The 144179-nt window shown below is 39.3% G+C and overlaps 2 protein-coding genes across 8 annotated transcripts in view; both read left to right on the top strand.

Moving 5' to 3' along the window:
• The window catches only part of LOC121527678 (enhancer of mRNA-decapping protein 3-like), a 43988-nt gene extending 1793 nt beyond the window's left edge, over positions 1 to 42195 (top strand). The window contains exons 2-9 of one of the 5 annotated variants that reach the window (XR_005993444.1): positions 1168 to 1347; positions 2034 to 2230; positions 19118 to 19471; positions 32022 to 32175; positions 38353 to 38570; positions 39504 to 40086; positions 40190 to 40286; positions 41761 to 42195. Coding sequence is in view for 2 of the 5 variants with exons in the window: in XM_041814885.1 (XP_041670819.1) it covers positions 1184 to 1347; positions 2034 to 2230; positions 19118 to 19471; positions 32022 to 32175; positions 38353 to 38570; positions 39504 to 39806; positions 40190 to 40221 (1422 nt within the window). In the remaining 3 variants the exon portion in view is untranslated. Of the gene's footprint in view, positions 1 to 1167; positions 1348 to 2033; positions 2231 to 19117; positions 19472 to 32021; positions 32176 to 38352; positions 38571 to 39503 lie in introns of all 5 variants that reach the window. The other 4 variants (XR_005993442.1, XR_005993435.1, XM_041814885.1 and 1 more) reach the window with 4 other exon arrangements.
• Positions 42196 to 50270: 8075 nt separating this feature from the next.
• On the top strand, positions 50271 to 136956 carry LOC121527921 (tyrosine-protein kinase CSK). Of its 3 annotated transcripts, XM_041815079.1 has the most exons (14): positions 50271 to 50508; positions 59454 to 59516; positions 95950 to 96033; positions 102275 to 102388; positions 102841 to 102953; positions 116102 to 116321; positions 126057 to 126150; positions 126717 to 126782; positions 126882 to 126981; positions 127137 to 127227; positions 130106 to 130179; positions 130844 to 131039; positions 133476 to 133562; positions 135639 to 136956. In XM_041815079.1, exons 3-14 carry the CDS (start codon positions 96019 to 96021, stop codon positions 135819 to 135821), a joined length of 1353 nt encoding a protein of 450 aa, XP_041671013.1. In that variant the 5' UTR covers positions 50271 to 50508; positions 59454 to 59516; positions 95950 to 96018; the 3' UTR covers positions 135822 to 136956. The 3 variants fall into 3 exon arrangements, with proteins under 3 accessions (XP_041671013.1, XP_041671087.1, XP_041670933.1); XM_041815153.1 differs by lacking the exon at positions 59454 to 59516 and having other exon boundaries at positions 50271 to 50504; XM_041814999.1 differs by lacking the exon at positions 59454 to 59516.
• Positions 136957 to 144179: the final 7223 nt, after the last annotated feature.

Below are 144179 nucleotides of genomic sequence, written 5' to 3'. Positions count from 1 at the left end.
CTTAAACAACGCAAACGACATCACATTTGCAATACAAGCAAAAAATAGTTGGCTCATTCTGTCTAAAACTGATGAAGCCTAGCGTTACTTCACGAAAGTCCTACCCCAGTTGCTATCAGCTGGTAGCCAGTTACACCTCCTCCACGCCAGCCGCCTCCTTTATAGCTTAAAGTTTGTTGCACCCCCATATTCAGATTTATGCTACTGTAGATTAATTGCTTCTGAAATAATTTCATTGTTTTCTATACACATGGTCTTATCTATAGAATTATTTATTGCTTGAATTTGTGGAAAAATACATAAGATTAACTTAACTTAACTAATCGAATATTAAATTGCAGTTGCAATATTGGGGAACAAAGTCGCACTTAGATTATTTTTGCAAATCATTCAGCCCTAATGTATATACTCCTACATGTTTATCTCTCATGCCGCTCAAAATTATTTTCACATAAACCACATTTGCGTACCACATGCAGGAAGTCACTTCCTCAGTAAACTATTTCACTTGTGGTGCAAAGTTTAGAAATGTGGAAAAACTGCAGCAATCCACCAGAAACATGAACAAAGGAATCCCAGCAATGATTACTGTACAACGTGCATCATCTAAACAACTCTAAACACAATTCAAAACATCTAAAAACACATATAAACACTCTGAGGGCATCACTGGAAAATTATGCAGATTTGAAATGGAAGTAGGGGGAGCTTACATCAGTTGACTCGCTTACAGTGTTGGATAAACACTGAATGGATCAACACTATCAATCAACTCCAACAGTTGAAGACCCTTAACTCAGGGTGGAGTTAAAATTACACTTTGGGGGTTATTACAGTTTGGGAGTACAAATAAACACAAAAGTTACACAATTGTAATTAGTTACTTTCCACTTTTGCCTTGGCCAGTTTGTTGTCTTTACACTCATCACATCTGGTAAATTTAGTGTAAGGCATTAATTAAAGCAATTCCTCAAAGTAGTAACGTTTATGTGCTCTTATTTTAACTACATAGACTTGGATGTTGCCTAGCATTTAGAAATGTAGAAGACAACCTCCAAGATCCTGTAGTGTTTACAGCCTCAGTTTACTCAGCAGCCAGCTGAAACATACACAAAGCAATTGTAACTTCTGTCATAAGTTATTTTTTCTTTTGTTTATATTCCACAGGATCACAGCAGACACAATGGCCACAGACTGGCTGGGCAGTGTTGTGTCTATCGACTGTGGGCTGACTTTGGGAGTTTATCAGGGCGAAGTGTCAGCAGTTGATCATGCAAGCCAGACCATCTCACTGAGACAGCCGTATCATAATGGAGTCAGATGTCCTGTTCCTGAGGTTACTTTCAGGTAAGAAGGAAGGATACTGATACATGTTCCCATCTCAGGTTTGATCAGTTCTCTTTCAGCAATGTTGAAAACAATATAATCAGTATAAAGTTTGTGTCGTCGTCCCACATCAGTTCCCAGACAACACTCAGATGTTTGCATGCACCTCGATCATATTACTTTTACCACCACTGTAGTGCTGGGTGATTCATTGGGTTTCACTTTTAAGCGTGATATTGTCTTCCCTCAATTATGAAAAGAGCTTAAGCATGGTTAAACAATTATTGTGCTGCATTCTGTGCTTTGCTTGTTTTCTCGACAGGTTTTGTCATGTTGTAATGTTTCTGTATTGTCTGATTTATTATGGCCATGAGAGTACTTTTTTGTTTATTTATTATTATTTCTGATAGCAATTTTTAATTACAGAAGACAAAAACCAACCCAGATTTGGGAACCTTGGATTTCTGTTTTGGCTGCCATGGTTTGAAGTGGTTGTCCAAAATGTTTGATTTATACAAGTATGGCATTTAAGTTTAAACTATGGAACAATGACAATTCTGTACTAGTGATTTATTATTCCTTTAAATGTCAGAGCCTTTTTCAGAAGATAAACAGAGACTTGTTGAATTAAAAAAAAAGCTAATGTTTTTTCCAGCAGTTGTTCACATCACTGTGTGAGCTTAGTCACTTGTGTGTTTTTCTTCCAGTGCCATGGACATCAAGGAGTTAAAGTTCCTAGATATCCAGAATACAGCCAACAGGCTGGGCTCTGTCCAGGGAGCTGCAGCAGAAGCCAGCTTCTTAACTCCGGGACGCCCCGATCAGACAAACAGAGCCACTCAGCCTTATGTCACAAGCAGCAGCTCTCAGTTCGGTACTGCTCCCATCACCATCCTACGCAGAGGTAGGCGGATGTGTGACCTGCTGTTTAATCAGCCTTTCAGTTGGTTCCCCTTTGATTTATTGCTTATGATGCCCATATTACAGTCAACAAATCATAAAAACACTAAGAATCCCACTATATCTGTGCAAAAGAGACCCTTCTGGATCATATTCAAATGTGTTTCTAGCAGGCTTATGAAATGTGTCAAATCCCAACCTTTTAAAAAAAGTAAGGGAAACTGAAGTCTTTTGTCTGTGTCAAGTAGCTTCATGGTTTGAAGGAAGAAATATACAGACAAAATAGAAATGTCTCATTGATGGCAGCAGGGACAGGAGTCTGTTGTCTTGAAGACTCAAATGCTGCCACTCAGACTACTCACTATTGTGCTAGTTAAGAAATGTTATTTTTTTCTATTTTTATTCTTGAAGCTTTGGTGCTTTTTGATTCTATAATCCATTGAAACAATGGAGACTTTATCCTTCTTAAACTAGTGTTAACAAAAATACTGAAAACTTTGACAACCTTCGTGCAAGTTGAGTATGATGGAGAAAGTTAAAGACTAAACAACTAGATTATTTTACAAAATATCTCAGACACCATGATGCCAGATTTCATGTGTTCGGAAAGCCCAGTTTATTTAAAACTTTTGCTTATTCATTGTGAAGCTGCATGTCTTCGTTCACATCACATCATTGTTGTTACACAGAGCAATGAGAGTCATGTTCTTCATGACAGGAATTTACCACAGCCATGGCCACATAGTACGCCTCTGTTGAAGTACACAGAAATGATATTGTTTATTGCCTGAGGGAAATGTGACACATTAAAATATTGTCACATATTACCTGACTCATGCTTTTAAAAATCCCCTAAAAGCTGTCATTCAGGATCAGCTGAAAGTGCGAAGTCACTCAACATTACTGGTTTTTTAAATGTAAATTGTGGGATATTTTCAAGCTTACAAAGGAAGTCAATTTTCTCTCCAGATCAAATTACTTTTAACATGCCAGATGGCTGTGTTATTTCTCATACTGCACGTTTATTGATGAGTCATGTCACCTGAAAGCAGCTAAGCAAGTGACAATGTAAGAACTGTAATTCGTCTTTGATTTTGCTATTGTCTTTGTATGTATTAGAAAGACCACAACCCATTGATCCATTAGCCACCAGTTCATTAGTCATTACTTAATGATTTACTCAACAGAACTGTGGTTCTCAGTCTTTAAATAAATCATTTCTATTAATGAATAAATTAGGTGACAGCTATTTCATATAATTCATTTTTTGTAGATTTTAGCAGAAGTTTCTCCAAACAGAATGAATAGCATCTTTCTTGAGGATCATTTACAGCTAGTATCAGGATGTGTTTGTGAAACTTTTCAATATATAAATACTTTCCATACTCTTGCAATGTGTTGTAAAATGAAACGATGTCCTTTATTGTAATGGTTGATAGTACTGAAAGGCACCATTGTCAACTTAATGGTGCAATTTAGAAAATGAACAGGAGTTCCCCCCTCAGTTTTTGATTTTTGTAAACAAGAAATCACCAAGAATATTGTGCCAAATACTTCTGATTTTTGCTGGGGCATCAGTATCATTTGACTCCTTAGGATTGTATGTAAATTTCAGATTCTAGTATCATGACAACCCTGATCAGGTTGTAAATTTGGGTTCAAATAAAAAAAGATAGTTATGATTTGATTATGAAATCAAAGTAAATTGATATGGTATAATCAAACCATGAACATACCTCAGCTTTCTCTGATATTGGCAGCTTCAGGTCATTGTTTTGCTGGTAATAAATCTTCTCCCAAGCCATAGCTCTCTTGCAGACTGAACAATATTTTCCTCTAGACTTTTTGCATATTTTGCAGCATTCATTTTACCCTGTACCTTTACAAGTCTTCCAGGGCTGGCTGTTTAGAAGCATCCCTAAAGCATGATGCTGCCACCACCGTGGGGATGATGTGTTTGTGGTGATGTGCAGTGTTTGGTGCCTGCTAAATATAGCCTCTTGTCTGATGGGCAGAAAGCATCATTTTGGTCTCATCAGACCAAAGAACTTTCTTCCATTTGACCATGGAGTCTCCCACATGCCTTTTGGTGAACTCCAGTCAAGTTTTAATATGGCTTTTCTTCAACAGTGGCTTTCTCTTTGCCACTCTCCCATCTAGCTCTCACTGGTGAGGAGCCCAGGCAACAGTTGTTGTGTGTAGAGTCTCTCCCATCTCAGCTGCTGAAGCTTGTAACTCCTTCAGAGTAGTCATAGGTGTCTTGGTGGCTTCTCTCACTAGTCTCCTTGTACGTTCACTCAATTTGTGAGGACAGCCTAATGAGAGTTACATATATGTCATTTTCCTTCCATTTCTTGATGATGGATTTGACTGAACTCTGGGGGATGTTTGGTACTTCGTGCATTTTTTTATCCATCCCCTGACTTATCCTTTTCAATAACCTTTTGCTCTGAGTTGCTTGGAGTGTTCTTTTGTCGTCATGGTTTAATGGTAGCAAGAATACTAATTGACCAGTGACTGGACCTTCCAGACACAGGTGTTTTTATACTACAATCACTTGAGACACATTTACTACACTCAGGTGATCCCCAGTTCACTCATTGTGAGACTACTTGAACCAGTTGCCTTGACTTCTGTTGATTTAGGTCAGTCAAAGGGGGTGAATATTTATAAAATCCATTTTTTATATTACATTCTTTTTATTTACATGACTTTGTAGAAATCTGTTTTCATTTTGACATTAGAGAGTTCTTCTTTCAAAATCTAAGTTTGATTAATGAATTAAAAGATAAAATGTACAAGGGGATGAATACTTTTTATAGGCACTGTATACCAGTATGTAAATCTATACAGCAATTAGACAACATAGCCTACACAATTTGGTAGGGGCTTCACTTTGAGAGATTTCATTTTCTTTAAGTGTCAGAATCTCTGAAGTGGGTCAGTGAGTGTTAATCTCCAAAACAGAGCTACATGCAGACACTGCTCACATTGACAGTGATAGGAATTTAGCTCAGTGTAGTTCATATATCATGAGGTGTTGCTCAATGTTTTTGACTGTAATGCTGCAGCCTGGAAAAAAAGAGTGGAGACAATGTAACAGGAAGACTTAACAATGTCATGTAATCCAACACAGTGAGCCTAGCCAAAACATTCTGCCTTTGTCAAGCTTTTATTTTTGTTTATATAAGAAGTCTGTCTGCGTAGGAGAAGCTACAATGACATTGACTGTACCCTGTGGTGATATGTGAAGTCACAGAGGGCTTACTTAGCAGTGTCTTGTGTTTTACAGTCTTTAAACATGGACAAAACTCTGAACACTGAAAGTGTCATCAAATGTTTGGGTTGAGCTTTGTGTACGAGTGAGCTTTCACCCCAACTTCACCCAATTTTTTTTTTCTGCCAGTTCTCAAGTAAAGTTTCCACAAGAAGTCAGGAGGAACAGATGTGTGACCGCAGCAGGTAATATTCAGGAAAATTCACAGTAAGATAGATAAAGGATGGTTGTGATGGCGTTGATATTTTTGTGTTTTTGTTTTTTAATAGTATTTATCAGCAGAACATTTTATAAAGACACTTAAATAACATCGCTCGCCTTTTGAAATGCTTAATTCAGTGTTCTGTAATCATAGCAGGTGAGCTGTGTGTATGGAGGCTTATTGTTGATAAGCTAGTTTATTACAACCATCGTCTAAGAGTGCAAATGTACGAGATGAGGTTGGCAGCAAATAGCTGTAGAAAAATGATTTTAACGTGTTTTTGCAGATTTGGTGCATTTACAGGAGGGGTCTGTAAGTAGATACCTATTTTTGCACACAGGTGGGGACTGTATACAATTAAGTTTGGCAAATACACTTGGGTGGCTGTAAATATACTGGGGTGAATAATCCAAGTACAATATATTGCCAGAAGTATTTGCTCACCTTGCCTTGACTCGCATATGAATTTAAGTGATGTCCCATTCTTAATCCATAGGGTTTAATATGACATCGGTCCACCCTTTGCAGCTATAAAAGCTTCAACTCTTCTGGGAAGGCTTTCCACAAGGTTTAGGAGTGTGTTTATGGGAATTTCTTGACCATTCTTCCAGAAGCGCATTTATGAGGTCATACACTGATGTTGGACGAGAAGGCCTGGCTCTCAGTCTCCGCTCTAATTAATTCCAAAGGTGTTCTACCGGGTTGAGGTCAGGACTCTGTGCAGGCCAGTCAAGTTCATCCACACCAAACTCTCTCATCCATGTCTTTATGGACCTTGCTTTGTGCACTGGTGCACAGTCATGTTGGAACAAGAAGGGGCCATCCCCAAACTGTTCCCACAAAGTTGGGAGCATGGAATCATCCAAAATCTCTTGGTATGCTGAAGCATTCAGAGTTCCCTGCACTGGAACTAAGGGGCCAAGCCCAGCTCCTGAAAAACAACCCCACACCATAATCCCCCCTCCACCAAACTTTACACTTAGCACAATGCAGTCAGAGAGGTACCGTTCTCCTGGCAACCGCCAAACCCAGACTTGTCCATCAGATTGCCAGATAGAGAATCGCGATTCGTCACTCCAGAGATCGCGTCTCCTCTGCTCTAAATTACAGTGGTGGCGTGCTTTACACCACTGCATCTGATGCTTTGCATGGCTTGGATGCAGCTGCTCGGCCATGGAAACCCATTCCATGAAGCCCTCTACACACTGTTCTTGAGTTAATCTGAAGGCCACATGAAGTCTGGAGGTCTGTAGCAACTGACTCTGCAGAAAGTTGGCGAGCTCTGTGCACTACGTGCCTCAGCATCTGCTGACCCCACGTCGTCATTTTACGTGGTCTACCACTTCGTGGCTGAGTTGCTGTTGTTCTCAGTTGCTTCCACTTTGTTATAATACCACTGACAGTTGACTGTGGAATATTTAGGAACGAGGAAATTTCACAACTGGACTTGTTGCACAGGTGGCATCCTATCACAGTACCACGCTGGAATTCACTGAGCTCCTGAGAGCGACCCATTCTTTCACAGATGTTTGTAGAAACAGTCTGCATCCCTCTTTCAAGTTCTTTCCTTAGTCTGCCATCTATTTGTTGTCTTTTCTACGCCTCCTCCAATCTGACAGGCAAAATTTACCGCTGTGAAGTGCATATGTGACCAGGCAAGTCTGGAATATTTCAGGGGCAGATTGTCCTGATATATACTTTACTCTTTTGACATGCATTTGTCAAAAAATGCTTTACAATCGCTAACTACAATCAGTCATTACAATCATTAATTATTCAGCCTTTGATTAAACAGATTTGGCCCGTTGAGACTGAAGATCGTTTAAATGAAGACGGCACCAGGACTAGCAGCAACAGTTTGAACAACAAACAAGCAAACAGAGTATCTTAAAATAAAAAGATAGAATATTTACACACAGACAGCATACATTTATAATAATTTTAATAATAGTCCAGTGATATTAAGTTTTGAAATTTGAGGTCAGTGTGTGGATTAGTCTGTTCAGTGGCTGAGAAGAAACTTTCTTACCCAATTCTGTTCAAAGTTATGAAACAACAAATTGCACAATGTCCAGAGATGAAGGCTGTGATTTTAAGATTAAGAGAGGGATAAGTAAGCAAGAATCCTTCCCAGAAATGGTTTTGTAAATAAAAACATACCAACTCAGGAAACCACACTTTGTAATGAGACTCAGTGCAACAAATGAGGACAGTGAATAGAGGCTTTTATTCACAACACACTAGCATAATCTAGTACAGTGGTTCTCAATCTTGTTTGTCTCTTTTGGTAAATATAAAAAAAAAGAAATTCTGGAGATGTCAAAAATGAACTTATCATGATAAACAAAATGTTTTCAATATCACAGGACATCTAAGTTTAAAAAATTGTACGAGTGTATATTCACTAATGGCTTCTGTATATCATTGATGTTTTGGCACAGTTTTTTTTTTGTCCAGGTACACCTTTGCATCTCACTGAAACAGCTCCATGATCCACTTTTGGGTCCAGATCCACCAGTTGAGAACCGCTGTTTTGGTTGAAAGTGCTCTACTAGTTTGTTAACAAAAAAGATTTTTTTTTTTTTCTGTTAAGTGAGCTAAAAAGGAACCTAAAAGTGAGTAACTACCTAATTTCTTTATCATATGTGTTTATGATTTTCAGGAAAGCTTGATTTTGCTGACCTTAGGGTGTCAAGTACCATCTTTTTTCTTTTTGAGGTAATCTACTTTAGAACAAGTAGTAATGTACAGTTTTATCAGCTTGATATCACTACTTTAGTAAGATATTAGCTTTAAATGTAATTTATTGGATTTATAAACATAAACATTTCAGCCTACTTTTCTGTAAATATCGTCAGTGTGTTGTAATGTGGAGTTTTAGGCAGGACCAACTTAACCTGTGTCTGCTGTGTCTGTTTAAAGGACAGAAGTCTTAGGTCGTAACTGTATTTACAATACTGTGCAGAACGTTTAAGCATGCTTGGGCTAAGGGTTGAAGCTGAAGTAAGACGTAGATGTGGTAAGTGAGCTGCCCGAGGGCACCATAGGGAAGGATCAGACCGGGGGCATGGGAAAATAATCAGTATAATAACAAAGTCCACACCTGTAGGGCGAAGTAAGGGGTGAATGTGATACTCACCACATTCACCACCTAGGGTACGTGGGTGGGTAGTACAGTTGCCTTGAGGCCTTGGTTGCGCTGTGGATGTCCAGAGGGCCCAGAATCAGCTAGCAGTCTCTGGGTGTATTACCAGGGGTGAAAAGGCCCAGACAAAAGAGATGCTGTCGAGCTTGATCTTGGCTGCCAAGTGACACGTGTGTGTTCATGTCTCCAGCTTGACTCTCAAACTGAATCACAGCAGGGGTTAAAAGTCAAAGTTAGGAGTTAAAAAGATCAAAATTGAGATGAAATTCAAAATAATGAGTCAAACAGGTCAAAATATAGCTTAAAATTTTAAATTTGAATCAAGGTCAAAATATGATATAAGAATTTAAAAATATGAATTAACAAAGGTAAAAAAAAAAAATCAAGTTTCGTCTTATGCAAAATTGAAAATATAAAATAAAACCACACATTCCTACATTCCTGACTTTTTAGCTAATTATTTATTTTTACATTTTTTTATGACTTGACCAGTATATTTTAAATCACCAAGGTAACGTTTACATTTTTATACTGGAGGAAATCTACAGACCTCATATTGGTGGGCCAGTTTAATAAAAATATGATATGATCTTGTCCTATGGGTGGGTATAACTGTACCACTGCCTGGATTTGGCCCCCGGTTCTCAAGTTTAAGGGTGCTTTCACACTAGGCCAAGTTTTATCGAACCGCGCCGGGGCAGGATTCCCCCCCACCCCTTGGCTTGCTTTCACCCTAAAAATATCGAACCGTGCCCAGGCGCACTTGCGTATTTACTCATTCTAAAACAGCAGGTGGCAGTATGCACAAAGCTGGTTTACAACCCTGCAAAGGAGGAGAAATAAAGAAGAAGCTACCATGGCAACCACTGAGGTCATGACCTGAACGAATATTATTTTTGTTTTGATCCGGCAAAAAGTCCATCCAACAGCCATGGATGATTAAAATCACTGCCCGGGCGCAGGTCGTTTGCATTCACACTTCCCAAACAAACTGGACTTTGGGCTCAAGTGCACTCGGATCCGGGACCGGGCCCCTAGTGTGAAAGCCACTTAACACCCCTGCAGTACAACTAAACCCCCTTATAACTACTGCAAACACATGCTGCAACAGGTCAGGAGAAGAGTGAAGAGAGCTTTTCTGTGTGGTTTAGTTCTGATTAAACTAATGTTATACTATAGCTACACCCGAGCTAATCACTACACCAGCAGCAGCCATTACTGTCAGCTTCCTTGAATTGAAGCCCCCCCATGGCTACTAGCTTGTTTTCCCTCAAAAGATGCTGATTGGTCTGGTCTTTTCTCAGACCAGGCAGAGCTGTTTCAGATTGGAGCTTTACAAGATTGATTTGCCTGATGGCAGACATGGAATCTGACCGATCCATCTGCTCTGCAAGGTTAACAGCCAGATGTATCACTCATGAATCTTTGCTATAAAAATGTGAGCAGATCATGTTCAGCAGTTCTCAGTAAAGAGTTTTATGCATGAAAAATAATTACATAGAAATGAATAATTAGTATTGCAGCTGATGGTTTTATTTAGTAGTTTAGGTTATAAAAAATGCTTCAGTATACATTTCAGTCTGATAACTAGTTAAAAACTCTAAAAAGGAGCTTAAAGATAACTAACACTTCAAATATAACTGCAGATGTTTGGAAGTTTTTCAACAACAACAAAACATTCATTTTTTTTGTCAGCTAAACTCAACATTTAGGGTTTTTAGTAAATTACATAAAGGTCATAGTATTTAAAATGGGATGCCAGCTGTGAGAGTTCTGCAGTCACATGTCTGAGCTGTACAGAGACACACGATGCAGAATATCACATCTGCATCCTAAGCTGTGCCTGCCGTTGTGAAAAAAAAAGAGTGTATTACTCAACCTTCCTGATTAGATAAATGTTAAAAATGGCATTTCCTCTTGTCAACATCCACTCAGCAGGAAGTCTGACTGGACGGCTCTGTGGGCTCGGCAGGAATCAGTACAGTCTGCTCACTTTCACACTCAGGATCACTGAACAATGGGGAAGTCAGAGGTCAGAGGAGTTGGCTAATGAAGGCTGTGTTATAATCTTCAGCCAGGTTGTAAAACTGACCTCTGACTCTGAGTTTTTCCTTTAAATGGAAGATGAGGCTCACAAAATACGAGGAAGTTGTGCTACGCGATTAGTCAGGTTTCAATTTCAGTTTTGGTTTTTGGCATTACACAATAAGAGGAAAACCAAGATTAAGCTAATTGACTAACCCTAAATGTTGTGTGCAAAAGCAATACATACAGTGTATTCAGAAAGTGTTTAGTAGACCCCCTTCACTTTTTAAAATGTTATGTGTCAGCCTGATTGTAGCATCAGGCTGCAAAATAACTGATACAGTTTTATTGAGGATATCTCTGTACTTTGCCCTATGCAGCTAATCAGCCCATCCCATTCCTGCTGATTAAAAACACCCCCACAGCATGATGCTGCCACCACCATGCTTCACTGTTGGGGTGGTATTGCACAAGTGATGAGCAGTACCGAGTTTCCTCCTGACAACTTTTAAGAATTGAGGCCAAACAGTTCAGTCTTGTTTCTGTTGGTCCGAGGGTCCTTTAGGTGCTTTTTATGCAAACTCCAAGTTGTCTTTCGGGGGGGGGGCTCCTGTCCAGCCACTCTGCCATTAAGCCCAGATCAGTGGAGGACTGCAGTGATGGTTGCCCTTCTGGAACTTTGACCCATCTCCACACAGGATCTCTGGAGCTCAGAGTGACCATTAGGCCATCATCTTGGTCACCTATACTAAGGCCCTTCTCCCCTGATTGGTCAGTTTAAGCAGGTGACCAGGTCTTGGAAGAGTCCTGGTTGTGCCAAACTTCTTCCATTTGAGAATTCTGGAGGCCACTGTGCTCTTAGAAACTTTCAGTGAAGGTCATTTTTTGTAATCTTTTGTAATCTTTTTGTGTTTAAGATTTATTTTGGGACCAACTAGGCCATCTGCGCCACTGTTGCGTGTTTATATGCATTGTATAGATGTTTAGAAATGTTTGTATCATGACAAAGCTAATTTTTGTGTTTTGATGATGAATAGCATTGAAAACGTTTAGGAAATCTTCAGATTTTCAGTTTTTAGCCATAATGTGATGGGAATGATGGGAATGAAAGAGAAAGGATCAGTGGTCCAAATAGAATCACAGCTTTGGCAATGCCTTGCTTTTTCAAGTCCTCTGGGCTTCTCAAGAAGAAACAGAAATTAAGTTTTTGTTTCTTATAAACTGCCAGAAAGCAAAGAAGGTGACATTGTGTAACATCAGTTCTTTGGTGCCAAAAAGCTGCTAACAAATTTGTGCATTTTAAGAAATTTGCAGGAATTCACTTATAAAGCAAGAAATGAAATGATTTGGTTGCCTGAGACTTATTCTGTGTATATTGAGACTATTTGAGACCTCAGCATATTTTACTAGTTTCACTTTGAAGTTCTGGCTCTGGTACAACCCTATCACAGTATGCATTTCTTTTTTGAAAGACTCACAGCTAGTTGCCCAGCAGCTTCTCCCTGTGTGTGTCTGTAAAGAAGCTGAAGCATGGGACCTAACAGTGTCTTGCTATGACCCTCCCTCCCCTGGGATTCCCATAGCGTGCTAAAGCCTTGTACCAAAGTTCCTCTTTACAATATGTGTGTGACTAAGATCAATAAACATTCCCCCTCCCTCTCCGTGTCTGCTCCTAAAGAGAAGCCTGGCGTTCGTGCCTCCGTGCCCTCCTGTCCCCTCTCTCTCTCTCTCTCCTCTGCTCTCTTCCCTCTCTCGCTCCTGCTCAGCACAGGAAACCAGCCCCCCCCCCAACCCCCTCGCCAACAGGAAGCCATGTTGTCCCAGTGTGCTCGGAAAGGCCAAAGCGATATCAATTGTGGAAGCAGTGTTTACCTTTGGAGTTTTTATTTTAATCTGCTGCTCTCAGGCTGGTGGCCAGGGAGCTAATGCCCAAATTTCACAGGGCCAACGTGCTGAGAGGCCTGGGTAGGGCTGCTGCTTTCACACGCAATGCCATGCTCCCAAGAAGCCCCCAGCCACAAAGAAGGGAAAGCAGGGTGGGCCGTTGCTTACACAAGATCAGGGATTCCACAAATGGTTTCTGAATATCTGCCATTGATCTTTCTGGGAGAGTAAGATGGGAATTAGAAACTACTTTCTTAAATGATTCCTCTTAAAGTGGAATTCCTCAGACCCTAAAAGACCTCATTAAGAAGGCCTTTTAGAAGAGCTCTTATGAAACTCTTCCCATAACCGCCATGCTTCCTCTGAGTATGAAGAAACACTGTCATCAGCTTAGTGTTTTTTTCTAGAAAAGTTCTGCAGAAAGATTCTGCATCCATGTTTTGTTCCGCTTCACAACCCTGCTGAAAGATTCATGCACTGTGATCTCTCTGCAATGGCTGTCATTTCTCAACAAGCAAGGTTGCTACGTTTTCCCTCTCTCTCTGATCGTTATTTAGTTTCCTGTCATAATGTGTGACAAAGTTGCTGGATATCGATTTAGACTTTTAGATTTGGATACCTATACAAAACTATTTCCAAAATAAATTGAAATGATGGGTAAGTGTAAACAAAAATAGCAGGGGATGATTTGAAATTACTGAAACTATGGCTGTAATTACTGAAAAATTAATCACAATAATCTCAAAATATCTTTAGTTGAATTGTGATTAATCACATCCTTTTTATTTAATTTTATAATTTTAAAGTTTGCATTCAAAAATGTTGCCATTCTGGATTTCTCTACTTAAACTAAGTGTAGTTATAGGTAGATCAAAGATTTTAACATGAATTTCACCAGTAAAAAACAGAATTTGTGATGGATTGCAACAAAAGGTGCAGATGACTCTTGACTTGCCCACTTTTTTATGGGGGGGGGGCATTGCCCATGTGAAATGTGATTTCAGCAGTAACTTTAACAAACATTAGGACAGGAATCAGGATCCTGTTTACATTCTGTAGCATAATCGCTGTAAGCAACAATATAAGCATGAGACAGCCAGTTTCTGTATTTTTTAAGGTTTAAATTTGACTTTTATGTCTTTATTCATGTACAACAGTGGGTAGAATTAAAAACCAGGGAGAGAGAGAGAGAGGGGATTCAAATATGAGAAAGAAGTGATTGGTCAGACTTAAACAAAGGCCACCCACTTTGAGAATAACAGCCTCTGTCCACAGGGCACAGATGGCCAAGCTTTAGGGGTTGCACCCCGTGTGCAGAAGCTAGTCTTCAATGCAGGCAGGGCACGTTTGATTATGACATCTGGCTCCTTTCCTGCTTGTCATTCCCCATTCTCTCTCTGATTTTATACACTACCAACTTTCCTGTCCTGACCGAAAGCAGGGAAAAAGGTCAAAAATCATCTTTAAAAAAAAAATCTTTAGTTCATGAGGTGTGCAGACATAACTAATTGGCTAATTTTTTGTAAATTTTAAGGTGTAATGTCTTACCATTCTTGCTTTATAGGATTAAAGCTGTCTAAGGCTGAATTCCAATTCTTCCCTTAACCCTCAATCTTACCCTCAAGCTCAACCCTCAGTCTTAACTCGACCCTCAGAACCAAGTGTAAGGGCCATCTCATGACTTAGAAATGGGACACCCCTTGATAGCAGTTATGTTTTCAGACTGTAGAGGGCAGTAATGTGCCAAAACTGCGTAGTCTGTCGATTCAGAGGAAGAAGAAGAACGAGAACGTGTTAATATTCAACCAAATAACATGTATAACACCACAACCACAGACATATTCAGCTGAAAGTCACCATATAACAAGGCCATTAGGTAACACAAAACACCACTTGTAACTCGTAGGCTTGTCCGTGACGGCACGGTTACTGACTTACAGTCGTAAAAATAAAGGTAAATGTTATGCTACAAAAAGGCAAATAATCCATAAAATAACATTAAACTAAGATATTGGAGTGGTTTTTGTCATTTTTAGATCTCTATGTACAAAGAAATTTTTATTTATAGCCCGATTTCTTCCCCACATTCGTCACCATCTTTCTTTGAGGGATAACCCTCATTACCAAGGGAGCTCAAGGAACAAAATTGAGGGAGATAAAGCCCTCAAACTTGCCCTTCAACTTAACTCTCAGGAGAATTGGGACAGCCCTCGCACTTCGCGGGAACGCGCATTTTGAGACTGAGGGTTAAGATTGAAGGTTAAGGGGAGAACTGGGATTCAGCCTAACATTTTATAATGGTCCAAAGGGGCTGGAGGGTGTGGTTAGCGCTGTCGACTCACACTATAGAGGCTTCTGGCTTGAATCCCCAGTCAAACAGGGCCTTTCTATGTGGAGTTTGTATGTTCTTCCTGTACTTGTGTGGCTTCTCTGGATGCTTGCTTAGTCTTCCTCCCACTGGCCCAAACATTTTTTCAGGGTAAATGGACCCTAACTTGTGAGCGTACCTGCTTGTCTATCCCTTCATGTCAGCCCTGTGGTTAATTGGACACCAGTCGAACGTGTAGGGCTGAACAAGTAATTGAAAGTCAAAATAATCGCAACTCACAATTTTTTCCAAATTGTTCAGCCCTACTAAGGTGTAGAAGGTTTCTTCCACCTCATGATAAATAATAGCAGGAATGGACTCCTTGTACCCAAATGGGACAGTTGTTATAGACAACGGATGGATGCATAATATTTTTAATGAGTGACAAGACTGAAGAAAAGCCAGTTAACTATCCTTACTTCCCCAGAGGGATGAAACCCTCCCTATCTTAACATCAGATAAAATCAGCTTCTTTGGCATGAAGATTCTTTAAACTAGCAATCAGGTAACTAACTTAATTAACTGTGACATGTCCACCAGCTATTTTTAACCATTTCTCACTTTTTCAGTCTCTGGTTGCTGCTGTCCCAAGTTTTTTGAATGGTGTTGCTGGCACGAAACTCAAATTGGGCATATAAATTTAAAAAAGACAATGAAGGCTCTCGGTTTCTAACTATGATATGTTGCCTTTTTGCTTTTTGGAAATCATCACATGTTGCTTTCCCTTACATTCATGATGTCCCGTCTTTTTTGGAAATTGAGTTGTAAATGCATTCCTACACAAAAATAAGTAAGGAAAAAGAAATGGGCATCCTCCAGCCATGATTTAGTCATTGGCCTGTAGGAAGGAGATGCTTTGAATCTGAGAGATAATTTTAAAAATGACTTTACTATCAGCGGGATTTTCCCAGAATTCCTGTTCATATTTTTAAACTTTCCAGGTCTTTCTAGCTGCACTAATTTGTGCTGTTAAGTTTGTTTGTACTGAAATCAGTGCAGTTCACTCTCTGTCTTGCTACTTGTTATTCATTAACCTGTTTGACTTGGAGCTCAGCCCACTTCATTCAGATTTTAAATCATAGCATGACAAAACACTTCCTTGTAAATAAAGACTGTGTTCATTGCTGGTGATTAGCTCTTACAGCTGCTCACACTGATAACACAAACCCATCTCCTTCACCCCAACACATTTTCTCAGTGCTAATGATGTTTTACAGCCTTTTTTGAATTCTTACAATATTATACCTAACAGTATTCATGTCCATTTCAGGAGGAGAGTATACTTTCTTTAATATCCCAGTCAATATGTCTTCAGAGCAGGTTTGTGAACACAGCTCACCGCTGACTGATCGCCTGTCTCTGTGCGGCCGTTTAAAGGCTCCATTTGATATTGAGTCAGGGCTCAAATTAGCTCATACTTAGTTAGTGTCTTTGTATCAATGGCAGTGTACTATGACTGAGCCTCCCAGTGTCTTGCGTGAGAGAGTCCAAAGTACCTTAGCTGTCACAGTGACAGTAGCGTGCGACTGTGCCTCTCTGTCTCCTGGTTAGCGTGAGAGCTCAGCATGGTTGGGGTTGAAGGCCAGGTTTTTCCAGTTTTGCTTTTTTTTGTTCTCTGTTCATTTAGGTTTTTTTTTTTTTGTTTGTGCTAACATGTATGTAAACTTTATTGAGAACCGCTCAGTCAGCCATTGTATGTTTAGTGTGTCAGCGGTGTTTTGTTCTCGGCGAGTTATAGTAACTAACCGTGAGAGGAGGAGAAGAGTCGACAGTCGCAGTTACACGGGATGAAAGGAGTTTCGAGCATCCAGTCACAATTTGAGACTGCTGAGTGCAGGAACTCATTGTGTGTGTGGATTACAGCATTTACACAACATTGTGATGTATGGTGTGATGGCTCATAACTCATTCAGGGCGATTAGGATGTAGCAGACCTGAGAGAGGGGAGGATTTCTGGGTAATCTTTACATTTTGGTCTTGGGATTAAAGCCAAGCTTGGCCTGCTGTAGCCAACGCACTGAAAAACTCAGTAATAAGCAAATGTACTTGGATAATTTCTTATCAAAAATATATTTTTAAATTTGATTTAAGTCCCAATTATCAAACAAGTCCAAACAAAAATCTTATTTCAGGATGAAAGAATGGCCTGCATTGTTTGTAATAATGGCCCACGCAGCAAAAAAAAAATTCACCTGTGAGTGTCATGAAAGAGACATCTGTATTTGAATTAGTTGGTACATCTTATATGAAGACGCTTAAGTACAAGTTGGATTTTGTTTTTCATGATGAGCAGTTCAGACCTTATTTTTTTCATTTTACATCTTGAAATAAGATGTCTGTGTGACTTGTAAGGCAACTGTGACTTATGATATAATACATATTATAACACTCACTACGAGATATTTTTAACAAGAAATTTGACATAACCTTGCTTAGATATGAGTTTTTGTTACCCAGCAACCTTGACTTTATAAAATTAAGTTCTGGGACACTTCTCAAAAGCTGTTGGTTATCATACATTATGAATTACAACCATTTTTTTATCCCAATTGTTGGGACGTTTCCTTGTAAATTAAGTTGAATTTAAAATGTATTACTCCAAATCATTCCATCTTCTACAATCACCCTTTTTTTAAATGAATGTATGCATAAATACATTTTTTTTAACCAAATCATCCTCAGGTTGATTTTTGAGAATACTCTTAATTTTTTGGGGTATTTCTAGAACTGACAATAAGCCTTTGATTTTCTGTAATGCAGTTGTATGCCACTATAATTACATTTCAGTGGATGTTATAGTTTAATATTTGTCATTATTTTTAAACTTTACAGTAATTTGGGGGTTTTGTGACTTTATTTAGATTGGACAGTGAGTAGAGAGGAGAGTCTGTGTTGCGGTATTTGGGAAAGGAATCATGAGTCAAACCTTGGCTGTCTGCTTGGAGAACTAAAGCCTCTGCGCATTTCACACCTAAACTAGCCATAAGCCAACTGCTGCCTATTTATCACAACTGTGAACTTCTTGTAGAGATTTAGTTAATTTAGAAGTGGGGTTAATGACGGGTTAATATGGAAACATTAATGCAGTAACTTCTGTTCTGTGCAGAACTTTTAGGCATACTTGGGACAAAACTTAAGGCTGAAGTATGGTGTAGATGTGGCTTAAGTTGCCTGAGGGCACCATTAGACAGGAAGATGGATCGACACAACCCCGGTTGTCCTCTGATTTTATTGCATATTACCAGGGCATGGGACTATCATCTGTTGAAAAGAAAAAAAAAAAAAAAAAAAAATACACACCTTTAGTGCAGAGTGAGGAGGTCAGGATATGGTCAGTAAGCATGACCTAGGGCACCATCAGGGAAGGTAGTAGGGTTGCTATGCCCCTGGTTGTGCTGTAGATGTTCAAGTGGCCCAAAAACTGCTGGTTGTCTCCAGGAATATTACCAGGGGTGAAAAGGCCTGGACTAAAGAGATGCTGTCAAGCATTACTGTGGCTGCTGAGTAACACATATGAGTGTCAGTGTGTTGACATGTGTTGAGCTCGACTCTGGCCATCTTGACCCTTTCCAGCCCTGGCATGCTGGACCCCATGATGAATCGTTAGCTCCCTACATGCCTAAAACTTAGGCATATGACTGAAATTGTAAAAATACAAGAAATTTGATAAAAGGAATTTGACTTTGGTTAACTTTGCGCTTTCTGAATAAGCAGAAATTTAGAAATAAATTCAAAATTCCACGTTAAGGTGTAAGATCAAAAACTGAAAGGAGGGAATAATACATTTTTTCAACCTGTGACTCCTCTCACCCAGAGAGTTGGCAATGTGCTGTGATCAGTAATTTTGATATAAAGTACATTAAGAGATTTAGATTAAGGTATTGAACTTGACAAGAAACAGTTGAAATTTTCAAATGGCAGCAGTAAATAAAAATGTTTTACAAGAGCTATCAAACTCTGGAAACTTCATTATGTCTTTGTTCTCTTCAGCTCCAGCAGGTTCATCAAACAGCAGAGTGCCCACACAAAAGAAAAACAGCATGAAGAACGGGGGACCTGGAGGGTTTATGAGACAAAAGGATGACGAGTGCTTCGGAGACGGGACGGATGAGGACCTGGACACAGACTTTGACTTCGAGGGGAACCTGGCTCTGTTCGACAAAGCTGCCGTCTTCTCCCAGATTGATGGAACCAGCAGCCACACAAACAGATCACAGCAGCACAGCGCACAGGGCCAGAACAGGCCCCTAACCTACCGCCATGATGAGAACATTCTGGAGGGGAAGCAGGTCACGTATCGGCAGATCACAGTGCCCCAGCACGGGGGCATTGAGTACTGTACAGGTAAGGACAAAATTTATGCACAAACACACATATGGAGCCAGGGAATTGTTAAGGTACGAATGACATGCTGCTCTGTTACTCTTTTTTATAGTGTTCAACAAATATTGAAGCTGCATAATGTACACAAATGCCTAAACTGACATACCAGAGTGACAGTTCCCCTATCCACTACATGGGATACTGCATATTTCATATCCATCTGAGCAACACTACATGGACAATGTTTGAGAAGTGAAGGACCTTCAAAAAACTTTTAAGGCTGACTGGTTAAGTGTTATGTCAACCATCAGCCAAAATCCTCAAATAAGTGGGCGGCAGTGGCCTCGTGGTTAAGTCTCCTGGGCACATAAGTAACAGATGTTGATATTCCAGTAAGAAAGAAACAGGTATTAGCCTGTGGACAGAACATCATCAGACAGCACAGTGCACGTTTGTCGTGTGATGTTTTTGTTTACATGATATGAGGAGAGAAAGTAGTCCTTCCTGTGCTTTTAAGTCGTCTCACGTTTTCATCTCCATCTTACTAACAAGTGGCTCTCACATGCCACCCTGCTTCAAACTTCATTTGCCACACTCACTATGATGTCAATACACATGAGACAGTTTACACTGTAGATAGATTGGGACATTTTATCACTGATCATGTCAGCATTCTGAGCGTAGTGTGTTTGCTTTGGATGAAAAGCTTTTTCCACTGTTTAAACTTTGACCAGAGCTACCACGTGTTTATCTCATAACATTGTTTTAAAACACATTGTCAGCTTTCGATATAACTTTAAAAATTCAACCTTTTCAAACTTGAACCCAGCACTGAGAGGATCTCACTGGGGAATGTGCTGTGGTGTCTTTTTTCTGTTGAACACAATGAGGAAAACAACACGCTATAACAGGTCACAGTGGACATGACGCCAATCTGTCCCGCTGGTTGAAGAAAGGTCATCCTGGGTCAGACTGACTGACTGGAATAGTGTCCTTCTGGTTACTGTTTATCATGGAGAGGACTTTTGACCCCCTGGCAACCCACAGAGATGAAGAACTCGTCCTTTTTCACAGTTCATTTCACTCTAGAAACCCCCGTGTTACATAACTAGTGAATACACACGCTAAATAAGTAAGAGGCACGCTAACACAGGCCCGGAGTGCAAGGTGTGAGCAGGAGTAGTGAGATGGATGGATGGTGGGTGATTTGTCATATGAGTGTGGGTTTTACTAGAAGTAGAAGGAGAAACCACCTTCCTGCATTTGTGATATAAAGTTGCTGACAGGGCTGTTGTGATAAAAGCAGCTAGAACATTATAAATAACCCCTTACTAGGGTCTTCACTAACCTGACATACCAGATGGATTTGTTTCACATATCTATCTGGAAAACTTTCAATACTAAGCGTTTGGGAAAGGGCAGAGGCTTTGAAAAAAACTCGGAGTGTGATTGGATTGACTTTCTGTCTGTCACATCTTTACTGGCCAATCAGAGCAACAAAACACATGGCATAGCTGCGACCGAGGTGCGCAGCTATCGAGAAATAATGCGAACCATGGCGACTGTAGACATGTCAGTACACGACTTTTTTCGTTTTTGAAAAAACAACTCACTGCTGTTCTTTGTTCTTCTTTTAATGAAGAAATGTTGTCAAGTTCTGATAAAACTGGCGCTTAAGCAGCATCCACACTAATCTCTTCCACCATAATCGCACCGGCCTCTTTTTGCCGCTTGCTTACGTCATGACTCCGCCGCCGCTGAAATTACTGCCCCTCGTTGCTTATTAGTCCCGTCACTTTCTAACTGGGACCAAACAGTTCAGACAGGAGCTTTGCAAGATGGATTCACCAGTGAGAAACAAGGAAAGGGCGTATCCATCTGCTTTGCAAGGTTAGGTCTTAAACTTTGATAGAATACCAACACAATGAAATTAATTTGATATCTAACCTGAAAGTCGATGCATGGTGCTGTGTCAGTGTGGAAAAAATGCCATTGATCTTTTTGATAAAAGTTTTCATACTACGGCAACAAAAAAGAAGTTTTAGCAGCCAGAATTTTTTAACTTTTTTGCTGAGATCACAAAGACCTGCATGCAAACTCCTGCACAGATGTAATTGCTCAAATGACTTTTGGTGCTGTATACCAAATACCAATGTATTTGTGCACTAAAGGGCCTGTGTCCACGGCTGTTGTTTTTGTGGTAGCAGCATTGACTTTCAAAACAAAACCATTGTCGTCTGCTTTAAGTGGCTGCTTTGCTGCTTCAGGACCTGGAAGACTTGCTGTGATTGATGGAACAATGAACTCTGCTGTCTAGCAGAAAATCCTGAAGGAAAATGTCCGGCCATCAGTTCGTGCCCTCAAGCTCAAGCACTCTTGGGTTATGCATCAGGACAATGACCCAAAACAAAGCAGCAAGTCCAACTCTGAATGGCTCAAAAAAACAACAACAAACAAACAAACAAACAAACAAAAGGTTTTGGATTGGCCAAGTCAAAGTCCGGACTTAAATCCACTTGAGATGCTGTTGTGTGACCTTAAATGGGCAGTTCATCCTGGAAAACTGTCAAATATGACTGAGTTAAAACAATTCTGTGAAGAAGAGTGGGCCAAAATTCCTCCACAGCGATGTAAAGGACTCATCACCAGTTATCACAAATGCTTGATTTTAGTTATTCCTGCCAAGGGTGGCACAAGTTATTAGGTTCAGGGGGCAATTACTTTTTCCACATAGGGCCAGATAGGTTTGGATTTTTTTCCCTTGATAAATGAAATCATAATTTAGAAACTGCATTCTGTATTTACTTGGGTTGTCTTTGTGAGGTATTAAAACTGGTTTGATGATCCGAAACATTTAAGTGTGATAAATATGCAAAAAACTCAGTAATCAGAAAGGGGGCAAATACTTTTTCACTGTAAATACAGTTGCAGACACAGCCTTGATGACGGACTGTGATGATATGGTCAGGATCACTCTTGTGGTGTTGCTTGTCAGCCAAGACAAGATTTTGTTGCTTAAAACCCATGGCATCTAGAAGTATCAAAAACTTTAACATTACCTCTCACTGTTCCTGCCAGTTCAGATAAATCTCTGCAGTTCATTCAAGGAAATGTTTGAATTGTCTCACTGTCCTGCAGAGTAGGAGTACACTGAATGAAGATTGAAGATAGTTTTCTGTGTCACAGGTCATTTGTTGTTGTGATGTTATTTCTTGGACTTTTATCCTTTACTGTATCCCATTACAAAAACACAGCACAGCTCAGCAGGAGGAGCTGCCTACCATCCTGCAGACAGCTGCCAAACACAGCCTCCTTTTCTTACTGCTCAGGCAGGTCTGCTTCCCAGGGCTGTCATCATAATCTCTATCCTCTGCACTCTGTAATTAGTACGCCGCTGTACAGCCTTACATAAACAGCACCTCTGAAGTAGGAACAAACCACGGTGCTCTTGACCTGGAAACTTTGCCAGTAAACATAAATCAGCAATACGAGAATGGAGAAAGAAAAACACAGTGCCGGAGCTGTATGTTAGGGTTGCCATAACGCGCTGGCAGAGCAGCTTAACAGGCCTGTTTCTATAGACTATTGTTTATTGTAGAAGTCGCAGTCTGTGTAAGTTTAGTTCTGCTATTGTCTTTCTTTCCTGCAGAGTGATTGACTCCAGCTGTGCAGTGAAACCTCCGTGCAACAATGACAGGCTGCAACACCAACTGCAACTCAGCCAACTGGTTTTCTTCTGTGTATGCTTACTGTGCTTTTTTGTTTTCTAGATTTTGCATCAACTTAGACATAGCAGCATACAAAGTTGAACATTTTTGTCATTTCACTACACATTACCAATCTGCAAAGTTAGACATCATAGTTTTAAAATGAGCATTATGATCTTTGCTTTTAAACCGCAGACTGTCAGGTGAAATTCATTGTCACTGGAGGTTTGGAAACACACAGTAAACATGGAATAATAATGTATTTTAAAGCCTCGCTGACAAGTCTTGAGCAGGTTACGAAACAGACTAAAATAATTCTTATGCCTTTTTATTGGCTACAAAGCAAACAAGACCATCAGCAACAAGATTTATAATTTTGCTTAGGGCCGTCAAAAAGTTATTTTTTTTAAAAATCTCATTTAATCCCAGATTTTCTGAAATTAATTGCAGTCCATCGCATCATTTTAAGCACATTTCAACATTCCTCGCATTTGCTTTTGAAAATGATTCTGTGTCATTTTTGATTTTTTCTGCTGCCTTAAACTAAGGGGGATTGACTTCCTGGTGAATACAGACCTGCTTTAAAAATGGGTTGTTGATTTTAACAGTAACTTAAAATCACAAAAAAAGAAACTTGCTATGGCTTGGAAAGAAATAAGATGACAGTAAAAAGGTGGAAGTTTGATAACCCAAGGTGAAGATGACTTTTGACATGTCCACTGAGCTAACTGTGAGTTTTTAAAGGTGAAATTAGACATAAAGGAGCAGTAGTGGACATATTTTACATCACTTCGTCTGCAGGGAGATACTGCAGTGGCTTTACCAAAGTGAGCTGAATGGGACAATAGAGCAAAAAAAAAAAAAGGGTACCACTTTGTCCACAGGGGTGCCAAGTATCACAAACTAAAAGTCCCTAACCTTAATCGCGTGACTTAGAAATACTATCTCCAGGATCTACCCAACTATAATTGCCTTGATATGGGGGCATATGGGGGTTTGGACCTTGCTGATGGGGCCAAGGATGGATTTTGTAGATAGTCAAACTCTATTTTGATGATTTTTATTCACTCTTGGACCCTTTTTTATATTCAAAATACATTTCTTTAAAACAGCATTTAATTTTAGATGTTAACCTTATTATTTGATGCACACCTAGAGTGACTACACCATATGGACAAAAATATTTGACAATCTGAAACCAATGGACTATAATGAAATTGTATTCAATTACATGTACTTTAAAATGGAATTGTTCCCCTTTTTCAACTATAACAGTCTCCACTCTTCTTGAAAGCCTTTTCACAAGATTTTGGAGTGCTTCCATGGGAGTTTGTGCCCACTCATTCTGTAGAGAATAATTTACTCTAAAAAACGTCAAAACCCTGTACACGTTTGATCAGATGGAGGCCATGTCTCAGAACCGACAAGCTGGAAGTATAAAAACGTAATCAACTATGTGCAAACTGTTCCAGTTTCCTTATCGTTAGGGAGTTTTCCTATCCGATGCACCTGTCAAAACCTTATGATTGACACCTTTTTAAAATGTTTCTGGCATCTGCAATCAAAGCTTTTGTTTAGTATCCAAATGTAATAGAAACATTTGCAGTCATCCTCAGTCTGGCACGTCTAAACAGACAAAGTGAAGAGAGTTACTCACTGAAGTGAAACAGAAAGTCTCATGTAATCAAGGATTTTACGTGCTGTTAAAAAAGCAGAAAGAGTCAGCATGAATATCAGAAATAAAGATATTAATCTTAAAAGTTAACACTTTTTAAAAATTTTCTGAGTCCCTGTCTTTCTGCCTTCTCAGGGTGCAAGTCAACAAAGTTCATGTGTTGCAGTGCTGCAGAAAGGAGCAGAGCAGCAGCCTCATCTAACCCTCCCTATCCCAACTCAAGTCTTAGTCACACATGGCCCGCATCCAGCCAGCGTGTATTGCTTTCAGTCCCGTCAGTTCCCTTGTCATGCTTGAAGGATTGCTTCCAGCTCAGTTTATTTTAGCACTGCTGCACACTCATGGCTACCCGGTTTTGCTAGTTGCCTGCTGACATTGTTTTCGCATCACATCGAAAGTGGGTGTGTGTGGGACATGTGTTTGTGTGTGTGGATAAATCATTGCATGTGTAAGAGTGTGACAGAGGAGGAGATGGCGTGTGGAAGGAGAGGAGGGGTTGTTTTGGTACCCGCAACTTCAGCAAGAGAGTTATTAAGAAGTGCACCTGGTGGGGTGGTTGAAAAGCAATTAGTGTATACTAGTGCAACTCCCACTTCCCCTCAACTTGGAACTGGAGGCAGCAGTTTGCATGACAAGAAGCAGTTGACTTTACTGTGCTTATCACTCACGTGAGGATTGGTATGTTCTAGTTTTCTACTTCCCACTCAAACATTTGAGCAGTCTTTGTGGGGCATCAATAAAGAATAGTGGGAGGGGAGCAGGACAAATCCAAAGATAAGAGATTTTCAATCATGCATGGCTGGAGTGTCTGTGTTTGTGTGTAATTATGCTGTGTATGAGGGTGTGTGTCATTGTCCGTGTTGCATGCAAGGGTGAAAAGTTGCGGGTGTACTTGAGTCCACCAAGAGTTCACTGCAGGATGAGGTGTGTGCTAGCAAACATAAGTGTGTGAGTATAAATTTGTGCACTCTAGTGAGGCCACCAAGTTCTCAGCTACCAGTCCATAGATCTGTAGGAGGCCATTAAAGACTTAACTGCCTCCCAGCGGCTTTATTTATCAAAGGGATCCTGAGCTGGGCAGTTCCCCCAGCTTGACTTTCATTACCCCTCTAATGTGCCAAAGGCAATAGACAGCCGGGGATTAACACAGGCTCTTTAAAGGTTTCCACACACTTGAGTTTGTACAGTGATAAAAGGTCAAGTTGTAGTTCTGTAATTGAAAAACTACACACAAGAGAGTGATTCTGACAAGGCTAGGGGGCACGACATGACAAGTCACAGAAATGCAGGGGATCTAAGTATTTATTCCACAGAGTAATATACTATTAATCAAACAAGTGTGATATTGTGGTAGTGGATGAAAAGAGATGCACAGATGCCTCAGTTTTACATCAGAATCAGCAAATATCATCCCTGTTTACAGTCATCAGCCAAATAATGCGGCATGCACAGAAATCACTTTACCAAAGTTTACATGTTGTGTCTAATCAATTATATTCTAGCATCTTGTATATCTAACTGCATATCTTATATTTGACCATTTTACATAGCAGAATAAATCACCTGTTAGACAAACTCTGATCTGATTTCATGGTGAGAAAAAGGTTGACGTACTGGGAGTCTCTCCTCCAATTCCTCATACAACAGCTGCCCCACACTCTACAGCACTGCGGTTTTGCTCTGACCGCACACTGGAACTGTGTCTAGAGTGCTGCACAACGCAGCACAGCCCTCAGCAGCTTGAGGCGAGAGGGCACAAGATCTTGGGAGAACTGCAAAGTCACAGTGTTACTGTGTCAACAGAAAATTATTTTGACATGATTCCATGATTTTATTGCTTTTGCCATGGGTGAATAGATCATGAAGTTAAAATGTGAAAGTTTGCTACAAAGGATTCGTGGTTTCATGTCAAATTCTGTGGTTTCCTCAAAAGTTTCCTTCATCAGTGGTGCTGTAGTAGCTCTGACCTCTCGATGACCTTTTGCCTGTGCTTCAGGATGAAAGGTGATGTTGAAACAGTGATTATTTCCTGTCAGGAGTCCATGCATTGTGCTGTATTTTGAACTTGATTGAATTAGGGATGCATACAGTTCAACGATTAGCTTTGGTTACCGAATTACCTGGTGCAAGATTAATGAGTCATAGGTTAAACTAATTAGCTGTCTTTTTTTTTTTTGTAAAAATGGGCTTAAAATCCCAGTCTGTAATGCTCTTTAAAACTGTGATGCTCTTTAAAACTGTGATGAACCTCCTGCCACTAGCTTCAGTTAATGGCAGCTGCCTTCCTGTCTGAGCTTTCCCCTGGCACTTCTCATGTAAATATGAGAAACTCAGCGCTAGCTTAGCAGTTAGCATGTAGTAGGAACAGCACGGTACGACAGTTTTTTTAAGTAGTAAATGGAAATAAAGTGGTATCGAAGGTTGAACTCATGTATACTCAAACAAAGTTAAAAGAGGCCACATATCAAAGCACGATAGCTCAGACTACACAGATTCAGCCAGGTTTTGCCAGACTGCATCTTCACAGCTTATAGTCAAATGCGGGCCTGATTAGAAGCATTGCAAACAACAAATGCTCTTGTAGTATCACTTAATGTCCAAGATTCCTCACAACCACAATTTTACAAGACTAGCATGTCAGACTTTGTCTTGCATTTTCATCTACAGTAGTTTGACACCCTGACATCAAAGCCATGCATTCTACCAGTTGAAGAGCATTTGCTCTTCATCTTTGTATCTTCATTTACCAGAGTGACATTTTAAAAACCCCCACCTTATGTGTACATACAGTGCAGCTGCATGTATTGGTGAGGTTAATTGGGCTCATTTTCTGGTTATCACAATTATACCTCAAGTTCTATTTAAAGGAGAGCTGGTCCATATTTGAATCCTCCGGATACATTGGAAAGAGTCCATAATTTTTTTTTGTTTGCTGTTTTTTTCTTGTCAGAGCAAAAGACCAACAGCATCATATACAGTCATGGACAAAAGTATTGGCACCCCTGGAATTTTTAAAGAAAATATACCATTTCTCCCAGAAATGGTTGCAATTACAAATGTTTTTATATACACGTGTTTATTTCATTTATGTGCATTGGAGCAACACAAAAAAACGGAAGAAAAAAGCCAAAATTGGTATAATTTTACACAAAACTAGAACAAAAATTGTTGGCACCCTTTTAAAACCGGGGGGGTAAATCATTTTATTTCATCATGTGATGCTCATTTAAAGCCATATGTGACAAGTAACAGGTGCTGGCAAAATATAATACCTGAAGCTAGTTAGAATGTATAAAAGTTGACTCAACCTTTGTGTTGTGTGCCTGTGTGTGTCACACCAAGCATGGAGAAGAGAAAGAAGAGCCCAGAATTGTCTGAGGACTTAAGAAGCAAAATTGTGGAAAAATATGAACAATCTCAATGTTACAAGGCCATCTCCAGAGATCTAGAAATTTCTTTGTCCACTGTCCGTAATATAATCAAGAAGTTTACAACCATGGAACTGCAGCTAATCTCCCTGGACGTGGACGGAAGAAGAGTTTGCAAAAATGTACCTGAGTAAGCCTCAATCCTTCTGGGAGAACATTTTTGACAGATGAGACTAGGGGTGCACCGACTGCAATTTTCTGGCCAATCACCGATCTTTAAAAAGCCTGACCTCCCGATTCCAATTTTGGCCGATACCGATTTTTTTATAACTGACAGCATATACCTTCAATGTTCCAATCTTATTTTATTGAATAACATTGAACAATACCCGTGAAACAATACAAACTTGTTGTTTTAACTGCACATGAGGTAGTTCTCTCAGATATAAATGAAAAGTTTAAAGCATTGCTGTCCAAACTACTAAATTATATCAGTTCCTTTAGTCTTTCATTTTTCACATTTTAGTAGGTAGAGGCATATGAAACCAATCTTATCCACCGATCTTGTTTACAACAATCGGCCGATCGCCGATCTCCTAAAATTAAGGAAATCAGTGCCGATACCGATTTTGGCCGATCGATTGGTGCACCCCTAGATGAGACTAAGGTAGAGCATTTTGGAAAAGCACGTCATTGTACTGTTTATGCATGGATCTGTTACTGTTTGGGTTAGCTTTATATTTAGCTTTGTTTAGCCATGCTAAATATTTGTGCTATAAACTGGAAATCAATTCTTCTTCACTGCCAAAAAGAACTGTATGCACAAGTTACCATTTTAGAGCAGTGAATAAGAACCACTGCAGCAGCAAAGAATGGTGGCTGCATGAAAGTTTTTTCTCTGAATGTGAGCATTAAAATGCCAGTGCTGTCATACATGACAAGAAGTGACAGTTTTTTAAAAGTTAGATAACTTTTGAACCATTAATCACTGCCTCTTACTTGTTTTTGCTCTTGAAGCTAGCGTGCCTTCTCATGAGAGGCATCTGGCTGCAGCCCCTGGGCAAACCTCTACGCTGGGGTGTTCGGTTGGAGACTTCTACGCTGGAGCGAAACCTCTCTGCTGGGGCGTGACGTAGATTGCCCGAGCTGGTGGACCTCTACGCTGGGCGTGACGTATATTACCTGCGACGAAATTTCAGCTCTATCCGCTTGCCGACAGGCTGACCCTAAATCTAACCAGTCGGGTTTTAATGCCTAAATCTAACTGGTCGGATTTAAACACCTAAACCGAACCAGTTGGGGTTTAATAGCGTAGACCCATACGTACGGGGCTATGCTAATGTGTCATAAGCACAGCGGTGTAGTCATGCTAACAACAGCTAGGTCATGCTAACAACAGCTAACACGCTGCATGCCCCAGCGTAGGCTCGGGCAATGACGTCACGCCCCAGTGAAGAGGTTTCGCCCCTCCGTAGAGGTCTCCAGCTGAACGCCCCAGCGTAGAGGTTTGCTCGAGGGCTGCAACCAGACCCTCTTGCTTCTCATTGACACTATTGATGCCTTTGAATCCCTTGCGGCAGCATTTTCAGTGAGCCTGGAACTCATGTGACTTTTGGGGACTTTAATGATTAGATCCACACCAGTAAATCTGATATTGAACGTCTTTTTATCCATTTTAATTGACTTACTATCATTTATTACCACTAGCTTGCATGCTATCAATAATGCTCACCGCCATATTGTTAATCCTTTGTGAGGGTCTGTTGGCCAATGGCAGGCTATTCCATAATTAAGTACGTCTTGCTGCCCAGATAGAGCATAAAGGAGAGAGACAGAGAGAGCATGTGATGCAGCCCCCTGTATTATTGCTATTTTAATATTTAGGAGTAAAAGTACAGCAGGAAAACAACTTTAGGGTCAAAGAGATGCTGTACATTATGACTGTATTTGTTGGTATTGGAATCGTATCGGGAAGGAAAAAATGGTATCAGAACATCCCTACTTGGAATTCAGCTCTAGAATTTCCAGTTGGTTAACCAAAATCTTAATGTTTTTCGTCCATTCCAGGCCACAGTCCCAGTCACACGCTCTGTCTAAGCTGCAACTATGCGGTTAATGGCTACTGCCCTGCTGTCATCCATCCATGCATTAGCTACACCTCTTCTCCCATTCAAGGTTGCGGGGGGTCTGGAGCCTATCCAGCTGTCACTAGGTGAAGGGCAGGGTTTACCTAACCAGTTTGTTTTTGGTCTGTTGGAGGAAACCAGAATCCCTGAAAAGAACCCTCATATGCACAGGAAGAACATGCAAACTCCACACAGAAAGAATTCAACCCAGGAAACGTCTGCCAACCAGTGATTGAACAGTTAGCAGATGAAAAAGCTTTGACAGGGAGAGATCAAGAGAACCTTGCAGTGTCATCTTAACAAAAACAAAATCCTGCTTCTTTCTGCACTTGTGTGAATGAAATGTTTGAATTATGATTTTTTTTCTTTTTATTTTATTGAGCATTTTTATTAATTACTTCAGTTTCCACTTTCATGTTGACATTGCACAGCTGGCCATTATTAAAAGGGCATGTGTCACATTTGACATAGGCCCTTGTGGATTTGATGTAGATCTGACTTGGTTTTTCTTATTTCTTTACAGAAAAAAAAAATTCAGGATACAGTTTAAAGCGTGCACCGTTCAGATGACAAATACTGAGACATGACTTCTGGTCCATACTGCCCATCCTTATTAATGAGTGTAAAATAACATTTCTGGTTTTAAAGTGTTTTATTCATAGTCCTTAGAGGTTTAGTTGAAATAGTTGAATTGAATGACCTGTGTATCAGAGTCACCAGCATGCCTCCCCCATGTTTAACCCTCCCTGATCACTCACCACAAGCTGTTGCATTACAGGTGTCAGGTGTTCATATGTACATGGTGTTTGTCCCTTTTTTGTCACGCCAACCCACTGTATGTTTTGACTGAGGCAGCAGCCAATGTGGGGGGTCCGGCTCAGTGCAGCCCCATCCCAGAGCTGCAGAGTTGGGGATTGGTCAGAGAGCTTGTGATGGTGCGTGTGAACTCAGGGCCCGCAGGGAAAAGGCATCTTACTCGGGCTGCCTCGCGTCTGTCATGTTTTGTAAAGGCTGCCAATCTTCCTTTTGTTGCTGCAGACAGCAGTGACAAACAGGAGAGGAAATGGAGAATCTTCCGTGATGGGAACAACATCGGGTTCGGAGGAGGAGGAAGGATTTCCCCCTTGGGAGAGGGCCTCTAGCATGAGGATCTGTGTCCCTTACACGTACCCACCGCCCCCTGAGAACCTTAACACCCATGTTTGTTGTTTTCTTAGAGGTCAGGTTTCTGGGTTTTACTCTGCTATAGCTCTCTTTAAGGTGCACAAATGAAGATAAATTGCAAAATAACTAAAACTAATAAAAAAACGTTTTGGATCTTGATTAAGAAATATAAAGCATGTAGGACAATATAACAGTCAAATACTACAGGAAATGCCCCTCAGATTTTTTTTCAGGTGTTAATTTTGGTTAAAAAATAAAAATAATCCTTGTGGGATTTTCTGTGCATGACTGCGAGAGTGATATTTTGAAACTTAAGTTTGGATGGAGGACTTCTCTATAGTTCGTGCTTGTACAGACATTTTTGTGCCTTGTGTCTTGCCTAAGGTCACTTCATCCAGGCAGATGTTTGCTGGAACGGGGAGATGTTATTTACCAATAAACTCCTCTGTCATGCTCTAGTTCTGTTTAGTCAGGAATAACCAAATATACAAGAGCTTTAACATGCCATAACCTCATATTTTCTCCCTGCAGATTCAGGCTTGGTGGTTCCCAGCATTCCCTACGAGCTTCATAAACGTTTACTGGCAGCTGCAGAGCGCCGGGGTCTTTCTGTGGAGCGCAGGCTAGAGACGACCGGTGTTTGTTCCTGTCAGATGGCTCTCACTCTGCTGGGCGGACCAAACAGGTAAGGAGTATTGGGTTGGCTGCTTTGGTGGTGGCTGGTCAAATAATGTCTGGAAAGCAAACATAGTAAAATTTTGTAATTCAAACAAAGCTGCTTGTTCAATTCAGATCTTTGAATTTCTCACCTTTTTTAATTGGTTGTCACCACGGATCCATTTATCAACTGAAAAAGGCCTTTTATTTAAGCAAGAGATGATGCTTAGCCACTAATTTTACCATCAGTTAAGGAAATATCTTAATTTGGACTATTCAGCGCGCTAAAGTTCTAAAAAATGTCAAACAGGATTGAGTGCCATTCATTTAGCATGGCTAAACACAGATTAAAATATATTATGCATAAACTATTGTGCTTAAAATTCAGTGTAAAGGACACTTTTACCTTTTTATCACCTAATAAGTTCATATAATCAGAAATCAGAGATGAGGTGAGATAGTATTCAAAGTATGTCAGTATTTTCTTCAGTAAATTTCTAATGAATTAAAGTATTGATAGTGCATCACAGTAAATGTTTTACATTTATTTTGATTTTATTCGTTGACTAATTAAATTACGATTTGAAGAAAAAGAATATTTTAACTAAGAGTAATGACTAAAATGTGGTCATCGTATTGACTAAATCTGGACATATGTTACTCTTTTAAGACAAGTGTTTCTGTTGGTCTCAGAGGTCCCCAAAACATGCCTGTGAAGTTTGCAGCTGAAAAACACCCCAGTATTGGATTTTTGCATGTCTAAAAACCCCTCTGTTTCAGCCCTGCTCAGAACGAGCTGTTTCTGTGTCTGTAGCTTTAAATACTACTGAGCTCTCTGACTCCACCCCTGACCACGCCTCTCTCAGGAAATGGATGTGGCCCTCCTGCCCATAGACATAATAAAGAGTAGACGCCGCATTGGCTGCTGGGGCGCAAGAAATATGGCCGCCATCTTGGTCCGGTCATCCTACCTGTAAACATAAACAGAAGCAGCAGAGAATTCAAGATGCCAGAGCACTGTGCGTTATTCCTGTGCAAATCGGCGGACTATTGAGAACAGGGCTTGGTGGATTACTTTTCATAGGTAAAATTGAACATTATTACCCACACTGATTAAATCAGCAGGGGGTTATGTAAAGGGTTCCATATCTTTGTATGTTTCTTTGTTTCTTTGTTTGTATGTGTATGTGATCCGTGCACCCGTTCGGTTTTTCTCAGACTTCGAATTTTGAACACCATAGTAATCAATGGGAGCGTGAGTTCCTCGGTGGCGCTGCTTAGACGTGGGTCTGCCGCCTCAGACGGCCATTCTAGTTATTGGTTGTATTTTGTAAATAGAATATTATTGTACTGTATTTATGTCCACCAGCAAAATCGTAGCCAGCTAACGTTAGCAAGGCTATGTTTACAGCCAGTGTTCACCCAGCTATTACATCAACTGAGACTTTTTTTAAAAAATAGAAATGAAATTATTAATTTAAATAAATTTAATACATTTATTAATTGAAATATTTTTTTAATAGTTATATTTTTTCTGATATATATATATATAAATATATATATAAATATATTTTCATTTTTTCTGATATATAACTTCTGTCTATTGTGTTATATCTTATATATGGATATATAATATATTCATATATTGTTTCTTCATTTTTCAACTTATTAAAATAGCTGAGTAGTACACAGTCTGCTTCTCTTTCATATATTAGTGTTTATATATATGCGGGGAGGGCCAACTGGACTTGGGGGCGATGCTAACTCAACACATGACATCATGAGGGAAAAAATCTGAGAACGGCTTTTTTCAGCACACATTTTCTGAAAAGTGGAGGGAGGGAATAAATTTTTCTGGTACTTCAGGGGATTGTGGACAGGCCAGGGGCACATATTTTTGTTAGAGAAGCCTCAAAAGTGATTTTTTTGCATAATATGTCCCCTTTAAAGAGAAAACTGTATAAAGGATTTTAATATGTTGAGTTTTTTTTATTCATTTTATTTTCAGCTTCCAGGCATCAAATTCAAGGGACAATGAATATAGTAGTAAATCAGAGAGAGACAGCTTACAATGATGTAGTAAATGACCTGCAAGGTTGGACTTGATTTTTATTATCTTACCTATTGATATTAAACAAATGAAACACATGTTCTTTATTTTTACTTGTTTTAATCAACCAATCTTAAGTTTTGGACATAAGGAGACCTCTGCAGATAAAAAAAGACCTTGTGAACAGTTTACAAAGAAGGGTTGGTTCTCATTTTCAAATTATAGCCCTCCATGTTGTTTCTCCTGTCTCCTCTCTCCTTCTCTGTATACAATGTTTCAGTTAAAAGATGTAAGGCTGACTCAAATCAATCAAGTCAGGGTCCCTTCTAATGATGACTCACCTTGGTGGGCAACCCAACAAAAAAAAAAACAAGGTAATTGGTTCTTGGCACACCTGTCATTTGGTCTGATTTACAGCAGAGTGCAGACGGAGCCAATGTCTTCTGTTTAATTATAAGAAGAATGTGCAACAAAGAGCCAAACATCCGTGCCTAAGTAGTTATACAATCATTAGAGCTGGTCCACGTAGCTTGTTGTTTTCATGTTATGTTTTCTGGTTTCCATGGCAATCATCTTTACTACCATGTTTCTACATGAGTGAGCAGGTGTTAACCTTGACCCCCCCCTCAGGAGGGAACAGAGCAGTCACCCTCCAGGTCAAGAGACTGTGATCGGCTGAGGCAGCTCTGTTTGGTTTAGTTTACCTGCAGCTTTATGAGCACTGGAGGCTTATTTAAGATCAAAGAACATGAGCGCTAAGGCTCCAATAACAAACACACATATTGTCTTATATCCTTTTATCGGTTTAGCACGGTAATACTTACATGTCTCAAGTTAACACTAGAGCTGCTGTGAGCTCAGATCAAGTTCAATGTTATCCTCCAATACTAGGATCAAAGACATCACAGGAATGCTTGAATGTGCAGTAATTAATAAGTAATGGGATCTTTTCTAAGTACTCAAGGTCGGGATCTTTAACCACAATCAGAGGGTGGGCAACACCTTCTTTATAGCAGTAGCTTCCACCAGGTTTATTACTGTACCTGAATTTTCAACCTTGACATGAGAATCTACTGATAACAGCACTTGTTTTGATACTACAGCACCAAACGTAGAAGCTGTTGGTACTCAGTATTGTGTAATTTCTTATCTTTTAATTATCCAAAACTGCTTAACTCCTGCACACTCTGTATGTTTACATGCAGTTGGAAAAGGTATAATTATTGAGTTAATCAGACTGAAATTGGCCTTCAAAATGCATGTAAACATGTTAGTCTGACTGAAATCACACTAAATCAGATTTCTCAAAGTTAGACTAAAACACCTAGATAATGCAGTGGAGATCAACTTACACCTCAACCAAACCCAGGCATTTTTGCATGTGCTCCATAGTGTCAGGCCTTGACCCAGAGGTAGAAAAACTATCTGTTAAATCAGGGATGCAACAGTTCAATAGAGTTCTACACACAGGGATATTTATGATTTGACTGCAGGCTTTCTGCCTTAGCTCTCCCTACAGCCCATTTAAAACCTCCTGACAGCAGTGATGAGCTCAGTATTTAAAATATGAAAATCCTCGATATCAAAACATTTCATGTCCTCTTCCGCTGCATGAAAGATTTTATAAGCCAATTTTTTTTTAAACTCTTTTAACTGTTCACGGGTCAGTGACATGATGTACACATTTTTGCACCCAAATCCATCGTTTCCTTTTGGAAAAACATTAGCCAATTAATGGCATATATCAATTTGATGTGCCAAAGCTGCTTTTTAAAGATACAAATAACATATCCAATGTCATGTTTTTGCATCTCAACCCTAAAAAAACTTTTCCCTGATTTTGAAAGTTCTTAAATGTCAGTTTGGTACAACCATAATAATGGGACTTTTATCTTAAATTGAAGAGATCAAAAAAGATTGTAGCATAATTTAACATTTTTTTTAACTACAGTTGAACCTCATGGCCAAGTAAAATAGTTTCTATATTCTTTTCAAGTAAATATAAAAACATTCATTTTATGTCACAGGTGAGCAGGTACACCTGCCATGCTGGTACCAGCCACGTCAGTGGGTTCAACCAAGTTAAAACAGCTACATTTGATTTTACCTTAAAATTCTTAATTTCATTTAAAAATTTACAGTATGTACACACTTTCCAACAAGAAGAAAATTAACAATCATGTGCCAAGGTATTAGCTGGTTTAATTTGAAGTTAGTTGCAAATGTCAGGTGGTAAAACCAAAGAAAGAAACCTATATGTTTTATTGATCATATGATCCAGTCGCATAAAAGAACGGAGGTTTGGAAGATTTTGTTGGAGGAAAGCAATTAAAAAAAAAGAAGATTCAAACACAAAGTTTCAGTATCACACAACTATTAACTTTAGCCATTCATGCTATTCTCTCTGGTGAGTCTCCTCTCATTAGAAAACCTAGTGAGGTTCTAACATTATGCAGCTGTTTGCAAGGATTTTAAAGCTGCCTCTGGATTTTTCTTTTCTGTTTACTGTTGCTTTAGTTTTCAACTATTTTCTGTTTTCCTTAGAAAGGTCTTTGCTTCGCTCTTTCACAGGGATTTTTTGATGCATGTGATATTAATTTAAGAAATCTTTTTTCCCAAATATCATTGTATCGATATTTTATCATTTCAAGTCAGCAGCAACAATAGAACACGGTCATTTTATGATATTGGTGTGGATAACACAATTCTAAATCTTGGCTGCAGTCAATAGTGTGTCAAAACTATACAAATGTACGAAAGTATGTGTATTTTCATCAGTTTTAAGGAGGAAGTAACCCATATTAAAAAGATATATAGTTTATTCTGGGACACTCTCATCATACATTTAACCACATTATTGCAAAATATATGTACAGTTTACTTGGCGGAGAAGGCTCTGCTCAAAAGATTCTCCCTAGGCAAGTCAAGCTGCATGCTTGACTTTTTAGGGAGTGCATGGCTAGAAACCCCTGTATGGATAGATACATTTTTGACAATGAATACGATAAAATTAGTTTAAAAGAAATTAATACATAGTAGCATGAATCTGAATATGAGGATGCGACAAGCTTTATGCTATAAAGGAGGAGGCTGAGATGGAGGAGGTTACGCTTTGCTAGCAGCAGCAGTGTGGTGCATCAGCATTAATGCAGTTATTTAAAAGGACTGAGACTGTGATTGGCTGTGGGAGCTGGAAGGCAATAATAAGGATCAGCTGGCCATCAGCTGATCATGGCTGGGCATATGACTACCATGTCCTACATGAACTAATGCTTTGCTTAATCTTTATCACAATATCACAATGTACACTGTGATACAGAGCTATGAATTACAACACACCAAAAGAGGACTTGGAAAAAAACAAAACAGTACATTACAATATAATACCAAATGTTTTGACACAACCCAGCACGACACAAGGCAATTTGATAGGATATGAGACCACACATCATGATATGATGCATTGAGGCATGATACGATATGATACGATAAAATTTGGTTTACTGCATTACAGTACGATACACTTTATTGCCCCCCTGGAGAAAATTTGTTTTGGACTTCAGTGTTGCACACATGGAGCAGCCTTTACAGGATCAGTGGAAACAAATTAAAATCCACGAGGAAACATGAAGAGCACTACCCATTAAAAACCACAAAAATATGATGCACATTAGACATCCCACTTAAAATAATATTAACAGAAAATATATATATATAAATATAAATGTAAGCAGTACAATAAATCTATTGTGCAACTCATACAGCCTTAGGAAAATGGATATAGCAATCTGAAAGAGAGGACCACAAACTTGTTTTAAAAGCTGCTCAGTTTGTGTAGTGGGACGCTGTGTTGTCAGTCAGATGGTAAAAGCTTAACTCAGAGAGAGAGAGATTTATCACCTCTGAATGCATTGCTTCATTGCCCTTAACCTGCCAGCCAGCTTTGTAATGTGATTAAATTACGATAGGCATTAACATAGCCCTGGGAAGTCAGAATTTAATCTTTGAACAACTTTTATCTTATATGATCTAAGTTTAGAGTGAGATATTAGCCAATCACCATCCAGATCTAATGACATTGTGTGTACTGCTTGCAGTTTAGGTTAGGATTTTCTTTTATTGAGGTGTAACTCTGTCATCTCTGAATGTCACCAGACTCACCCCAAAGAACATCCACCAGAGACCCACGGTGGTCATCCTGTGTGGGCCGCACATCCAGGGAGCTCAGGGTATCAGCTGTGGGCGACACTTGGCTAACCATGAAGTGGAGGTCATCCTGTTCCTGCCCAACTTTGTCAAGGTGCAGGAGTCGGTGAGCAGTGAGGTTAACCTGTACAGTCGCACCAGTGGCAAGCAGGTGGCCAGCATCAGAGGTAAAACACCAGTATTAACAGAAGATGTTTAAATCCATGTCTAATCAGGGTTTAATGACACAGAGGGAGAGCATGTGTGTGGACTGATCCGTGTCCAGTGTCATGGTGATGAGTGAAAACACGACTTAGGTTAAATCCCAAACTCCATACTGCAGACTCGCGACTTTACACTTTTTCCCAGTAAATGTTTTGAGTGTTTCTGCAGAATCACTGTCATGTCATCAAGTATTTGAACACTTAGTTGCAGACATTTAATTTCTGTGCTACACAGAGTTCATGATCACATATTCATCTAATAAGTGTAAACAAACGTTTGGATATTGAAGCCGTATTCAGTGAAGTTTGTATGAAAAACTGTAAACAAACTTAGGCATGCTAGAAAACTGCAAATAGGTTTAAATAAGAACCTGTAGCCTAGTTCATAAATTTAGGGATTATTTATAGCATAGTAAATTTAAAAAGTTGTTGAGTTTTATGTGTATTATCGTAAATGAAATACAAATACACACTGGAGATGGGACTTTTTCAGGCAATGCCTAATGTCCAAATTGTGCACCCTGTGTCTATTCTTTATTACTGTATACCAACTTAAGCCCTCACACCCTCACACATTGCACACCTGATGCCATTTAAGTTCGTGAGAGTTCAGTGCTTTGGCTTTAATTTTCAGCCTTAGAGCATATGTGGGGAACATGTGTGTTGTTCTGTTGGAACAGACTGGCTAAGATAAATGTTGCCCTCTAGTGGTGGAGCAACCATATTTTTATTCCTGTAACTGAAGTGTAAATCCCTGGGGATAGAGAGTTAAGAATATCTTAAAATTATCTTCCAGTTTCATATTTTTAAAACATGCACAAAAAAAGTATTCTTTCATGATTTTTTTCAAACAACCCTGTCACAGTTTATCCACCTCCTCCTTTTCTACTATTCCAGACCTGCCAGGAACTCCCGTGGATCTGGTCATAAACTGTTTGGACTGCCATGAGAACCCACTTCTGAGGGAGCAGTCCTGGTACCAATCAGCTGCAGACTGGGCCAACAGTAACAGAGCTCCAGTCCTGAGTATCGACCCTGCTGTGAGTGAGCAGCGTCAGAATATTGAGGCGAAGTGGACTCTCTGTTTGGGCCTCCCTCTACCTTTAGCCGAGACAGAGAGCAGAGTCTACCTCTGTGACATCGGCATCCCTAAACTGGTTTTCCAGGAAGTTGGAATCAGCTACCACTCACCTTTTGGATGTAAATTTGTTATTCCTCTTCATCCAGTGTGACATTTTACTCACTGATACAGCACTTAGTTATGAGGTAGCAAAGGTTTAGAATGCAGCCGAAAAGTTGATACTTTGTTATAGAGATGCACATCCACAAGACAAGTCTGAGATCACATGGTGAAGACTTTTCCTCATGCCCTCTGGAAACTCCCAGGGGCTTCTGCTGGTTGCGTGCGACACCTCTTGTTTTTGAGAGGGAAAGGTTTCCTGTTCTTTGGTGTGTTTTGATAAGGGCTCTGTGCTACGAGGTGAATATGTTTACAAAATGCTGACCACTGCGAGTCTATCTCTACCCTCTGACCTCGTGACCAGTCAGAGCAGCAGAGACTAACTTCCTATTTCCTCCTTCAGATAGCAGGCAGGGACTGATCCTGCCCTTTTGACCCCTGCTGCTCAGCTCAGACTGACTAACCCAGGTCTGGCCCTCATCTGGGCCACAGATCATCAGGTCCGTTGTATTTCAGATCTCCTTTTACATCAGTGTTGTCAAGGTTTTCGATAGCTTGATACTTCCCAATACTATGGATGTCAAACTGTTACAATCAGCGTGATATATTTAATGTTTTAAGATGTATTTTGGAGATTTTTGCCTCTATCAGGTTGCCTTTTTTAATAGGACAGAGGTTAAAGTAGGAAATAGAGGAGGGAGAGTTAGGAATGCCATGCAGGAAAGAAGCTATGTGAGCCCAGGCCACTTGCTTTGAAGACATGGGGTATGACCCATCTACTAGGGCTTTGGCTCCCAGACAATCTCTATTATTTTAAAAATCAGCCATCCACTTAATAAGACAGGTGCACAGGAGAGGAATGAATCCATCAAAAACTGTGGGGAAACTCCTGCACATTGTCTAAATTTCCCAAATACATATACTCACTTTTGTATATGTACAATTTAGACCATTTGCAGGTGTTTGCTTGCAATTTTGTGTGATCAAACAAGAGACTACCTTATTTTTGGTAACTAGGGCTTGTATTTTTGTGGTACTAAAACAAGTTATAAAACCATAAGACTTTAATTGATATCAAAGTTTAAAATGGGTGACAGCGTGTCCATACTGGACATGATGTGAGCAAGCATCAGCAACAAAATCAGCTTGATAACAATGATTCCTATTGTAGAATCCCAACAGCACTGGGGTGAAGCAACCCCATGTGACTCGATAAAGTGTGATGTGGCTTACATTTTTCCTCCGTCATACAGTTACTATTTTCCTCTGTTGCTTGCATTGAAATGGGTGAGGAACAAGGAACAAGGTAGATGACAAGATATCAGGAGTGTCTGAAGGGTTTATTGATTTTCTTTCACTTTCCTAACTCAGCAGAGCTTGTTAGCTTGTTTTACAAGGTGGAGGGTTTACAGTGCGTTTAGGACCCCCTTCACTTTTTTTCAATTTTCTTATATTGCAGCCTGATGCTACAGTCATAAAAAACATTTTTCTTCTCATTAATCTACACTCAGTATCCCAAAATGACAAAGCGAAAACAGAATTTTAGACGTTTTTGCAAATTTGTTAAAGATAATGAACTGAATTATCACATTGACGCAAGTATTCAGTTTGACATTTAGCTCATTCAAAGTGACCAGTGGGTTCTTGATCACTTCTCAAGGCCCTTCTCTCCTGATTGCTCAGTTCAGCTGGACTACCAGCTCTTTGAAGAGTCCTGGTTGTGCCAAATGTCTTCCCTTTGAGAATTATGGAGGCCAATATGCTCTTGGGAACCTTCAGTGCAGCAGATGTTTTGTAGCCCTCCCCAGAACTGTGCCTTGCAAAAATCCTCTCTCTGGGCTCTGCAGACATTTCCTTTGACCTCATGGCATGGATTTTGCTCTGATATGCATTAGCAGCTTTGAGGCCTTCTATATGGAGGTGTGTGACTTTCCAAATCATCCATCTATTTTCTACACTGCTCATCCTGTTCAGGGTCGCAGGGAACTGGAGCCTATCCCAGCTGTCATCGAGTGAGAGGCAGGCTACCCCAGAGGCAGGGCTGACATACAGAGACAAACAACCAGGCACTCTCAAACTCACACCTACGGATTAAGAGTCACCAGTTAACCTAACAAGCGTGTCTTTGGTGCTGGGAGGAAGCTGGAGTACCTGGAGAGAACCCACTCATGCACAGGAAGACCATGAAAAATCCACACAGAAAGGCCATGACCGGGAAGCAAACCAGGTACCTTCTTGCTGTGAGGCAACAGGGCCAACCCTGCCATGCAGCCTCCTTCCCAAATCAGGTCCAGTCAATTTAATTTACCACGGGTGGACTCCAGTGAAGGTGTAGAAACATCTCAGCAAATACTGAGAGAAATGTGAGGAAACTGAGCTAAATTTTCATTATGGGGTACTGAGTGTAGATTAATGAGACTAAAAAATTTTTTTTTTTTGTTTTGTTTTGTTTTGTTTTGTTTTTTAACTGAACATCAGACTGCAACATGAGAATGTTGAAAAAGTGAAGGGAGTCAGATTACTTTCTGAATGCACTGTAGCTGTGCATTAATAATACCCATATCTGTTTAATGCTCTGACTTATTATCATGAAGGTAAAACTTTGCAGCTCAAAGCTGTCAAATGGTTGTCAGTGCAAAACACCACACTGCTGTTTGTGTGTAAAAGCACGATATGCAATACTATTTACAAAGGAAAACTTAAATTCACAGGTCAGATGATTAAACTTTTAAAGGATGTGTTGTGGACAATGAGCATACAATGCTGCATGATGCAACGTCTGACGCTTGCATGCAGTTTGGACACGGTGTAACTTTTTTTTTGTTTTAGAATACCCAAAAGGGTAATTTTTGTCTAGCATCAGTTGTAGCATGTTTCACTAAAAAGGTGCTTTGGCACAGAATTTATATTTCTATTTATTTTGGTTTATGCCTCAGGAATAATGAATAAAAAACTAAGAAGAAAAAACACTTTTTCTGCACTGCTGGGTCCTTTGACTTTATAACCACTGACACTGAAAATTAAAGGAGGTAGCAGAGTCCCTGGAGGATTAATTTTCAGTATTTCTGAAGTCTTGAACATTTGACAGGAATTTCAGGCACACATTCCAAGGATTAAGAACATCTTAGACCAGGTTAATCGCTGAAGATTATAGTTAGGTGTTGTGAAACCCTAATAACTGAACTTTTTTTTTCCATTTTTGACATTTCAGGCTCAGCCAAATCACATGAAATGACCAGCTTTCTCAGCACACTGACCTCTTTTTACCCTTCAAAAATACAAAGTCTATTTTTTAACTGGCAACTATGCATGGTTGAAGTTGTGCAAGGCACGTTTTTTTGAGGAATTCCTCAGTCCTTGAACCTTAAATGAACTGTTTTTCCAGCCGTGAAAATGTAGTTCTCAATCCTGAGGGTCAAAACAACTGTGCTCATAAGTTATGAATGAAAGATTTGAAAGCTTTTCTGTGTATTCACTCAAATAATTTTAACTCTTACCATTAAAAAAAATCCTTCATTGTAGTTCACCAAGAGAACCCAAACATTAATTTTACAGAGCCTTTGCTGTTTGATAGACAGGTGATTGATTTAGGTTGAAGTCATGGTCCTGGCTCTAAGAGTTGTACGAAGTTCTAAAGGATAAATTTGAGATTTTTTTAGTCATTCTAACCCTGAGAAATTTGAGATTGTGTTTTTTTATCTCTCAAGAGCTTGCAGAAATCAACTGCCAACATCCAGGTCTGCAAAGCCCAGAGGCAAAGAAGACAAGGTTTTTGGTGTCAGTGCTTCTACAAAGCTCTAAATAAGAGATGTGAATATTAATGTCAATGAAATATTAAAATTCACCTTAGAGCCTCCACTCAGGGACTCACAGGCAGTTTAGGACATGCAGACTCTTCTTGTGTGTTTTCATAGAACTACTATTCTCTTTCTTCTCCACTGAGGGGGATGTTAAATGAAACTTTGGTTTTCCTTTTGGGATAAGTCTCATCTTTATGTTAGCTTAGATAAGAGGAGGAGGAAGAAAAGAGGGGAAAGCTTAAAGTGAGAAGAATTTGTTACCGAGGTTTTTTAGAGGCCAGGGAGTGGTGTTTACAGAATGTGAAGATGATGTCATGCAGCGCTCTGCTGGGTCACAGATGCCATCTTTAAAGTAATGTCTTTAGGTTTGATTAAAAAAGTTACCCAGCACCTTTTATGTGTACTGAAAGAAAACAATGTTTAAATGGCTTATATGATTTAAAAGGGAAGATATGGAAAAACAGCATGAAAATGAAAAAGGTTTCCATCTGTAAAACTGAATTTCAGTGTCAAACAAAGATAAGTAAATGATAGATCCATTTGAGTTTGAAGCTCAGGACTGAATTGTGACTCAGATAATCTAGCAGTCACAAACTTGACTATCTTGTGTTTGGACTGAGTGTTTACACTTTGCATCAGTTTATATGCTGTAAAGCTGTAGACGCTCTTGAGCAGGTGTGCAAGATCTGCATCAGCACAGCTAAGGTGACACTCTACTTGGCTTAAACCAGACAAAATACAAAGCTTTAAAAATTTACCTACCCGCAGAGGATTGGTATGTTTGATATTTTGGATTATGTTGTCTACAGCTCCATAAAAAGTTAGAATAATCCTTTATTGACCCTACGGGGGAAATCAAGTGTTCTGCACATTATGACATAACTCCACATTTTCTGTAATATTTTCATATTTATTGCAAACATGTTTCTGTTGCTGACAAAGTCACTGATATGAGTGCAAAAACCTTTTGTATAGCATACTTGGGAAGATTTGGTCTTCAACATGTTTTAAACGTATCCTTCTGTACATATGAGAAGCAAACTTGTCACTGATAAACAGCCTGAATCTTCTATGTGTTGGTGCTAACATCGGGTGCTCTTTTATATGCAAATTAAATTAAAAAAAAGTTTGTGTGAACTACATGACCTGGGTCACGATGATTGAGACAACTGTGTTCAAGTTTGACACACTCAGAACTTATACTTCAACTCTACAAAATCTTAGAGGAGAGAAAGTGCACTTTTCTCCACAGGATTTATTTAGCAGTTGTAGTTTATAGTCATGCCACAGCTTGTGACAGAATAGGTTGCTATAAATCTTTCTGCACTGTTAAATAAGTGGATTTAATTCCACTTATACAAGATGTATTCTGATTCCACTCACATTAAAGTGTTTTTTATATATACGTTGATGCTTTTTGATACCTGTTTACTTAAGGAAAACAAATAGTCTTTTATTTTAATATTAGGTAGTATTAAAACATCAAATTTGTACAAATGCATCTACAAATGTAAATTTGACTGCAGGAAATTGCCTAAAATTTTTATGTTTAAAAACAAGAAATTATAAAAAGCTGGATCTCCCATGCTTCTATTTTAACATATGTGTTATGGAAGGACATCATGTTTTTTATAGTAATCATATATAACTTTAAAATTCTAAAACAGTATCAGTCATGATTTTCCCATTAATTGGGATACCTATGCACTTTCCTAGTTTTGCTTGTAGCTGTTACTTCTAGACATTTAGACTAGTCACAGCAGCAGACACACATGTAGAACTATGATCATACTATTATTCCAGTAAGCCCTGACAGGAGAGCCTACAGTCTCAAACTGAAACCTCTGAAACCTAAGGAGTTAAATACCATTTAATTCTTATGTACACCTGTGCTTTTCCTGTGGTGCTGTATCAAAATTTCTTTGATGAAAATACACTCACTGATCACTTTATTAGGTATACCTGTTGGACTGCTCATTAATGCAGATATCTAACCAGCCAGTCACATGGCAGCAACCAGTGCATTTATGTATGTAGATGTGGTAAAGATGATGTTTACCTAATAAGGTGATTGCTGAGTGTATGTCTTCAGTGTTGAGAAGGAGGGATGACTTAAAATATTCAGTTGTTTTATTAATGGTTCAAAGTAGCACGGCTACATGCTTTGTTAAAGTGCAGGTGAATGAACTGTCACAGGTTTGACTTTAAAGAGCCCTTTTTCCTGTCACATTAGCTTTTCAGTTTTAAAATCCCTAAGTTCTGAGTTCAGTCATTTTTTTTTCTTCGCCATTTGTTTTATAAATTTATTCTGAAGCTCTGGTCATGTTAACAGCAGACAAAATGACATGTAATCTGGTTACTGCTGCAGCTGTAACCACTCACATTAATTAGAGCTAATCTGTTGACTTGTTAATGGTTTAGAACTGGCAGAGTCAGACCATCATTTACATGATAGTAACACCTGTGATTTTTCTATTTTAAATTTGACAACCATCAAAATAGCCTGCACAATATGAGTAATAATGTGATGTGCTTTAATATTTAATTAAATATTGCATATTACCTATTACATATTGTTTCTCTGAATACATGTTGTTTTTTAACATTGCCTCTGTTTACAAAACTACTGATTTAAAATGATTAGGTATAAGTTGACATGGTAAATAAGGTCACTGCAAATCAATTACATTGATGATTTTCAATCAGTTATTCTTGCTACTTTTAAGCACTTAAATTTCAATAGGGGAAGTGTTGAAATGTCAAAGCCATAGATGGATTTAACTACAGCAGTCCTGCTGGTCCTGGGGTCACTTTAGGGCAAAACACAGATGGAGCGAACTAGGAGCCTAAATCCTTGCAAATTACGCCTACAATACAGTGTAGATTTTCATCTTATTTCAAACTAATTAAGACAAGATTAATTAGCCAAGACAAGATGCAAGATTTGAACAGGCGGGTTCAAAGCGAATGCTTCACCTTTGTATTTTGACTACATTTTTTCTGCATGAAAGCTTATACATCAGGAATTTGAGGGATAAGACCTGCAGCACCAACAAACAATGTAAACATAACCATCACCTTAATGAGGAAAATGCTTGTATTCATTTTAAGATGAAGACATAAATTAATTTAAACAAAAATGTATAGGTACATATAATAAACACAAAAATAGACAAAAACCTCAATTAAAATAAAGAACACCATACTAAAGAAAGGAATTGTGAAGGTTTTACAGATTGTTAATTCCATGGTGCACCTTGGATTCTGTGCCTCGCCACTCTGAATGTAATATTTAATTTAATCTGAAATTAAGAATTGGACCACTGAGCAACAGACCATTGCTCAGTGGTCCAGAGCACCCCATTTCAAGTCCAGAATCAACACAGCCATCCACATTTCAAAGCACATCACTTCATTCTCTATGAGCTTTGTAGAGGTGCTGATCTTCTGTTTGAGTTGGACTTCTGCACCTACCCACAGTGAAGCCAAAAGTTATATTAACTGGTTTACTGGCCATGATGTTACTGTGTTTAATTGGTCAGCCAACTTGCCTCACCAAAACCCTGATGGGCCATTGTCAAGAGGAAGATGAGAGACACCGGGCCCTACAGTACAAGCTGAGGGTAGCTACCAATGGAACTGAGCTTTCAAAACACAGCATCAGTACCACAGGCCGATTGCCTCCATGCCAGGCCTCAGTGATGCAGCAATTTGAGCAGAAGGAGCCCCAGCCAAGTAGGGGAAATTCAGGTACCATGAGACACTTTGAATTTCTGTCTTCTATTTGGTTTCTTACCATGAATTCAAAGAAAAAGTCAGATGTATCTGTGAAATACTGAAGATGATGACTATCCTGTTTTTTGGGGAAAAAAAGTTTAGTCGTGTTAAAATGAAGAATGGCTGAAACACTCCTATGTAAACTGGTCAGGATTTTCTTTTCTGGTCACATTTGGTCAACTGGGATAGGAACAGCTGATCAGAAATTAAGGTTTTTTATAAGCATTTAGATGGCGCCAAAAACAGGGAGGAGAGAGTGAGGAATGACATGGTGAAAGAGCCACAGGCTGGATTTGAACCCTGGTTGCTGCGTACATGGAGCATGGCCTAACAGCACTAGGCCATCTGAGCCCCACAAACATTTACCTATTTCCTGTTCAATCCATAACAAGTTCCTTTTTCCATGGTTTAGTTCAAGTCATAATCTTTGATTATTATAGAGTAAGATCATGATTGTCAGAAGTAGAGAAGACAGATGGTTAATCTTTCCTGACTTTCACCTGTCTGGCACTGCACTCAGTATGTGCAGTGAGACTACATATTTGGGCCATATTATTGCAAATGACCTGTCTGATGACAAGGACATCTATAGGCAACGTCGGAAACTGTATGCTCAAGTGAATATGCTGTGTCGTAAGTTTAGCATGTGCTCAGTATCTATGAAGATCTCACTCTTTAGAGCATACTGTACACCTTTGTATACTGCCTATCTGTGGTATCTGGTATAAACAAGGAAGCATTAAAAAACTCACAGTGGCTTCTAATGACCGCATGAGGCTGCTGCTGAGAGCCCCAAAAAGCTCCAGTGCAAGCCAGATGTTCGTTAGTGTCAGGTACCTACCTGCTCTGCTGTTTTATGTAACCTGATATTTAGATTTATGTGTAGGGCATCTGGGTCAGAAAATGACAATCAATGTTTTGGTTAACACTGTATGCAGTTCTGTCAGATTTTTTCCCAGACAGTGGAACCATTGGCGAACATGTCTGTATGTTAGACATTGAACAAGTGGAAGCCTTTGTACTATTCCTTTGTGTTATTTTTTCTTTCTTCTTCTTATATTTTTTTTTTACCCTGAACTATGGATCCCCCTGGGTCTGAAATAAAGAATTTGATTGATTGATTGATTTGATGTACCTATAAAGCCAGTCTGTATCCAACAGGGGTGGAAAGTAACTAATTACACTAATTACAAGTACTTTTATTCAGTAATTTTTTTTGTCTTCTTGTACTTTTTGAGTACATATTGAAATCAGTAATTTAACTGTTAGAAAGTAGGATTTAAGCGGAGTAAGTCTACTTTTGAGTACAATACTCCAGTTTTTTCCACCTCTTGACACACAGTTGCACATCGAGAGAGAATGATTCCACATCACATCCAAAAACCGGTGTTTTATTTCACTATTATAAAAGTGTGGCTTTACCTGTTTGGAGATCTATTTTCTCTTCTTATTTTCAGTAAGGAAAGACCATATTTTACTCAAAAACTACTAGGGCTGTATCGTTTTGGAAAACAGTATTTGGGTTTTGTTTTTTCCCAATATTGTGATTGGGATTAAATATGTAATTATTTTTTTTAAGTTCCTCATCTTGTGTTTTTTCCACAACCACAAGTAAGAAATCATTCTACATTATAACCAACACCGTCTTAAATACATGAAACTTAAACTGTTCCTTCCTAAGTGTTAGGAAAAAGTAGATGATGTATGAAACAATAGGAAGTAAATATCTTTATTTATTTACTTAAATCATATTGAAAAATTGACTGATTTGTTTAACTTACAGCTTTGTGATCAGTCACGTTGACAAAAAAAAAAGCTCTGTCAAACAGTTGTGCAAACATCAATATGAGTGTCGGAAACAAATGGGGCTTAACACCTTTGGAAAAAAAATCTGATTGGTATTATTTGGACTCATATTGAAAATTATAATTTTATGCCATTCTCATTTCTGATTAGAAAAACATTTTCAAGGGTAGATTTTTTTTCAAACTGTTCTTAAAAACTGACAGGTGAAAACTTGCCTGATTGTAGAGCTTAACATCTCTGCTTATTAAACTTGTATTTTGGAACACATTTTAGTTTAGAGAAATATTGCACTTTCAACAATTTAAAAATTGCAGTAGGCCATATTTTGATTTTATCTGATTTTTTCATTAATTGCCCAGCCTTACTATTTACTCAGTACCTAAGGTAAACTGTAAATCCAATTATTTTCTTGAGTAGATTGTGGACCAGTACATTTACTCAAGTACATTTTAACCAGAGTAATTTTACTTTTACTTGAGTACAATAGTTGTTTACTTTCTCCACCTCTGAGTATAAGACAGTAGTAAAGACCCAAACACACATAACAACAGTTTTGAATGCGAAATAGCGTAATTTTAATATGTGATGTAAAAAAACTGTACTTGATCACAATAAATTACAAATATTCTGATATTAATTATTATTATTATTATTATTATTATTATTATTATTATTATTTTATCTTTTGGCAGCCAAACTTTTAATAATGGGTCTCCAGATTCTTTATTTTCACGAGCTTTAAACCGTGATAATCAGGATTAAGTCAAAAAGAGCATAAATGTTATATTTTTAAATTTGATTTGTAATGACTCTGGGATATACACCTTTAACTGAATTAGTTTGAATTAAATTACTAGAGAAAAAAATCCACATTATTCTTGACCCACCTGTGTATCCATCTTGATATCCTACATGCCATGTTTTTACCCAATTTGAAACGTGCCAGTCCCTCAGCTCAGAGGAAATCTCCCCCAGTAACAAGTCAGCCATCAGTTGACACTCTCACCTGTTGGCCACACGGTTGTGCTCACAGACCGCTCGCCCCTTGGCTCTGCTTCTCCACTGCGCATGCGTGTCCCGTTGACTGAGCGGAGACCATTTCCTCCAGCAGCAGCAGCAGGCCTCGCACAGCTCTACCACACATACACACACACGAAAACATTGCACACACATATGCAGACCGAGCACGGACAACCGTCAAAGCAAAGCCACGTTTTTGGGATTGTCTAACCTTTACGCCTCTAAACCTGGATGCCCCCCGACCACAGGAGTCCTCCTAATGGGCCTTCATCGCTAATTTGCAGCAACATCTGGTCGACAGTACACAGATATCTTGTGGGTGAGTTGCCCTCAGTGCAGTCACTGTTTTGTCTCGTTGTGTTGCTGTTGCCGCTGCAACAACGTTTTAGCTCAGGGAGATACAGGATAGCACTCGGGTTTATCATGGTTGGGTTAAGTGTCCTGTATTTCTTTAATGGTATCTCTAAGATCACTAATATAATTAAACAACGCTGCTATTTAACATAGGTTTTCCTGCACAGAGCTAATTTTTAACCTGTTTGAGAGCTAACCGTTATGCTAACGGCTAGTTAACATACAGTGTAACACCGCTAGATCCATTATCGGACTAATTTATGCCACAGATTTCACCACTCTCCTCAAGCATACCATTCAACTCACATCAACCAAAACAAAACCAGCCCACTCTTAAACACCATCTATGTTGCCTGTTTCCGTCTGTCACAATTATAAGGACAAATTTGCGGCTGTGACCAAAACCTCTAAGTCACCCACCTTCTTCTCCCTTGGATTTTTTTTCGCACTCTGATACCTCCGTTTCTGCTTTGTGGTCCTGACCTTCACACTACAGTCCATTCTCTATTCTCAACACAGATTTGTTGTTCCAGTTTTTGATGGTGCTTTAAGAGAAGCCCAGCAAATAAGCAGTAAAATCAGAAACCATGCAGCATAGTGTTACAGGCGGATACGCAGTTTTGGATGTATGTGATCGTGGACCTGAGTGTAAAGGATTAGAGGGGGTGTAGTTGTCATTAAAAGATTTTGCTTAAGAAACGCATGCCTACTTTGATGTCCCCTCTTTTGTTATATATTATTTGGATTCAGTTGAGAACTGAGGAAGAAAAGCATGAAAGGATGGTCCTGTCCGATTATGGACTCAGTGGTCTTAGCCACCTCCGCTCTGCACTAGAGCATAGGGCTGGAGCTGGGTCCAGCCCCTCACATTGAGGAAACACTGATCCGTGTCTCCCCTCTCATGCTCTTTTAATATATTTTATCTCCCATTACTGTTTTTTTTTTTTTTTTTTTACATTTTAACCGTATCGTTGTAACTGAGCTCTCTATGGGTAATTTTTAAAAGGAATAGTGCTATGAAAGAGTTGTCCTGTTGATAATGACAGTAGATTTTTATGAAGGAAAAAAAAAACAATAACACTGATGTGGCTGGTGTGATCCTTTTTATCCCACTGAGAATCTGTTTTCTTCTGCAGCCTTCACAGGGAGATGAACAGAGAGGTCAAGCTGCAGAACACCAGTGTCTTATTCAAGGACGCTCAAGCATAGATAGATGCTTGCAAACAAACACATTAAACAAACTTGAAAAGCATTAAAATAAACTGTGTTATCATGGAATGTTATTTCATGAATCAGAGCAGAAATGATGCTATTTGTCCCCACAGCTGTGGTTTTGTTTGTCAGTTCCTCAGCCAGTAATTGAAGGTAACAGTCTGAGTGAAATGTTGAAACATACATACCTGTGCAAGCTGTGGCATGATGGACTAAACGGTGTAGCGTCTGTAGAAATGATCTAGTACTCTTTTAGGTGTAGCCTCCAGTGCTTTGTTGCATGCTTTATCACTTAAATCATACTTCTGGGCTGTTTTTATATTATTAATCCTATGATTATCAGATTACTTCCTTGTATGTGCTTGCCGTTGGGCATAGTATTGCTCACCCTCCATCCCTCTTGTTGCCTTATTAATAAAAAAAAATGGCTGCCAATAGTTTGAGGCTCACTAACCATAGGATTTATGCACTATAATCTCCTGTAAAAAAAAAAGTATTGAAAATGGATAAAATATCCAATCGGGTTCATTGGAGCTGTTGTTTAAATGCACAGTAGGAAAATTCTGCTGCCAAGTGGCTCTGAATCAAAAGATGATGTCAAGAATAACGGTGACCTCCAGCAATGAAAACAAACTCTGAATAGACCTTAATGAAGGCAAACAAACAAAACAGACCTGATTGAGCGTTACAGGATGAGCTTGGGTGACGGCGCACACAGCAGATTATAGAGAATAGCGCCCATTTCAGAAAATGTCTGTATTTTGCTGTGTGTAGCTACCATGCTTGTCGAGTCAGGCTTGCACCATCACGGCTTGTCCTGGTGCGTGTGTGCCACGTGTTCAATGGTAAATGGACTTGAGGTTGTATCGCCCTTTTTTAGTCGTCTATCTGCTAAAAGTGCTTTTACACCACAGGTCATACCTACCCATTCACACTCTTTCACACCATTCACTCCACATTCACACATTAACGAGTTTAGTATGGAGATCGGCCTTCATCGACTTACTGTTTTCATGCACATTCATAAATATTTACAAGCTGCCAATGAAGCAGTGGGAGCAAATTGGGGTTAAGTGTCTTTTTTTTTTGCCTAAGGACTTATCAACATGTGACTGCAGGAGCTGGGGAATCAAACAGAACTACTGAATCTACCTGCTGGCAGGCAAACCCTTACCCATAGTCCCCTTTCTTTCAAAGACCTGTCTTTCTTAATAAGTTGTACCTCCGTAAATCTCCCTACAAGTAGGGATGAGTATCAAAACCTTGTACCGACATGGTACCAGTACCAACACATCCAATACCTACTGGACCAAATTACTACATGGGTATGGATCCCTCATTTTGATATCCTGCAACCCCAGTGTGACCTCCTGCCACCCCAAATGAAAAGCCAAAAATGCGTTATGGAATGTGTGGAATTGATGTGTTATCTTACATTGATTTCCTTTTCTTATCTCTTGTTTGACTGGTAGCTTAAAAAGATTTCTGTGAATCCTTTATGTTACCCAGGCAGCTTTTATTCTCCCACTGATTTTCAACATACTGCCCCCCCCCTCAAAAAAAATGTTGATTCAGGCATCGTTTAGGCACCAGCACTGTATAAAAAGTATTGAATTAGCATTGGTATCAGAAAACACAAACGATACCCAACCCTACCTACAAGTGACTAGTTTCTTTGTAGAGCTGAAGTGAGCTGAGGGGAAAAAAAAACAAACAAAAAACAGAAAAAAAGCGTAATGTACAAACAAGATGAGTTTCTCCACAGAAATACTAAACTGTGTCTTTACTTTGAAAAGCATAAACTGGAAGAATACAGTGTTTATCTTGCCTGTGACATATTCTGCTAATAATAATAAGAAAACAACTTTAATATACCCGCGCATTTGGCATGAGACCTTCATCAGTGTCATTAAGAAAAAGACTATTCTGCTGATATAGATATACATATTTAATAAAACAATAAAATATAAGGCTCTCTGTTTGCCTTTTTCCTGTCTATTTTGGCCAAGAGACACGCATGGCTTGTGGATAAAATAGACGAGCCCTCTATTCTCTAGTTTTGCAACATATAAGATGCGCTTATGGCTTGAGATTTGGTGCTCATGCAGGCAGTCTGAAAGCTCTGACTTGTTAACATGCAAGCCAAAATGAAAATAAAGCGATGCCACTGCCAAGATGCGTTTCTCACACGTCCTGTCTGAAACCGACTGAGTTGAACTAGACAAGAATTAGATACAGCAACAGAAATGCAGCTTCTTTAGCAATTCCCGCTTACTCGTGTAGCAGTCTTTGATGGGACATTTGACAATGATATACATGGCAATGATAAACTTGTCCTGTACGCCATGGCAGATAGCTTCCATGGAAAGACATATCCCATTACAACTATAAATAAAGGAAGTCTCTGGCTCTAGGAACTGTAAAAAAATAAGGTAATTTGAATACTAAACCTAAAAAACAGATAAAGTAAAAAATTTCAGTCCATAAAATCTAGTTAGTGCTATTTAAAAAAAATTGTTTTTAATATATGTTTTGATTTTGATAAAATGGGTAGTTTTGAACTGAATGGGGTGTATTGACAGGTAGAAATTATAGGCCAATAATCATTCATTGTAAACCAAAAGATTCAAAAAACATTAAAGAGATAGCATTTTTTACCCCAACATTGACACTTTGTTTAGACTCTGTGTACAATAAAAACTCTGTGCCTTGATTTTGAGTTTGCTTTTTTGTAGACTGACAATAGAAAGCTGGCACTACATTTTTAAATAACTTGTTTTAATGGTCACCCGTCCTAACTGCTGTGTTCATTACAGTCAGTGCAGAGCGCTGATGCTGCAGCATGATAGGGTTTGGGTTTTTTTCTGTTGGAGAAAACTGTTACCAGTATTGGCTGGAGTTCGTGGGGGTGTGGGGGCTTGGCATTCATTATCCCCAGAGGAATCTGCTGAACCAGACTGCGACGTGTAAGAATCCATATGCTCTGTCTGTCAGGGCTAATGCCTGGATGGTCTTTGTGGTAGTATTTTATTTTTTTGTGTTAAATTGAAGCCATATCTATGTGATTAAAATTTAATATGGCAGTTTTCATAATCCAGCATGACTCAGCTGTGCTCTCTGTAGTAGTCAGACTCTACAGCTCTCCCTCTGTGAGGTCAGACACATCTCATAAGGTGGCAGGAGACTTTCAGAGTAGATCATTAAGTTCTTCTGTTTCCTATCTTCTCTTTGTCAATAGCACCCTCCCCTTTTCATTGGCTGACTGATGGCCAGATCGGAGTAGTCTAATGGAGGTGCAGCCTGACAGGGACTCGAGGTGACAGGACATGTCTGTTAGGCCAGCTACATGTCAGCTTTCTTCTTTTCAGCAATGACTTATGAGGAGGGGGAAAATGGAAGTCTGGTCGATCCTGAAAGCTGCAAGGAGCTGAGCTGTGTTACTGTCTTAAGTTCTAAGCTGGGTTTACGTGCTCAGCAGGGGAGTAATGGCTCCCCTGTCTACTGACCATCTCATTGCACATTTGAAGCCCATCCAAGGCCCTGCTGACCTCAACACAATGACCGCGTTTAGTTCGTTTTTCCCCTCCAGCCTCTGCTCTTCAACGTTCACTGTCTCTTTAATCAGCCAGTGCAATGACAGAGGAGGGATTTATTGTGGTGACTTTGGTGCAGAGCTTAGCAGTATACTGGCACTCATGAGCAACAGGACATCACAGATGGTGCAAGACATGTTCTGCACAGCAGGCTGTATTACTCTGCATGGATGCATTCAACAGCATTCAGTTATTGCATTTTAAGCCTTGTACTATAGTCTATTACTATCTGTGAATAAAGGACTTGAACCTTTACACCCTGAAGGGCTCTACCTTGTTGGATGAGGAACTTATCCATTCAGAGCTATGCAGCTGTAGATGGAACATGCAAAGTTGCGGTCATTGCCACAGATCTACATATTTAGAATTGTTTACAGATAGTGAAACTGGCAGGAAATCTGCACCTGCAGTACTTCTTCTAAACCTGCACTCAGCTGGAATATTGTGTAACAGTACAGCTGTGAAGTTGTGCTTCAAGTTTCTTTAAATCTGAGCTGATAAGTGATCAAGGCATCCTCTGTGTTTTGTTTTTTAGACACCAGACAGCTGCTTGTTTGGCTGATTTCTGCTATCTTGTCTCCACATTATCATACTACTAATTAGATTATGCTGTCAGTTTGAAGCCATGAATAATAAATCATGTTCACTGCTGGGATTACAAAGAATGGTTAAGTGAATTTTCAATTAATTTGCAGATTATTCTCTCAAACTAATCGGTGAATTTGGTCTGTAAAAAATCAGAGATCTTGGAAAATGTCAGTCCCAGCTCCCAAAACCCAGATCTGGGTCCACCTTAAAGCCAGCTCTTACTACAGGAATTCAGTCAGATTTCAGCCCAACTGCAACACCACAGCTCGTCAAAAATCGGGCATGAATATGAGCCCTGACAGATGCTCTTGTAGTTTGACATAATTAACGACACATCCAAGACGCCCTGCAGCCATGATTCGACAAGACAAGTATGTCAGAATTTTCTTGCTTTGTCGTCTAGTTTGACACCCTGACCTGTCATAGATGACACATGTCCTGATGTCTACCAATAGAAGCGCTATTGCTCCCCATCTTTGTATCGCCATTTACTAGAGTGACTTTACACAAGTCTCCTCTCTATCTCCCCCTGGGGATTCATGTGTACGTACAGTGACACTGTATGTTTTGGCTAGGCTAACTAAGCTTGTTTTCTTGACATATTATCACATTCATGCCTCAACCTCTAGCTGAAGGGTAGACGGTCCATATTGCCCTTCTCTTGATACATCAGGACGAGTCCATAATACCTATCCATAATCTGTAATCCAGTTCATGATTGTGTCTTGTTTGTTGTTTTCTTCTTTTCAGACCAAAAGACTGCTAGTATCACATTGAGCACTTCTGTTGTTGCTATGATTGGCACTCTTTGACCCGCCTCCCTCACGACCTGTACTCAAACAAAATCACAAAGACAGTAGAAACGTCAACATACCATGAGCAATCAAGATCGCACTTGCAGTGTGGCCAGGCTGATGACCAAGAAGGGATAAGATTTTTGTTGTATCATCTGGCATAGTGCCATTGTTAAAGTAAAAAAAAAAACATTGTGTAGTCTCAGTCTGACATTTGACTACAAATTTGTTTGGATAAGCTACATGACCAAGAGTCGGTGTCACAAAAATCACATCCCTATTACGTAGGGAGCAGTCCAAGTTATTTGTATTTTTCGATTGACAACCAATATTTACTACCAATATGCATTTGCAGTACAATGAGTTTCATTCATTAAAACGTAAGATATACACCACGTGATAGGACATGATGTAGATGGGAGAGGAGGAACTTGTATGGATTGATTTCATGCTTGAATTGGAGGCAGACACATCAGGCTGCAGTTGCTTTGATTAATCTTACAAATGTGCTCATTTTTGGCAAATACTTGCCTCAGTGTTTCCCACAGGATTTTTGGAGATCATGGTTGGGCCGGGGGGATACTGAATTAAGTTGAAAAATTAAGCATAACACTGTATCTATCAATGTATTTAGCTTTTTTTACTGATCTGTTTGTTAACACCAGTTGATATAAACATATTTTACATAAATGAGTCAGTGTGTTTCTCAGACTTCTGTTGCAGGTTATTTACGTTGTCATCTTTTTGCATTTCACGCTCAGTGACTTTTTTTCGTCTTCAGCAACTTGTGGTTTTGTTGCAGCAGCTTGTAGATTTCTTTCACTTGTTTGCATTGGTGTTGTAGCTAGTTGGATGCTAAGTGTTTTGATATGCATTTGTGTGTGGCCTCCCTGTAGCCTTGCTGTGAAGTTTCCCTGGGTTCTGTTAAGTGCACCTGGAACAAAGGCTTTGAATTAGAGGTTTGAAATTATATCTACACCTCAGAAACCCTCACCTCCAAATCTAGAGATGAATTACATTTAATACATTTAGCATTATCAGTAATAGAGGATGAGGAAAAACTAAATTGGGCACACCAGGTGGATGTGAGAAAGAGAGGGAGTGGCAGAAAAAGCAAGTCAAATCGAAAGACTCTAACTTCTTATAGAAGCTATGCGAAGGTCTAGTTAAAAAGAGAACAGTTTAGCAGCTTCAGTGATGATTAGGTGAGACTGGGGAGAGGGAAATCAGAACCAGGGTATGGTACAGTTTGCATCAGAGCCAAAATCCTAGCAAAATGAAACACTAACAACGATCGTCGGCCAAACGCCACATATCGGCCTGATTATTGGTCAGCCCTTACGGTTATCAAGTTCAGCATCAACAGCCAATTGACTAAAACTTTAGCATTTGTGAGGGAGGCTCAATGATGTTCTAGCTTATGGGACAATCAAGATCTATGAGGACAAGCTCAGATAACTTGGGTGTAGATGACCTCAGTTTGCCTTCATAGAGCCCTGACTTCAACCCCAGTGAGCACCTTGGAGGGATCAGAGCAATGAGTGCAAGCCCAGGCTTTCTCGTCCCACATCAGTAACTGACCTCACAAAAGCTCTTAGGGTGTAGAGATAGCCTCCAGAATCTTGAGGAAAGACTGCAAAAGTGAGTGGTAGCATGTTCATGTACAGCCAGAAAAGGGAATCCCACAAGGCCATGATCAGGTGTTCGTTGAACATTGGTCAAATGGTGTAGTAGCCCAAAACCTGATCAGACAGAATGACCTGAAAATGGAGCCAGTAAAAATCCTCCTGACTTGCTTGTTCACACATGCACATCACAGTGGGAGAGTTTCACTTCAGATGAGAGGAGGAGGACTTGGGAGACAAGACATGACATAATGACAGACTGCCATTATGTCTATGCTGTGTGTAATTGGATGTATTTGCAGTAACAAGGAATGAGTGGTGAAGATCATACTGGTGTCAGCAAAGATTGCACTGGTAGCTCACTGGTCATGTGCTTAGAACACCTGCTTTTTCCTGAATATTATCTGTAGGATTGACACTTAAGCTCACCTTGAAAATTGCAGGGAATTTTCAGGAGATTTATGCATGTTTGAAAAATGTCACACTATTGTGTTTGAGCAGTGCTTTTTGAAAAAAAAAAACAAAACAAAACAGTGAAGTCAGTTACAGGGTTACTGATCACAAACTCATTGGATTTATTATCTAAAAGTTGTTCCAATTCCAATACAACCCTTATCAAAACACAGTATCTAGAATCTGCTGGTATGCTAGTCATCATCCAGTTTGTAGGTTGTTTGCAGATGAAACCATGCCACAGCTAAGAACTCCAGATGGTGGGCAGTAGGTATTCCTGCGTCCAGAAGTACTAGCTTAATGCCAAAGTGTTGCGCTGTTTATGGCTGTGCCAACCGTTCAATTTGTGAAAAAAATCTCTTTACCTGCTTTTGCGTCCCTGAAGTTGTGACTACTTCAGGCAAGAAGATGAAAAAAATCTCACAGAAAACAGGGGCAGACATGTGGGGCTTTTCCATCACATTGACCGGCTTGGCTCTACTTGGTTTGACTTGGCATGGCAGCCCAGCATGGCAGGGGATTTGCTTTTTTTTCACCACAGCCAAGCTACCTGTTTGAGGGCATGTCTAGAGCTGATGATGCAGCATCTTAAGTTGATGGCATTAAATAGCTGTGCTTCAGTAAGCATTGTGTTTTTTCTTCCAGAAGGAGACTCACTGTTTGGTTTGGCTGTCCACTCATCCTGCCTGTCCATGCTGTTGTCCTAAGGTATTCCAAAGTTTGATGCAGTGGTTGCTACTTAAACACGTCTGCAAGGCGTCCCAGAATGATGAGGGACTGCTTTGATGTCACTGCAGCGCACTTGGAGGTGGGGCGGGTGGACTTTTGCCCTGCTCCTGTGCAGGACCATTCTGGCTAGCCTGGTGTAGCTCAGTGTGGCCAAACTGGAGATGGAAAAGTAAATCAGCAGCCTGGCTTGATCAGGGTGACCAAAAGTCATAGTGGAATAGCCCCAAAGGATTGAATGTGATGGGATGTTTGTCTCTTTTAAGAGATAAGGATCTGATGGCTCAACTAGGGAATAAGAGCCGGTTTAGTGGGTCCCAAACGGCTCTTCATTTGGTATCAGTTTGGTTTTTAAAACGAAGGAAAGGAAACTGGACCAAGCTACTGTGGTTCACATAAAAGAGCTGTTATTTAATGTCACATTTTTATTGGTTGCTTACCCTACAAGGTTTATAACATGAGAAAATAAGGGAGAAAAGCTTGATAAAAGGGGGTAGCTAGCCTCTTAGCACAGTACAAGACTCTTGTATTCCTTCACCTGGCTTGATGTGTAGTAGGAGGTCTGCAAGACTAAGTAGTCTGCAATACTGATTACCTCCACAGCAGGTGTATCACTTAACCATTGGAAAAAATCACTTTTTTGTAAAGTATATGGATCATTCTCTGATAACTACAACATGCAGGTCCATTTAGAGCTTTAACAAACTATTTTTTTCCCATTCCCATTCATTCCTAAATGTTGTTCTTCTCTTCCTGCCCCCCATCTGACCTCCATGTCTCATTGGTATCACATGACTGCAAACAACTTATTATTATAACCCCATAAAGTCAAATGTTTTGCTTGAATTTGTTTTCCTCATGGGGGCCCTCCACACTGGGAGCTGTGTCTGGCCTGCCTGCAGGGGTGCCGTCCTGGGGGTTGTCTGGGCCTGGAAGGTTGGGGGCCCTGCTCCAGGGCCTTATGGCCGTGGTGTGGGCACCTGTCTGTCTGGGTCGGGATGGTCTCTGTGGTGGCGCCCTCTGTAGTCATGGGCTGGGGCGTCTCCCGGTGTGGATGGCTCCCAAAGAATGAATGGTGTTTCCTCATCCGGTCCCTCAGTGCTCAGCCATATTTTAGCCATATTTTATTTTATCTTTGGGTTGGGGTGGGCTGGGGTGTGGTGGGGTGTATGCCTGGAGTATGCATGTGTGTAGTATGCTGTATTTGTGTGTGTGCAAGTGTGCGAGTGCGTGTGAGGGGGTGGGGGATCGGGGGGTGTATGTCTTTTAATGTAAAGCACTTTGTGTTGCATTTCTTTTATGTATGAAAGGTGCTATATAAATAAAGTTTGATTTGATTTGATCTGAATTACCATTCCATAATAACAAACATCAGCATGCTAGTAAAGTGTGATGTTAGTTAATATTAGCAGTCTGCTAAGGGGTGTTTGGCTTCAGTGTAAGTACATTTTTGGCTCAACTTCAGTGCTGTTACTGCTATTAAAAAGAGACTTGCAATGTAATTTTAGGCTGCCTTTCCCCAAAAAAGCCGTGTTGGTCCTTATTGGTCTTTCATTTCTAACTGTAGCTCCCTGTTTGACACTTTCAGATTTCTGATAGATGAACCTCCCTTCATACCCTCCCTTTGAGTGATCACGGTACCCAGTAGAATAGTGGCATTGTGGCTGCCATCTTGCATGCAATCTCAGCAAGCCCCTCCATCTGGGCAGCGGCCGGTCACTGAGGCAGCTCCTTGAACGCTGGAGGCTTCTAGCACCACGCCTGCTGGCTTGCTGCACAATGTAGGCAATGAGTAGAGCCGCAGGCGGGACACATGCCTTGTCTTTCACTACACCCACAGCTCCCAGAGATTCCCACAGTGGAAAGTGTTCCATACTGAGATAATGATCCAACATTTTAATAGTCTGAACATCAAAGAAAAGCTTTTTTATGAAGCTCTTTGTAAATGATGAAATGTGGCACACTAATGACCAAAACGACATAAAAATATATCTCTTCTTGCTGAATATGCTGCTAAAATTAGCCTCATCTGTCTGACCAGACTATTTTCTGTGTCCTGAAGCTGAAATGTTTTATCATCCACATAATGATTTTCTACCTGAGGTGATAATTTAGAATCAGTGTCTTGAAAAATTCCTCAGCTTCTAGACATAAGTCATTTAAAACTACCAAGTCAGCAGCTTTGATATGACCTATGGGTCCCTCTTTCTCCATAACTTACTGCTATGACCTATACCTGCAGCTATCCCTCTGGGGCAAAGCAGAGAATAATGGTTCATCATTAAAATGATCGGAGTGCAGGATGACATCAGTTTTTATGTTTTTTCTGAGCTGATTTGAATTAACGAGCACACAGATAGAAATACACTGAGGGAAACAATTGCACACTTCCTCCCCGGAGTGAATTCATGCAGAAAAGCTAAAGCCTGAAGCATCTTTTCAATAAGGAGATGCACATGATGCTGATCACACTCAGCCCCCTGTCATCACTGTTGCATAGGTGTTCACGATGATGAGTGCTGGTTTGTAGCTTTTAAAAGGCATTGTCTACGCTCTTGATTTTGATGGGTTCAATCAATCAGACATGGACGTATGATGGAAGCAGAATCATTTGGATAGAGAACACATGCAGAACTATTCTTCAACTTTTTTGGTCTGAAAGGGGTATAGTGATAAACAATAGAACTATGAGCCAACTGATGTTGGTGCTCAACATGTTAAATTTGGCCTCAGACCAGCTGCTGCAAGTATGATTCGCCTTGGTGCAATTCTTTGTTGGAAAAACCAGATAGTCACACAGGAGAGCTCCTGCATGAGGTCTAAAAGATGCTTTCATGTCATAAAACTTGTCACAAACTTGTCAGTGTGCATCAGCTCAGATAACAGGACTAATGTAATCAGAGCTGTGAGCATTAAAGTCTGCAGTAGGGCTGAACAATTTGCTAAAATAATCGAATTATGAATATTTTACCAGATATTGTGATTTGATATGCGATTATTCTTGGGTTTATCTTATGTTTTTTTCAACAGACTCATGCAATAAATGATTCCATAAATAAGACGATATGTATTGAAAACAATGAAATTATTTCCAAAGCAATTAATCCATAGTAGCATGAATCTGAATATGAGGGTGCAACAAGCTTTAAGCTGTAAAGGAGGCAGCTGGTGTGGGGGGTGAGGCTGGCTACCAGCTGATCGCAGCTGGGGTATGACTTTCATCAAGTAACACTAGGCTTCATCAGTTTTGATTGAATGAGCCAACTATTTTTGCTTGTATTACAGATGTAGTCATTTGCTTTGTTTAAGGGCGTTGTGATTTTTGTATCACTAATTTTGATTAAGAAAAACATACATAAAACACAAAACAGAGGATTTTTGTAAACCATGGTAAAAAAAAAATTGACACTTGAATGTTTGCATAATGTGCATAAAATCTCTGCCGCTGCAAAAATTTATTTATTACACTGTTATTTTAACACATTTCATGTTAAAGAAATATTGCAACTTCTGTGATTTGAAAATTGCAGCAGGCCATATTGCAGTTTAATCTAATTTGCAATTAATTGCCCAGCCCTAGTCTGCAGTGTTTTGTCCATTGGCTGCATCTTGTCATTGGTGAGTTTTATTTTGGTTTGCTTCAAGCTTAATAAGAGAATAGTAATCGTTTTTATAATCGGTAATAAACATAACAGAGAAAACATTTCATAAATTTCCGTACACTATAAGACTGTGAGAGAATTCCATGATTGTTTTTAAGCTGACAGCCTGTCATGGCAATTTTTATTTGTAAAACCTTATGAATGAAGTCTTTTTCAAATAAAATGTGTGCTAAATTTGACTTGATATGGACATGACCCTCTCTTAGTTCTTTTCCTATTACATGTTTGATAAACCCAATAGAAGGGTCAACTTTAATCATACTTGTGCCATTTTCTGATTCAAAGGGCTGAATTTAACCAGTCTTTTTAACTAAACGCTAAAGTCTGGAGGACATGAATTCTCTTATCAGAGAGTTATTTCTATGTGGAGCTAACCACTGTCTGATGATTCAGCTTCCATGCTCACACCTGTGTTGCTCATATTTAGGCCGACACAGGCTCATAAAGAGGAAGTAGAGCAGTCAGCACAGAGGTGTTTTTATATCCATTTATGAGATATTAAACTCTGCTGCCACTGCGGTGAATGTTCAAAAAAGAAATATGGATGAATCACTGATGATGATGATAATGACAAAGACTCCAATCTCGGCAGGGAGCCTCCTCTGCTTCCTCTTTTATCAGCCGGTCCATGAACTGCACAGTAGTTTGTGTAATTGAGTCATCAGATGCACTTCAAAGATACAGCAAACCTGTCTGCTTTAATGATGTCACACAAAGTGCTGAAAAGTAAAGGGACCTGAATTAGGTCTTCTCTAATACAGAGTTTTCTATCAAATGAATATTTTACTTGATCTTCTGGGGGAGGAGAATCCCCTTCAGGCTATCTTTTTAATAAAAGCACATTTCCTTCCAATGGTGCCATTTCAAACTGATGATGTGCTCCATGTCAGGATGTTTGTTGATGACCATGGCCTACATTAGAGCATGTTTTTGATCCAGCGGTTGATGCCCCGTGTACTGACAGGTTGTTGCATAGATGGAAGCACGTATTGATATGAGATAATGGATCAAGAGACAGGCAGATGGATGACTTTGTAGGCTTTATCTCCATGCAAAGTTATCCTTTGAGCTCTTAATACTTACTCTTTGATAAGTCATGTGCATACCTGTTCGCTGCCTGCCTGCAACAAACAGCTGCACTTAATGGAGTCCATTTCTGCAGCTAACCTTGCTCCACACGTAGGCAACCTTGGGGTGAAACATACACCAGTGTGGGCTAAAAGACCTCCAGAAATTGTAGTAGTAAATGCAATAGCCTCTGTTTACTGTGGAAAGATGGTAAAGAATTGTTGCTGTTTGGTAGTAGTACAGTGAAGTTGTGAAGCCAGTCCAGGTTTAATTCGCTCATATTGATTTGATATCAGTAATTCAATCTAACACATTCTTGATGGAGTCAAATGTCAGTCTTCTTGTCTCACAAGTATTCTAATGCTTGTTATTATGGTATGAGTGTTGGCAATCAACATGTCACAGCCAGAATTTCTTTTAGTAAATAAGAAGTATTTATGTTCACAGGAAGTGCTCTCTTGCTCTGTTTGTGTCTATTTTACTATGTAACAGAGGTCTGGGTATAATGGCCATGCTTTCACACCATATTGATGCTGGCAGTCGAGGCTACAGCGAGCTGCTGGCTCCTCTTAAATTGATTTTTGCCAAGTTTGTGGTAAAAATGCTTTTTGGATTTATTTTGATTCAGGAGAATATTTGATACAGAGAAGGGTGTTTAAGATTTATTAATATGCACACTTGATTGCCAGGACTTTTTGACCAACATTTGTCATAATGAGGGACAGAATACAAAGTTTAGTTGACTCTTGATTTTTTCAGAATTTTATCACTTAGTTGAAGTTTGTCTCTCTTTTGGTTTCATGTCTCTCTTCCTTATTTAATTTTAAATTCACCTCTATGATAACAGAGGAAAATATCTTCTTCTGTAATACATGTACTCATTAACTGGAATTTACGAGAAATAAATTGCAGTTATCTCAGAGAAATAGATATGTATGTCAACTGGCTTTTAGCTGTAATCAGAAAACTCAGTTTATTGCTGGAAATGGAGAAGTAGTTTGTATGATGTTGAATTTTGATACTTTCGCAAAATGAAACCTCCATACCATGTCAGCAAAGATCTTATTAAAGTGGTGTTTCAGTTTGTCCTGAGTGTAGTGCAAGATCAGAGTAATCATATTAATCTTTCTGCTACCTGATACTGGGAGTCTCCAACCAAGTGAGCCAGGAAGAAATAACCCAAACTGTAGCTAAATGAAGTTTATGACTCCTGTTGTTTATAATATTATGAATTGGTCCTTTTAAATTAATTGCTTTAATCAGAATATGAGGATAGATACACTGAAAAACTCATTTCTTTTTATCTAAACAGGCAATGCCTGTTTAGATAAAAACAGGCATGGCTACATTTGAACTGCTGAGTAAAGGTCTCAGTGGATGTGTAGGTGTGTATGTGTTTACATCATTTGGATGTAGTCAGAAGATTAATATGCTGCTTAGGCTGCATGACATTGGAAAAACACTAATATCTTTTCTTTCAATTATATGCATTGCCATATGAAAAGAGACAGAAAATGAAAACTGATAAAATGTAAAAAAAAAAAAAAAAAGGTAAAATATGATGACAACATTCATTATTATAATAATGGAAAGAAGTGTTTAACAAGCAAATACTAAAGAGTGCATACCAGCCATAGCTGCATACAGTTTCTGTGACTTTCTGCTGCAGTGTTTTACACAGTACTTCTGTTTTTACTGTAGTCAGATGATTCTTTTTAAGCACGTCATTTATCACTTTATTGGCACTGATCATTAGCTGATAGCTAGCTTGAGCTTCATTTGACTGCTTCATCATGCTTTGAATGCATACTTATTAAATTCAAGCTTCCTACAACATGAATAATGTGTGTGCTGAATGAGAGAAACATTTGCTCTTTTGCATTACACATTTGAGTTATATTTGAATCATATTTTAATGTAGTTTTTTGGTGATGTATTTGTTGTGACTGCTTATATTTCATTGAAACATGTTGATTATTTTTGCAGCCTTATTATCTACTACCCTCATCTCTGTGTAATACATATCTGTGTCCGTAGATATTAGATTAAAAAGTGAAATATCAGTATGGCAGGTAGGAACATTTCTGCTGCATTTACAACAAATATTTTGGCTGTTAAAACCCTGTCTATATCAGCTGTATATATTGGCCGCACAAACAAAGAAGTTAGTGGAGCTTTAGGCTAGACCGACAGACCTACATCAGCTGACTTCTTTTTTTAATTCATTATCATTCCTTACACTTCAAAGTATGTTATAAGGACTGAAATGGGTTTGTTTTTGTCTATCCTCAAACTTAAAGTTGTGTTTGAAGGACTGAAGTTTTAGATCTGAACTACATGGTTTCTGTATTGATATCATTAATGGCCAAAATTATTTTGTAAATATCAGCTTTTTGGATAGTGGCAAAAATACAATAACATACATCACTGGTATTAATGACCATTTTTTCATTGCTTGTTCTTCTAATATCTTGCACTCCATAATAAATAGGCATGGCAGAAATCGCCACCCTAAATTGTGTTGGTACCAGCCCTTAATAACCATTTCTTCTTTCTGTTGGGCCAGTAAAAGAACCTCTGCTGATATTTGATGTGGATTATCTGATGATCAGTGTCCAGTCATTTAACTCTTGGATAAAGCAGCGGTACACCTTTTTTGAACCTTAACACAAATAAAAATGTCTAACTTTACATGTAGCTCTGAGCGAATGGGTGCACATTTTCTATAATTCTATATTGATGAAGTACCAATATACTAAGTCCATGTTCAACCACCTGCACTAGAGATTTGATGGGTTTCATAAGAAAAAAATGTAGATGTGTCTTGATGTGCAGTCTAAAAATAAGTTTGTCAATATCTGTTACACCTACATTGACAAACTCTAATATTTGGCATTCCTTTTATATAGAGAGTATTCTTTTGTTTAGTAGTAATACAGACTTAACTATCCTGTTTTCTTATTTTACCTCATTCTTTCATTCAGAATTGCACCAATACTGTTCACTTTGGGTTTCTCAGACTAGTCTCATACTGTTGCATCCAGTACCCCCTCACTCTAATTCAGAGCCATCTATTTAAACTCAGCCATCCTCCTGTACCAGTTGCTGGTCTTGCCCACGTCTGACACTATAAGCAGACCCCGGTGGGGTCGGCATCAGAGAAAAAAATAAAGCCACCCATCTCAGATTTCTGCAAAGCTCTGTGCTGAGTCTCCAGGGAACCTAAGAATGTGCAAACCATTTAGAATAGGCAGCCCCCTCCCTGTTTATTCTTCCTCTAGCCTTCGAGTTAACCTCATTGTGTCATGTGAGGTGCAGGGTTTGAGTAAATGTTTGTTTGCAGATTATTTTCATGGTTGTTGCCAAATCTGTTTCCTGCATTTAACCCAGCCAGGCGTCCAGACGACTGTCTATTGTTGTTGGCATTAATAGGAGGAACTTTGTGTTTCACTTGTAATGCTATTTCACTGAGTAGAACAATATATATGTTGTCCCCTGCAAAGCATTGTTCCTGTATCAGTCCAGACATAGATATAATTGTACCAACATTTAAGTAAAAAAATAGTTGTCTATGAACGTTTGGGGACCAAAGTAAAAAAAGAATGACTCAAATCAAATTTCAGAAAACTCCTGATAATTTTCTCACCTTTCAACCGATAACTTAACCCTGCAAAGGTAATAGAATTGCCCATTCCGTGTTTCTCATGGTTGAATCCATTGTGCAAGCTCCCATCTGAACAGATTGGGCCCAGTAAGAGAGTGACAGGACCAATTAGCGTAGGTGCAGCGGAGTCGTGACATGTGCAAGCAGCGAAAGAGGCCAGTGCAATTATGGAGGAAGAGATCAGCGCGGATGCTGCTATAGCATCAGTTTTATCAGAACTTGAAGACATTTCTTCATTAAAACAAGACTAAAGAACAGCATTGAGTTGTTTTCTTCTCAAAAACGACAAAAGTTTTGTACTGACGTGTAGTGATGCACGATAACTTTTTTTTTAACCAATACCGATAACTGATAATTTCCCACTCCTGATGACCGATAATAACCGTTGCATTTTTTTCAATTGTTGATTTGACAGAAGAAGTTTATTTGATGTTTATGCACGTCTGGGGGTAAGAAGGGGTTAATGTGTAGTGAGCAAAGATATTCATAACTAATTTTAACTAACATCACTCGTGTTTTTCAAAAAACAAAGAACTATTCTGAGTTTTTAACTGTTATTATAGTTAACTTTTTTAGTTAAACATTAAGTACAGCATACACAAACAACTGACAGACAGTTTTCCCCCATAAAACCAAATGATAACAGGCTGTTATGCTTAACAAATGGAAATATTTAGGGGTCTGTGGTTAACTTCTATTCATAACGTTGATCAGACTGAATGAAACCACGTCAAACAGAGCAGGCAGGTACATGTCTATGAAAGTAGCAATGGATCAGGAGACTGTCAGACTGATTTTGTTATAACGTTGCGCCTTTTGGCTCTGGCAAGCTTTCTGCAGTTTTCAATGCCTGCTAATGCCCGCGGCTGAGGCTAGTGGCTGCTGCCGCTTCGTTTTAACGTCATTAGGATGATGACTCTTAAGTGACTTATAAGATCCGTCGAGGACTTCTTTCTACTCTTTGCGACCTTTGCAGGGCAACTTCTCCACACACGTTTGTGTTAACCTCCCCATAAATGCTGAATAACACCACCGTGTTGTTAGCATTTTAGCACAGGGGCTGCTACTTTCTCTTCTTCTCTGGTGCTTTAATAGCAGGTCGTGTACTGCGGCGCCACCTGCTGTTTCGGAATATGTAGTCTCATGAGAAAGAAAACAAATGCCAGCACTGCCGTGCTGACAAAAATATATATGTTATCGGGGCTCATCGTAATGATATCGGACCGATAAGAATGACGTAATAATTTCCTGTTATCAGCTGGATAGTTATCGTACACCTCTACTGACATGACTACAGTCGCCATGGTTCGTGTTATGCAGTTTTCTATGGAGTTTATTCTTTGGTAGCCGCTCACAGTTACGACATTATGTGTTTTGTTGCTCTGATTGGCCCGTAAAGATGTGGCACACAGAACGTTCATCCAATCACCCTCCAAGGTTTTTTCAAAGACTCTGCACTTTCCCAAAGTCTTTCTGTGGAAGGTTTCCCAGATTCTGACGTGCCAGGTTACTGATAACTCAGACCAGGGTTGTTACACCAGAATAATTATCTTTGATGTAATTTCAGTAAAAATTAAAGAGCATTTTCATGTGTTTTGATCATAGGCAGCCAGTGATGGGTTGGCATTTCTAGAGATGCACACAGTATAGAAATGATGCCGATACAGGTCTACTCTATTGCTACTCTTGGCATATGACTCCCACTTTGCCAGCATTTTCTCTGATGGTTTAGAAATAACAAAAATAAAATAGAATAAGAGTTTGCTTGTCAGCATGGTCAATATCAAACCACTGCATTAGTGCATCCCTACTTAAATGACAAGTGGATTACAGAAATTAGTTCTAGAGCTGGAAGTCTACATGTTTTTGATGTAATGTTGGTGTTTAACACTGTGTTTATTATCCTACAGTGTTGGTTTACTCCTCACACAAAGATGAAGCTAGGATAACGTTCACTGTCTGATGACCTGCAGATGACTGAGAAATCTTCCATTGACTACATGACATTTTACTGCTGTTTGATTTCATCATACTAATCGCCAAACTGTTACCACTACTGCTGAGTAGGAGTGACCTGTTTATTTAACTTCCAACCAACTTGAGGTTTCATTTAGACACTTCGCAAACGTAAGATCCCCCAGTTATTGCCAAAAGGCAATGCTAATAATAACAAAATCAGTCTGACACCGAATAAACTTCTTTTGTTAAATCAACAATTGAAAAAAAATGATCAGTTATTATCGGTTATCGGCAATCAGGAGTAGGAAATCATCGGTTATCGGTATCGGTTAAAAAAAAACACTTAGAGTGCATCACTAATTTACAACTATTTTTAGCTGATATTGATGCATTATTTAAATGTAGAACAAATTAACAAACCTTAGACCTTTAAACACACTTTAAAGTTTTAGGAATGACAATGAAAAAATAAAAAGATTTCCGCTGACCAAGGTCTGTTGGTCTAGCCTAAAACTCCACTAACTGATGACCAATATTTACAGCTGATGGGCAGATTTTTATAGCTGAAATATTGGTTGAGTAGATCTGCAGAAATTTTCACATCTGACGATGATAATTCACTTTGCAAGCTAATTTCAGCTAATACTTACTGATATCATGCTGATGATATGGTACATCCCTAGAAACAAATAATGTTTCCTAGCCTTCAGGATCAGTTAAGCATGACTTTCTAAACTGCCGTTAACCATACAACATTTACCCACCTCATCCCTAAACAGGCTGCACAGTGGTGCAGGGGTTAGCACTGTTGCCTTCTGTGTGGCCTTTACATGTCCCTCCCATGCATGCGCTGGGTTCTCTGGCTTTCTCCCACCACCAGTGACATGCTCGTTAGGTTAATTGGTGACTCTAAATTTCCCATAGGTTTGAGAGTGAGTGTGAGCATGCCTGGTTGTCTGTCTCTGTATGTCGGCCCTGTGATTGGCTGGTGACAGCTCCAGGTTGTACCCTGCCTCTTGCCCAATGACAGCTGGGATAGGCTCCAGCCCCCATGACCCCAAATAGGATAAGTGGTATATAAAATGGATGGAACCTCTGCTCTTTGTAAAAGACAACTTAATTTTTGCGTCTTTGTGAGACTTTAAATAGATGTAAAAATGTTTGTATTTTTAAACCTGTGAATTTGAATGCACCACTACTCCTCTGTCTTTAGCTCATGGCAGCTTGAGGTGAAAATATTACTTCAGATAAGTCATCTTTCTGAAACCTCTGATCTTCGTGATACGATCAATAATTTACAAAAATATTGAATAATTCTTAATAAAGCATATCTAAAAAGTATCGAGAACTTTGGTTTAAAAAGTATGAAAAGTGAACAGGGATAAGGCTTAGTGAAGTTTGATTTTTGCAGAATAAAAGACAGTTACATAAAACCCCCTGATGAAGAGATAAACTTATGGTGCACTGCCCCTGGAGTTTATTGTATCTATTTACTGAAATATGGATTAAAGGTCATACTGTTCTCTTTACATAGACACCCTTTAAGGTTGTATGTCTGTCCCTGGGCTGTAAGAGTGAATAGGGTTATCGCTGCACGCAGCGTATGTGAGGCTTTTGTGAATTTACCCAAGAAATCCCAGAGCCCTGCTCTCCGCAGGCCAGATTTGCAGTTGCTGCCTCTGCAAACATTGGCTCTGCAGCAGGAGAAATTCTCCTCAGTGATGCCTCCTGTGTGTTTCACCGTCTGCCTGGGATTTTCTCACCCACACCATTTCCATCACCCTGTAACCCGATGTGCTCTTCTGCAGGTGAAAACAGACTCTGAATGTGGTGCCCAAATGCAAATTTCCAGCCTACACAGCCTACTCTCTGTACTAAAACCATATTCAAATACTTTTACAGAGCTGCATGTTCCTTAACTCTACATCAGTTTGCTCGACGTGGGCTTCACTCTGTGTTTTAATATTCCTCTGTTTTATTTCTCTGCCTGACTCTGGGGACGGGTTGGCAGGCCCTGCTGGCTTTCTTTGTGTGTGGGGAAGTAGAATTGTTGATAAAGAAGTGTGCTGAGTAGAAGAATTTGTCCTCTGCTTTAGGGACTCCTTTCTGCATTTTCAAAGCTAATAATGGGGATAAGAAGTGTCTGTACGCACAAGATTGAGCCTGCATGTGAATCATTGTAGTATGTGTGATGTGATTTATGAAGAGCTTAAAATAGTGCGTACTGTACAGGAGGAGAAGTGACGGTGAATGCCTCAGTGTTTCATGTGTGACTCACACACAGGGAGACGGAAACAGGCCTAGCCCTCAGACCTTCACTGGTATCCTGTCTATAGACAATGCATAATGCACTATCAGAGCAGTGTGCACTGATTTATATCGGACTTCTCCTTTCTGCTAATTAGGCTACATTTCTTAACATAGACTATGAAAAGAAACTAATGACCTAGTTAGCATTGTCTCCGGGGTTACACTTTTGTGGCTAGAACAGTAACTGATCATTTTAGAGGGTATTGAAAGTCTTATCTGTTTGTTGCTTTTTCTGGTATTTATTGAGTGTTTGAGCATATTTGGCAATAGTGATTTTACCTATGAACATCCTTCTTTGTGTTTAACTGTCCATACGTTTGTCATAATAAATCATCAGAGTGATAATATCAGACCAGGTTTAGAGGAAAACAGTCCACAAAAAATGAATTGTTTCTTTTGCATTCATGTGGAAAGACAGTGGTGGTTGGTTGTTTCCACATGTGTCTTAGGTGGTTTTTACACCTGGGGTACAAGGTTTGGTTTAGGGCTCAAACTTCAACATTGTTGCAGTTTTCTGTGGTTTGGTACGCATTCACATTGCACTTGGTCAAACAGACTAAACAGTTTGGATAACATCAGCAGTTTGCTTTACACCGCTCCATGTGATGCTTGGTGTTGGACTTGATAATGTGAAGCTTGGATGCAGCTACTCAGCCATGGAAACCCATTCCATGAAGTTCCTGCTACACAGTTTTATGCTTACATTAATGTCAGTGGAAGTTCAGAACTCTTCAGCTATGGGAGCAGCAGAGCATTGTTGACTTTTATGAACCGTGCATCTTAGCAGTCGCCGGCTTTGTGGCTGAGTTGCTGTTGTTCCTAAAAGCTTCAGCTTTCTTATCATATATAGATTAATGTTAATGTTGACTTCAGTTGATTTTGGACAGAATCTATCTGTTAACTGATTAACACAGTTATTTTTGATCAACTTTGCCCACCTCTTTATTTGTTAACATTTTTGTCTAGAATATCTAGCATCTCTGCACCAGAGGATTACTTAAAGGAAAATCTCCTTGAAGCCTCAGAGAGAATCCTAATTTCACTTTCTTTCAGTGTGTGAATATGTATGCAAGGTTGTGCATGTGTAGAGTACCATGCACACGCATTTTCACTTCCTGTGTGTAGGCTCATGCAAGCAGCTCAGTCAAAGCATGCAAAGTGTGGCTACTCCCCACAGTGGAGGGTGTCTCACACTGAGTGCTAATGCAAGTCTGTGGTCGTGAATTAATAATTCAGAGCACTGGCATCGCTGGGTGGAGCCTTTATTATTCATGGTTGGCATTGGAACCGACAGATGACTGCTGTTAATATTAAGGACCTGCAGACAAAGTCTGCCGCCAACAAACCAGCCAGTCTCCAGGACTATCATGCCCGTCTCTCTCTATCCCCCATCATCTGACATCTACACCTCTTCTCTCTGCTCACCCAGATTTCTGTAACTACATTTTTTTTTTATGCCTCTGTTCCCCTGATGTCTGTGTGCTCAATCTGTGAGCAATCTTTTCTCTTTGTGTATCACCTGCATCTCTCTCCCTGCGTGTCTCCGACTCACTCTGCTGTGCTTTATGTCCTATTCAGAGCACTGAAAGGGGATGATTAATTTTCAGTTAGAAATTGTTATGTAACAGGAAACAGAGATACTCCGCTGTGCCTGAAATGAGTCTCAAACATTGAATTCTTTAAAGAGCAAAATAAATATTAGGACCCAAAGCATTTTTAGCCAAAACGAATTCATCAGTTATGCATTTAATTGTGTCAATTTATTTAGCTGAGAAATCACTTTAAGTGGATTGCTTTGCAAAAATGTGAGCATTTAAGCACAGACTTTCTGTATTCTGCACGCACAACCTGCTCTGCCTGTGTTTACCTACTTTTTCATGTTTGCACTCACCCTATTTGCATGCAGTCAATTTCTTTCTCAATTCAGGATTACTCACCGCTCAGGTAATCTGTATAATCTCTATTTTAAGCCAAATCGTATTCCAGCATCCTCTGCAATCTATATTTTCCCTTTCAGTCTCCATCTCATCCCCCTTGTGCCTCTTTCCCTTCTTTTGAGTTGGATTTTTCTCCATGGTGTCACTGCTGCTGTCTCTGAATGTGTCTTTTATTGAAGAGATTTGGAGCTCCAGTCACCACTAATGCCGCTGCCATATTGTACCCGCACCCTGCTGTGGCGGCTGCTAATGACATTCTTTGTGTCTCCGTCCCCGTGCTTTGCCTCCTCGTCTCCTCCTCCTCCTCTGGTCTGAATGGAGGACTTGTCATGTGTTGCCATCAAAGGAGGAGGAGAGGCAGTGAATGCAGCGGCAAGCAGCTTCCTCCCCTTCCTCCTCACTCATTCTCTCTCACCCCCTGGGATGTTTGAAGCCACTTCAGTGAGTGTGTATTTGAGAGACAGCATACGTTATTAGCCGAGTTGAATGTGCATATGTATGGAAGCTGCCGCATATATTAAAACCAGAGGAAGAGGGCATTTTGTGTACTTTTATGGTTGTCTGCATGCTGTCAGTGAGAAAGCAGAAGCACTGACAGGATATGCAAAGGATGAGGAGTCTGTATGCAAGTGTGCACGTGCACCTGCCAAGCAGATGTCTTGTCAAAAGAGCCTCACAGAATCCCACAACCCTCCTCGCTCTGTGCTCAACACTCTAGGAGCTTCCCACTCTTACCTTCCTTCACATATCCTGTTGCACTCAGGGCAGATTAGTTATTCCAGCCTTCTGTTTCTTCTCTACATGTCAACACGGACTCACTTTAAACTGCACAGGCAGGATTGTGCCTTCTTCTTACACGCAGTGCTGAAGTGTAGATGCAGATGTTACTTTTCATCCTGCTCCACATAAATTACATAACTCATCGCTACATACTCAACAGGAACAGTGGTGGGTTAAGATTGCTCTCTGAAACCAGGCACACAGTGCTGCTAGTCCAGTCCCAGTTTAAAGGCCTATGAGGACACTCTCATTTTGGTGATCTTCAGATACACTTACCAGCAACTCTATTAGGTACACCTTGCTAGAACCAGGTTGGACCTCCTTCAGAACTGCTTTAATTTTCTGTGGCATAATTTCACCAAGATGTTGGAAACATTCCTCTGAGATTTTGGTCCTTATTGACATGATAGCATCACACGGTTGCTGTGGATTTGTTGGCTGCACATCCATGATGCGAATCTCCTGTTCCACCACATCCAAAAGGTGCTCTAATTTCATAAGATCTGGTGACTGTGGAGGCCACTGGAGTACAGTGAACTCATCGTCATGTTCAAGAAACCAGTTTGAGATGATTTAAGCTTTGTGACACAGTGCATTATCGTGCTGGAAGTAGCCATCAGAAGATGGGTAAACTGTGGTCATAAAGGGATGGATATGGTCAGCAACAATACTCGGGTTGGCTGTGGCGTTTAAATAATGCTCAGTTGGTATTAAGGGGCCCAAAGTGAAACTATCTCCCACACCATTATACCAACACCAGCAGCCTGAACGGTTGCAAAAGGCAGGATGGATCCATGCTTTCATGTTGTTTATGCTAAATTCTGACCCTACCATCTGAATGTCCCAGCTGAAATTGAGACTAATCAGACCAGACAACATTTTCCCAATCTTCTATTGTCCAATTTTGCTCAGCCTGTGTGAATTGTAGCCTCAGTTTCCTGTTCTTAGCTGACAGGATTGGCATCCTGTGGTCTTTTTCTGCTGTAGCCCATCTGCCTCAAGGTTCAATGTGTTGTGTGTTCAGAGATGGAATTCTGCATACCTTGGTTGTAATGAGTGGTTATTTGAGTTCCTGTTGCTTTTCCATCATCTCAAACCAGTCTGCCCATTCTCCTCTGACATCAACAAGGCATTTTCGTCGACACAGCTGCCACTCACTGGATGTTTTCCCCTTTTTGAACCATTCTCTTTAAACCCTAGAGATGATTGTGTGTGATGATTGTGCGTGAAAATCCCAGTAGATCAGCAATTTCTGAAATACTCAGACCAGCCTGTCTCGCACCAACAACCAAGCAATTGAATGGATGTACCTAATAAAGTGGCCGGTGACCTGTTTGCCAGAGGCTGTCAGAAGGCCTGTCTTGGTTCCACCTTTTTCAAAGTTGCAAGATTATTTCAAAGTGAGACTGAGATAGCATCTCCAAAAGGCGAACACCAATGTTGAGCTTCACAACACCTCTTTAGAAACCAGTGGATCGCTTCACTGAGACTTCGTCCGTGTTTTATTCATTCTCTTGTTGACGCAGTTTACCGTAAGCCTAAAAAACTACTAAAAACCACTCCTGTAAAAAGAACCCATTTAAAGGCAATGATTTTTCCCAGAGTTAAAAACAGTTTGACTAATTCTTCTGAGTTTTCACACAGACTTGGTTGATAGTTTGATGAGCTGAAAGGAACTTACTTAAATTTATTACTTTCACAAATAAGGCTCAGTTGTAATTTCTTGTTTCTCATTCATTTAATTTGTCTTGAGTGCTCTTCAGTCTGTGAAACCGTTACATAACATCTTCTGCAGCTCTTATGGCAGCCCTTTTATGCCTTTTATGAAACAACCACAATAATGTCGAGTGATCATGAAAGATGCTGTTGAGATGCATTATGGAAAATATATCTAGGGATCTTAGAGTTTGACCCCCTTAAGACAGGCCCATACAGAGAGGTTTTTACCATCTTAACAGATATTTAAATGTGAAGGGCCCTGCACACGATGGCAAATGAAAATCTATTAAACAGTTCTGTTTCTGTAATATAAGTAGAGAAACACTTGAATAAATTTAATCTGTATAGATCTACATACATTAATTCATTCACCTCTAAAACAGATAACTACATAAAGTTCACTCAACATTACATTATAGATCAAACATTTAAACTATAACAACAAATCTTATTTATGCTGTTTGATTAAAGCTAATCATTGTTTAGATTTCCTGGCTACCTGAAACACATCAGAAATGATTGACCTGGCTTCCATTTAGGAGACTTTTTGAAAGTTGCTCTCTTTTCCTCTTGAAGACATACCAGACCACACTTGTTGGTTTGCTTCCTCTTCATGATACATTTTTAGCAGGCTTGATTCCCTTTTAATTATGAGAAAGTTACATAAAGTGTGTTTCTTTTTTGGGGTTAGAAGCACTGAGGTAAGCCTGAGTAAAGCCACCCTGTAACTTTAATTCTTCCTTTGACTTAAAGCTGTAAGCTAAGGTGACGTTATGCACAAAGAATCAATGGCATTCATGCTGTAAATGTAAATGCCACATGGAAAAGGGAGTCTTGCCAGACAGTTACCAAACCCTAACATCTAGCTTAACTCTGGGTTCCTGACAGCAAGAAAGTCTGGTACGTCCCCTGATGTGAGTATAACCTGACAGTTCCAGGACAACTTTACCCTCATTTTCTAGATCAAGATTGTGCTTAACTGTGCTGTTCCCATGAGATATTATCATTGCCTACAGTCAACAGGTTGTTTATACCAGAGTAAAGAGCAATATGGCTGCAAGGCATGGGTCATCAAGAACAACTACAGTGGACACTGGTGGTGGGTGGCTACACTGCAGTTTAGACTGAGCACTGGAACCTCTAAAATGTTCATTTTTAGTTTTAACCAGCTCATAGCTATGATGCTGATAACAAAGGTCTTTAACTTTAACCATTTAGCTGGCTAATCATTTACATCCATAGTCCTGACTATCAGACAATGCTTGATAATAAATGCCACTGGAATGGAGATAGTGGTCAATCTTTTCTTCAACAACCACAGTCTCTTAAAACTACACTAAGTAACTTTAAAAATGCACATAGTAAAATTTGCTAGAATTGTCATGAGATGTACTCAGATGCCTTAAAAAACTTCTCAGACACACAATATGCCTTTGTTCTGCATGACTGATTGTGCTTTTTCTCAACCACAGACCAATTCATGAGCGTTGTACTCACAGGTGTATAAACTGGGTAGGTGAGTGAAATATTGGGATGGGATATATTGTTGACTAAAAACATGTAGGCGTGTACAGCTCTTAAGGAGGAATGGCAGGCGATCCCACAGAGACAGGTTAATGGCCTCATAACATCTATGCCTCGGAGAGTGTATGTCTCCCACAAGATGTGTGCAATAAGAACAATAGCTATAATTGGAAATATAGTTCATGAATTACAAGTAATATATTCATGAATTTCAATGTGTGTTTTTAAAGTTACTTAGTGTAGAAAAAAAAATCAATCCTCCCATGTTCTAAGGAAACTTAAAGGTAAACAAACATGGTGGAAGACAGACAGAAAGAACTGGCATAGTTTTACCACTACTTCCTACTTAAAATTTGTGAATGAATAAGAAAAAAAAAAACATGGTTGAAGTCACATAGACGGCGAGAGCATGGACTTAACACAATGCAGCTGCTGTAACAGCTGTACCATATATATCAGGAGTGCTTTCTGCCTTTCTGTGGTACCACAGAGAACATGCTTGGCTGTCCTCAGGGTTCTCTCCACAACATGATATCATAAAATAAATATTGAACTTGTTTTATATGTACGATTTTGAAATCAGTGTTGTCCTCTTCTGAGCCGATCAGGTCACTCCTAATAGACCAGGAAGATTATTTATAGAACCATTGAAAAGTTAAAAATACTGTATTCTCAATCCTAATGGACTTCTGTCTCATAGTGTGTGTACTTAACATTTTTGGAGATTAAAATGATATTTCAGCCTCTGCTGATTTGATATTTTTTTCACTCTGTTTCACAAGTTCTCCAACTTGATGAAAATGCAATGCTAAATTGTGTAAATTCCTTTTAGGTTGTGCTATTTTTGTGGATTGAAAGTCCTAATATTTTCCTTTTATGGAGGGATTCTGGTTAAAACAATAAAACAGCATCCTGTGTATAGAACCAAACAAAGTTCAAATATAACCGGCAGGCCCCTCCACAGCAGGAGGGCTCTTGAAAGCGGCGTCTCCATAATGTATGCAATGATGAAAATGAGAGCAGCCTGCCTCCGCCTGCATGGATATGGAGAGGTTATAAATAGACGGGCCTGGATGAGTATGCGCTGAGACTGGAACCACAGCACACAGAGCTCAAACAATAAGCTGTCACCACTACCCTTCCTCCCCTCTGCTTTCTCCCGTCCAGCAGCCTCCACAAGCCTGAGAGGGAGGTGGGCGGGGGCGGGCGGAGGGGCCGGCTTCTCTCTCCCTCTTCCTTTCTTTCTTCCACTTCCTGTCTCTCTGCTTTTGTAATCTCTCATCAGTGGTGAGTCCTGGCCCGTCACTTGTTACGTCAGAGAAAAAAAGACAAGAGGGCCGCCTGTCTGCCCACCTGTCTGTCTTTCTGTCTACGAAGGGAGACGTTTCTCTGTCACGCTGCTCTATTTTTCATTCAGTTAGATAAAGATAGGGGATGACGGCTGTGGATTAGACACGCACATGACTCCTTTGCTCTGCTGCAAAGAAAAGATGTGATTTATTTTTCTTCCTTACTTATTTTCCTTTTCCTCCTGCTCAGTTCAGCTTCCAAAAGGCCACCCAGCTGTTCTTTAAGGATCTCCCTAGTCAAGTGAAGCACTCTTTCACTAATCTTGTGTTTGCAACAATTTCAGACAGATTCAGCCTTTTTTTTTGTGCAACTAATAGCAAAAGGAGCAAAAAAATGGAGCTAAAAAGGCCCTTTCACCCATAAACTGTTTTTTTTTTTCTCGATTCAAAATGTTCAGGTCCTGAGGGTTTGTGAGCTTGACTTTTATATGTGTTTCTCCAAGCAGGACAATAATATAAAAAATAAAAAAATTGATTAGTTGTTTAGCCCTCTTGAATATTGCTGACTGCACCTGGGTTAAAACCTCTGCAAAATGTCTGAGGATGTCTCTGCAGTACAAAGTTCAACACTAGCAAAATAAACGTGCAACTGAGGCAAGCAGTGAAGGGTATAAAGCAGAGAAACTTCATTCAACATTAGAATTGGGAATAGTTACAATGTCACCTCATAGCCTCAGTAATGTGTTTGATCCCCTCTTTACTTTTTATAAACAGCTGGGGTAACGTTGTAGCCTTTCTCCTGTGATCGGCACATGAAGATAAATATCCCCATATGCCGTATTGATAGAGTAGAGGTATTTAATCTGCCAGAAGTCATCCAATATTGGCATTTATGGCCAAAAAATTTCGGTGTCTGATATCATGTGACATTTTATAGAGAGGATACTAAATGAAAAAAAGAACCAGCCTTGGTCAAGGGTACTGAGGAAGCTCACACAGCTTTCATTTTTGACCATTTACCATGAAAAAAATGGTATTAATTTCTCTTGGTTCAGGCTTTAAAAAGCCATTAAAAAGTCTTAAATTTGATTTTTAAAGCATGTAGGAACCCTGTAAAATAATGGCCCATCCCTAATCTAGATGTACATTTGTACCTGGATATTTAACTCATTTCATGTCAACATGGACATGTCATTAACTAGAGGTGTGAATCACTAGTGGCCCCTAACCTGACATGCCAGATGGACGTGTTTCACACATCCATCTTGGAAAGCTTCAATAGAAAAAGCTTGAGAAAAGGCAGAGGCTTTGAAAAAAACTCGGAGTGTGATTGGGTGAACATTCTGTCTGTCACATCCTTACGGGCCAATCAGAGCAACAAAACAAGTGACGTAGCAGCTATCGAGGTGCGTGTGCGCAGCTACTTAGGAATAATGCGAAACATGGCGACTATAGACATGTAAGTACTCGACTTTTGCCGTTTTTGAAAAGAAAACAACTGCTGTTTTTTGTTCTTCTTTTAACAAAGAAATGTTGTCAAGTTCTGATAAAACTGGCGCTTTAGCAGCATCCACTCTAATCTCTTCCTCCATAACTGCACCAGCTCTTGCTGCTGCTTGCATATGCCACGACACTGCTGCGCCTCAAAGTACTGTCCCTCGTTGCTGATTGGTCCTGTCACTTTCTAACCAGGCACGGTTCAGATGAGAGCTTTGCAAGATGGATTTGCCAGTGAAAAACAAGGAAACGGGGATATCCATCTGCTTTGCAAGGTTAAGTGGCCCCATGATACGATATTATCACGATACTTGTGCCATGATTCAATATTATTGCGATTTTAAACATTTTGCAATACACAGAGTATTATGATACCATATATTGTGATATATTGCCATCTATACCATTTTTTCATCTGTTTAGCTGATTTCGCATTAGTCTGGCCTTCATTTTTATTGTATTACCACAGTATTTTACTTACACTTCTTGCAAACCCCATGTGTCATCTCCATGTTGTTCAGGCCCTGCTTGCATTCCTCATGTCCTTTCCCTGCTGCTGCCATGTTTGTTTTTCTAACTTTCTCCTGGTGTATGACTGTCAAGTCTGCTGACCTCACTGGACAAAGGGTGCAACAGCATCAGTAACTGGACAGACAAGCAACTGATGATGTTTATCCAATATCTTAGACTTCAGTTTATATTAGCAATTAATAAAAAATAATTGATACTTGGCGGCCGATACGACACGATACATCACCACACAAAATGTCACGATACTACGCTTTATGGATTTTTTTCCCTTACTCCTGTCATTAATCCACCTGCTTCTTTGAGGTAAATCCTCCAGACTGATATAATTTATTCTCACCTGTCCAGGCTGACCTCAGATATATTTTAGTTTGGCATTAGTAGGAAAATGATCTCAAAAAGTTAAGATGAACAAGTTTTAATATTTGTGCTCACACATGCACCCTGTTGGACAGTGTCAGGAAATTTTAAAGGCTGCAGAGCAAATGTGAAAGGAGGTTGAGGGAAATGTGGGTAATCTTGCATGCCCCCCCCCCCCGATATGTTAATCCTACTCTTGAGCAAGGCACTCATCTCTAGTCCCTGTAGACCAGCTGTTAGTAAATGTTCCAAGTCTGTGGTTTCGTTGGGCAGTTTTTAAAAGTCAATGTTTTTGAGGCTGTACTCCAACCACAGCCCAGTAGACCACATCAGTCTTCTACTGTTGAACAAGGAAGAGTTTCAGCGGCAGTGAAAGCAGCACCACAGCTAAAATAAAGTGAAGATGGCTGAAAATGTTCCATGTGGCAGATGGCAGAGGCAGGCACGCAGTCGTAATGATTGAGTAAGCCACAGTCTCTCTTAACTTCCTTTTGCTCCCTGATCTTCTCCTTTATTATTTACCAGCCCTCCAGCTCTCTCCAGTCTCTCTCTGCTCCACTTGAGGTTGGAGTGTCCCCCTTCATGCACCTGTTTGTAGCTGAATACTCACTCAGCTTTAGTTCCCTCACTACTGGAATCTCTGCCACCTCTTTCAGAAGCTGAAGTTGTTCAACATATCTGAGCTTCTTTTAAGTTCTTATTTTGCTGGAAATTTAGAGCATTTTCATTAGTGCTAGTGCTTACTGCAGCTGTTTAAATCACTGGCAAAGCATGTTCTGAAAAATTGTTGTCATAGATGATTTTGATAACAACTGCATGATCACATTTTTAAAAATTGTCCTTATTCATCGTTATTTATGGATTGACTAAGCAGGGGCCTCTCATCATCACAAATACATAAAAGGTGACGGCGCTTTCAAAAATCTGTGGACAGCAAACTGTGATACAGCATCATTTCTATGATATTTGTCACATCCCATCAGAGACAAAACTTCTCAAACAAAAAAATCTAATCTTTCTGTGAATAACAAGTTTGTAGCAATCAACAAAACACAGTATTTTTATGCAGAACATGTAAATAGGCCTACATCCATCCATTATCCATACTGTTCATACTGTTTAGAGTCGCAGGGGCCCAACACTGATTCCGGCTGTCATTTGGGAAAGAAGCAGGGATTACCCCAGACTTGTTCCCAGTCAATCAAGAGACACTCACTCCCTTACAGGCTTGACTGTGGTAGGAAGCCAGAGTACCTGAGGAAGGACCCATATCCATAAGGGTACTAATAGAAATGATCCAAGATAGGGTACTTGTTTCCCAAGTTCCTATTGTCATGGTTTTGAATATGGTTTAATTTTTTGCTCGTGCCTTATCTAAGTTTAAAATTGTGGGGTCTAAAACTCTCATCTCTGACATATAAAAAACAGAGTGCTTAAAGACAAGATCTCCTGATAATAATATTCAATTATTGAGAATAGAATCAAAATGATTCTGCTAACAAAATGAAAATATCGTTCACCACCTTATTTTTGATTTTCTGTCATGGATGAACAGTTTTTGTCCCATTATTGTGCAGACACAGTGTTGGACAGGGGTCTTGCTGTACCCCAGCTCTGAACACTGTCAGACTCCTCTGATCAGTGAAGCATGTGGGGGCCCAGCAGCGACTGCATGCTGTGGAGGGGGACTACTCATCCACACGAAAAGGACATGAGGACACTGAGGCTTATTACATTTCTTGTGATACTACCTCCATCTCGGGGCACATTATCTCTCTGTATTTACACTAATTGAAGCCCACTTCCTGGTTCATAACACACACACACACAATCAGCTGACCATGAAGAGAGGGAGGTTAACACAAAAGGGGGCTTCCATGTTTGTGTGTGGCAACTTTGATGTGCCCCCTACGCTTTTTACAACTCCAGCCCTGCTGCATTTAAAGCTCATTTTATTGTGCTCACAGTCCCTACGCTTGACTCATCTCTGTCTCAGTTTTTTGCTTCATTTATGAAGAAGTTGTGATATTTGTTATAGAAAAATCCTCTCTCACTTATGAGATGACTTATCAGATCAGCTTCTTGTTTTCTGTTTTCATCGTCTTGGTCTCTGTGTAAGCTGTTGTTTAGTGAAGGTAAAGTCTATTTGGAGACAAAACCTGTCAAAAGGGGTCTGTGCTTTTTGTAGTTATAATAGAAATTCTGAATGTTTACTTGGTGTAACCTTAACCTTAGACTAGCCCACCAAACATTGTTATAATGTGCCTTTAGTCAGAGAAGAAATTATTTTCCCAGGAACATCACTGGCATGAACTACAACGACTGAAAATGCGTATTTTTCAGCATTTAACTGGACTAAAAGATGCTCTGAGGAGTTAAATTGTAATTATCAAGGTTTGAGTCACTCACTGTTTATCCGATAACCATGCTTGTGCTAACTGATGACTCTTGATAGTGTTTGCTATCACACCACCTTTCCCATTCTAAATATGGGTGATGTGTCAGTGGCTTTGTCCAACTATAATACAGACACAGTATTTACTGTTCCTTATTGTTCAGCCAGCCTTTGGCATGGCTTTAAACTTAGATAATGATGAAAGCTCCCTTTGATCAGGCTGTATCTTATCTGGCTTTATCTTTTGTTTACAACTAACTACTGTTAATGGAAGTATGAAACACAGAGTAAGCTAACTGTCTGCAATGTAAATGTGAAACAGTTAAAGGGAAAAATGCAAATTGTGTTAAATATCAAACACTGAGACATGCACTTGCTAAAAGTATTACCTCACTTTTTACACAGGTCTGCATTTGCATCTTCTCCACTAAAGGCTTTATACGTATTTACTGTGTGCCATTAGCAGTGCCTAATACAAACACTACCATATTTATGATTTGCTGCAGACAGGCCCACTGTCAAGTACTTTACATATGGGGAAATGTGATGCAGCCACGAGTCATTTACTGTTGACAGTTTCATGCTGTCCACTCTGCAGAGCCTGTAGCACTGTGAGGGTTTTGTGAGCCTGTACAGTATATTTGCATACTCAGTAGGTCACATTTCCATATGCCAGAAACCTCTGACATAAAAGTTTGTCCTGAGTCTGAGTAAAGGTCTTAAAGCCATCTGCACTACACTTGTGACTCTGCCTTTTAAAAACTTTGAAATAAGACCTTTACATCAGTGTAATATGGCAAGAAATAGACCATCTCTCTAAAAATACAAGGCTGTAAATTTAGTTTCCCATGAATTGTTTGTACTGGGAAGTGTAACTGGTGGTCTAGTGCTGTTTGCATCCACCCAGCTGCTCCTACAGTCTGATCAGACAGGAAAGTAGTCAGTCACAGATGGATTTATAAAGATTTTTCTCCTCCCATTTCTATATTATTCAGCCATAGAACCACAAAAAGAGAAAACATCTGAATCTGACTTTGGTCAGGTTGAAAGCTGCCTTTATCCATGGTCACATTAGCAAAGATAGTATTGACTCAACAGATCCCTGGACAAAAGGACACCTTGATAGTAATTGTAAGTAGGCCTAAATGTATATTTCTAGCTCATGTTTGAGCAGAAAGGGGAGAGTGATATGCTACCATACCATTGCCTTCTCTCTTGCTATTCTATATCAACATTACTGTCAGTTTAAACAATCATAAATATCTTTATTTGGGCTGTCAAATGATTACACTTTTTGCAATTGTGATTGATCTCAGAGTTTCTATTGTCAACTGAAATTAATCTAAACTTTTGTCATTTTTTTTAAATTCCACTGCTCAATTTTAAAGTGTTTTTGTTTTATTTAGTATTTTTGTACTGACACGTGTCGCAGACTAATTTGATCATCTGTGATTTGTTGGATGTGTGTTTTCATGCTGAATGTGCACATTACATTGTTTTCCACAAGGCGATGATGATGAGTGAGTCATCTTTCCTCTGTACCATCTTTGCTCAAAGTTGCACGTAAACAAAAGCTATCTTAATGGTGGAGACTGATACAACATCACTGTGTTCACAAATGTAAAAACTCGAGCATTTATGCCAACAAGCAAATCTAAGTGTTAAACTTCTGCTGCAGAGTCCTGACAAAAGCCAGGAAGCACAGGGGAGACTCTTTTTTTCTCCTGCAGCACCAAAGCTAACTTTAAGGGTAACCCTGCTGTTTTAATGCGTTAGCAGTGAGCTACAAGCAGACATGTTAGCCCAGATCAGTCTTGTGGAGTTAGTACATTTATTGTTTCACTCAGAGCTAAAGTGGAACACTCACTCTGCTCATCCTTTCAGCTATCAATCCAATTTTTCCTCTCTCTCTATCTCACACAGCAAGTGTAATTGTGTGCATGTAGGTGTGTGACACACTCACTCCTCCAACTTTGCTTCTCATATAACATAGAGATTATTTGTGATATTTGAAAAGTGGAGCTTGCTTATCATGGGAGCATCATGGTAAAGAAGGCACACCAGAGGTCTCTCTTACAAAAATCTGTTTTTGCTATATCCTAACAGTTTCAGTTATACTTTATTAATCCCTGAATGGAATTTCACAGTTTACACTCTATTGTTTTTACATGCTACACACACATAGACAGAGTGATGGCCTTGCTGCTCTCGTTGAAGTGTGGCCGTGAGCTGTTGGGGGTTCAGTGCCTTGCTCAAGGGCACTTCGAGTAGAGTTAAAGCAAGCAGTGATTTTTCTCTTATATTTTCAGCCTCTTAGCCAGACTTTCACCTTAAACACTGCATATTTTCTCTCTCATCTCTCCTTTCCAACTATTTCTTCTTACGCTCTTACAGTAAACACTTGAGCAAGCTCTTATCATATTCATATTTAACTTTTATATAATTAACTTTATGTATAAGATTTTGATAACATTATCGGACTACACATAAAGAAAATCATCCAACCTACTTTTTTTTATTTTTTGCACCTTCGGGGCTGAGCACTCAGAACGCTGGACTACACTGATTTTGAATTTTAATAGTGCTGTCAGTACTAAAAAAGGCTGACTATGGACACAGGCCCTTAATAATGACAGCTGTAATTTTATAAATTCAGGCCCACAATGCTGAGTTAATAAAAAGTCTAAGCCAAGGGGGGCCAAACTTTCTCCACTAGTGGCCACTTACAGAGTAATGCAAGGATGATGGGGCCACTTTGATTGACCTCACCTTTAGTGTGTTTAAAGGTGGGTAAACCAATGCAGCATAGGCAAAGATGTGTGGATTTTCTTTAAATATGCTTTGAAAAAGCCTAGCATTTTTGTCAGTATTTTCATTTTCTGCAGATTAATTTAAAATGATGTAAGGCCCACTTGGTCCCCAGGGGCGTAGTTTGGAGACCCCAAGTGGGCCTTCAAACTACGCTCCTGGGGACCAAGTGGGCCTACCCTGGCTTGAGCTGTTGGCTAAATTCCTCATCATTGCCCCCATGATTACAGCAAAGTATGGTTTGTATCCGTAAGCTTCTATAAAATGTACAGAAATACAGATGACATGAATGCAGACTATGGACAGAAAGCTCTATCTGTATCCACATGAGCCAAAATGAGCCGTTACTGGAGCAGTGTGCCACAAACCATTGTGGCATTGTTAACTCACACAGTAATGGATGGTATAAAGTATCACATATCCAAGCATTTCATCTATTTCATTATTGAACAATGTGGTGAATGGTATCAAACCGCTAGGCAATGCTAAACATGTTTATGATCAATTTTGTGTTTTTAAATAAATTTAATTGTGCTCAATTTGCACAATTTTTTGTGTTTCTGAACCTCTCATGAAGTACAATAGTGATGATACAAGTTTATCACTTTGTACTAATCCTGTAGTTCAGCACTGAGACTGTTTTAAAAGTACTACATAAATAAACTTTGACTTTACTTGACTTGTCTAGGAACGTCCCTCGCTTGAACACAGTTAACATTTTTATGCCTGAATCACAAACAGCAGTGCCTTGCTCTTACTTCTTGCCCATCCTCTGCAGTCTCCTCTGTAAAGTTCATGTGAGTAGGAGAAGGCTAAAGAAAACTTCTGGCAAAACACAAGTATTGATTTGAGTCCTGAGGGTTGTGTTTTGCCAATGTAGAAAAACTAATAATTTAGAGTGGAAAAAGTGAAGAACTGCAGTCTCTCAGAGTGCATGCACAGCTGCATTATATCAGATGTAAAACATTTAGTGATGTGTATACTGCTTTTGTGTGGCATTACTTAACTAACCAGTGCTGGAATCTGATGGGAATGTTGTTTACTGGTTGATGTACATAGAGCTGTCCTTTGTTAAATGTGATGGGAGCTGTTGTTTTAATGCTTGTTCAGTGAATTGAATTTCCCTCAGGAGAATGAAAAACATCCACTTTTAAACAGGCATATGTCAAAGATAAGCTGTTGTCTGCCAGAGTAAAAGAGGGTTATTACGTCTTGTAGGTGCTGGCCTTGGTGGGCTGTAATCTTTGTATCTGCTCAGGCCCTTTGCAAAACCTGAGGCTGTGCTGCAGAACCTTTTGAGACAGACTGCAGCAGTCTAGCTTTTATTTGTCAAAGCTGACTGAGCACCAATCAGCTGAACATTGTCTCAGTTGCTTGCTCATGGTAGGTGTCCAGAACAAACAGCATTAAGAGTCTTTGGTTGAATGTCAGCTAATAAGAGCTGGATTGGAGCGTGAGCTAAATATCCAAAATTGTATCTTGCTGCCAAAGCATCTTTAACTCAATTCAGAGACAAATCCGCTCATTTGAAAAGGATCCTGGAGACAGATTTGTTCAATTGTAAGACAGTGGTTTGAGCTTCTGCATCTAAAAGAGCTCCGTTTATGGCAGTGTGAATGTGAATATATTACACAGTTAACATTAACAACACTTTCTGCACTCACTGGATCAGATCTTTTTTTTTTTTTTCATTTAAAAAAAAAATATAGCTTTAATGCTCCGTTTTTTTCTCATAACAAACATAGAAAAGTTTGCATTAATTAAACCTGTACAATTACGTCAGTAAATCAATGTTATTGTGGCATGTGCAGGTGCAGCACCACTTTAAGTGCTGGTTAACATTATTATTAATGTTGCTTCTTCAGCTAATGGCCACTGCTTTCCTGTCTGAGCCTTCCCCCAGCACTTCACCGGACATAAATATGAGAAGCTTTGCAGTTAGCATGTAATAGGAGCAGCGCAGTGACAGTTAGCTGCTAATGTTAGCCACACTGTACAGAATGAAATGGGCTCACATCACTCCTGCTGACACAATGACCCTGGGAGGAATTTGACTGTTTTCTAAGTGTTTACTCCTCTTTAGACCAGTCGAATAATCGCAATTTAAATGAGCATTTAACGGCAAGATAACCCCATATATGTTTTATGGGCGGAGCAAGCATTCTAAATAGGGATGCACTGATTGTTATCAGCTCTGTTGACAAACACCAACCTTTTGGCAAATAATGTGGCATTAACTGATGTCAGTAGCATTTGTTTATCTGTTGTATTTTACCAATTTAATGTAGCCATCTGGCAGCCCCAGTGGCTACATATGTGGGCTGTACATGGAGAGGATGTGCCGCCAGTGGGCCCACAATGTGGTGTTGTGATTGACAAGCTGCACAAGGTGCTGAGTGTAGTTACACTAAATATGATCCGAGGGCTTTACACGCTTGTTCTCACAGTGTCATCAAACAGTTAAAAGCATCTGATTAGAAAATAATACAACTGTGACTGGGCATGTACCATAACATAGTAATGCAATTAAAAAGCAGTAGCACTTTAACATAGATGAAATATGCAGAAAAATGTGAAATAATTATATATACGCCATTTTATGAGGTGATGGTACTGTATTTCCCCAACTGTTAAGCACATTCATGGGTGATGCTTTTAAAAACATGTTGCTTCATCTATGCTCTCTGCACTTCAGCTTAAATGCCTTTGTCAGAGAGCTAAAGCAGGAATGCTCATAAAATGAGTGATACATGTTTGGCCAGCTAAGTTTAAAAGATGCTTCACGTACAACATAGTAAAAATTTGACTGATCATTGCTGAAATGTTTATAAAATGCACTTATTTTTATTTTAACTTTGTGATTAGATTTATTCATGTCATGAAAAGAAAAAAAAACATGAGGTGTTATTTTCATTTTTTCAGTATTCTGCAGCCCAAGTCTCAATTGCAACAAATTACTACTACTTTGCCTGTAGAGAAGTAGATTGCATAATGAGATTTGATCAAAGTGTGCAGCAGAAACAAACAAAAACAGCCCAGTGGGAGATAAATCAGACAAACTGCATGCCTTTCATAGGGAAAAAATCCAAAGTTGTCGTTAGCTCATTTATTATTTAAGTCTGCTTTAACATTCTTTGAGAAAAAAAGTGAAGCTGTAGCACCATTCTTCCCCATACCCCCCTAAATTGATGTTTTTCACCCTGATTTGTGATCAGAGGTGCCAGTCTTTCTTTTTGAAAGGGCACAGAGAGAGACTGACTGCACATTTTTGTGAAGACCTCTCTAAAAAATAAGGTCTGATGGTTTAAATCATGGGGACAGATCTGCCAAAGGATGCATTTCACTGTTATACTTTGTGTTTAATAGCGCAGAATAGCTTCAGGACTTTGAATGTTAGTGCAGTAGAGAAAGAATTGTGCACATTGCTTTGTTCTCAAACTATAATGAACACACAGGAATTTGTCTTGGAGGCAGAGTGCAATGAAATATTAATGCGATGAAACAATCATACTGATATAAAGTAGATGGTAGACGAGCAACAGGGACTTGACATTCGCTCCCATCAGTTATTAAAGCAGTGCTTTTGCAGATAGCTGCAGCTGTGATAAGAAGCACAAACATTTTTGCTGGCAGAGTAAGTAAAACACAATACTAGTTATTATTAAAATAGCACAATACACAAACATTAATAATATTTTCGTCATCTGGCAGGGCAGTGATGTAACATCAGATTTGATGGAGTACTTCCCAGTGTGTTGCCATGACTATCACCGCTCTGGCTGCACACAAAAAGGAAATGAGGAGTCAGAGAGTGGAGGAGGAAGTGACTCCACTCATGTTCAGAGCATCTATTAGTTACAGTGAGCTTGAATGCTAAATGAATACTCTTATATTTGACCTTAATGCATGAAGCACTCAGCTGGTGATCATGGTTAGAATATAAATTATAAGGTTGAGTCTGGACCAGCAAAAGCACAGCGTGAAAATGCGAAAGGCAACTTCATCTGTCACTGTTGTGTACTTTCAGAAAGCAGCCAGAGTAGTGTTCCTTTTATACCTGGTAAAATCAGCCGGAAGCACTTTAAATCAGAGTCAGTCCAGTTGTTACCAGCACGCACGTCAAGTAAAATACCTTGCATCATGTAGCATCTCTAATCTCCAGCAGGAAGCAGAAAGCCCGAGGAGTCAATCATCTCTACTGTATTGTTTTCCTGTGTAGAAAATCCACTTTAAAGTGTACAAGTTGAATTTTAAAGCACAAGTTTCATCACGATACAATGTTGCATTATAATTTTGCAATCTTAGCAGTGTGACTTCTGCTGATATTACCAGATAAATTTTGATCTTATATTGTGTTTTTTCCAGTTTTCTATAAAGGAGTGTGATCAGTGTTGCTGGATATATTCACCGCATTTACTACAACAAGCTTTATTTATATCATACAGTGCATTCAGAACGTATTCAGATCCCTTTTTTTTAGTTTTATATTGAGGCGTGTGATCAGTACCACCAGATATAGTCACCTCAGCCTTATTAATATTAATGACACATACAGTGCATTCAGAAAGTATTCAGATCCTTTTTTAAAATTATTTTTCTTATCTAGCAGCCTGATGCTACAGTAAAAAAAAATCACTTTCAATCTCATGAATCTAAACTCAGTACCCCATCATGGAAAGGGGGAAACAAATTAAAAATCAAATTAAAAATTTTGAAACTTAAATATCAAATTGACATAAGTATTCAGACTCCTTTGCAAAAACACTTGAAGTTTAGTTCAGGTTCCACACATTTCTCTTGATCTTCTGCTGATATGTTTTCTACACTTTAATTGGAGTCCACCAGTGGTTAATTAAACTGATTGGACATGATTTGGAGGGACATGCATCAGTCTATAGAAGGCCTCACAGCCGACAACGCATATCAGAGCAAAAACCAACCATGTGTTTAAAGGAACTGCCTGCAGAGTACAGAGACAGGATTGTTGCAAGACACAGATCTGGGGAAGGCTACAAAAATTTCTGCTGCACAGTGGCCACTATAATTCTCATATGGAAGAAGTTTGGGACAACCAGGACACTTCCAGGAGATGGTTGCCCTTTCAGACTGAGCAATCGGTGGGGGGGTCTCTGAGAGAGGTGACCAAGAACTCGATGGTCACTTTGACTAGGCTCCAAAGATCCTATGTGGAGATGGGAGGAAGTTCCAGAAGGACAAACATCATTGCAGCCCTCCACTGATCTTGGCTTATGGCACAGTGGCTAGATGGAAGCCTCTCCTCAGTGCAGAACTCATGAATGTTTTTTTTTTTTTTTTCAACCGTACTGTCAGGCTGCAATTCAAAAATTGAAAAAGTAAAAGGGGTCTGGATACTTTCTGAATGCATGTGTAATTAAATATTGGACAATTTTATTGTTGCTTTTTAATTTGCACCATCCATTTTAGTAACTTTAATAGTTATTTATAGCAGCCTTGTTTGCATGATTGAAGTGCTGCCTGGTCACCCTTTTTTCTTCATTGTCTAAAATATTTCCAAACTGCTAATTTATTCTCAAGAGGTGAGATAATTATCAGCCTTGTTTTTCCTCCCTGGAATGATCTGATCCCTAGAATCATGCCGATTGATTAAACTTGTGTTGTGCCACAGGAGAGCAAAACATACGCATGTTGTAAAAGATGAGGAAAGTAAGCTATATTTTGACTTTGTGTCTCTGATACTGAGTTGTTAGTTATTTATAGGATATCAGTTTTCTGCTAAGAAATTGTTGAACCCCTAATCTGCAGTTTCTACAAAGTCCATCTACACTGCATCACTCTCTCTCTGGTCAGTTTTTGGATTACCCCAGGATTCACCACAGTTCATTCCTGGCATGCCAGGAGCACCTGACCATTTTGGGCCATATCACAAAGTTTTTATCCCAGTGACGCATTTTTCTTCTCTGTGAATCTAAAGGAGGATTCAGTACGACCCTGCTCCCCAGTCTACTATAGAACACCAAACTGACAAACTCCCAGCCTTCACTGAGAAACACTTGACTGGCTGAAGGAGAGCGCTGTAGGGAGTGTGATGCTGAAGCTCTTGAACAGCTCGGAGGCATTCCTCAGCTCTGGAGTGAGATAAGAATAGCCCTCACTTGTCTTTCCTCTGTTGGTTAGCTAGTGCGGCTGTGGGCTGGTGAGGCTAGCTGTTCTGTTTCTGCAGCAGAGCTCCAGACGTACAGAACGGCAAAGGAGAGAAGCGGCTGCCCTCTGGGTGCAGCCGAGCAGCCTGGCCTTGAATATATTTGGCTCTGTCAGTTTGCCTACAGATCTGCAATGGTCTGCTATTAGCCTGCTTCCTGTTTGAAGACAGGATGAGGCAGTGCTGTGAAGCCAGACCATAGATCTTAGGAAGCATGCTCACTAATACCCAGGCCATTTGAAGGAGCCATGCATCATTTTCATGGCTCTAAAATTACATAAAGCATTAAGTGACTTTCTGAAGGAAAATAACATGATTCTGCAAAGCAGGGAAAAAGTAGCCTAACTGCCTACCAAACGAGGTGAAAATAGTGTTTTTCTCTGAGATTATACAACCCTGACATGTGGGGAAAATTAAAAGGAAAGATTATATTCAGTGATGACTAACTTGAGCAATAAATTACACTTCAATTTAGGGTTACCACAATACCAGAATTGTAAATAACAACATACTAGTTAAAATCAAACAATACCAATACCTGTTTCGATTCACATTGATAAAAACTATGGCCTGATTCTGCTTCACATCTTCCCAAATCTTTTTTAGGGTCATGATTTGCCATTTGGCTCCTTATGTTACTTGTATTCCCCATTAAGTGTGTCACCATAGTCTGGCAGTGTCTGCGTATTAATTTTGTTACTTAGTTTTGTTATTTTTGTTTTTTCTGTCGCCTTTTCTCCTTTTTATTATATATATATATTTAACAACAGGAAACCAAAATGCTTTTTACATGTCATACAAAAGATCTTGCATTAAAAAAGTACCAAGTTTGAGAAATTTAGTCATAATTACATTAGTATTGGCTGCGGCAGAGCTAAACGGATGCAGTGACCAGATCACCCTGCTGATACCGGCCAGCCTCAGCCCCGCCCTATCTCATACAAACCACTGGAAAATATGCGTCAGCTACTTCCTCCTTCTCCCTCCACATTTCGACTTCCTGTTCTCTGGGCTGTTCGGAAGTGTGATGCTTTGAATGGAGGCTACTGCAATAGGCATTACTCAGATAGAGTTCAGCTATTGTAGTATTTAATATGCTTCTACTGACAGTTCTTAATGGATGTGTGGTAAGTGATGTGAAAAAAAACCCAACTAATTTTGACTCCTGTTTGTGTGAGATGAGAACATACTGAGCAGGCACACACACACCCACACACACACACACACCCACCCTCTCAGGCACATGGCAACACCCTGCATTATATCTCACCCACTTTCACTAGCACACTTTGACACACATTGTCCTCTAGACACAAAAACTGAACTGCAGTTTTACTTTTTTAAGGTGCAAACTGAATAACTGCATTAACACTTTCTATCTCCCTCTTTGCCTACTCTCTCTCTCTCTTGTTTGAGCTATCTCTCTTTCTCTGGTCCTCTTCTCTATCACTGTTTTAAGGTCACCTTTAATATACCAGTTGTGAGCTGAAAAATTAAGATGCACAAAAAAAAACTTAGTAGTTAACTTCTGCCAATTAAGTTTCAGAAGTGTAAGAATTTGCATCAAATCCACAGCATTAACAAAAAACATAACTAATATCAGCATCTGACTTTATTCAAGAAGGAGTAAAAATTTGAAATTTTGAGGATCAACCAGTGGCATAAGTTTTTTAGTTTGTGAGTGATTAGAAGACCAAATGTTTCAATATCGTCCCCCCTGCTAGAGTTGATTGAAAAATCATCAGTAGATTGAAGTGATAGTACAGTGTATCTATGTCCATCCTCAGGGCCACTTGGATGTTGTGTCCAAGCTATAAAGCAGTCACCTGCCACTAGATGGGGCTGTAGCTGCATGCCTGAATTGTGCATCTTATGCACTTAGAACCAAGAGAAAAGAAGGTCCTTCTATTTTTTACACAAGTTACATAAGTCTTCCAAAATAGATGGAAAAATTACAATTAGAGACACACATTGCCTTGTTTTTAGCAAATATGTATGTTCACATAGGTGGAATATGTTGGAATGTGTTTCTTGATGACTCTAATGAAGGCCACAGATCAGAAGGTGTCAGTCTAGCAGAGACAGAAAACTACTGTTGGAGCTTTCTGCTTCCACATTGGTGGAATATGTCACAGGGTAGATAAACACAGCATAGTTACACTTCAGGATTGAAGTACAAATGGGAAACAGTCACTTGTAGAAGTATTTATTGAGGTAAAACTGCTGGAAAAAACACAGGGCTCTGTCAGCAGGAGATGAAGCCATGATGGCCATAGCGAAACACAGTGAACATGCAGAGATTAAAGATGCATCCAGTCCGAAATGCATTATGGTATGAATACTGTGTTCTGTTGATTACTTTTCTGAACTCTGTTGGCTTTGATGATTTTAATAATATACAGTACTGTGCAGAACTTTTCAGCATGTTTGGGCCAAAACTTGAGGCAGAATAGGCCTAGATGTGGAGAGTAAGCTGCCTGATGCACCACTGATTGACACAACCCCAGTCATATTCTGGATGTCTTTGCATACACAGTTATGCACATGACTGTGTGTTTGCTTTATTTTACTTCATTCTTTGCTGTTTCTCGGGCCAAAAGTTTCTTCAGGTTTTAAAGCAATGACTTAGCAGCTGTGTACATTTTTTTTTTTAGACAAAAGTACATCACTTACCATTTGCAGTGTTGAAAAACACCAAACTAAACCACTTTTCTGCCTTTCTTCTTTGTTGCAGCTCTAATGGTACGAGCTGAACAGTGACCGCTTCCTGCCTGAGGACACCTGCTGCCCACTGCCCTTCACCATGTCTGGGATGCATGTAAGTGAAGCTCAGACAGCTTTAATGCTTATCTTCATGTTCACTAGCTCACTCACATGGCAGCAGCTGTTAAATTAAAACCTCCTCCACATTTTCTACAGCTGCATTATAGATAATCATCCACACAAGGATGTGATCAGGATAAAACCATTGCTTCTTAACAGCCACTAAATTACTGGGTTGTTTTTTAAGGCCTTGGCCCTCTTGATGATCATTGAAGGTAGTGTTTGTCTTTTTTTTTTAGAACTGCTTTTTTGTTGTTGTTTTTTTATCAAGAAAATATCAGCTCTTATGTACAATTCATCGCTGAAAAATTGGGCATTAATCTGCTACTTCTGATTCCACTAATGATTCATTATCAATGATTATCAAATGTATTGTACTCCCTATCATTTGTTATATGTCATGATTATCAAACTGTGCAGTCATAATTTCTTCTTTTAATGTGTTTCACTTCACTAAAGCTACATGACTAAATATAAAGGTTTACCAACCCACATGCTCATACATACACGAACAGGATTGTGCATGCACTCACATAGGAATGTGTGCATGAAATAAACCCATATTTGTGGTGATGCATTAATGCACATAGCTGATGTGCCCACATCCATCAAAGTATGCGATGGTCTCAAATAACCTGGCTGCCTCAGTGGTTTAACTGATGCTTCTGAAATGTTAGCTTCAGAGTGGGATTACTTTCTCTGCTGCAGTATAATCTGCCTGCACATGTCCTTATTGATCCGGATGGTTTTTATCTGTCACAGCACAGTGCTTCACTACAGTCAGCTACATTTTTTTAAAGAGGTCACATTTCAGATTTTAAAAAGATAGAGTTTGGATATAAATAAATACTTCAGAACTTTGCTTAAGTTATGTATCTCAACTTGAACCAGAGAGTTCTGTTTAGGATTGTATAGCTGTATGCGTAGATTCTTTTAATGTTTTGTTTCTTACTAGATCTCTGTTTGTGTTTTTAACAGGCAATTTAAGATAAAACTATTAAATCTTGCTGAAATGTCACAGTCAGTAGCCATGCCCGATAACTCTGTATATTTGAGCCAGGGGACCCTCAGACTGAGCTCTATGCTTTATAGCAGCATAAATGCATTATGGATCAGTGAGCTTCTGGCTTTAGATTGATTATGTTTCTACTATAACACATTGGGTTTCTGTAGGTCCAGAGGTCACGTAATGTTCTTGACGCAGAATATTTTGTGGAGCAGCAATGTAACCTATTGGTAATTTAATAAACCTCAGAGTAAAAGGTCAGAGCTTCTATAAGTTCATCCATCACCGCAGTCATCTACTGAAAAAGCAAGCAAGTACAGTAAACCACCAAACTGACCTGTAGGTCATCAGGGAGGAGTATGAGGGCCTGATGTCAAAGAACTATGATACGTTGGATAGTTAATCACATATATATGAGTATGCAAGGAGTGGTTGTCATGATGTCAAAATGTTAAACTTGGAAATATTGCCAGTGATTTATAGTGTTGTAAATCTAACAATATCAATGCGTGTTTTGATACTTCAGCAACAAAAATAGGAGTCCTATGAATTCATCCATTCTGTTTTTGATTGCCAAAACGGTAGGCGAACTCCTGCTTATACTCTAAATGGACCATTTATTTGACTACGTTGACTTTAACATGTGGTTATACAAGTTGATTTATTCACTAAAATTAGTGCCAAAGACAATGTTGAAAGTTAGTGCTTAGCATGATGGAGAATCTGTTATGCAGTTTGAAAAAAAAAGGATTATTGTGGTAGTCTGTCTGAAACTGGACTTGTACAATGCATGTCAACTGAGCAGGGGTGTGACAAGATCTAAACGTCACAAGATGTCTTATCGACGTGAAAATCATCTCACCAAAAATGTTGAAATCCAACTCGGCTATACTGTCCAAAGTTACAGACGTGAAGTGGTCTTTTTTCTTTTCTTTGCAGTGCATTCAAAAAGTATTCAGGACCCCTTCCCTTTTTTCCCACTTTGGTATCTTGCAGCCTGATGCTGCAGGCATTTAAATTAACATTGATATAAATATTCAGACCCTTTGCAACAACACTTGAAATTTAACTCATTTTTCTTTATCATTGTTTAGATAGTTCTACATCTTGATTGGAGTCCACCTTTGGTCAATTAAATTGATTGGACATGATTCGGAAAGGCACTAACCTCTCTTTAGAAGGTCTCACAACTGAGGATGCAAAACAGAGAAAAAACCAAGCCATGAGGTCAGAGGAACTTCCTGCAGAGCTCAGAGACAGGATTGTTGCAAGGCACAGATCTGGGGAAGGCTACATAACATTCTGTTGCACTGAAAGTTCCCAAGAGTGCAGTGGCCTTCATAATTCTCATATGGAAGAAGTTTGGCATAACCAGGCCTCTTCCAAGAGCTGATCACCCAGCCAAAGTGATTGTCCTTCTGGAACTTTTTCCCACCACCACACAGGATCTCTGAAGCTCAGTCAGAGTGACCATTGGGTTCTTGGTCACCTCTCTTACTAAGGCCCTTCTCCCCTGATTGCTCAGCTAGGCTGGGTGACCAGCTCTTGGAAGAGTCTCCTTCCAGTTCTACCACTGAACAGTGGGGCTCTCTGTTTAGTGGTGCCACATTAGTTAATCATTTTACCATAGATACCAGGCAACACATTAAAACACTGTAATCAATTTTACATTAACACTATTTGTGTTCCAAGCAGAGACAAATGTTTTGCTTTAAGTGAAAATTTTAATGGAATATTTTAATTTGAAAAAAGTATTGTTGATTTCACAAGCTGACAACTTAATCAGACCCGTGATTGTGCCAAACATTATCCATTTTATTTAATCATTTCAGTATTTACTGGCTGCAGCCCTAATTGGGGCAAAGCTTGTATATGACTCCTCTTTCAATGGACTGCTGCTTGTGGTCTCACTTTTAAAAAGACTGCATGGTTATTGTAGATTGATTAAATGATATTTACCTGGCGTAGAATGTATACTTGACCTATTTATTACTATTTTGGGATCCAGGCCCACATCTGAGTACTCTTGATCTAATAGTCCAGTTACATTTGGTCAGTGTGCACACTGTGCCCAAATCCACTTTAAGAAGACACTTTAAGAAGTGGTCTTGGGCATGATTCATGTATGTAGGAGATTTGAGGGCAACCTGGCCAGAGTACTGGTTTACTTAATTCCAAACATCCCGTGTCTCTTCAACTACTGTGGTATCAGCATATAACATAAGCCCAGATGCAGGAAGAGGGTGGTTGTTGGCTTCTCAAAAATAATAAAAACATCCACAGTAGCTTGCTGTATAGGCTCCATTGTCTGCACAGGGCATAAACAAATGTTGATATGAGTGACTGTCATGGTTGTCTTCTTTCTGAGACCATCAGCTACTGTACTGGTCCGTGTACACAGTGTGGTCAGGCATGGGACAGTGTTGCTAATGTGAAAGCAAGCCCAGAAACGAAAGGTTGGGGGAACAGTAGGCACAGTAAGAAACAAATGCTCCTTAAGTAGAAAAGGCCTTTAGACAGCTGCAGAATGCTCTGCATTTTTCACCATTTTCAAATCTCACAGTGCTGCATTCATTTTAATGGAAGCTGGCACTAATGCTGTCTTCTTCCTTTGATTCTGATAGTGGTTAGTAAACAGCTTTTGGATGCCTGATAGCTATCATCTAGTGATTGGGCCTCATTACAACCAGTTGCTGGTACATTTTTCAGAAAAGTATATTTCTAAGATGAGATGATAGTTACATAAACTCTTATATTTAAAAGAAAATATTTGTGACTATTAAAATATTTGAAATCCATGAAGCATCCTTCGTAGCTTTCAGCCAGAGTTGCTTTGTGTTGCACAAGGCCAAATTTTAAAATCTCTGAAAATCCCCAAAGAAATTTTCTGGCAATACATCCTAGCAAGAATAAATAGAAGCAGCTTTCAAAGATGGAGTTCTTTGGTTCAAGTAGTCACATGGACATGAATAACTCTGAGGTGAGGTGTTTTTCTAGCTACCTTTCCTTCAGTCGCAATCATCAGCACTGTTCCAAGCTCATTATGCTTTATTGACTGAGAGTGCTGCATCACATTCAGCCGTACTGTGTGATGTCAGAAATAAAGCAGCTTCAACAAGGAGCTCCTCGCTCACTCACACCTGCTGCTTTGTTCTCCGCTTTCTCATTTCATCTCATTCATTCTCCTCTTGTCTGTTTGTGATCACACGGCTGTATTGATCTAACAATGAATACACAAAACATCTCTATCCTTGCTGTTGGTTACATTTGTATTAATGTGTGTAGCTGCATTTGTTATTCTGTATTCTGAGGGAATGACAAAGAGTGTCACTGGCCTTTTCCCGAAATATCAAAGCCGGTGTACCTCTGCTGCTGCCTGAGAATTTGTTTTTTGAATCTTTACCACAGAGAAGTGAATAAACAAGAAAATGAACCTCTTAAAAATATCCAGCCCACACAGGTGTTTCTATTTTGGCTCTTCTTTCCTGGCTGACTTCATCTCTGCTCAGGTGTTAGTTGACTCGCACTAAACTGAGAATTACCTGAGGTCAAAAGAACAACGTGATGGATGAGGCCAAAAGCTGTCCCATAAATAGCGTTATAAAATATGTTGAGGAATGTTCCAGTGGTAGCATTGAAGGAAGGCAGTTAGTTACAATGGACAGCTCAGCAGCAGAGATGCCTCCTGAATCAAAGAACGACACACACTTCTCAATTTATATATACTTTTTTGGTTTGTAATTGTAATCGTGTCACCAGTAGGGCTGGGTGATATAGCCTAAAATTAATATCCCAATATGTTTTGGCTGTATCGCGATGCACAATATATATCGCAGTATTTTGAAATCTCCTCTAAATTGCTGTATAGATGTTGAATTCAGCTCTTTGATGCATAAACTGACATGAGAATGATTATTAAATTAGACCCCCTTCATTGGATTTGTTTAAACTTAAAATCAATATCAAGTTAAATTTAACACACTTTTGTTTTGTAAAAGACATCACAAACTTTTATAAATAAACATAAATAATGATGAGACAGGCCTTCAGCTAAAACAAAACACAAATCATGAAACAATCTTGTCTTTATAGTGTATGGAAAGTTCTGAAATGTTTTGATTATTGTTTATTGATTATTGTTTTCCTCATTAAGGGTGAAGCAAACCTAAACAAAAACTCACCAATCACATGATGCAGCCGAAGGCCAAAACACTGCAGTCTAGTCCACCATTCAGGCTCACAGCTTTGATTACATTAGTCCTGTTATCTGTGCTGATGCACTTTAGACCAGTTTCTGACAAGTTCATGACATGAAAGCATCTTTACACTTTGTTCAAGGAGCTCTCCTGTGTGGTCATAGGGAAAAAAACTCGTATGGAGGCACAAACTTTCTGACTCCAAGATGTTGATTTTATAAACCGATAGACTGAGATGCGTCTCTGCAGTTGTGAAGAAGTGGATCATACTAGTTAACTGCTGGGCCATCTCCTCCCTGACATATACAACTCTGGCATGGAGTTTTCAGGAAAATGTTCACACCCAGGCAAATCATACTTTGGGTTGAGTGTCTCTATGAGATTTTTAAATCCCTGCTTTTCAACAACACTTACTGGGGTCACATCTTTAGCAATGTGTTGTGTTAGTGCACTCCCGCTGTAATGTTGGCATCATCATGCGGCATATTTTGCGGATGACCAGGTTTTATTTGACATCTTCCCATTTAAATCTGAACCTCTGCTACATGACAGATCCAGTGCTGTTTCTTGTTGTCCGTCGCTAAACATCGCTAACTTGCCTTGGCGGTCTGTTTACTTCCTTTGCTCTCCCATGCTTCTGTCTCCTCTGCTGTTACAAAAACACGCATGCATGGAGCAGAGTTTTCTGGATGGGCTCTCTTCTGTTAGAGAGAGGCATTCAGAGACAATTGGAGAAGCAAAACTCTGGAGAGAGTTGCGCACTGACTGCTCAAAACTTCCATATTACTCATACTCGATGTCCATGATGTAGTAATTTTATGCATCGCACGTGGCAAAAGCCGTGATACATTGAGTATACGGTATATCGCCCATCCCTAGTTGCCAGTGAACATTAGTTAAAACCTTGACTTAACATTTGAAACTATCATTACCCTATTGACTCTATGTTTGACTTGTTTCCCATGTGAATATTGTTTTTTATAAAGTATCTATCTGTGAATAACACTCATTACTCTCTGTTTTGTCTAATCTAGGCGCCATGGTCAACTGGCACAGAGTGTGTAGCCAAGTACAACTTCCAGACCGCCAACGAACAGGACCTGCCTTTCTGTAAAGGAGATGTACTCACCATAATCGGAGTCACCAGGGTAAGAAAGCTGGAAAATAAACTAACTCATCATCTACTGCATACTCAAATTGTGCAACTGCAAAACTGCATCTAGCAGCAAAAGGGTGAGCATTCAGGAAGTGACTACATTAGCTCAACTCTACAACTGTCACACAGACCGGATCATATTCAATTCACTTTTTCTGCACTGCCTGCTGTGAAAACTCCCAATTACATGTAGCAAACTGTAATGAGTAAACATGTGAACAAGGCATCTGTCTGTCCTGTGTATCATAAAGATTCTACAGGCAATGGTGGATAATGTAAATTCGTAGTATGTATAATATTGTAGCTTTCTAATCCAACTACAGTAACTCTGCTACCAACTCAGTGTTAAAAAAGAAGAGCTATAAAGCCCCTAGCATGCATGTTGACTTGGCAGCACTCCTCAATTATTCAGTAAGGTTGTGTTTTTGTGTTTGGCTGCTTCAGGATCCCAACTGGTACAGAGCAAGGAACACGGTGGGCAGAGAGGGCACCATCCCAGCCAACTATGTCCAGAAAAGGGAAGGAGTCAAATCAGGAGGGAAACTCAGTCTTATGCCGTAAGTACCAGAAAGCCCAAACCGTAACATCAAATCCACAAAAAATTCTGTGAACTGTCAGTGTACACGCCTTGCTTGAGACAGACCTACAGTCTGCGCTGTATTTTTATATGACTACATTTACTGTATTTATGCATCTTTAAAGTAATGCTAGTGTGTAGACATGCCCTTGCAGCAGGGTTATTGCATTTAATTTGGTTTATCATGTGATGAATAAGAATCTTAAGTTTTCAATCTTGAAAAGACATGGAGGAGAAACCCAGCATAACTGGGTGTCTGCTCATGTGTGGGCCTTCTTCAGAAATGCTTCACAGAAGAAAACAGCATTGGAGAATGATGATGCCTGATGCTGCAGAGATCAGAGTATCATATTTAGTTATTCATACGTTTTTACATCTTTGCCACACATGCCCTCCCTCCGTCCTAAATATTGTGAACAAGTTGTTGAATCCCCATTTACTCGTGTCTCCTGCTGTGAGGGGAAATGTAGTGTTGATTTCAAAAGTCAGGCAAAGCATCAAAAGATGGAAATTCCTTCTCTTGCAGTCTTTTGTTGTTTGCGCTGTGTTTCCTCTTGTCTGTGTCAGACTGCCACAGAGGCCAGGACAGCTGTGCTCTCCATTTGAATGAAGCCCTTTGAAACAGCAGCTCTCTGAAAAGAGGAGAACATAACGAGAGGCATATGCAAATGAAAGGAGACAGGAAAGTGGAGAGCACACAGGCTGCTGCTGTATCTCCGCATAGTTATGAGATGTTGTCATCTGACAGAAGCCAAAGTTCTTGTGTGCATGCCTCAAGTCATAATAAGAAAGAATTTAAACTTCACAAAGTAGCAGAAGTTTAAAATTTCCATGTTTTGTGAAGAAACGAAGAACAGTTAGCTGTAGGTACTCAGTCTGGGAAAAGAAGTTAACTCTGAGAAGTTGTTACGCTACTGAAATGAACTGAAAAGCATTTTTAGTCTTTGATCATCAATATTAACATATGTTAGTAGAGCCGTGCCTCCTTACTGGTCCCATGATTACATAAATATGGCTTCCTTTTTTATCATTTAGAAAGTGCTGTAAAAATTAGTGTCAACATAAATTAGTGTATTTACATGGCTTTGAGCATCCCAGTCATGGGCCTTATCCCAGTTTTGATTATATTCAGGATATGGCATTTACATGCACTCAGAGAACCCTTGTTATTCGTTTCCTTGTTTACACTAGGGTATAAAGGTGCATAGGGTCATATAAACACTGAACAAATCAGTACAGGACTTTTGATTAGGGCTGGGCAATTAAACGAAAATCAGATTAAATTGCAATATGGCCTGCTGCAATTTTCAAATCGCGGAAGTTGCAATATTTCATTAACTTGATATGTGTCAAAATACCAGATAATAAATCGATTTTATTATGCAAACATTCAAGTGTCAATTTTTTATAATGGTTTACAAAAATTCTCCTTTTGGTGTTTTATGTGTGTTTTTCTTAATCAAAATGAATGACATAAAAATGATAATGCCCTTAAACAAAGCAAATGACATTACATTTGCAATACGAGCAAAAATAGTTAGCTCATTCTATCTAAAACTGAAGAAGCCAAGCATTACTTCATGTCATACCCCGGCATTGATCAGCTGGTAGCCAGCCTCGCCTCCTCAACCCCAGCTGCCTCCATTATAGCTTAAAGCTTGTTGCACCCCCATATTCAGATTCATGCTACAATGGATTAATTGCTTCGGAAATAATTTCATTGTTTTCAATACACGTGGTCTTATTTATGGAATTATTTATTGCTGGAATTTGTCAAAAAATACATAAGATAAACCCAAGAATAATCGCATATTAAATCGCAATTGCAATATTTGGGGAAAAAAAAATTGCAATTCGATTATTTTAGCAAATTGTTCAGCCCTACTTTTGATACGGTGTAGACGTGAGCCAGTCCAAATGCATGCAGAGAAAATATTCCTGCACATACCAAAAAGCAATAGAGAAGTAGAACACTGGAGCAAAATAATGCAACATTTCTTGCAAAGGGAAAAGGGAACATAATATCCAAACATAAGCAAAATAAACAAAGCTAAACAGAAATTAAATACCTTCAACTGTCTTCAGGTAAAGAAAAACAATCTTCATGTCTGCATAACATTGATTTTAGCTACTTCCTGGTGCAGGACTGTCTTTGACTTGTCTTGACTTGATTTGTCTTTGACTCTTATGCGCAAATCAGCCATTCTTAGTAAGTCCCACTGGTTAAAAACATCAATCGAATGGTGAAATGTGATTTGATATCCACAGGATAGACATTAATTCAGTCACATGCTCTTAATGAGCCTAATTATGGATATCTTATCATGTGTTCAGTTTTGGCTCTGTAAAATGACTTTTAGATTAATGTCAATAAAATGTCATCATGGTGTGCTCTTGAATCTTGAATGCATCATGCCAGCAGAGCACAAATCTGTTGCTGTGTCACCTTTAAATGAAGTCATAAGACTCGGGTAGATGGCATTCCCTGAGTGGGTGAGAAGACGCCATCTACCCGTTTAAACATACTCAACAGCTGACCCCCCACCCACAGACTTGAATGAAAGTAGTTATTTTTAAGTTAAAGGCAAATTAAATTATAACTGAACTCTATTGAAGCTTGTGCTCACCGATCACTACAATTCTTTCTAGAGCGAACAAGACCAGAGGCTGAGCCAACCAGCAGAGGAGCTTACCAGCTAACTAACTAACTTATTCGTTTGTACAGCCATTATTTACATCTGATAAGGCAGCTTTTGAAGGCAAAATATTGGTTGTAAATATCGGAAGAAATTTTCTTTTCTGCTGATACCAGTATCATACTAATAATACCGTGCATGCCTAGTATCTCAGTGCTTAATTACGGCATCTTGTTTGCACAGGCACCTATGATTACTTTTTCAAACACAAACCACTGCAAGTTTTGGATCTGAGGCAGCAATAGATGAAGTTATGCAGCTGAGATTGAAAGACAAAACTCAGTTTCTTGTTTACTTCAGAAGTCAGACTCTCTCTTTGCAGCTGCCATGTTTGTTTTACTGGGACATCAGTTAACTGAGGCTGCACCTGCATCTGTCAGAAAGCAAGGCAAAGTATATAAGTGCCAGAGTTTCCTTTTTTTCTTTTGGAGTTTTCCATGTAGCAAAATTAGGTTTCTCAAAATTAGGATAAGGGCATGTGCTTTTTTTCTGAAATTGGGATGATGTTTACAATCCCAAAAACAAAATAAGTTACTTGAAATGTCTGCTCAAAACTTAGATGCTCATTCCATGTAAATGCACTCAAAGTCTTTACATTGTAAACCAAAATATAGGTCCAGCCACAGCCAGAAAATCCACAAACAAGATGTTCTGTCACTGCATCAACATAGAAATATACATGTCAACATTGTGATGCATTGTAGAAACAATAAATTTAAAAACCTGTAGGCATTTCTGGTAATCTGCTTTTAGAAAAAAAGACTATTTAATTTATGTTGGTACTGTTTCAGTTTTGACTTGTCCTCTTGTGCTTTTGAAAGGCACATTTAAAAAGTCAAGATTTGATTTGAAAATGTTTTGGTCTTTTTAAACTGACCCATTTTTGCATCATAATCCATGGAGAAAGATGTTACACCCAGAAGTTGCATGCTTTTTTCACAGAGAGAGATCCAGGTCCAAGAACCACACTGTTAGGCTGTCATTAGCTCAGCTCAGCACTGCTCTCAGAGATGTCGGTATGCTAAGTGTAACAGCTTGTTGGCAGGAAACATTTAAATAGACTTTTGACCCTCTTTGTCTCCCTTCATCAACTGCTGCTGAAAGCTTTGACCTCTCCATTTGCCACCAGTCATACTGGCTGTCTTCACCATTCTGAACCTGCTCACAGGGTCATTCAGTTCTGGTATATTGTGGTTGGTGTGTGTGTATGTGGAGGTGGGTGTGTGTGTGTGTGTTTATGCAAGTGTGTGAGAGATGAGTAGTCCCAGTGTTAAACTTTTAAATTAGCTCTGTGCTATGACTATGACAATATCGCTATGGAGCCTTCACAAACACTCCGCAGCATAAATTAGAGAGGTCCCATGATAGCTCTTTCTTTACAAAGGCTCTTCTTAGATTTCACTTTACCAGGAGATGTATAAGGTTTCTGAGTAATGTTATCTGATAAGTAGTTACAGTTCCCCTTTAGTTTAAAAATTTCCATGGCTTATTTTCCTCTCTTATGTCCATTTATCAAGCTACTGTTGAGAGAAACATGGTGCACAAAAATACAAGCATGTAACTGCTGTTATCAGTCACTCTTTATTTCAACTCTGACTTTTATTATGACTTTATCTCAGGTATTCATTTGGGAAAGCAGGGCTAATATATGCATGCAACATGTCCTTTTAATAAGGCATGCATCAGGTGAACATTGGTACTGATTAATAATTTGACTTGTTGACAGATAGCCCATCAGCGAAGGATGCATCATGCACTAGTGTTAGTTGCCAACATGTATTTGTTGTTTGAATTATTCCCAAATAGTTTATCAGATTCAGAGAAGAGGCTTTAACTGAGCAGAAGATATCTGTTGAACAAACTCAGATTTGTTTTCACAGTCAAACATGAAAGAATACGTTAGCAGTGAGGAAATCCTGGGGAAAGATGCTATGAAACATTTGATTCAGTGCAAAAATGGCATTCAACAACAGAGACGGATGCAAAGCTATATGAATGTGCACATATTAGTTACAAGGAGCAAGGCGTGACCTAACCACTAGGCCACTGCACCTCTTGATTTATTAAGCTAATGTCTGCTTATACTGATATCATGCCAATAATATTGTGCAGCCCTAGTATATTTTTTTCCTTTTTTACATTTTTCTACCTAAGGTGTGCACTGAACTGCAGGTTCAGTGTGATGCAAGGGCAGGAGGAGACATGGTGTGCGCAGTGTAAGTTGTTAGCTAGCTTTGTTGTTACATTAGCCTATCACTGTGTTTATTGATCACTGAATGGTTGAAGGTTACTTTGTTCATCCATATACACTATATTGCCAAAAGTATTCACTCACCATCCAAATAATTGAAATCAGGTGTTCCAATCACTTCTATGTCCACAGGTGTATAAAATCAAGCACCTAGGCATGCAGACTGTTTCCACAAACATTTGTGAAAGAATGGGTTGCTCTCAGGAGCTCAGTGAATTCCAACGTGGTACTGTAATAGGATGCCACCCGTGCAACAAGTCCAGTGGTGAAATTTCCTCGTTTCTAAATATTCCACAGTCAACTGTCAGTGGTATTATAACAAAATGGAAGCGATTGGGATTGACAGCAACTCAGCCACAAAGTGGTAGGCCACATAAAATGACGGAGCAGGGTCGGTGAATGCTGAGGCGCATAGTGCGCAGAGGTCACAAACTTTCTGCAGAGTCAATCGCTACAGACCTTCAAACTTCATGTGGCCTTCAGATTAGCCCAAGTACAGTGTGCAGAGAGCTTCATGGAATGGGTTTCCATGGCCGGGCAGCTGCATCCAAGCAATACATCACCAAGTGCAATGCAAAGCATCAGATGCAGTGATGTAAAGCACGCCACCACTGGACTCTAGAGTAGTGGAGACACGTTCTCTGGAGTGACGAATCGCTCTTCTCCACCTGGCAATCTGATGGACGAGTCTGTGTTTGGCAGTTGCCAGGAGAATGGTACTTGTCTGACTGCATTGTGCTAAGTGTAAAGTTTGGTGGAGGGGGGATTATGGTGTGGGGTTGTTTTTTAGGAGCTGGGCTTGTCCCCTTAGTTCCAGTTAAAGGAACTCTGAATGCCTCAGCATACCAAAAGATTTTGGACAATTCTATGCTCCAAACTTTGTTGGAACCGTTTGAGGATGGCCTCTTCCTGTTCCAACATGACTGTGCACCAGTGCACAAAGCAAGGTCCATAAAGACATGGATGAGAGAGTTTGGTGTGGATGAACTTGACTGGCCTGCACAGAGTCCTGACCTCAACCCAATAGAACACCCTTGGGGTGAAGCAGAGAATAAGAGCCAGGCCTTCTCATCCAACATCAGTGTGTGACCTCACAATGCACTTCTGGAAGAATGGTCAAAAATTCCCATAAACACACTTCTAAACCTTGTGGAAAGCCTTCCCAGAAGAGTTGAAGCTGTTATAGCAGCAAAGGGTGGACCGATGTCATATTAAACCCTATGGATAAAGAATGGGATGTCACTTAAGTTCATATGCTAGTCAAGGCGAGGTGAGCGAATACTTCTGACAATATAGTGTAACATTTCTGAGTATCACATCATAGCTTACTCCTCAGTTCCCTACCCAATTGATAAAAAATACTCCTAACAATAATAACTTAAAAAAGACTTTATTCAGTCTCATGACTGAAATAGGACTTGATCTGGCCTGGGCCCAAGAGGAGGGGGAAAGGACCTTAGCGTGACCCAGCTCCAGGCTGTGGGCCAGATCAGGCCGGTCTCAGGCTGGGGCACAGAATCTAACCTCTAATGTCACTCCACTTATTATCTTCTTCCACCACAGAGTTAATTTTGTAGACTAAAACAATGACTAAAAATGTTAGTCATCAACCTTTTTCTATGAGAAAGATGAAATGAGACTGAAAAACAGAAAAACTGTGACTTAAAGTAAGTTTAGTTTTTGCAGAGGAGATTGAGACGAAACTAAAATGTTAGGGCTGGACATTCAAAATCCTTTATTTTTCCACTGTGCACATAAGGTATGTCAATATTGATTATCAGTATAGTTTAAATCAAGTACAGTATTGATAGTGTATTAATATGAGTGTTTAATTTTACAATTAGCTGGATTTAATTAGTTTACAGAGAATAAACATGCCTAAAAATAAAGACTAAAGACTAAAATGCAAGGACTTTTTATTGATTGAAAGTGAACTTAAGTGTTTTTAAGTTTTTGTCTAAAACTACACTGACATTATGAAGGTTAAAAATATCAAAATGTGGCTTTAGCTAAAGAACATTTCAATCTTAAGACTAAGACTAAATTTAAATTAGCTGCCAAAAACAATGCTGTTCCACTGGCTTCCATTCACCCCTCACATCAAATTCAAAACAGTGTTTCTTAGTTTTTAAAGGTCTTCCACCTACTCAACTGATAATGTTAATTGTAAATTAAATTCTGCTGGTAACTTGTAGCTGTTTTAGCACTTAATTTGTTTCCATTCTGAATAAACCGTTGCTTATGCTGCAGTTTATCTCAGATGTTTGTTGCTTTGAACAAAAGCAAAATTAAATTCCATCATTAGAGAATAATTGCAAATTATAATCTCATCATCTGGCTCTGTTTTGATTTCATTTGACCTTTTGAGTTTTCTACTTCCACTTGCTGACCCTGTCACTGCCCTCTTTGAGATCATTGCATAGTTAAAGGTTTTTCAAATCTCTCATGTCATCTGAAGTCGTTCCTCTGGAGCCGTTTGCTGCATCCTTAGGGACTTGTTGATTTTGTTGTCAATGACTAACAGATGTCTCAGAGAAGACCTCTCCCCCTCGTCTGAGTTACATAAAGGTTCAGCTGTGGTCTTCTGTCTCCATTCTCACCCTGACCTAGTGATACTCAGCAGCACATGCTGCCTTGCCTCCCTCATTGGCATCCAGCAGTCTGCACTCTCTGCTGCCCCCATGTGGTAGATATCCTCCACACAAAACAGCACCACTCCTGAAGAAGCTGGGCCATTCAAACATGCTGCCCTATTTCCTGTTGTCCCCACCAAGATGTTTACTGCATTTTTGTGCCTTTTTATATCACACTGACGTAATGCATGAAAATTGCAGTTAATTGCTATGCACAGAGCAGCCAGTGTGTGACCGGTAAAAGCCTATGTGTGTCTCTGGGTCGTCCACGCTTGGCGCTCGCTCTTGGATTAGTGGGAGTTAAGGAGCCGCTGTCCATCGAAGAAGCTGCCTGCACTGATCTAATCAACTCGACCCGTATTAAGCTGCCCGCCACAAGAACCTCTGCTGTCACAGAAGGCTGAATGAGAGAGGAGGGAGGAGGAGGGAGTGACGGAGGCAGCCCAAGAACACTAAATCAATTATTGCTGTTGATTACCACCTATATACCAGATAAGATGGATAGAGACCCCGTGGGCTGCCACAGTTCTGGGCTAATAGGAGCTTTTGCATAAGGAGTGACATGGATTGATGGGTTAAGGTGCTAAGTTTGTAGTGTGTTTGAACCAAGGACCACATTTCCTCTGGGCCAGAGAAGATTTTTCATTAATGAATGGATAATTTGTAATACTCTCACAATTTTATATAACCAGAGATTAAGGATGCATTGCACTTACATGTTTGCAGACCAGAGATTACAAATAAGCCTTTGTTTAAAATTGAAACACAACTGTAAAAAGGCATTAAGCAAGAATGCTGAATGCAAGACTATACAGAGATCAATTAGACACCATCTTGGCCATGATAAGGCTATTGGAGTTAAGCAGTGCCTCTCTCACACATGTAACTATTCACAAGTTCAGTAAATGTACTTGGGTTGCTTTAAAGATACCTGGGTGGCCTACCTAAGTTAGTATTATCAATGTGTGGAAAACACTGTCAAGTTTGATTTTGGTAATATGTATGTATTCACACTTAATGACATGATTCAGTCAGTTCATATAGAAGAGGCTGAGATGTTCAGTGGGGTGTGAATAGAGTCAGCTTTGAGACAATGCTGCTCTGTAGGAAAGAGAGTGTATATCCAGGCTTCTTGTACCTCTTGGCCTTATGCCTCAGTAGAGGAAAAATGGATTGGGAGGTCAAAAAACCAATAGACTTGACAGCAGCAGTGTTAATTTTGGCAGCTATTTTTAATTTTAGTCTTAGTTTTAGTCTTTAAATGAAATGCTATTAAGTTTTAGTCACATTTTAGTCGTTTCTATTCTTTTTAGTTTTAGTTTAGTTTTAGTCGACGAAAACTCAAAACCATTTTAGTCTAGTTTTAGTCCATAGAAAGTCCTCACATTTTAGTCTTTACTTTTAGTCAAAGAATTTCTTTTCTTGCCTAAAATCTGGTACTAAACCATGTTAGTGTATTCTCTGCACCCTGCCAAACCTGGGGTTCCTGCTTTCTACAGCTTAGAGGCAGAATAGATACAGCTGCATTGTTTTTTGACAGATTTATCCACTGTGGAGAAATACTACTGATGTTGAATGTCAGACAAAAACTACATTACATTTTAGTCTAGCTTTAGTTATCTTGACAAAAACTAAACTTAGTATTTGTCAGTTTTAGTCATCACAGATCTGTTTTTGTTAGTCTTAGTCTAGTTTTTGTTATGGAGAAAAAAAAGGCTGTCGACAACATTTTTAGTCATAATTTTAGTCGACAAAACTAACACTGGCCAGCAGTAGTAATGAAAGTGCTTTAAACATGGTGAAGAGGGAGATATTTGCAAGATGATCTATGTTATAGCCTTCACCTTTTAGCCATGAGCTTTTGGGTAGTTTCTAAAGGATTTTTTTTTGGATAAAACTGGCTGAAATAAGTCTTCTCTTCAGACTGTCAGGTTCAGCCTTAGAGAAAGAATAGGGAGTTCAGAGGTATGGACAAAAGTTTGATTGCTTCACATTAAAGAAGCCAGCCAAAGTGGTGCAGGCATCTGATATGGAGGCTCAGAACTTCTACTTTTGTCCGTTTTTATGCACCTTTACCCAGTAGAGACCACACATGATACCCAGTACATGCCAGTAGGATTTCGTATCTCATTTCTCAGGGAATACTCTAGAATTTTGAATGTTTTAGGTGACAAAAGCCCGTGAGAGCTAAACAGAAATTTAGATTCAAAAGAGTTGAAAAATGCAAAGCCAAAAAAACAATACATATAAAAAGTGAATTATAATTCTTTCAATATAGCTACACACTGTCAACAACGGATGTCATGTTCCATTTTTGATAGTGATTTCAAACACTTCAGCACACTTTTTGGTAGCAAATAGATACATGAATAGCCTTTTTAAATGCTGCAGCAATATATTATATGGACAAAAGCATTAATTTGCCTGACCATTACACCAACAGGGGCTGTGATGACATTGCAATCAAATACACTTTTATATGAAGTTGGCCCCCTTTTTACAGCTGTAACAGCTGCCACTCTTTTTGGAAGGCTTTCCAAAAGGCTTGGAGTGTTTCTGTTTGAATTTGTGCTCATTCATTGTGTACAGCATTTATGAGGTCAGGCACTGACCTCACTAGGTGCTGACTAGGTGCTTTATTTTATACACCTGTGGCAACAGGTCTGATTGAAATGCCTGAATGAGATTAGGCACTGATGTTGGACAAGAAGACCTGGCTCACAATCTCTATTCCAGTTTATTTCAAAGGAGCTTGGTGGGGTTGAGGTCAGGGCTGTATGTGGGCCTGTTGCTTTTCCACACCAAACTCATCAAACCATGTCTTTATAGTCCTTTGTGCACTGGGGCACAGTTATGTTGGAGTAGAAAAGGGCCTTCCCCAAACTGTTGCTACATAGTTGGAAGCATAGCATTGTCCAAAATGTCTTGGTATGCTGAAGCATTAAGATTGAAGATAATAAGTCAAGCCCAAAGCCTGAAAAAGGGTCCCATACCGTTATCCCTACTCCCCCAAACTTCACTGTTGGCACAATGCAGTCAGTCAGGTAATGTTCTCTTGGCATCCGCCAAACCCTAACACTTCACTGAACACGTTTCCACTGCTCCACAGTCCAATGTTGGTGTGCTTTACACAACTCCATCCAACACTTAGCATTGGATTTGGTGATGCTTGCATGCAGCTGCAAGGAAACCAATTCCACAAACCTTCCACCGCACAATTCTGTGCTTACATTAATGCCAGTGGAAGTTTAGAACTCTTCAGCTATGAAATCAACAGAGCGTTGGCGACTTTTACGCCACATATGCCTTAGCAATTGTTGAACACTTTCCGCTTCATAGCTGAGGTGCTGTTGTTCCTAAATGCTTCCACTTTCTAATATCACAACTGATTGTGAAATATCCACTAGGGATGAAATTTCATGAATCCGTCTTATTTCATCCATCACAATACCGCGTTTGAAGTCACTGAGCTCTTCAGAATGACCCATTTTATATCAAAAATATTTGTAAATGGAGACTGCATGGCTAAGTGCTTGATTTATACACCTGTGGCAACAGGTCTGATTGAAACACCTGAATTCAATAGTTAACAGGTGTGGCTGAATATTTTTCTCCATGTGAAGAATGCATTTTTATTTATTTTTTTGACAGGCACGCGTCCTGCATTTTTACACATTCACTGGCCGTGGCTTCATGGCAGATATGGTACTATGCCTGCATCGTTGAAACCAGATCTCCAAGTTTACACGCTGCCTGCATGACTAGCTGGTGTGAGACAGCGCTCAGTTTGTGTCTGCAGACTTCAGGGAATTTCATAAACTTCTCTGATTGACCCAACAGTTTCACAGAACACAGTCAGGCTTCACGATTCAAGTCCTGCTTTGGTGCTTTCCCCCTTTTACTCTCTCTTCCGCATGTGCATGTTATACATTTAATAATACAGTAGATTATCTAAAATTCAGCCCACTGATGTCTTGATTCCAGTGTATTTTTCAAAATGTTTTAGCATCCAGAATAATTTCATAAGACATATTGATTATGAATTGACATCAGTTAAATAGAAACACCTTATTGCCACATACAGTGACTGAGACTAGATAGGTCAAAGTTCATCATCATACAGTCAGGATTCAACAGGTCATAGAAGCAGCTTTATCCCTTAAAATGTGTTCTTCATGTTGGTGGATGGTCATAAAAGTCAGATCATTATGGGGGATGAACTCACAAACAAAAATGTGCAAAAATTAAACACTCTTTGAAAAAATAGATCCTATTCCTGTAATCTAAAGGTTCACCTTCAGACATCATCAGACCACTGTGTGAATGATGAAACTTTATTCTTGCTAGAATGTGAAATATTACATTCATGCATAAACTAGAGCATGTTAAAATAATTAAGTGCCCCTTTACTTTAATGGCAAATTGGAAAATAAATATAAACTACAATGAAAGTAGTAAAGTGTTGGCACCAAACTTTTCCTGGGAGAGGATCCCTAAAACCCCTAATATGGTATAATAATAATAATAATAATAATAATAATAATCTAATGTCATTATTTAACTCCCTTTCCTTGTAACTCTAAGAAATGTAAACTGCCTCTCATTTGTCTAGTACTACATCTCTTGAAAAAAGCAAAAGTGACTGATTTAAAAAATGCAATATTTGTTATTAGAGTACTGGATTAATCGTCAGAGGAATCCATAGAGTACTCAACTACAAAAGAATCTATTACTGCAGCCTTAGTCTAATCCATCCATTAGCAGCCTATAGATGCATCCAGCGAGCCATATGGTGAGGGTCGAGCAGGGTCATATAGCAGGCCCCTGGATAAGAAGAAAGGGATTTATATTTTCTCAGAGTATGAACAGCTTTTTAGCTTAGCTTCAGCCTGAGTGTACATGTGTTGAACAGTCTGTTCATCTTTTAGTCGCCCTGTAAGAGTGGCTGACTTGTTTCTGTTCGACACACCACCTCGTCTGAGCAGCTTTTGCACTTTCCTGTTATTGCAGTGGCTGTGTGTTGGTTTCCTACTCTGCCTCAGGCTTCTCTTCCTGTGTGTGAGTGTGTTTGTGAGCCCCATGCTTCCAGTTGTTTGGGTTCAGGTACTTTCTCAGTGGCCCCACCCAAGCACTGCTCATTCTGAGCAGACTGGAAGTGCTGCAGCGAGCTTCCCATCACCATGCTCTCTTGTTTTTAGCTCTTGTTACAGATAAGTGCTGTGGGCTGTCATATGTGGAAGGGAATCTTCCTTTTTGGTTTAAGTTGCAAATGAGTTCAGTGTCGGAGAGATGAAAACCTGTGACATGTAAGAACTACTAAAATCCTGATCTGATAGATAGTTTTCGACAGGAACTTGGACTCCTGGACAGGAACATGGACTCCTGTATGTATAAAATTTCTCTCTTTATGACACGCAGAAGTAGCATGAACTTTGGCAACGTGTTTGTTGCCATGTGTCCTCTTTCATTTCACCTTTCTATCCGTTTTTGTCCCCATATTCCCTTCTTATTGTCTAATTTCCTGTCTACTCTATTTGTTTTCTTTAAGATGGTTTCATGGGAAGATAACTCGGGAACAGGCCGAGCGGCTCCTCTACCCTCCTGAGACGGGTCTGTTCCTGGTGAGGGAGAGCACCAACTACCCCGGCGATTACACCCTGTGTGTCAGCTGTGATGGCAAGGTGGAGCACTACCGCATCATCTACCACAACGGCAAGCTCACCATCGACGAGGAGGAGTACTTTGAAAACCTCATGCAGCTGGTTGAGGTGAGGGGCTTAAGAAGCAATAGCTGCAACTGAAGCTTCAAATTTCTTTGTATAACTTCTGAATACCATCATTATATTAGGGTTTTCAATCTAGCAGATAAAAAAGGATTACATGTTGCTTATCTTCAGTACCAGCTGGTTTACATTTCCTTGACTTAATAACAGAGCTTAATCATTCATTTGAGCTACAGAAAACCTTTAAAGAGAGAGTTTTATGAGGAAATTTTGTTCATACAAGTCACACCTGTTTAGTTTTGTCGCCATTTCCTCTTTGTTAAAGTCAGACTGATGGAGAGTGATATTGCAGGCTACTGTGAAGTGCTCAGCCCTAAAACAGCTGCTGTGGCAGAAAGTTTTCGCCTTGTCTCTTTGCATAAAGTAAGTCCAGAAAACGTCCCTGTGCTCTTGAGGTTAGCTGCATCAAACTCCTCTCTGCCTGCTAGATTGCTAGTCTTCATTTATACTTTGATGCCAAGAAGCATTAATATAAATAAATCAACTGTCATAGCATCATGTTTCTTCAGCCAACTTTGGTATGTTGTAAACATTTAACTTACTTCTGTTGCGCCCTCAATAAATCATTTTCTACCTCCTGGGACCACTTTCCCCTGAGGAGACATCTCAAATAGCAAGACACATGCGAACAGGAAACTCAGGATTTCAGGGGCAGACTGTCCAGATTTTTTTTTAGGAATTTTCAGGAGTGCAAATGTGCAAAGGGTCAGAATATGCACCAGCAAGTTTCATGCCACATCAAGTTTCTAAGGGACACTGTAAACTTAACAGTAGATAAGAAGATCAATTTTATCAGAAGAAGAAAAAAGATTTTATTTTACACATCCTAAAAGTAGAGCTTGATCAGGATTCCATCATCATTGGTAAACGTTCATTACATCAGATTTCACGTTTTTAGTCAATGGTCTAGTGACCTGTGGTCAACACTTTTGTGTCTGTGGCTGAGGGAAGCAGGCTTTGAGCTCAGTAGTGTAACTTTATATGCTAACTGAAAGACAGACAGCTATGGAGCAAATAAGCACTGTGAGTCAAATCAAACTAAAATGTAGGATTTTTGATTGTTGGTTTTAAAAAAAATATATAAAAAAAACTTATTTGCTGGTGCGGCTGGTCAGTCATCCTCCCCTCTTCCTTAAACAGCGTGGATAAACTTCCCAATCATTACAGTAAATTCTGTTGGTTTTTACAAAAATGAAGTCCATTTTGAAACCAGCAGGATAAAAGTTAGTTAGCATAACATTTTATGATATTTTAATGTTCAAGATGGTAAAATTACAAGGGGGTGAAGTCAATCAAAATGTCATCTTGACAGCTTTAAATTAACTTTGCAAAGAAAATGGATTGGTCAGATTCCACATCTGTCATCAGGCTGATCTGTCTTTTTAAGCTTCATCTGAACGATTGTGCCTGGTCTGAGAACCAACAAGACCTGTCAGTATCTTCTGAGGAGAGCGAGGTGGTAGTTACGGGCGGGGTTTGGTAGTACTGGAAGCTTATAGCATGGCTGCTACCAGTGTAGCAATTAGTGAGGATGTAGCTATAGTATAGCAGCAGTTTTATGACAACTGCATCGCATTTATTAAATACAAGAAAAAAAAAAATGAGTGCACTGAAAGCCTTTCATATCAGAAAGATGCTTTTGCTCTTCTCCAGACTGGCCTCGGCATGAGTTTGATCCACCAACTACTTCCGCCATTTGTAAACTATAGCAGCGCCTGCCTGCCAAGCTCACATTACATACCAGAGCTGTGCATGCCTACCACCTCATTTTGTCTTGTCGCTAATCGGCTTGTGATGAATGTGACAGACTGAATGTACGTTCAGTCACCTCTGAGAATTTTTTTTAATTATCCTGCCCTTTGTATGGGAGGTTTCCCAGATGAATGTGAAATATATCCCGTGTAATGTATATTTGAAACAGTCCCTCTAATGTGGCAGGTTAGTTTGGAATGTAACTTCAAGAATAGGACATTTAGGTCTTGTGAGAAACTTGACTAAATACAGTCATTTGGAGGTTTTTTTTTTTTTTTTTTTTTTTTTTTAACTTTATGATATACCTTCATCAGTGGCATGTCTCTGAGCCAGATGTAACTTACAAAAATTGAATTAAAATACTCTGACTAGTGGTGCAAAATCTGTTCTTCTGCCACAAATCACAAGGTTTTATATTATATGTCATTTAAACAGAGTAATACATCAAACCATTGTTCCTGTCTATCTGTAGGGATCTTCCAGACTAGCTTGAAATTGAGCCATTTAGGGTCTATTTGAGGGGTTTGGACCTTGCTGTTGGGGCCAGAAGTCCTCATCAGGGACTTTTTTGAACAATCAAAATCTATTTTGTGGCTCTTTTTATTCACTTGTAACAACTTGTTTTCAAAATTTAGACTTCAGCCTTTTTTTGATGAACACCTGCTGTAAAATGGCTTTATCCTGAAGCCCCTCCATGCACGAGACTCCAGGCAATTCCCTACCTTTGCCTAATAGTAAAACTGCCTGTGCATTTATTTGTTAAGCATTAGGAAGATTAAACTTATGAGCCCACTCTGAAATATTTATGCTAGTATTAACAATTTATGAAATGACATCTTGTTTCAGTGTGATCAGTCATGCAGCAGTATTATTACATAACTGTAAACACGAGGCCCATACTCACAAACATTCAGTGTGCCCACAGTGGGTCCCTAAAAATCAGACTCAAGTACACGTTCCCATTCTTCAAAAAGCCGTCTGATCCTCTCACTGACTGGCTGATATCTGAAGCTGGTTCAGAAGGAGGACAGATTGTGTAGAGAGAAAGACAGGAGACACGATGGCAGAGAGAGAGAGACCTTTCATCCTCTCAGATAAAGAGACGAGCTGGATTGGCGGCTATCACACTCTTAATTGGACCTCATCTCGGTGCCTTGCAGGGCGTTGGAAGTGGACGTCAGGAATGTGCCAGCTGGCATCGAAACCATCTACATCCCTGGTGCATTCCTGTTATCAGCCACCCATAATCTCCCTCTCCCTTTTTTTCTCACCCTCTAGGCTTGGTTCTGCCTCCATTTCCTCTCTCATCCTCCCTCTCTCTCTCTTTTGCTTTTCCCTCATGTATACCTGGCATTCGCTTTTTCCTCCTCCTCCTGTTAAACATCTCAACCTCTTACTTTCTCTCAGTTTTTCTCCATTTTCAGTCTCTTTATCTTTATCCTCGCCTTGCCTCTATTCCCCTGTGTCCTCTCTCCCTCTATAATAGCCTATGACAAGATTCCTCACATTCTTGAGTGTTTTTCCGGCTTGCTCCTGGTTCCCCTGCTATTACTAGCCTGTCACAGCAGGCTCCATGTAGACCTACATACATGAGAACCCCACATCCTATACATACTATATGTATGAGTTTATATATGTGGCAGACTCAGGCCTCCATTCTGTCAATCAAAACACCCACAGTGGTTTTATGTGTGTCAGTATGAAGTGAAGTGAAACAAAGATGACTGTGGCGCTCACAGGGGAGTAACAATACACTGAATAGATTTCAGCCGCAATGCTCTTTAGTACGTTTTGTTCAGTGGGTGCACTCATCAGTTTATAATCTCTATTACCATTGTGTATTGTGAAGGTGCATTAGTGCACAGTACATAGGTATCCTGTTCATTTGTGAGGGCTCTAATAACCATGCTGACCTGAGGTTGTCAAAATGTTGTCATTGCTTTTCTGTTCTTCATGTTTTCAAAAGGAGTCCTGCATATTAGGACATATTGCCCTTATTAGATTGAAATAAGTGTTTTACATGGATGTTGCACAAAGAAACACACTAGAGTTTTAGATTTTCGAAAAAAAATAAAATAAAATCTAGAATATTTTCAAATGTACATTGCATTCTGTGCAATGCACTCTGGGTAGTGATATGAACTGGCTGCATTGTTCTTCTCCTAAATCGTTTGGATTGTATCTTTAATGTTCATAACAAAAACTTCTCCCTTTTTGACCTCTCATTAAAACTGCTCTCAGGTTTAAATTTAAAATCTGTAAAGGATGGTACTCTGTAGGAAGAAAAGCAATGCAGCCAGATGACATGAGTGCTCACACACAAAATTAGCAGCCTACATGTGAATGCAGCAGAGATATTCTGCTCTACACATTATGCAAACATTCAGGTGTCATTTTTACAGGAGTTTGCCAAAATAAAAACAACTTTTTTGTTTGTTTTTCTTAATCAAAATAAGAATGCCATTAAATGATCATTCCTTCGCTGTATAACATCATACCAAATTTGCCATATGTTCCAAAATAATAGCAGTTAGATACTTTTTAAAATAAAAATTCCAAATAATGGAATAAAAGCCCAAAAGTAGATCTTGTAAAAAACGAAAAAGGCCCTAATCTCTCTTATTAGTGTGATCAATAGTAGGGGTCGACTTATACTGGTTAATACTGTTTATTTCAGGGGGATACTGATTCTTAGACGTTGTGAGATGACGAATATTTGGAACTGTTATGTATTTATCATGATGTACAAAATGTACTTAATATGGCAAAAGTGAAATTTGATGGTCAAAAGATGCTCTATCAGCATGAGAAATGGCACAGAGTAGCACAGGGGCAGCAGGAAAACAGAAAGTTATGTTGTAAGCTCAATTTGTCTGTTGCACCCTGGCTCAAGTACTCATGGGCTGGTACTACTCACATGACATCTAGCCAATCAGGCTGTGTTGTGTGCAGGATATTTGGTAGGACTTGTGGAGAGTGAATATGATGCTGGAGGAGAGAAAACACCTTGCTAGGGTGCCAAAGTAGCACACTTTTTTTTTTTTTTTTTTTTTTTGTTAAATTTAATCGATTATCTGTTTGATAAAATGTGGATACTAAGATCGACCAAATGCCAAATAGCTTCAATAATCAGCCAAGTCAGTAATCAATGTACCCCTAATCAATAGCACTGAAAAGCGCTGCAAGTAAAAAACAAAAAAATATGAGTTAAGATCTTCATTGGAATTTTAACGAAAAGAGGGAGAGCACAAACGAAACATTGTCATTATGTTTTTATGCAGTTTAGCCAGTTTTTAGGACTTTGCCTGCATCATGTGATGAATAAAACAAGAAATTACCCCATATGGGTTGCGTATGATTTCTTTCTTTCTTTGCAGTGGTATTGAAATAGGTTGTTGTTATCTTTGGTTTTAATTATCAATATATGAGAGTTTAAAAATGTGGTATTTTGACAGTTTTTTTAAGAATAACATGCAGGTTTTGGAGCATTATATGCTGAGCTGAACAATGCTCTTTTCAAAGGAGGGCTTTTTTCCCTTTTTTCTGGCCTTTCTGCCGTCCAGACTTGCCACCCACTGAAAATATTTGCGTGTTATGAAGCATAAAATTTGATGGAGATCCTGAACTGAAGAGCAGGTCAGATCCTAAAGCTAGCAACACTTTCTAAAATTTTATACAAAGATGGTCTCCCCAGTTACAGAGCTATTCAAATGAAGAGCTGATGCTACAGGGTGTCGAATATAACTCCCAACATTTTTGACGTGTGTCAGACGTGTATTTTCCAACCTTTTTGTTTCAACATCAAGTTGTCTTTGTGCTTTTTTCATTTCATTATGTGTTTCCATTGAGTTTAAGATAATCATTTTCAGGTCTTTAAACTGTCTGCTCAAGTTCCCAAGCTTTCTGGAAACATGGTCGTAGTTGTAATTTAGAAACAAGCAGAAAATATTTTTACTGTAGATTTTCATTTGAATGTTTCCATACAAAACAAATGTTTCCACACCACACAAAGCAATAAAATCTGCATCATTTATATACAGAGACCTCTGATATTTGTAGATCGATGACTGTATAATGGGTGGTGCTGTTATTTGGTCTGTGCTGAATAATGCATTGAAGCTGACCCTTCTGTCACCATGCTGCCCCCTGCTGGCCATCACACAGTCTTACACCCTTGCTGCAGTTGCATAACACAGCACTGGCTTTGTTCCTGGTAGTGTAGCTTCTTCTGCTGCCTGTATTCATTTCTCACTGAGGTTAGATGATTGATGTGACGCTGATTTACCGTTTGGCACCTTCACCACCATCTTCTTTCTAAGAGGATTAATTTTCTTTCCCACAATCATTTATCACCCTAGAAGGCATGTGTATTCACTTTGCTAACCTGATTTCTAGATGATGAGCAGTTATAGACAGGTTTGTCGTTCGTTTGGTTTGCTGTGATTCTGAGCTATGAAGATCAGATACAGTGACCTTTCTCACACCCACACGCTGACGTCTGCTGTTGGTTCCCACAGAAAATGCTCCAAAGATTCACACCTCCCATCATGAGCTCATCTAGATCCTCATTCAGACGCCTTAAACGTACAGTCAGTCCTCAGCTCAATGAATGTGTGACTGCAGTAGAGATGCTTCACGATGCTGTGTTTATTCTCTTCATGGTTGTGTAGTAAAATTGGATATCAAAACTCTCTGTAACAAATGGAAATTAGGCAGGGATTCAGTTTCCCCTCAAGACGTGCTTTCTCCCTTTGGTGAAGGCAGATCTCACTGATAACCCGTTCATATTAAATAAGGAGCCCCCTCACATCTACTCCTCCCTTACTCTCTTTGTAGTGTTGCTACAAACAGCAGCCTGCATTTATTTAACATATCAAACGCCTGTTTACAAATGCAGCCTTCAGATAAAATCTATCCACATCAGTGCCTGATCATTCATTAGAGCGAGGAGTAACATTTACACCAAGAGAACTTGGGAATTTTTGTCCTCAACTTCCTTAAGAACTAAAAGATTCCTGCCGCCTTTTTTTCAAGCAACATCTACATACCCGTGAAGATAACAAAGACTACCAATGTGAGAAAACCACACCAGTTTTACTTTATGAAAAGTGTAATATTTTTTATTTTAACTGATTGAAATAACACAGCTGCCTTACCATATTGCAGGGGTCATAATTACATTCATAGAAGGACAAGCTTTTACCTGACAGATGCAGCAGGGACTGGATTTTCAACTAAACTAAAAACAATGTTTTCATTTCCTTCCAAAATGTATGTAATTCCTCCTTAGGTCTTTTATTTCAGGGCCTGTAATGTTGTCCGTCACTGAGTTTGACACTAATATGCTGTGTCGAGATTGGTGTAAGACACTGCAAGAAACAGGTCTTGTGTTTTGATTCTCAGGCAGGGAATAAGACTTTAATAAAGAGCCTGCAGCAGAGAGTCGACACACAAAACCCAACTTTAATCAAGAATAGACCAATTAGTGTGTCTATCATGCCAGCTTATTGAAATGCGGTATGTGTGTGCCTTGTTTTTGATAAGTTTGTTAAGCTGTGGGTTTTCATTTAAACTTTAGAAAACACATTTTTAAAAATTGAATGCATATGATGAGATCAGGATGTGAAACAGTAATACAAAATGTTTGAAGATAACCACCAGTTTGTCCTCCTCCTTAAATGTAGATAAGAAAAAGCTTAAATTGCATTTCAGTCATGAAATAGGGATGCTTGTTTCACCTGCACCAGCTCTTCACTTTATACCAAACACAGCTTTTTCTGAGAGTGGTAGCTTTTACTCCTGGTTTGAATAATTGCCAATAATGGCTGACTGATGGATTTCTATAAAACTCATCAAGCGTCAAGCCATTCCTCATTAAATTGTATTAATCTTTACTGTTTTTTGAGTGGCTTTAATAGCTGTACATATTTAAACATGAAAGAAATCTTAAATGCCACAACTTTTTCTGAATGTAATAATATTCCTGGGGCCAGATGTGGGACTCACTGTTTTAGCTAACTGACAGATCACATTGCAGTTCAGATTAAGGATCTTTGCTTACGTGAATAACTTCAATAACTTAGGCAGTTGTGGTGATTTAGTTTGTTCTCTGTGCCCTGAGGATTTAGTCTGCATAATTGGCAAGTAGGTTGGTTGGAGTCTGTTGAGTGGCTATTTTCCTGAATGTAATTCCCCCTACTCTTTCCCTGATACCCTACTCTGTTCATTCTCCTGTCCAAATAAAGGCATTAAAAGCCCAAAAATCAAAATTTAAAGGTATAAGTTGTTGAAATTGATGCTACATCTTGGAAACGATTTTCACCCCAATAAGCACTGCATGCTTTTTTTTTTAAATAATGTGTTATATATGGTGTCTGCAGAGTCTTTAAATGTTCAAAGTTAATAAATCAAGTTATCAAAAATTAATGCTTTGGAAAAACCAGTTTTAAATGTAAGACTATATATATATATATATATATATATATATATATATTTTTTTTTTTTTTTTTTTTTTTTTTTTTTTGCTTTTGTTTCTACATTTAGTTTTAATCACAAGTGCAATTCTGATGGAACTCCATGAGATCCCACGTCAGTCTGCACACTTCCGGCCAGTAATCAAGCTGTCAGTCCATCCTTAAAGCTCCACTTTGTCTCTTTCTAGTTTATGTGCTGTTACTGATGTGTGTGTGCATGTTAATAATGCAAGTTTTCTGAGCAGTGGATGATGTTGGAGCTGAGGCTGGGACTGAAAAAAAGCAGCTTTGCAGTAAAGCTTTTGCTTAGAGTAAAACTAGCCCAGAGTCTGATCATTAAAGCACTGATAGCATCTCCAAGAAAGCTTTATTTGCACACTACAATAACAAATACTATCTACATAATTGTATCACTAATGTAACTGGCTCGAAATCAAAGAAGCATGGGGTCTTAGAAGATATTGAGAGGGTCTTGAAAAGGTCTTTAAAAAGTATCAAATTTAATTTTAAATTTTCTGTATATGTCCTGTTATATGGAGAATATAAGTAAAATGTTGAATGCTTTAAAAAAACTGGCTAAGGCTGGTTTTCCATCAAAGCATGCCTGATAATATTTAGAAGATTCCAGACAAACTGCCCCTAAAATCTTTCAAAGTTGTTACTCAGACACGTGGCTTACAGTTTGTACAGAGTTTTACCGTTTCACAGGAAAGAAGATCTTTGGAGTGAGAACATGATTTGAAAAAAGATGATGTGGTAGTAATTAGGGCTGAACAATTTTGAAAAATGTTGAGTTGGGATTATTTTGACTTATACTGCAATTTCAATATATGTGGTATTAAAGAGTGTCAATTTTCACATCATTATTCTCTTTTGAATGGAAAAAAGTGGTTATTTAAAGAGTATACATTTGATTAATTGGTATGATGTTTTCTGAACAAAGATCATTTATTCTTATATCTGTGTATAAAATGTGCATCAGGACACATCTGCACCAAAATATTTATATAAAAATGTACCTTTGAAACGCATTTTAGCTTCAAGAGACATTGCATCTCCTGCAAATTGAAAATTGCAGAAGGCCTTATTGCGATCTAAAAAAAAATTGGATTAATGGTTCAGCCCTAGTTATAAAGCTACATTTAATAGCCGTATTAATAGTTTCAACAAACAGGAGCAACAACCGGCTTCATTACATACACAATAACCACACAAATATTTCATGCTGTGTTCACACATCAGCTCACAACGGCTCCGTGGAGATACTTTACAGGGGGCTGGCATGAAAAGTCCACGGAAAGTGGAGTTGAAAAATTCAGTTGCGTTTGCATACACACAAGTTTTGTGTATATGAAAATACAATTCTAGCCTCATACTTGATGAGAGTAGTGACCTGTACTTATTTAAATGTTTTATGGTAATTTTCAACACTTGAACATCCTGTATTTCAACATTTTTCACTTAAAATAAACTTATTTCTCCCCTTTGTCCGCAGCATTACACCAAAGACGCTGATGGCCTTTGCACCAGGCTGATTAAACCCAAGTTGATGGAGGGAACGGTGGCAGCTCAGGACGAGTTCTCCAGGAGTAAGAAAACACCACACTCATTACTCTGCTCTACAGGGAAACTATCACCAACACACACAGGGCTCTTTGTACTGTTTGTTTACTGCCACATTAACCAAAGTAGACATGGCCTGTTTCTCAACCCAGTCCTAATAGCATTAGTCAACAGAGGGTAATTAATCCGTGAGTGTCTGGGGACAACTGCTGGGCTTCATCAGTGCTCAAGGTCAATCAGAGTCTTCCTCCACCTCTGTCGCTCTAATTTTTCTTGGTGTTCCCATCTGACCCAGCTGACACTAACAGTGAAGGACTGGGGACACTACATGTTAAAATATATCATTAGTTTTTCCTATAAATAAGGGGCATATCATTCAGAAATATAAACTCCTTCTTTGACAGATGAGTGGCTGAAATTCCTGAGTACATAATGTCAGTAACCTTGTTATAAGAACAAAAAATTCACAAGATTCCTCACTTTTTATAATGCACTGATCTCTTTCATTATTTATTTGAGTTGTTGAAGGACTTTTAGCAGGATTGTCATTGATTGTAAAGTCTGCTTACTGTTCTCTCTGCTGTCCTGGCAGGCGGCTGGGCCTTGAATAGAAAAGAGCTGAAACTTCTGCAGACTATCGGCAAAGGGGAGTTTGGAGGTGAGGAATTGATTTCTGCTGCATTTAATCCTGTACGTGAGAGACCAAAGTTGTCTTGTTTGTTGTGGTAAACCTTTACCCTGTGTGTGTCCTTGTCAGATGTGATGGTTGGAGACTACAGAGGAACTAAGGTGGCGGTTAAATGTATCAAAAATGACGCCACAGCGCAGGCTTTCATCGCCGAGGCTTCAGTCATGACGTAGGACCATTTAACTTTTTCGCTTTTCTGAAACCCAAATATAGATTTCTATTTGAAATAGAAATCAGAGTTTTGTCAGTGCAATATTTTTTGGTTGATGCTCACTTACGAAATTCACCAACATGTCAACATCTGCTTTGATAATGTTTCTACAGGCAACTGAGGCACAACAACCTGGTGCAGTTGTTAGGGGTGATAGTGGAAGAGCGAGGCAGTCTGTACATCGTCACAGAGTACATGGCGAAGGTCTGTTAGATTTCAAACCTTTTTTGAGCCTTTGTGTGTTTGAAAACCTGTTGGTATGATTTCAATCTGCTCATATTTCATCTAACTTGCTTGTGCATAACCAGGAAAAAAAAAACACTGTACCTGGCTTTTTCTTACCCATGAGCAGTATCTTCTTCAAGTCCACTTCCTAACAAGAAATAGTCAACCATCCAACTAACCCAGCTTGGATTTCCTTTCAGATCCCACATAACACACAAATTAACAAGTAGCATACAATGAGCATCTGAGATGCTTTAAGATACTTTTTAGTTATTTCAAAATCTGTTTCTCGGTTTACTTTTTATGCAAAGCTATCTGACTACTAGTCATGCCTTAAGCCCTTTCATACATGTAGTTCTGAAAATTTCTAGAAAATAGCAGTACATCATGCTCTTAAAGGAGGCAAGACATCACATTTAAAGGAACCAGTGGAAGTCTATAATGTTTACAACATATCCTAGATGTCTGTAGATGCGATAATGCCAGTTTTTGCTTTTACGTCAATTCTATCAGGAAAACCAAGCGCCAATGTGTGATTTCAAGCCAACTCTGTAACAGTCATGGTGTCACATCAGCTCACTCTGTGCAAAAGAATTATTTATGATGCATGACCATGACGCATGATTTATGTGCTGCCACTGTACAGTCTGATGGTCTCTAGGATTGGGCCGTATCTTTTTTTAATGCCGTCACACCCTCCCCAAATTTTACAAAGGTATACAGTATTGCTGATAGTTGTTTAAAAAAAAAAACATGTTTTTCAAGCACTTTCTGGTGTGTACATGCAAGCACAGCCAGCAGAGCGTGTGCCTCTGCAGAAAGAAAACTACAGGGTTACTGGAAGAGATTTATTGTTGGAGCATTGTTTTCACTTAAAGGTAAACTGAGTTACAACAGGAGAGGATCCAATGATCCTGCTGTCTTTTTTTCCCTTCAGTGCATAAGAACACCAGTGCACTCTCTTGCCTCCTCATAAAGAGCAAATATGAAAACAATAATCCACAGTCGCGAGTTCACTTTCAGGGAAACTTGTTAAAAGTTCCAGAATACTTTAGTGCCTAAAATAACCAACAAGCATTGCTAAACTGTACCTGCATTTCACATAAAAGGGGTAAAGACAAGTTTAAATGTTTTTTTAAACCGCTGATGGTTTAAGTGTGTCTGATGTTGCTGGTAGCACGAATGGATATTAATAGGCCAAATACCATTTCTCACAACTGATCTACACACAGGAAGAAGAATTGTTTCAAAGTGTTTTAAAACTAAGGTTGCTGTGGATCATATTACAACCAGTGGTTCACACTTAACAGTTTGACTTTAGAGAAGACCCAGTGCAGTGCCAGGACATGCGTTTGAGTATTTATGTGCCAATATATATGTGTGCATTCCTCATTTGCCGAGTTGGCCTGAAACCATTAACAGGACTTCATTTATCTCTTGTAAGTATCTTCACACACAGACAGTAGTGCTGCTGGTGGATATGGACACATATTCTTAAGGCATTTTTTTAAAAACATGCACTGATTACACAGTGCCGTCTCCATGACAGTAATTAAAGCAATACCGTGGCTATTTTTTAATACCCCATGATACAGTTGTACCGTATTACCGCCAATTCATAGCTCAGACTATTCGAGTGAAACCAGGACAGACTATGGTAAATGTAAGGGAAATTTTTGAAAAGCCTCACATGCAGGGGTTGTAGTCTGTTATTTCATTTTCATGCTTCCAATAGCTACAACAGCAACAAAACCACTCTCACCATCTTTCTCTTATACAAACAGCATTGCAGCAAACACAACTAGCAGCTAAATGATCAAAAATATTCCATGTTAGCTGGGGGCTCACAGGAAGGCCTTGTTCCTGCTTAATTTCCTTTATATAAAAAGACACATCAAAAACTCTCACTGCCTATCTGTCAAGATGAAATTCATGGGAGTTATGTATAACATGTATGCATTTATGTATTTTGATGTTGTCTATGGATTGTTTAAACTTCTGTTGCAAACCAAATTTCCCCTCAGGGACAATAAAGATTTATCTTATCTTACCTTATCTAAAAAGGCATTCCTGCAGTTTTCATGGTGATTAAAGATGCTGTCTAACAGTTAACAAAAGAAAAAATGCTCCAAAGTTGGGGATTCTGTTCATGGTTCTGCCCTCACTGTAGGAGTATGCAGTTGCACAACTGCAAGATAAAACATGTCAGAAATCATTTCGACCAGTTGGTAGCAGCTTTTAGGGCCGTCATGTCCCATGTATACTGCACAACAAACAATGCATGATCAGGTTGAATGTCAGCCTGATTTTCAAGTGAGTCATGTGACTCAAAAATTTTGTTTGAATCGGCTAGAAATCACACAAGGTACGCCCGGCCTACTTGAAAATGATGACTGTATAAAGTATGTGTGGTAAAACCATGCTGGGGAGCAACAGACGGTGTAAAATGACTTACTTTCATGCATTAATCAATCACAGAATCTAAGCATAATCACCTCCTCCTGCATGCTCACGTCAGATTTTCCCAAGTATCACCTGCTGCATTCATATCCCATTATTCTGTTCAACTGCTTGCAAATCTTTTAGCTGACAGGATAAAATTTGCGTCACACTCTTTGAATAATGGATAATACGGGGTAATTTTCAGGAGTTTTGTTCCTGTATTGAAAAAGTTATAAAAGGTTGTACTGTGCATATGTGAGAAGGGTATGAATATTCTTCCTCCCCGAAAGCAAATACACATATTTCCCTAAACTGTGGCACTACTTCTTTTAGTATCATGTCATTGATTTGTTCTTTTTGCTGAAGTTCTGTATGCTCTCAGCTCAGTGTGTCAATAATTTGATCTGTGTTACAGGGCAGCCTGGTGGACTACCTGCGCTCTCGAGGGCGGACCGTGCTTGGTGGAGACTGCTTACTCAAGTTCTCTCTGTGAGTCCTCTTTAGCTCTGTTCAAGCACTCATTATATTTGAAGAGAAGACAAATGTTTGAATAAACACCGCTCAGGGTCTGGAGCTAAACTGCTGCTCTTTAGCTGTCACGATTTGAAAAGATGTTCAAAAAGAGCAGTGTCACGCACTCAACTGAGAAGATGAAAGAGGTCTTTGTTTACACAAGCAGCCCTGCAGGATGTTTTTCTTCATAAATAGCTGCTTTATACAAAAGTCAAGTGCCTTGAAGTCTTCATTAATTTTTAATTTAACACTTTTTTAGCTGATGTTGTAACCCAGCACGACTTCTATGAGTGCGATCATTGTGTGTCAGGAAGCAGATCAATAAACAGAAATAATCCCACTGACAAGGAAGTTTTTTCATTATTGATGTTAGCCTTGATTTACAGCTGAGATAAGGAAACAGAAGGGAAAAGTTCAGCGTTTTATTTTTCATTGAGGTTGTTTATATTCCCCTGAAATGGCTCTAAAAATATTTCCTCTTTATTTGTCAGTTATGTGTCATGGTAAGAGAGGATGATGAGAGTCAAAACATCCTCAAACATGTCCACATGGATTAAGCAGAAGTATACCTGTGGGTTTGTTCTCATCTTAGTCACCCACTGCTCTCTCATCATCACTCCTGTCTCTGCTCTCCTCTCAGTGATGTGTGTGAAGCCATGGAGTACCTGGAGGCAAATAACTTTGTTCACAGAGACCTGGCGGCTCGTAACGTGCTCGTGTCTGATGACAACATCGCCAAGGTCAGCGACTTCGGCCTCACCAAGGAGGCCTCCTCCATACAGGACACTGCCAAACTGCCCGTCAAGTGGACCTCCCCAGAAGCACTAAGAGAGAAGGTGAGAAAGGTGGTCAAGCAGCAGAGTGGAGCTAATGATAGTTTTAATAGTTCTTATCTGCCTTACCCACTTAAACTTGCATGGAAAAATTTAAAGCACAAGGATGACTTCAGAGCTCCTGTGGCAGTTTAGAAGACCCAGGTGGACAAAATGGTACTTCTTATCTTTACTGTTTTTCCTTTTCTAAGCAGTCAAATATTCCTGGAGATTTTGTGCTGTGTAAAAAAGGAACATCTATCTTTACATCATGTGTTTAATCCCTTCAACAGACAACACCAGAGGCAACAGTCCATCCTAATTGTTTTGGTCTTGTTTGGTTTAGTAAGTCAGTAAGAGGTTTCAGTTTAGATTTCAAGTATGAATCATAACCTGCAAAAAAAATCTCACCAGACTTTAAAGTAATAGAAATTTTTTTTTAAGGATTATCCATGCAAAAGATATATGAAAAAGATCCTCTAATTCAGTGTTTTTAAAAAGGGGTTACTGGGGGGCCTTGGCAACTTGGAGGGATAAGGGGGAGGGAAATGGAACTGAAGTAAAGCTGAAACAACCAGAGCTGTAAAAAGTACTAGATTATTGTACTCAAGTAAAATTAAAGTTACTTTAAATAAAATTTACTTATGTAGAAGTAAAAGTAAGAATCTATAAATCTACTCAAGTAAAAGTTAAAAGCAAGTCATTTAAAATGTACTTCAAGTGCTGAGTAGTTACTTTTGATACCTGAGGGGATTATGTTGTTAAATATGATCTTTTCTTAGTGTGAAATAACTACAAGAGAATATGAATCATAACCAGGTTGTTTATTGAATAAGGTATGACTTAACATTAAGTCAAATGCAACAGCTGTTTAGGATGAAATGTGGAATCATTCTCTTGCTCCTGACCGTCATGTGCTGGAAAAGTCAAACTTTTGGCCATTTTCTTTTTTATTGTTGGCTGAAAGCTAGACCCTCTCTGTTTTGTTGTTTACCTTTATTTTATTTTTATTTTTTTACTCAGAACTTGATGCTTTTTTAAAATTTAGTGAAGTACAAAACCTCTCTTAAAATGTACTTCAGTAAAAGTTGTGATCCTGAAAAGTACAAGTACACAAAAAGCTACTCAGTTACAGTAACTTGATTGTAAGTGTGTGAGATCTAATTAGTTACTTTCCACCCCTGAAAACAACAGTTATTTTTGACAATAGTTTAATTTCTCTCTTTTTAAATATTAATCACTGCATTTTGAAAACTGTGTTTGCTTTCCATACCAGGTCATCTGTTTATAAATAGAAAGACCTTAAATATAATGACAGATTTACAACAGCTGTAAGAGTTGATTATTGTGAGACCAAAATTTTGAAATAACTGCCTCAAACGACCCAGAATGAAAAGGACGGGTAACATAATTATATTTTTTTTTTAAAAAGTAACTTTATCAAGAAGTTGCATTACTGATATCTGTGATCATAATGCACAGTGTTTAAGAAGTTTGCAAAAGGGGGTATCTACTATTAGCTAAGGCTGTAGTGCATGTATTTATTCATTCAACATAAGTCTCGACGGATACTGGTTGCCTTACACCCCTTATGTCAATGCCAACCAGGCCTTAGTGTTGTCGGCTGGTAGTTGTATGACATCAGGCCAGTCAGATAGTGTAGAAGGAAGGATATGAGGTGAGAGGAAGACACACCGGCTGTGAAGCCAAAGTAGCACACCTCTCAGTTGATTGATTTTAGCAGATTATCAAGGAAATAAAATCCGCTATAGTAAGAACCACAGTAATTTGCTTTTTGAACATAAGTGGAACATAAGCCCATGTGGAATTGACTAAGAACTGACTTTTTTTTTTGGTATTTCTTGACAGAAAGAAACACATATATCTATCATGTTTTGCTGATCAGCTAATATTGACACATGATTTCTGAATCTTAACACCAGCCCTCAGATGTATAGTCACCAAATACGCTGCTAAACTTGAATTTTATCAATTCTACTGGTGTTATGTCTCATTGAAAACATTTATTGCACTTCCTTTGAACTTCACTTTGTAAGTAAAAATAATAATAATAATAATAATTATCCATCACCCAGAAAAGCTACATGTAAAAATTGCTAACAGCACTTGCAGCTTTGTTTATTCACTATAGGTGATTCAGCTCTCATATTTTGCTTTAGTACCTTAAAATGAAACATTTATCCAACTTGTTCAGGTGAATGAAGCTGACATTAAGAGATGTTTTCAACTCAGAATCAGACAAATGCAGGGATTTTTACCTATTTCACCTGTTTTTATAAAGGGATAATTATTTGAGCACTATTATTGTTGTGATTGTAATATTACTTGTGTTTCTTACTCCAATTCACAATAAAGCATTAAAACATAAAAACATAAACGTATCTTGAATGTCTTTTATCAGAGTGTGACTTTAAGCTCCCCTTCTCTGTTATCCAACAGAGGTTTTCCACCAAGTCGGACGTCTGGAGTTACGGTATCCTTCTTTGGGAGATCTACTCTTTTGGGCGCGTGCCTTACCCCAGAATTGTAAGTACCTGAACACCTGTTTTGTGATGCTCATAAAGGTCTGAGCTGTACCAGCAGATGGCAGGCTTTGTTCCTGGGATCATTATTTATTTATTTTATACATTCTCACACTTTATTTTTTCCTCATTTCTGAACAGAATTATAAAATAATGAGATGTCTGTCATTGAACTGCTGGAGCAGCTGATGAAAATAAAACACAATGTTCTATAAATTATGAGTTTAATTGTCTTTGCATGCTTCACCGCTTGTCACATTTCTATATTTAGTTCTGAGGTGTTTTGACCTTTTCCTGGCTTACTGAGGTGTTGCTGAGTCACATTATCCATTTCACCATCTGAACAGCGACCTGCATGCCTACACTGAGAATACATTTTTAAAAATCAGAAGAATATCTTTGTTTATTTTTTTTTTTTTAAACAGATGATTACAAGGCGCTTTGAAGCAGAAACATTGAATTAGGAGGATGACAAAAAGAAATACTTAATCAGCAGACTAAACAGTGCGGTCAGTAACACTGAAAAATACCAAAACAACTTTTAAAAGACAACAAGAACAAATACAGATGAAGTGAATAAAAGAGATGGTAGTCCATTTGTGGTACAGCTGCTTGATCTGTGATCTCCGGAGGACCTGCAACAAAATAAACATGTTAGATTTTATTGCAACCCCAAGACATTAGAGACAGACTTGTTTTCGACAGTTTGGATTAAGCTTTATGATGTCATACCAAACAAACCAGATCATGGAGCATGCCCCAACTCTTTTGAAGCTTTCAAGATTTTAATTCCAACTTTGGAAACTTGTCTAAATTTAAAATCACTTTAAAAGTTTTTAGGCACAAAGCCAGCATGAAGCAAAGTTAGGTATAAAAGCATATGACAGAGTTCCTAAAAACACCACATTCTCCCATTTTTAATGTTTTTCTGTCTCAACGGGCACATACAAAGATGCACAGACATCCACTAAAAGAATGTTTACATTGTCAAAGTGCAAAGAAGAACATAAGGTCTCTGAGACAATGATAATGTCAACTCTGTACTACTTAAGGTGTTTTTACTGTGCATTTTGACAATGGCGCTGTGATGAAACTCCACCATCTTTATGCCTTGAGACATTTATGCTGATTCTGCAGGAAACATGATATTACATGTCTGTGTCTGTCAATTTACAGTGCGTTTCGCATTGCAGAATGGTGAGAGAATATGGCATAGCAGGAGTTCCTCGTTAAGGCAAACATGCACACATGCACTGCACTGGTCTACTCGCTCTGCTGATCCCATTTTTGCCTCCGTAGGGGCTTTAATATGAAAGCTTTGAACAGCATTGTTGGTGGCTCTGAATATTCCACTGTTTCATATGATGTTTTTATTGTTACATTTATCTGGGAAACCTCCCACAGAATGCGTCTGGGAAGGGCAAAATGAGGCAGTCGGGCATGCACAGTTCTGGTTGAAACCTGAGATCTTTAACATTTTTAGAACTCAGGGCCACCCGAGACACTGAAATCTACATTTATGTATGAATGGCATTAAGTTTGTGTGCACATGAGTGTATTGCTTGTATTAACCCATTCTACAGTATATCTCCAATAATTCTATCCATTTTGAAATTTAATATGTGAGGTTACCCAACCCTGCCAAGCCAGGGGAGTGCAAAATGACCTGAATTGATTGGTCAAGCCTTCACACAATGGGAGTTTAAGGTCTTGAGTTGTGTTTGAATATCAAATTTGAATTTTTAAAATGAAAAGTGAAGAATAGCCTATTTTAATGTAGTTTTAAATTATCTGGTGTTTATTTTTCTAGCCCTTTTGGGTCCCAACACAGACATATTGGAAAAAATAACACTAAAACCAATAAATATACACCAAAATTAAACCATTTTTTAATAATAAAAACCAACAAACCAGTAATAAAGACTAATCAGAAAGACACATTTTAAAACAAAAAGGGGAAATGAAATAAAAATAAAAACTAATGAAAAAGTCCAAACTATTAAATCCTTGGATCCAGTGTAATTTATGATCCGTTGCAAACCTAAGAAAAATAACTTTTATCTTTCTCTCTGTCTCTCAGCCGTTAAAGGAGGTGGTGCCCCGGGTAGAGAAGGGATACAAGATGGACGCCCCTGACGGCTGCCCACCAGTGGTGTACGACCTGATGAAGCAGTGCTGGACCCTGGACCCCGTGGTGCGGCCCTCCTTCCGTATGCTGAGGGAGAAGCTGCAGCATATCAGAGCCAAGGAGCTCTACCTGTGAAGTGGAGGCCTGAATGAGGGGGTGACAGGGGGAGGGGAGAGGGGGAGACACAGCCCAGCACAGCGAGAGGAACAGGAGGAGAAGAAGAGGGACCACTGCAGCTTCCTCCTGCCTGGGACTGCCAAACTATGCCCCCTCCCCTGACCTTACACGACCCCCCCAGCCCCGCCCTCTGCTTCCATATAAGGACTGTTCCCTGTTTGTGTTGTAAAGCTTTTGCCAGACAGTTTCCTCTTCTCTCGGTGGACCACTGCTCCTGCCTCCCTCTAAACCTGCCGCTGCTCTCCTGCTCTCCTTTCGCTCCAAGCTCCCTCTTCTTTCTTTCTTTCTTTTTTCCTCCCCTCCTCCTCTCCTGAACACGGCATTAACTGGAGGGGAGGCTGGCCTTTTCCTCCACGATTGTCAGGTGCTCTTTCTTCACCCCCCTCCATCATTCCTGGATCTCTGTATCGCCATGCATGAATTCATCTCTCCGTCATTCCATCCCTCCCTCCCCTCGGCGTGGTGTGTGGGGCCTTCGCTCTGTGCCAAAGTGCCTCCAGTCTACAGAGCTCCAGACTTCCCTCCAGCACTTCTTTCAACTGGACTGTTGTTTATTTTTTTTAAGTACCTTTTTTAAGAGATCTTTTTTTATTATTTTCTTTATTTTCAGGGAGGTTTTCAGACTTTTCTTTTTTTAGTGCCGTTTCCCCCCACCTCTGCCATCACACCATCAGACTTATTTTTGTTCTGCCAAGTGTCCATGAACAGGAAGAGAGAGGATTTGGTGGCCAGTATCATATTCATCCAAGAGAGGGTGATGTGGGGGATACAGGACGATAACAGGAGGAGAAGGGGGAGAAGCAGTTCACAAACATGGTCAATTCATCATACGTGGGCTTGTTTTTATATCAAAATATATTTAAAGGATTAAAAAAAAGAACAAGGAAAAAACTGACTGGTGCGGAGGATTAAAAAAGGACTTTCAGGAGCCGGGACAGTCTTGGCGTTAGGAATGTTCAGTGTCTCTGTGAACGCTGGGGTCGGGTGGTGCATGCTGTGTGTGAGAGGCCTTGGGTTCAACTGTCAGTGCTTTCAATGTTCATTGTTTTATTATGCTATCATGATTATGAATAAATCATTCCATCTGAACAGAGCAGGAGCAAGAGCATCATTCTCAGTGTGTTTGGGTGTGAATGTGTAAAGACAACAAGTGTAGTCATTAGGGACTCAAAACCATACTACACGATTCCTGACATGTCATCAAAAGTGACAATTTAGTCAAATCTGTCATAATGCTATTCAATTATATAAGGATTCCTCATAAGGTTTGGCAACAAAACAGTATCCCAGGGCATATAAAAATAATCAAATTATCATTTTAACTACCATCATGAAAAAAATCTGCTGTGTAATGTGTGCTTATTTAGATTTTATGACTCAAGGTATTGTGTCCGTTTCCAGCAGCAGCACCATTACCTGTGTTTGCCATAAATGTTGTAGGTTCTTTGCAGATGATGTCATGCAGCAGTGGAGAATAACCACTGGAGGGCAAGAAGTGATTTCTGCATAGAGAAACGCTACCAAAAGACCATGTTATGAGCTGTTTACAACTATGCCAAGCTTTCAAAGTGCAAAAGAAAAAATCTTAATTCTTAAGCAACTTATTGTCCCGAAATTTGTGAAATAGAAAGACGTTTCAGTGTTATTGTCATATTATCTCACAATGTGAATTTAAAAAAGCCTCCCTCTAAAGCCTGGACTAGAGTGTTGTCACACGTGTATGATCCATTTTCACAAAGGGGTCTGGTTTGGTTCAGTATAGTTTTGCCATGATCTAGCCCATTAAACTCTGATCTCACCTGTTCCTCCTTTAACTGATCCAGGTCATTTGGCTCAGCTCAGTAAAAATAAAAACAGCTCAGCTGGTTCCAAAACAGCTCTTCATTTGGTCACAGTTCGGCCTTTTTAAAAATGTGGATTAAATAACCAAGGGTAAAGGAAAGGAAACTGGCACTCAAACGGGAGCTAGCTTCTGTACATAAAGGTGCTGTTTCGTTGAACAGGCTCATTCTCATCATTGCTCAGCTGCTTACCCCATAAGGTCTATTCAGTTGTTAGTACATCACCATTTCAATTAAAAGCATGTTTGTGACAAAATTTGTATTTTTTTGTATGTTAGAGGGGTCACCTAATCTCTCAGCTCAGTACAAGACTCCTCAAGACTCTTTTCTCCCTTCATCTGACAAGAAGGCACAAAGAGGTCTGCAGGGCTGTGTAATTTGCGATATTGATCACCTCCACACCAGGTACATCAACTTTTTTTTTTTTTTTACACTTTTTGTAAATCATACACTTTATATGTAGATTTTTTTTATTATGCAGCGTAGAGATCTATTTAGAGCTGTAAACTACTAACTTGCCTCTAGTCACATTGATTCCTAATGGCTGTCCCCCACTTCCTTAACCCCAATGGACATTCAGGGTTAGGGATCACAAACAACTGTACGTACAACAAATATATCAGGTGTCAGAATTTATCTATTTTGGCTGTAGATATCAACTGTATGCACAAAAAAGTTCAAGGTTCATTTTTATTATCAAATGCCAGGCAAACATCCAGTCACAAACTCTTGACAATGCCTTACAGTTGACACAGTTTTTAATACTGAGTTTGTGGAGTTTGAAGACCAACTGACCTACGTCAGCTGTAGTCTTTTTCTGTGTTGATCCTCATTCTTCAAACTTTAAAGTGAGTTTTAAAAGGAACCCTGCATGATCAGACAAAGTCATCTTTTGGATAGATATTTATATCTCTAATGTTTATTGAACAAAAGAACTCACCAGATATCTGCATTTTGAGTACATTTTAGATTATAAACTTACAAGGAGGCCACCAATTTTTGGTCTGGACTGATAGTGTAGCGTTACTTGGCCAGAGCACTCTTTGTCGTACAATGCCTTAACTGACTGTTGAGGGCTGCATCTCACATGCTGATATCACAAGGAATTTTCAGATTTGAGGTCTCCTTTTTTTTCAATGCACCACAAAGCGGTTATCAGTCAGAATAGTCAGGAAAATGATCAATAGAGAGCCATATTTATCTTATCTTGTGAAATTAAACACCATGACTTGAATCAACATGACAAAAGCTAACTTAAATGACAGAAACCAGCTGGAGGGAAAAAATATATTTTTTAAAGTTTGCTCCTTGTCTAATTTTTTAATCATAAAGTACAGAGAGCTTCTAATCTATTCATCAGCCAGACTGTAGGTGGAGCTCTTAACATATTTTAGCTTCACTTCTGTGCAGCTTTCATGTCGTCCAGCTTTGTATGACTGTAACATTTTCTCTTCATATATGAGTCAGGTAATCACATGCATGGGATTTTATAAACAGTCTCCAAATGACGCATCACATCCCTTGGAGTGTGTTTTGGAAATATTTAGCAGAGACAGATGAGTCAGTAGGATGTGTTACACTTGGCAGTAATTAAATTTATGTCTAATGAAATCAACTGAGAAATGCTGATGGAGCTCTTCCTCACAGCCTCACCTGTCTGTCGCTGCTGTTTCTCAAAAGGATCACCTAATCACACAAAAGGTTAAGGTGCCTTGCTCATAGGGCACCATGATATTTATGGCAGATACAGAAAGGGATGCTTCATCGTCCTTACTTTCAATTCTTTCCATCCATCCATCCATCTCTGGAACCAATCCCAGCTGTCACCAGGCAAAAGGCGAGGTACATCCTGGACTGGTCCCCAGTCAATCACAGAGCTGACATGTAGAGACAGACAACCAGGCACGCTCACATTCACACCTACTGACAATGTAGAGTCGCCAATCAGCTTAACAAGCATGTTTTTGGTCTGTGGGATGACGCCTGACTACCTGCTCTTGTACTTGTACTACTCTTGTACTACTATCTTACTCTTGTACAAGGAGAACATGCAAACTCGGCACAGAAAAGGCTTTGCCCAACTCGGATTCAAACCAGGTACTTTCTTGCTGTGAGGCAACAGCATAAACCCTGCACTGCCGTGCAGCCCGGCTGAAATGTAAACATTAAAGAATAGGTTACATTTGTCACATGTCTGTCCTAAAGAATACTTTTTAGACCTGTTCATACATGATCAGTGCAAATAAAGTAAACAAATAAGCTACAATGGAATGGTTCTTACAACATTAATGTCTTTATCCTGCTCAAAAATGCACTAAAGCCCACAAGTGATATGAGACTTAAACTAAAGCTTTCTGGCCTCTTACAGACTACAACAGTGAGACAGCTCATCTGTCAGAAGATGATTAATAGAAGAAATTGCACAAATGGCAAAGCCATGTTAGCTTTTGCTAAAGCTAACATGGCTTTGTTAACTTTGCTAGCTACGTAGTTATCGTTACTACATAAGCCATGTAACTGTGTTAGCTTTAGCTAACACTAAAGAAGCTAAAACAAGCAACTGTTAACAAAACTATTCCTAAAAGGGATCTAGCTTTAGCAAATGTAGCATTATCTAACATAGAATACATACCTACGTTTGCTTTAGCTTTAGCTACAATAGTTATAGAGCTACGTTACCTACGTAGCTTATTTTTTTCGTTAGCTGTAGATTTAGCTATGTTGATTATGTAGCTACATCAACTATGTATCTGCTGTAGCTTTGTTAGCCTTAGCTTTAGCTACGTTAGCTGCATTAGAATGTCTTCTTCGCAGATGAGATTTTCCTGTAAGCAGACAGATTATTCAGCTGTATAAAATATTTTGTAATCAGGTTTTGGGGGTCAGGTTTTTTTACTTTAACTACTGTCAGTTTAATCTCATTTTATTTTGGAAAGTTTTAGCATGTATTTCAATTCTGATGGATTAGATGTCTCACCATAGTGGTCTGAAAAAGAGGGCATTTGAGATCTGCAGCCAGACTGTCTTGGGTTTTCTTTATCACTTCAACCAGGACAGATCTGTCCTGTCTCCAGGACAGATAATATAAAAAGATAACATCTGTATGGAGCTATTATTGTTGCAAAAAAAAATTTGCAAACACAAACACAGGTCTGTACACAAATTCATCTTGGTTAAGAAAATACACTCGTTTTTGCTTCAAGTTGTCAAAATAATCACAAGATATTAGTTAAAACTAAAATCTGCCTCTCAATTGGCTGTCACACACACGTGACTTTTGCAACACTTCTGCCATGCACGATCTGCAAATGCGTATTCAGATCTGTAAGTGTAAAAGCACTGGGTTTTGTTGCCCTCCGCGCAGGCTCACAGGCAAGGCTGTCTGCATCACGGCATATTCATATGCATACAAGTGTTGCAAAAGTCACGTGTATGACAGCCAATTTAGAGGCAGATTTCATGGTCTACAAAATGGTCTACACATTTGCAGATTTGCAGACACTTGTGGATCTTTGTACAAATTTGCAGATCTTTGTACAGATATTCAAATCAATCTACCCTTTAGCAGATTTGTGTACAGATCTGTGTGCACATGCTCACATAGTGAAACAATAATAGCTCTGGGATTAAATGCAAACCGCCCCCCCCCCCCCAAAAACAAAAAAAAACAAACAAGATACACCATTAAACAATGAGAATAATCCCATCTCCAGAATGTTTTTGCATATATTTCTATAGTGTTTATGTCAGCAACAAGGGTTGGACGACATAATAATTCAGGAATAATTAAATGAGATTTTCATCACAAATGAGCACAAGCAGAATAAATACCAGCACAAATATCAATCTCAGGTCAAGTTATCCCTTAATTTGATCTAATGATGATTGAATAATATCAAATGATAAGCCATTTGGGAGCTGAAAAGGCCAGCTCTTCTCCTTGAGCCGATCCGAGCCAAGGCCAAATATTTGGCTCAGCTCATTCCTAATGATCCAAATCTCTAAGTGGAGCCAGAATTCCCATCTCTACAGGCTGAATGATAGTGTCATCAAACCTAGAATGAACTCTGAATTAGTCCGTAGGATAGTGCGCTGACCTGAGGAATCATGGAAAGTGTGTATTTACCATTGAGAAGTCTACATCAGGCACTCATTAGGAGCATGCCACAAAATCCTTCAGCCTGTGAGTCTGGAGTTGAGATTCAGCCATTTGCTACCAGATGATGGCAGACAGTAAAATTGGCAAGGTAAAAACCTGTTTGAAATGTTGAATTTTGCACAAAATATGGACTGAAGATCGAGGAACAGATGGCCTAGTGGTTACGTTGCGCCAGGCAGCTCGGGTTCAAGTCTGGCCAGTGGCTCTTCACCACTTGTCATTCCCATTCTCTCCTCCCTCTACAATGAAGGCAAAAGGCAGGGGAAGCTGAAGAGGGGAGGTAAGGCCATTCAGGACCTTTTGGAGGGATTTAAGGCTAAAAAACAATCATTATTTCTTTAAGTTTTTGGGTTGTACCTTTTTAAATGCAGGCTTGTTTTTAGCCGACTTGTCTGCTTAAATCACATCTAACACCCTTATGAAGAGAAATAATTCTTTGATTTAACTCTGCAATTCTGCTTGGAGACCTGGAGGAGGAACAAGAAGAAGGATGAAAGTAGTGTCTCAGAGCCTGATTTCCTCACAGCTGTACGACTATAAATAATCCTCCTGTGATAATCTTTTGATGGCAGAAGTGCTGTGAACAGGTGGTAAAATGTCAGCAGAGCTTTATAGGTGTGAAGGAGCATTAATGTTACGTCAGCTGACAAGTTTCTAACGGTTAACACGACACCTGGATCACCGCTCCGCCTCTGCTCTTTGGATAAAGTTCACTTAGCCCCTGTGCAGTGACTTAAAGGCTGAGATACAATCAGAAATCCTCCAGTCAAACGTGCTTCCTACGACTCCTCCAAATCTCATGTTATGTGTCGTTGACCTAACGCAGGCATCTTCAGCTGCTGGAGAAAACCCTTCTTCAGGGGCGTTTTTCATGTGATCTCTATGAATTTTAATGGCAGTGACGTGGCGGCAACAAAGGGACGGTTACGTAAGCAAGGCAGTTTGTGCTCATGGCCAAGACTGTGCTGCTGTCAGGACCAATCACGCTATATACCATCCAGCTACAGCTGCATGGGATGGGCCTGCTGCACCCCCCCACCCCCCCACCTCAAATTCAGTTTGTCTCCTTGAGTTGTTGACAAAAAACACAGCTCAACAGCTGACTGAGGCAACATTTCTGACATCTGGCTGCAAAAATTCACAGCCGGGGGGAACGCAAAGTCTTTGTTTCTGATGGAGCAACTTACATAGTTATTCTTAGAGGATTTTGTGTTTCAGAAAGATACTTCAGATGTCAGATGACAGGTTTTGAAGTCAAGGAGTCAATGGTCAGCTGCATCCTTTATTGGCACTCAAGGTCTTTTTTCAAGGAAACGATCCTGTGATTTTCCTCCATCTTTCTGCACGCTTTTACATTCATACTGCAGATTAAAGTTGGTATATATGTTGACTATTAATGACACATTTAAAAATGTAAAGCCCAGTTGGAAGTATCTCATTGAAGTGAGCTCATGTTGACAGGAGTGAGCGTTAATACGAGGCTCTCACGTCTGGATGCCGTGGTCTTTCCTTCACACTTAAGTAATCCTGACAACCACACAGCTCGGCGTTCTTAGCACGCACAAGCAGGAGGATTGATGTGTTAATCAGCTTTCGATAAGTTATGGATCTGAGCTACTGACGGCACCCAGGCGAAGTCAACGGCAACAAATTAGCTCCTGAATTAATCTGATTATGCCAACACTGGACTCTGGGTCCAGTCCGAGTAAAACGCTGAGGCCCGCACGTTTCTGTGGAGTTTGTATGTGCGAGCTGGACATGTCACATTAACATGTGTGACAGAATGAGGGTGAGGTGGTGAAGAGGAGGGTTTCAGGTCATGTTTTTTATTTTTATTTTTTTTAAATTCTAGTCATCCTCAGCTTGGTGTGCTGTTGCTGGGTTACATGATGGCAGATTTCTTGGAGGCACATGACTCACCAAGAACACACATGAATGTGAGCCGAGTCTGGATCAGATCACTCAGCATTAACTCCTCACTGTTCTCAGGGAGACTCTCTTTAAATATTATCGTCTTTGCAGCAAAATCCCTCTTTATAACAGTGTAGATAAAATCTACAAACCCCAATTCCAAAATAGTTGGTACGTTGGGTAAAATGTAAATACAAAGAATACAGTGATTTACAAATCCTTGCAGCACAATCACAAGATTGTTAACATTTAAACTGATAGAGTTGATTGATTTTTTTAAAATACACACATATTCTCATAAAGATGGGACAGGAGCATCTTTTCCACTGTGTTGCATCACCTTTTCTTCTAACAACACGGTGTGTCCGTGGTGTAAGGACACTAATAGTTGAAGTATTGTGGTAC

The sequence above is a fragment of the Cheilinus undulatus genome, linkage group 1 (genome assembly GCF_018320785.1).
Source record: "Cheilinus undulatus linkage group 1, ASM1832078v1, whole genome shotgun sequence".
Lineage (NCBI taxonomy): Eukaryota > Metazoa > Chordata > Actinopteri > Labriformes > Labridae > Cheilinus > Cheilinus undulatus.
Note: the sequence above shows the minus strand (reverse complement) of the source record. Positions and strands in the feature narration are given on the sequence as shown.

Excerpts from the sequence above, each read along its gene's own strand:
- LOC121527921 (XM_041815153.1), top strand. Across the intron at positions 102,389-102,840 it reads CCATAATCGGAGTCACCAGG|GATCCCAACTGGTACAGAGC; the intron begins GTAAGAAAGCTG and ends TGGCTGCTTCAG. Across the intron at positions 116,322-126,056 it reads ACCTCATGCAGCTGGTTGAG|CATTACACCAAAGACGCTGA; the intron begins GTGAGGGGCTTA and ends CTTTGTCCGCAG.